The sequence below is a fragment of the Oreochromis niloticus genome, linkage group LG4, assembly GCF_001858045.2.
Source record: "Oreochromis niloticus isolate F11D_XX linkage group LG4, O_niloticus_UMD_NMBU, whole genome shotgun sequence".
In the NCBI taxonomy this organism is placed as follows: Eukaryota; Metazoa; Chordata; class Actinopteri; order Cichliformes; family Cichlidae; genus Oreochromis; species Oreochromis niloticus.
In genome coordinates this window covers 25,090,937-25,234,809 of record NC_031969.2, presented here as the reverse complement: position 1 = coordinate 25,234,809, position 143,873 = coordinate 25,090,937, and the positions used below count along the sequence as shown (strand labels likewise).

Sequence of the window (143,873 nt, the reverse complement as noted above, 5' to 3'; positions counted from 1 at the left end):
TTTTAATTGATGTCTATGATTAGATTTTAATGGGCAAGCATTGCTCGACTTGCTTGCCCTGAAAGAATGCTACTGCTAAGAAGATAATTTTTTTTACATGTACATTTTAGATGAATTCATAGTTAGATATATTCACTTTATATTGTAGCAGAACATTACTGTTTCACATTTTTACTTTTGTATTTTAATTTAATTTTGAAGGAGAGTTTCCCAAATGCGGCATGTTAACATGCAGTCTTTTCCAGCAAGAGACTCCTAGGTTAGAAACTCAACAGTCCATATCTGTTCTCTTCCACAGGGACAGAAAAATCAATTTGGTTTTTAACTGTGTTCACTTGCTGCTGTATGTTGTTAATTACTGTTTTGCTGCTGGAGTAAGAGATATTAACAAACACATGCAGCATGCCAGAGGAGCTCCCCAAGAGACTACTGCTTCAGTGAAAATAAAGGGCAAAGCCAGAGGGATTACAGGCGATGTTGCATTTTGAATGAAAGCTACTAATGAATCAATGAAGTGGTAAACCAGTCAGTACACTGGAATGTTGTAAAGATGTTGTAAATACATTAGGCATTACACTCAAGACTTAGCTGCAGATGTCTGCTGAGCGATCTAAAAGATTTGTTAGGTTCACAATGGTAAATACATCATGGATAATAAAGTGCAACAAAGACACTGTCAGCTATTTGAATCATTAATGGAAGGTCTGAACAAGAGAGACTACATTATAGTATCAATCTGTTGCAAATATATATAAATATCAGGGAAAAAGGCATTATTCAATGCAATGTATCAAATTATATTTTAGGACTGAACAAGTGCATGCTTTTCCTTAGTCAGTGAGATATTATACTATTATATTTATTATATTTATATTTATTATACACGTTTTATTCCCTCTAGGAGCAGGAGCAGCTTATTCTGGTGTTGACAACTCAAGAAAAAGCAAAGCATTGTAATCTACTGACCTCCAAACAGACACTCTGTTATTTGAGTATTTGTACAATAGATAGATAGATAGATAGATAGATAGATAGATAGATAGATAGATAGATAGATAGATAGATAGATAGATAGATAGATAGATAGATAGATAGATAGATAGATAGATAGATAGATAGATAGATAGATAGATAGATAGATAGGCAGGCATTACTCAGTTGCTGCAAATTTCTGGCTAGACATCCATGATCTTATTTAGCGACTTTCCACAGATGCTCCACTTGACTGAAACTGTTTTGAGATGATTTAATCTTTGTGAGAGAGAGAGAGAGAGAGAGAGAGAGAGAGAGAGAGAGAGAGAGAGAGAGAGCGATACTAAACAGCCCAAAATGTGATAAGAAAATATTCCCCGCACTATTACATCACAACCAGCAACATGAACCATGGATATGAGGCAGGATGGATGTACGGTTTCAGGTTGTTTACACCAAATTTCTCTTTCAGACCATTCTCTCTAAACCTACAGATGCATACCACATTGAGAATCACTTAAATATCTTTCTTCTCCATTCTGGTTCTCGGTTTGCACTTTAACGGGTCAACTTCAGCGTGTTTATGTGCCAGAATTCACTGAATTTATCTTAATGAGCAATTGAACAGGTGTGCCTAATATAGTGGCCAATGAGCGTATATAGAGAGAGTGGTGTAACTTCATTTAATGATGTCATATAAGGTCGTAGAGAAGCATATTTTAAATCAGAATCTCAAACACATACACAAATCTACACTTTTTTGATGACTGCCAGAATTTTTCAATAGCTGTTGTCACAAAAAAAAAGGTTATTGTGAAAAGTATTTTACACCTGTGGTCTTTTCTGCCTTCTGTATGTCAGGCTGAAGTTGACAAAAGTGTCAACACTTTCAGCAGCTTCTTTGTTGTAGACGATTAGTGTACTATTCCTGATGGAACAATGCTTTAATAGAAGAAAACACCTCTTACCTGCAGATGACTAAATGCGTAGCTACAAAGTGGGATCACTGTGGGTGTCTTTTTTAGTGAATGATAATGCTTCATGCCAGAAAGATGCACAAATTAGCCCTCTTAGGTTGGAAATGATTCAAGGAAAGTTATACTTACGTCACTGACAACCTTGACAGGGTCTGTGTTGGTTTTATGGTTGCTTTGGAAACCACTCTGCAGTTTGTGTTAGAGGTTGCTTAAGGATACAAACATATTGCAGTTGCAGTTTTACAGCTCCTTTTTTCAGAAACTATAAAACCTCTTCAGGTCAGTGTTACTTCTTCTAATGTTTTAAAGGAATGTTTTTGGTTTGTTTTGGGGGGTTTTTTTGTTTATTTAATTTCTTTTGGCTGTTTATATCACCCAATGTGAGTAGTTTGTAACTATAAAACAGTGCAAGAGTCAGTGAGTCAACATTTATTAGCCCACAGACATGGAAAAATGCATAATCTTACATCATAAGGACAAAGGGGCAATGTTAAAAAATAAATAAATAAAACATTAAAATCTGAATTAAAATGGCTGAAGAAATAAAATATGATCTGGAGATTGATTTCTCTCTAATGACCCCAGGTATTGGAAAAATATCAAACTTTGAGTTAAATTTGAATTCAACAACATCCAGTTATAAAATAAAAATTCACTTGCTGCAGATGCGTCATTCTCATGTGTAATGTATATAGTCATCTAAAGAGTACCTAAACATTGGTGACTGCATTTGTAAGGGCCCAAGTATTCAAAGGAAATACTGGCAGAAGGTATTATTTTCAACGTGGATTTTATTATTCCTCAAAAAGACAAAAATAATTTTAAAAATACATAAACATAATGAACATAAGTGCATTTTAAGAGTGGGATCATAAAAAGTTAACTAAACTAACTGTAATACACAGAACTGTACACAAAAATAATGGTTAACAAAATAAGACCTTAAAAATAAGAACCACCTTAATCTGTTTACTAGTGGAGTAAAACATTTTAAATGCAAAGGGATAAACCACTGCAACAATAAATAAATGTGATATAAAGGAATGTAATTCTCCCTCATGGAGTCAGAGTAGAGTAGGTGACCTATCCATTAGAACTAGCTCTGTTCTCTGACTCTGCTTTTACTCAAACCAGGAAGGACTGGAGTAGCTGACATGTAACTCCAGAAAAATAATGAAGGCAACTTGTATAAATCAATGACAAAACAATCTAAATCAAATGTTTGCCTGATTATTTGATAGTGAAATCATTATCAAAATATTTATTTCTACAATTGCTACCTGATTATTTGCAGTATCACTTCAATTGGTGACATAATGGTGACTTCATAATCACATTTTGTGCATTTATGTCAGTGATCAGAACATTTTAAATGTTATTAACTTATATGAAGCTAGTTTCTCTTAACTTTCTATACAGAGGGCATCTGACTACAGTCTTACAGCCTTTGCAGACCAACTCACATATATTCCTATATATTCCTTAACATTTAAACCCAGTGACTCACTGAATAATGGGCAAAATGACTCAAAGGAGGAGGAGAGTGAAGTAACTAGTGTCGAGTTTCAGGTCAGAGTGCCTCAGACAGATCGAGTGTAGCCTTGTCATGTAGTTTCTTGGTGAGGTGAATAATCACATCAAAACTCCTGCAATGCTATTGTGCATTATATACATAATAGCATTTGCATACTGTTCTATACACAAGTGCATATCCACATAGTATTTTTTATGTCTTCTACTAGAAAGACAAAAGTACAAAGAGAAAGAGAAATAGCATAGAAATAGTCTGATTGATAATGCAATTCATATTACTTTCGTTTATTTAACTGAATCAGGAGATGTTAGTCACCTAAAAAGACCCCCACCCCCGCCCACCTCCCCAAATATGGTAATAAACCACAGCAACATAACTAACAATATGGCAGCATCAGCAGAGATTGCCTTATTTGCTCTCAGCATCATGTTCAGTTAACTCTCCATTCTATAAAATGCTGATCAGACTTTATGTGTAAAGTGACAAACACAGCACTTCCTGGTAATCTATGCAGGAAACTCATCGTTAGCAATGAGAGCGAGCAGTTATCAACCCTGCTACCTGTTCCTCGCAGGAGATTTGTTTCAATGTTATTTTGTAAAACGGGTTTTTTCTTTTCTTTTCTTTTTGGTCCAGGTTTGAGATGTGGGAGGAGATCTTCTGGTTCAGCTGTTCACTCTCTCTCAGACAAGTAAACATATTATACACACTAAATACGATTCACATGAATCAGTGGTAATTGTGCACAGAAATTCATTTCACTGTAGTTGTGTAGCTTCCAATCCATATGTTTGTCCAAATTATATCCTAAAGCCTCAGCAATATTGCTTTATAAAACTTTCATGCCCATAAAACCCTTTTGAACTGAATTGAACTGAGCAGTGTTTGCATCCTCCATTCTTGTAATCTTCTAATGTTGGTGAACAAAGCTCAGCAGGATTTCCCAGCGAGATTCTGATTTCTTCACATCCACAATATCCTTTCTTTCTTTATACTCAGTAAACACATTGAGCCACCGTTCATTTTTCGTGTATAGCATCCGATATGCTTGTCCTTACCATTTCGCTTGGAAGAATATGAGCGTTATGTAAAAATAAGGTGCAGCAAATCTATTATTACCAGCACCCTGTGAGTGCCATCTACAGTCTGCAACAAAACACTGCAGTTGTACCAAGCTGCTGCTATCTGAAGCATGGTATGATTACCAGCAGTGACAATGTGGACAGCGTTGTTTTCACCTAATGGGTCTGTGCATATATGCATGTTGATAATCACAGTGAAATAGGGACCTGGAGATGACTACTACAGCAGTAAATATCAAAAAGTTAGGTGTGGTTGGTGGTGTATGTCTGTGGACAGATTTTTTTCCAAGACACAGTCATACAAAAACATGTGGCTGGGATCAGAATAGAGGTCAAGATAACAGATCAATGTGGTTTGACCCAAGGGTAATAATTAAAGGATACTGGAACTATGGGGTCAAAGGGCTCCGTGGCCTTTTTCCACAAAAGATGGTTGAGTATCCAATCTCTTTAATATTCAATATGTAATTAGCTATTTAAAGTAAGTTTACATTTTACATATCATTATCCTGGGTGCCTGCTCATTGGTGTCACAGGTCACTCCATCCATATGGACTGGAGCTCCAACCATAGGTTGTATATGAAGAAGATAGAAGATGGAAGCCTGATAATTAATGATAAGTAACAGACAAGTCAAATGCTAAAATTCTTACCACCACCACACTCACCAAAAAAAAGGCACAATTGTTCTGTAGTGGTGTGTATCATGCAGTACTGTAGTGCTCCAAAAGCCATCAACACCTAATTTGGTTGAAAGATTAAATGACTCAGATTGGTATAGTTGCATGTGTCAGTACACTAAGATCATAAATTTAAGCTACAACAATATGAAATTTTTTAACAATAAATAAAAGCTCAACCTGCATACAGTTGGAGGAACGGTGGAGGAAGAAATTAGCTAATGTGATTTTTTCTCTACCACTGTGTCTTAGCCTACTTTATCCCTAGGTTAGCACTTGTTTTAAGGTATAGCTCCAGAATGTGCTGCACTTTAAATGCTCTTATAGAAATAGTACGGCATTTTTAGCAACCCTATGAAGTATTTATTTTTAAAGTATTCCCCAATTGCTTTTAAATAGTTTTTTAAATAGTTTTTGTAAAAGTTTTTTTAAAAAAACATTTAGCCTCACTGATGCTAACAGTCAATTGTGTATTTTTGGGGGGGATGACAGCCTGCAGTCATTTGAGTTTTCAACAAGTCTCACACACGTCTCCTGAGCAATCCCAGTCCATTCTTCTTTCGTCAAATCCCCCAGATTTAATGGTTCTCTGGCATGGACCTCAACCTTCACTTCACCCCACAGATAAATAAGTCAGGGCTTTGTGCAGGGCAGTCAGTAATGTTCACTCTGGTCTTCTTGAGGCTGTTCTTCACCGGGAGCGACATATGTTTTGGCTCACTGTCATGTTGGAAGATAAAGCAATGACGAATGTAAGTAGCGTCTCTATGCCCAGAGAGCTCTCGCTTCATCTCATCTGACCAAAAGCACTTGGGGTGTTGACAAAACCTTTAAATTTCCTAGCACGGCTACAAATTTTATTGTGCCACAACACTCACTACTATGCAACCAGTTCAGCAAATAAAGATGCAGCGGAACAATTTGTATTGAACACAAGTGCTTTTTTATTGCAAGTATTTATTGGTACCTCGAATGGTTCCCATGCCAGTCATTGAACAGAAACCAGTCCAAGGTACTGAATGTGATGATTGGGCTGCTGGTCAGGGGCAATTTAAGTTTTACATATTTACATTAAAAGGTGGAACTGTTACAAATACTGAATTAAACTCATGGCAATGCAAAATTAAAGCTCGTCCCCATATCCCTCTGAAAGTTACACTAAAGACATCATTAGCATAGCAATAAAGGCACTCTGCTGTTTGTTATGCACATACTGATCTTAAATAAGAGAAGTTCACTTCTGGGACTTTTACAGTAAGACTGATGATAGAGTTGATATTTTAAAAGAAACAATAAATGGGAATTTCAATTTGTTAAATGCACAATTTACCAGGCAAACGACAACAGAAGGCTAATGCACTTCATATATTAAACTTAAATTAGAAATCTAAAAAAAGCAGCATGTCAAGAAAAAAAAGCAGGCATTCTTTACACAAGGTTCCACGCAACAACGCACACAATACAGCACTTTGAATTCAAGGCCCACCGGTCTTTCCATTACAAAGGAATGCACACTCATTATAGCACACTGCTTCAGCACAATGAGGAAGAACAGAAAATAAGAAAAAATAAAACATGGAGGCCTCGAATCTTAATGTCACCTTAGATACCCTAGCTGACTTTTGTTGTGTGAGATATTTCAGTATAAACCTGGTGTCAAATTAAAAAAAGTCAGAAAATACAAACAGGTGGAAAAACACCATAACTACTGTAGTAAAATCGTATTATTCAAATATATTCAAGCCTAAATGTTTTAAACCCTGTTACTTGGATAATACATTTTACATGTTTGTATATTATGAAACTGTCCCACCTTTTTTGAAACAAGTTGCTGAAATCAAATCAATGCTGTAGGCTTTCATTTACAGCTATTTTGGAAATAAGACTTTAACATTTATGAGCATTTGCCTCCTTTTCCTCCTCTTTGGTTTAACGTGTCCCTCACAAATTTACTAAACATCAATAAACATGTCCTGTCAGGCACAATATGTGACTGTTATAAGCTAGAACAGGCTATCGAGTAGACATGAGCTCTTAGTGCAGTCCCTTATTAATTTACCAGCCAACTAAGGACCTCAAAGTTGAAAAGACAAAAAATAAACTTGAAATTGATATTGAGATGCTTTTTGGCATCAAGATGTCCAAATAGATTCTATAATTAAAACTTAAAAATTCAAACTTTAAAAAAAAATTAAAACTTGTTTACCTCAAACAAGCAAAAGTTAGAATTTTAACTGGCAATAGCAGTTTTACACAAGTCAATAAATAATTAGAACGAAAAATCTGCAAAACCTTTAAAGATCTCGTGCCGTTTCAAATGTTGGCTTTATTTTATTTATTGATACTGACTTTTTATAGCCTGACAGTTCTTATGTGAAGTCTTTAATTATATATTTTTTTCTATTTAATGTGCTTATGTTGACTTAAAAAACGCAAACACCTAATGTTTTTTGTTGTTGTTGTTGTTGTTGTCAAGTAACCAAAATTATAAACCAAGTTGCATAGGTATTCACCTTGGAATTTTTAATCACAACTTTTTCATCACTATTATTGCATCCATTTTCACCTGTTAAGTCTAATTTAGGATAAAAGCAATGTAGTGGACAAGTCTTAAAGAACATAGCAATAAGCCACACTTACATGCCAGATACAGCAAAACAGAAAAATACAGTTTACAATAAACCAGAATTTAACCCAATAAAGCTGCGTTACTGTTTTACTGGATTATATATTGAGCATCTCATGTTTGTGAAATGTATGGAGGATATGGTTGTTCTCTGTTACAGTCACCTATACCAGGGAAAACAGTGGCTGAGAGACTGCGACAAAAAAAATAATTGAAGCCACATGCAATAAACTTGTGGTCTTGTTGCCTTGGTAACGGTTGCTTCAACCAGATGCAGTAAGTTGCCGTTTTTAAAGCAACTTTCGTTGGGGTCAAGTTGGCACGCAATAAATCGCCAAAAAGAGAAAATCTGTTCCCAGCTACATACACAGAAATTCACATTAACTACTTACATTCACAGTCCAGCCAGAACCTCACAGATATGAAACACAGACTCCTCCAAAAACAGTGACATAGTTTCTGCAGGACAGTAATTTAACTGCAAAATAGCATGGGTGCTTGACAACCTATCAAGTCCCCTAATGCAAAACGATGCAAGGCAGGAAGACTGACTCAGAATGACTGGAATATGTTTGCAGTCTGTCTGCATTTATAAATGAAATGGCAGATATGTGTCAGTCTTTGCTGATCTAAGAGTGACTGCAGTCAGTCCAACTCAAATCGTGACTGCTTAGCCCTGTTCAAATGGCAGGGGAGATCAAAAGTGGTCACCCACAGGTTGAGGGTGGTCCAAAAGGTGGACCAGCTTGTGGCCATAACTACTTGCAGTCCAACAGCAAACAAATTCAGTGCAATCAGACAGTTTTTTCTAGTTGCAAGAAGGTTGCCGTCCTACTTTTACTCATGTGTGACTGAGCCATAAGACAGACATTATAATCTGTTCTGTATTGGACTTTTGAAATATATTTTTAAATACATTAATAAAATGTGACATTACTGCACTGGGTTGCAGGAATGGGTTCTTTAGAAGCTCTACACCGAGTCAGTAGTATATAATATAACGAACAAGCAGTCTGATTTAATGCCTCTAAATAAAGTTCTGATAAGCGAAGTATTAAAAGCACTTTGAAAGTCACAAACATTAGCATCCAGAGGGCTCTTACAATTAATGAAAAAAAGAAAACAAGAATCAGCCCAATCGAGGATTCGGATCGTCTTCACGAGGGGCAACGCTTCAGCTTTAATTAGGTTTAAAAGTAGCAATTTAAATACTTAAATAGATAGAAAATTTTTGCTGTATTTTAACACAAACTGTACACATCTGGTATCAATACATATAAAAATTACAAGTGCAGTTATTTTAGAAAGGAAACCCTTTGATAAGTCATTATCAAAAATACATAGCATTAGTAGCACTTTTTGTTCTTGTTTTCTAGTAAACTTTACAATGCTACATTACACTCCAAGAAGAAAATGAGATCTTTCTTCTTCAAGTCCAACTTCACTGCAGCCGTGATACAGAAGTCAATGACCACTACTGTAATCTTCTGACTCTGGATCCATCTTTGCAGAATCACTTTTTTCTCTCCTCCTTATCCATTCTCCTTTGTAAAGCACTTCCTCTTCACCATCCACTTTCTCCTCAGTCCATCATACGCTGGCTACTCGGCTCTCTCTTCTTTAAAATTTAGTCAACTTTTTCCACTTTGCCAATGATCTTCTCCTCAAAGATGGGCAGGATAGCGTCATCTTCACGTACCTCTTCAAACACCACCCCACAGTCAAACTCATCGCTTACCTTCTTGAAATAATACCTAAAAAGAGAAAAAAAATAATACAAGGTCAACTTGACTTTCTTCGATACCAGAAGACACCGCGCACATGTTACCCAGTAGCACCGTGAGTCTCTCACCTGTAATTTCCTTTCTTTGTTAGCAGTTCTTTGAACTGGCCCAGCGTGACAACCCTCCCTTTGACAGAAGTCCTGTAAGGTATCAGCTCCTCACAGAAGTAGTACGCCACAGTAATGTTTTCACATGGCTGCTTTTTAGTAGCTTTATGTCTGAAAAGAGTAAAGAGAGATTTTTTTTTATAGAACATTTGAAGTTCTCTCATGTCCAAAGCTATGTAAAACATTTTTCACTTAAAAGACACACAGAGGGAAAAAGTCCACTTTGAATAGAGTTTGCTGAGACTTAGAGGAGTGACAGTTGTGACAAAAAGTTACTGAAACAGCAGAAAAAAGACGAATCAAATTCATGGATTGGAAAGGCTTTTTTTGCTACAAACTTGATGGTATAACTTTGTCTGTTTTCTAACAAACTAAATTCAAGTTACAGAAAGTTTCAGATATAAACTGATTTTTGTCCGCAATTTATAACCTGCGATTTCATGATGAATCAAGGCCAATAATCACAGCTGAGAGATGTCAATGAATAAACAGCTATCATTAGTCAACACGTTACTGTGGGAGTGCATTTACATAGCATCGCATCCATCTGGCCTCTAACAGATGGCAAAATGCAGGTGGCCGTTTTTCCATCGATCTAAACACACAGCTTTCATAATAGGATACATACATTGGTTTTGATGCATTCATATAAATACATCTCTGCCGCATGATTTTCTCTTTTCTGCAAGAATTGCGGATGCAAATTAAGCCTGATAATCACAATTTGCTTCCAAAATCCTCATCCTTGTGAGTCACAGCTGGTCATGCAAACACGACATGCATGCTTTTGGATTCAGTGTCACATTTACCAAAGATGTCATTATCCACCTCAAATATGCTCCCTCAAGTAAACATCCATAAATCTAGTTATAAATCACAGAAAGATTAGAGAGAAGATACTTATGACTGCAGAATTTCTGTGAGAACCAAGCCTTTAAGCTTCTTTAATAAGACACTTCAAATAATCTAATAACAGTACACAGCACAAAGAGCATAAAAGCTTCTGAGTCTGAAAAGTGAAGAAAATCGAATCTGTAGAAATCTGAGGCAAAACTGCTCTCAGCTCTGACCTCAGTCAACACTTTCCAGATAAGTTTAGAGCAGCGGTGTCAAACATATGGCCCGTGGGCCGGATATAATTGTATCAGGCGAGTGAGATAATTTCATATGTCAATTATTAATGGCCCATTGGTATGTGCGAGCCGAATCTTCAGCCCTGCTGAGAATCCAGGAAGGAGTGGGACTTTATTTTGATGGGCACACCATTCGGCCAATCACATGCAAAGACCAACTGTGATCGTACCTTTATGGGAAGCAAGAAAGGGGGGCACACGTTCTGAAGCCAGCCAGTATAGACATACAGGCCAGGTACACAGAAGTAAACTCAAAAGTGATCATCAAGGTGCATTTCAGTGATATTGGAGACTGCAAAGCTGATTGCAGAATTTATTAAATTAGGAGATGCCTAAAGTGATTCCAGTTTTTATTTTGAGTCATTTTCCACCGTGGAGGACAAAAGATGTCAAACATGTCCAGGCCTTAAACCTCATGTGTGTTCTCCATAGTAGGAGAAAATGCATAAAAACACTTCATTGAAAGCAACTTAATTTATAATACTGAATATTACATAAAATAAACTATATACAAAGTGTCTTTGAATGGCAGAGATGCAGGAATATCTGCATGTGGCACAGAGCAGTGGCTCAGTGTCTTAACTTGTTTGATCTGCTGCTCACCACAAACAAGCACAAGCAGACATTTTGGACTTTTAACTGTATTTTCATATTTTTTCCAGCTTTTCTTATTGATAAAAACCTCCCTTGTGGTCATTCATACTACACAAAGTAATTAAACAATAAATAATCAAATTACAGAATATTTTCTGCTTTTCACTATCTACTATAGACATTTTTTTACGACTACAGCTGAAAAAAAAGGACAGTCTGGGCAATGAGCTAACAGAAGTTGTTTTGTAATTTTACACATTTATTTCTTACAATTTAAGTCCAAAGAGTCATGCTGACAGATTTCTTTCTTTGTCGCAGGAGCCTTTTCGTTATCACGTAGAAAAACGGACATGGAACTTCTTTACACTGACAGGAAGGCGGAGTTTCACTGGTCCGGCCCACTTAAGATCAAAATGGGCTGTATGTGTCCCGCAATGTAAAACGAGTGTGACACCTCAGGTTTAGAGGCTCCGTCATTTTGGGTCACAGTGAATAAAGTTCATTTTGTAAAATATGGCCCATCTAAAAGGGCTCATATGCTAATGAATCGTGAATAACAAGCTCAGTTTCAAAATATTAACATGGTGATGACAAAACAATTTACAAGAAAATAAGTGACAACAGTGGCTACGCCCAGCTTTTATACTGCCAGTGATGCAGGGTTTCCAGTATACCCCCCAGCCCACAGCCATCTCACCAAAAGTATCAGAAATTATATATTTATAATTTAGAATTATATATAATTATAATTCCTAAATACTATTATTATTATCCTATTATCCTTCATATTTTCTGTATTCCAATTTTGCTGTCATCTTTAAGTAATTTCTTTAGAGGTGTGTACTGGAGTTATGGAAAGGTCCGGTCAGTAAATGAATCCCAGTCCTCGCAAATCTAACAGGAGGATTCGCCCACTGGTGGTGTCACGTAATCGTTCTTTCATCTGCAGTTCTCATGCTCTTCCTCATCTGTTAAGCAGCTATCAGGCAGTCAGACATTAAACAGAAATACGTGTTTCTCAAATAACCTCAAAAAACAGATCCTTTCTGTAATACTCTAGCTAGTCTGCCGCTCCGGGAACACAGAAAACATACACTCCTACTTCCTCTGTGATCTAATTTTTTTTGTGGTCTTCACAGAAACTAATCACCAAAAAAATCTGATGTTCTCAGCCTTCAAGTCTGATCAATTTATTTATGAGCAGTTGAGGAAATGATAAACCTTATACCATGAAAATATTCTTCCCATTGGCTGCCACATAAAGTTAACAGTAAAACCACTGTTATTAAATCAGTAACAACACTGCAAAAGGCAGTTCTGCAGGAAAGTGCGTAAAATGTGCTATCTGTCCATTAATTTCCACTGACTTAACATGTCGCATACAATGTTAAAAGCTATTTGTGGAACACAGTGGACGTACTCGGGCTCGGAGAGCTCGCTGTCTGAAACTGCAGGTACAACGCTGAACTGAGCCTGACCAGTGGTGGTCAAGTTACTTGAAAAAAGTAATCAGTAACTAATTACTGGTTACTTCCCCCAAAAAGTAATCCCGTTACTTTACTGATTACTTATTTTCAAAAGTAATTAATTACTTAGTTACTTAGTTACTTTTTAAAAACACGATTTACAACCTGAATAGGTGATAAAGCAATGGATCTTTCAACCCAATTCTACTTTTTCTGCATAATCCATTATACAAAATGTAATCAAATGGAAAAGTCTCTTTTTAAAACTTGTTTTATTAGTTTTAATCTTTTAACTTTATGCATCAAGCAAAAATGTAATTATATGCAACACTGGAAGAAATTTGTTTAACATTTAAACCTATTTTCTGCACATTCCAGCACATAAAATAAAATATTTTTTTGTGTTTACACTCACTCTTTCAAAAGATGCAAGTAAAACACAGCAGAAAATAAATAAAATCAAAGACTAGCGGTCCTGTTGCTCTATTTTCACCTGTAAAGCAGGAGTGGGGTAGGTGGAGGTTTGCCCTGGTGCAGGTGTGCTGCGGCGGTCAGTTGAAGAATCCGCGAGTTTCTCTGTGAATTTCCCATTACAGTCGTAGCGCACTTGGTGCTTGCTTGGAAGTTTAGGGGGTTTTTTCGCTGTAAAAAGAAGTTTTCTTCCCACGCACAACGGACAGTGTTTTTGTCACTTTTTATGGAATCAAACTCAAAATAAGGTCAGTACTTCCACGCTTTAAACGCTGCATGCTCATACTCTCTCCCGCACTCGATATGTTATCCATTGTTGATCTGCACACAGCTGTTGTCACGAACGTCGCACTCGCTTACGTCACTGTCATGAGACATTCTTGCAAAAAAATCACGGTTTTAGTAACGCAGTAACGCAGCGTGCTTACGGGAAAGTAACGGTAATCTAATTACCGTTTTTGCAATAGTAATCCCTTACTTTACTCGTTACTTGAAAAAAGTAATCGGATTAGAGGATGGGCCTGACTGCTGTGCGACCCCTCTGGATCACCTCCAGCACATACCTGAGAGACCAAAAAACCCCAGTGGTTAGACACAGACCAGCTTAAAAAAAAAAAGAGGTGCACGGTCTAAAGCTTTTCACTAGATAACAGGGAAAGGGCTGGCTTTCTCTTTTGTGGCTTAACTAATATATATAAATTACGATCCGTGACATTCAAACCCTTTTCAAACGGATTACACAAGCTTGTCTGTGCCTCTTAAATCTCTCAGTATTTCACAATATATCTGAGATTTATATCTGCTGACAGCCAGCAATGACTTAGTTCCCAGAGCCGAAGAGGGGAGCAATTGTCACAAGTACGACAGAGCAGGGTACAGATATGGCAGAATATTATATTCTTTGGAAAAACTGAAGAACTAAACAAGTGGACATGAGTCATATCTGTTCTTTTACCTTTGCTTAGGCTGCAATGTTCCAGACTTCATCTTCTCCTCCTCGAGTCGCCGGCAAACCTCCTCCAGCTGAATGAGGGGGCTGGGAGCTGGGTTGGGCGGCATGGTGGGATCCTGGATGAAAGGGTGAGATGGATGCACATTGTTCCGCAGCTGGCCACTGATGCACGGATGCATCGACCCTGACCGCTCTGTTGAGCCGAGGCGGGATCCTTCATGTCCAACAGTCCTTTTGGACCCAGTGGTGCTCCTATGATGAAAAACACATCAGGAATTTATTCCTTAAAATAAGGAAACATGCTTATCTTATCTTAAAAAAAACACTCGAGCAAGAAGAACCAATATTTTAAACCAAGAACACAAAAGCACTGGTGACGTAGCGGCATGAGCACATGTCTAAAATGTTTTAGATTTATTTAATTAAAAAAAGGAAAAAATGCATATTTTCCAATAAAAGGTAATCACTGACCCATATGGGCTTCTCTTATGTTGAACCATTTCTTTCTGTCCTTCCATCAGCCACAAAAGGATCTTCTGGTTTTTCTCCATCTCCTCTCCAGGCCCCGGCATGTCGTAAGGCCGCAATTCCTCACCTCTCTTGAATGCTCTTTTACACTGGGAGCCACCTCTCCCGCTGTAAAATAGAAAATAAATAAGTGATAAGTAGAAAACAACAGGTATTTTTCATGTGTGAATTCAGTTTTACTTAGTTCCTTACATGTACCCTGCATACTCCATGGGGTTGGATCCCATGCCGTCTGCATAGCTGCGAGACTTTGATCCGTAATGACTTGACTCGATGCTCCAGGGAAAGCTCCCATGCACATGCGTGACTAAATCAGCCTCCACCTGCTCTTTGGGCTTGCCCACGCTTGTGTGGTGGCTATGGTGTTTGTGGTGGTACAAGTGGCTAGTTTCTCCCTTGAAACCGTGCCTGGATGGATGTTTACTCTGGCCTGGCAGCCCAATCCCTTTTATCCCTGGGAAACCGTCTGGTGAGCGCAACTTTGGAGAATGACGACCGGTTCCCGGCGACTGGCAGCCCGGGGTCTTCATGACTCGCTGCACGTGGTCGTCCAAGATGCTCTCTGGGTTTTCTTCATGAGCATCTCCGACAAAAGGACCGCTGTAGGTGTTGTCAGCATAGCGGGGGTTGTAATTCTGTGAATAAGCACCAGGGGGGAACCTGTGACTGGATAATGATGTTGCTGTGGCCATCATGACTTCGTCAGCCTCCTCTTCCTTTAGCACAAACACACAAACACATATACACACAATGTAAAAGATAAAACCTTGAAATGAAAATCTAGATAAAGATAAACACAAGATATAACAGAAAACACAAAGAAGGGCAACCTAATTTATAAATAACGTATATATTCTCGAAGCATGGGTTACAATGAATATTTAAATAATATAGCAAAGAAATACAAAATATGTAAACATGCATTTTATTTATTCATACATGTGCACTATCAGCATAATTGATGTTATTCCACCAGGCTGCAGCTGCAGTACTTATTTCAACCTGCAGATGGCAGGTTTAACCTTAAGTTGAAATGTGTGTTGTCGTTCTTAATGCAGCAGTGTGGAGACAATCTATGAATACAACCGTTTCAGTACGCAAAGAGCATATTTCTGTGGCTTCGTGTCATGACAAGTACAACTGCTACAGCTCGAGCACTGACTGACTGGGACAAAACTCTCTGACAGACCCGTCTCCAGGGGGATTTAAAGGGTGGGGTGCTGCAGGCTTTCATAATAGGTTTTGATAAGCAGGCACTGTAGGAAGTGCAGGACGTGCAATGTTAAACGGAAAGAGTGAATGGAGAATGCCAGACAAGAACTGAATGGTCATGTTGTTATTCCTATATGGCCCAGGATCTCACGCCTCTGTTAACAGAAATACTTTATTCTAAATGAAATACTGACACATAACAAACCATGATAACACATGTAAATGTAAACTTCTAGGAGTGTAGTGTCTCTAGAAATCCACACTTGAGCTCGAGCATTTTTATTTGATACTCATGGTTGAAAAAATAAATCCCTATCAGAGATTATCGATCATGACAGGATCACGAATGATATATAATGTCCCCTCTTCTAACTTGTTTCCACATAATACTTGATGTGAATGATCTTTAAGCTTAGCACTAGCATGCTTCACTACTATACAATAAGGCCCCATGGCTATTTAAACAAAGCAGCATTAAGCAAACGGTAGATTTACATGAGCACTTTAAAACTATTTCTCCACTTATTCAAACACATGCTGTTTACACCAAACCAAAACGAGCACCTATTTACAACAATGGCTCACGACTTGTGGTTAAACTTAGCTAAACTGATGACACAGCCATCATGTAATCCTACTGCCCCCTGTAATCTCAACAAAAAAAAACAGCTCCACAGTCATGCCAGCAGGTTGTCCAGAGGGACAGTAAAGACCTTAAGCATTCAGTTTCACTCTCATAATAATATATTCATCATAATCCCCCGGGGAAATTTGTTTAAAGAGAAAACATTTTATTGTAGGTGGAGAAATGAGCACCATACGCCTTTTATTTTGCATCCTGTATAAAGTCGGGAACATTTTGGCAGAGAGAATATCTATAGAGGTAGAGATAGATTTCATTTTTAACCAGCACAAGCTCAAACCTTTCATGCCAGTTATGTCAATAATTAAATAAACCTTCAATAGATCTTCACTTGTAAACATGCCAAACCATCTTTTGAGCGCTGCCTCTGTGCTCGCCATCCTCTTACTCCAACTGTGTGAAAAGGAAACTCAGCCTGTTCCTACATGCAGTTAACTTTCTCATGCCCACGGCTTTCTTAGATGCAGCTGTATTGCAAAATATGACCCATGCAGCCAAATATTTTTTGGCAGGTTTTTAAGTAATTGATGTTTTTTCACATCTCCGCGTTCCATCCGGATATCTGCGCTAGCTCAGCCCACAAAAAATCCACACAGAACAATGAAGAAGAGACGAGCAGATATTTCAAGCAATCAATGAGAGCCCTGCTCACAATCTTTTGCCAATAATTTACTTACTCCGTACAATAATTACATTATGTGAAGTCCTAATCACATTTTGTGCAGAATGCATGACGGAGCTGTGGAAAGCTGAAAAGTTGCATTGTCATGAAATCAGATTTTGGATTTTTTAACAAGATGGCACACCCTTAAAAACCGAATTTCATAACTATATCACATTTTAATGCTTCTGATATCATCATTTACAAGCTAAAACCCAAGCTCACATTTCCAAAGTATTACTTGATGAATGGCGTCCTCGCCTCCCGTTTCCAAAGGCCAAACCCTCAGCTGCGTGATGGCACCTTCTTTCCTTTCATACCTACCCACATAAATTGCCTGCCTTGAGACTTAATACTTGGCACCGTACACTGAGGGAGATTTCATTTGTGGTTTCAGGAACCATTTCATCACCATTCAAGTGACATCAAACAGGCGGCTCACTGTTCCAGGCTTACAAGTGGCGGCATGTGCAGGTGCTCCATCTGATTCACAGACAAAGCCAGATTGCTGACAGGCCAAGGACAGAATTCTCCAAGTGATTCATAATGTTTTTTTATTCCCTATTCAAATGGTTGGCCTCATTAATTTCATTAAGGCCAGGTGGATTTAAGTCTCCTTTGTTACTGAAGACTTAAAGCTCAACGGCCGAGCACACACCTCACAGTCTGGCTCAGAAATAAGCATCGGTAGTATCTACTGTTACACTTCAACCAGCAATCTGCTTTTCAATAAGCTTTCACAATCTATTCAAGTATTCTTTTATTAAAGTAAACCAAACTTACTAAATTGGGAAAACAGAGCTCTTTGATTTTACCATTTGCACTATGAGGACTTTAAATTTGATCTTTAAAACCAGCCCTTCATGTTGCAATCACAAACAATCTCTGACTCAAGCTTTGCAAATGAAAAAATTTTAAGTTTAAAGTTGTTTTAAGTTTAGTTCTTTAGGCCACTGTACTGCATTTTTCATTATTAGCTGACATATTACTGATGATAAAGCAAATAAAAAATAATTGTTCCTTTGCCCCAAAGCATTTATACTTCAAGAACTCATACTTTAATTTCCCCTATCCCCTAAAGTTCTTCAGTTGCGTTACACAGTAGTAGCAATATTCAGCTCCTAACACTTCCTCACTTGACTTGAATATGTAACTAATAGCTCTGCACTGTTGAGACTATATTAGAGGTCATTCAGTGAAAACGTGGTTCCATTCAGCCTGAACCTCTGTAGAAACTGCTAAAGGATGCTTCTTATTCATATCAATTAGACAGAATTAACAAAATACAGCATCTGATTGTTCTTTCAATAGTACACGCTGCTTCAGAAAACGGAGAGAACATACCAACTGTACTCTCTTCAGTCGCTCCTCTAGTTTCTCCTGAGCCTCCCTCTCCTTCAGTACACCCTCCAGTCTCCTGATCAGCTCTGCAGCAAACCTTTCTGGCTCCACGTGTATATCCTTTGGAATCCGGTTTGGGCGCTGGAGAAAGAAATGTCAAACTGTAAGCACTGCTGCATTACTGTCAAAGCCACTTCAGCAGTCCCAGGATGTTTTCCCACCTTGGCCTCCAACATTCTTTCAGCAATCACATTAAAGTGATTAAACATAAGCAGGAAGACATTAAACTAGATGGTGTTGAGCGTTAAAAACACCAAAGGGATAATAAATTAAGTATTAGCGAATGTGCCACAACTTTACCACTAAATATCACTAAAGCTGATGGGCTTTTTTTCAGTATGCTTCATTCGCTGCTGTTAATTCTATCAAGGTAACGCATTCTGTGTGACTCTTAAAATGACTTTGCATCCACTAATCATCATCTTGCAAGCTGATTGGTGTGAACTATGAAAAACCTTGAAATAAGTATTTACAGTAATTATTTCTGAAGATCTGGGTTTGCTCCCCAGCAGTAGGGACTCACCAGTTTGGTATCTGAATCATTTAGTCTTCAATTCAGTTAAAAATATTTCATTGGCAAGTGTCTTGCCATATTGTACAAAGACCTTTTACAGAAGAATGTCCGGGCAGCACAACCTTAAGCTTAGGAGAGGTTGACTGATGGAAAAAGATAATGACAGAAAGAACATAAATATAAGAACTGAATGGTAAAAATACAAGAAATGGTCAGACGTTAATCTTATTGAAGTTTTAAGGCATGAACTAAAAATATTAATGATAATTTTAATGAGCTAAAACTGTTTTGTTGGAATAAAATGTTACAAAATTATTCTTCTACATCTGATCAAATTTGTGCTGCTTAAGGAGGTTCTCTGACTTCGATGATGACATAAAAGTTAAGATAACTCTTAATTGTCATTGCACAGTCATACCTCGTACAATAACGAAATTGGAAAACTGTCCCATGTCGGCACTAAACACAAAAAAACACAACACAGTGAACCTTAAAGTGCAAAAAAGGTATGAATAATAAATTAAAGAATGAATGTTCATTGTGCATTATTGCCCCCCACAAAAAAAAGCCCAATGAGGTAGCTAATCAGGTCAGCTGTTAGCACTGATTAGGGCTATTGCCCTGTTGTAAAAGCTGTCATTGAGTATATTTGTGTAGTTCATATATTTAACTGCCATGAAGATCAAACCACATTTTTGCATAAACACAGTTATCTTTGAAATACATCACTTACATTATTTTACTTACTTACATTATAATACATATATTTGATAAAGGTGTCTTTGTTTGTCAGGACATACTGTAAAGAGATTTAGACCAGATTTAATAACGGCCTCATCCTACAGATATGTGACAAATTCAATTTAAAGCAGGAATGCTTGGTCACTACAGTGAGGGGGATCCACCAGATCTGTTATGCTGTGGGAACATTTTTCTGGCATAGCTGGGCCCAACTACACCCCTGCTTTTCCGGGTCTTCGTCTTTCATGTCTGTCATGATGGAAGTAGTCCGCTGAATTGAAAGACAGTCATGCGTAGGTCTTGTGGGGGTTGGGATGAGTATCAAAATGATGTAAAACATATGCTACTGCTTTCACTATAGGCATATTTAAACCTTGTTAACCGACTGCAGATTTAAGGCAGCACGCCGCAGTCACAAAAACTCTAAATGGAGGCTTTGGGAGAACTCTCCAGTAGAGTTCCTGGGACCTCGAGAATTAACACCAATGAGCACTAAAGCTGTTGTGCCACCATGTATTAGCCCAACACCTTAGAAAGACAGTTAATGTTGTTTTTTGTCCTTTTAAATAGTGTTTTAAATAATATTAAGCACTGCATAATTTCCTGGTAATTTAGTTGAAAAACAAACAATATTTCCTCATCTTATATCATAAGTATGCTGTACTTTTAATACAGGCCAGATTATAGAATGGCTCAACCCTGCCCAATTTATACATATATTATACTGTAAGTACTTTTAAGTGCAGTGCAACTAAAAAAGGACAATGGAGTAGATACCTGGAAGATAGGGAAGGTTAAGTGATTGTATAATACGACCCATGCCTCAAAAAGTAGTGTACCCACCATGTAAAAAGGGGGGAAATATTGTTTGCTCTTCCACTATTGCTAAGTATTTAAAATTACACACTACTTCAATTTATTTCCTTGTTTGATTGTTTTTTTTAGTGTACCTACCTTTAAGTATTTGTATGTTAATATAATTACATTGTCATTTCAAATAAAATATGCTGAAATTCTACTTAATTACAGGGGAACTGCAACTTTAGTCTTGGGTTGTTTTATAAAGTGTACAATTTCTTCTCCTGTCAGTGTATGCAATTATACTGCAATCTTACCTATTCAAAGCTGTGCCCCCCGATTTGAATCCAGTAAGTGCAAAAATAACTTGACAAGAGACTCATCTTTAAACATATTTAAAACATAATCTCGGTTTTTTCTTATTAAGAAAAAACTGAAGAGTAATTTGTTAGGGGTAGAGATTTGGGCTCTTCTATATAGTCAATTCTTACATCTTAATGAGAGGCTGGATGAGGCGTTTTAATTTGACGCTTTACTCCAAGGCCTAATTAGAGCTCGAGTTTCCTACCAAGAGAGAGCAGAAGCTGCAGAGGGAGGCATCAGGCTGTCACAGGGAAAGGTTCATGTCTACTAGGCTTCAGCGCACGCAGCTTAGGAAAGCATCAAGCTGCATTTAGACAGACTACTCTTTCACCATCAGCTATTCTTATATTCCATCACAGGCCCCGCGACACAGCAGAGCTTAAATATGCACATCTCCAATGGCGGAGCAGAGAAAAATAAGCCAGGAACCGACAGCTAAAGGTGTCGAGGCAGAAATGGAGAGAAAAGGGAAATAACCCATGAATAACTCACTGGAATATGAGGTAGTGGCACTCGCCCATTTGCTCTGGCACTTTCATGCATCTCGCGGCGATGCTGCTTGCGGTATCTGTAGGGTGGAACCCCATCTCTGGAATTAAACAAAGACATTTTCATAAAACATGCTCATGAATAAACAACAGAGGCAGCTTTGAAGTTGAAAGCTTTTCACAGAATTTGTGCCTAAAATGAACACCTAGAAAGTGATTAGTTAGTAAAGCAGGACAGGTATTCTCACAGGCTAACAGTGTCCCTTCTGCACAAGCGGCATTGCACATTATGGTCACATATCACGTGCGGAAGAGTGTAATTTTATATGATATTACTCATTCTGGGTTTTTTCCTGTTCTGGAAGTCTTGGATCAATTAGCTGATAACAGCCTCTAATCCATTTAGCTTCAAAAACATTTTTGTCCAGTTGTGCAAGCTTTGAAGCTTCGTTGGCTGAATTCTCCAGTGTCATCTCTACAACTAAAAGTCTTTATTTTGCATATATTTATTCAAAAGCGCACAACTTGCTATGACTCAAAAACACTGAAATCCAAGTTGCACTAAAATATATACTATTCCCACATATAAGAGGATCCTGTCTTTTATTTTAATGGTGAAGGTAAAACTGTTGTTGCCCTAGAAGTTGTAACCTGCATAGCCTTTTTTATCTGGTACAACTGTGTGTGAAATGTTTGGATGAAGCCAAAATACATACACACTGCTGTCCGTAAGGGAAATGGTGTCTGCGTCACTGGACATGCTCTGTTGCTCACTGTCATTGGCGCTGGTGGCAGGAGCCATAACATGGCCAGTGTTGACGTAGTACGGGTTGATTGTCTCCCGACATGGTGCATGCCTGGAAAAATGAGGGGGAAAAAAGAAAGGAGAAAAAAAACAAAAAAACAGGAAATGCTGAGAAAAGGGTAACAAACAGAAGTAGACTGAGATATGATAGGCATCTTCATAATAAGATGGACAAAGGTTTTTTTGGATGATTTCTAAGGTGGTTAACATAACAACATAAATAACAATTAGAAATGCTCTTGTAAAACACCAGTCTTCTGGCCAAGAATCAGTTGAGCTGAGTGCATTAATGAGAAGTCAGTGTTGTTTTGTTTTTTGTGCAGTATAGGCAGCAGTGTGCTGTCTTCACAACTTTGAAGCAAAGAATAAGGGGCGGGGGGGGAGGCATACAATTTGCATATAAAAACAAATCAATACATGAATGAATATTTGTTGATTGATTGACATTTTATTTTGTTTTTTTTAACTGAGTTTGCCTCAAAGTAAGGCTGTAGCAGGATGGATAAAATCTATGTCTCTACACTTTGGACTTTATTTATTTTAATTGTGTTTGTGCCTGCAATTTATTTTCTGTAACATACTCATTTAAATGTTTTCCACCTGTCAGAAAGCTCTATTATGATAACAGAACCTGCAGCTCTTGTAGCTGGATGAAGATTTCTATCTTCAACCACAGGGATGAAGATAGAAGAACACGAGAGTCTTTAGATTGAATTCTTCAGATTTGCTTAATTTTTTGTCATTGTTGGCATAAATGAGATTGGATTTAAGTTCATATAGGCCCACTAATTATACACAACTTAGATCATTTGCAAATACTGTACAAGTTTGACAGTGAGCCTAATACTAGTTTATATCAATCCCCTGACCCCTCTTGACCCCTCGTGCCACCTGACTGCCAGTGATTCATATCTGAAAAATGTCTGGCACGAGGAAGCAGAGGCTTCAAAGGCCATAAACAGCCATTAACTGCGAGTTATGAGTGACTCTGTTTGTTCATACAGTGTAAAAGGTTTTTTGTTTTTTTTTGCTGCTGTAATATCCTGTCACTCGCACTTCTGTCTCATTGGCATGGCTTAAACAAACAGGCTCACAACCAGAGTAAAGTAAGAGCAACAGAGAGCAAGATAGGCTAGCAACAGCATTTTTGATAGCATTTCAGCATGTAAAATTCTACCCAGCCACTTTCTTAACGCTGTGACCAAAATGCCCTGTGTGCCCTGTGGCTCAAATCAGAGTCACAGGGCACTGGGGCCTATCTCAGCTGTCATAGGGCAAAAGGCAGGGTGCAACCTGGACAGACCACCAGTCCATAGCAGGAACAGAGAGATAACCATTCACGCTCACATTCACACCTACGGACAATTATAGGATCACCTTACGTGCATGCTTTTGGACAGTGGAGGGAAGCTGGAGTACTTTGGGAGAACACAGGAACTTGGAGAACATGTAAACTCCAGACGGCCTGACCAAGGATCTTTTTGCTCCGAGGCAACCGTGCTGACTGCTGCACCATCATGCCATACTCTTCAAATTCAATACCAGAGTATTGGACAGTCAAATGTCGGTGTCAGCCAGATCCAGATGCAATTTTTCCTCATAGATTTAATAAAATTTAGGGAGACTTCTTTTAAAACCTTTTACATTTTTAGAAAACCTTTCTATAAATGAATTATACATGCAAGACATCAATACTTTCTTTTCAAATTCCAATTTCCTGAAGTCCTTTTTTCCTTGTTAAGAGTACAGAGGGGCCAGAGTTCAAAACAAAATCACTGCACTCAATTTCATTAACATTTGGCTTATAAATATGTTATAATTATGAATAATTATAATGCCAGGTTAGCGAAGGGCTAGTACAAGTACAAAAATTGCAGTCTATCAAAACTTTTAAACTGGTAATTGTGGAGTATGTGGTAACATTTTTGATACAACTGAAAGAAGAAAAGGTGTTATCTGTTTACTAGTTTCTTAACCCACCACCTCTGTTCAATGATGATCATTCACTGAGTACATAGATGCTTTCTTTAAGGCCCCTTTTCTCGCCACTGCAACATTGTCTCACATTGCAGTATTCTCCTGAATGATAGATGTCGCAACTCAGATAATACTGGCACATAAGTACTGATATACAAATAGAATAAGCCAAACAGAAGCAAAGATTTGGCTTTGGAGTGGGGGTTTTTTTGCAAAGTTTTGGCCACAAATTCTCAAGTTTTCAAACAGTTGCAACATCTTCCTCTGTATATCTGTAAGTCTCTGAGCTTCTAGGCTGGAATATCATTAAAGTGGCCGTAAAAGCCGACACGATCGTACACTCCTGTCTTCAACCCAGCTTCGGCGCCCGGTTACAAAAATCGAGAGGTGCACGACCTGACTGGCTGAAGCACCACAAAGATTTTGGTATGCAACACAAGATGTGACGTCAAAATCAGCACACGACACCCGCGATAGCGAGCATAGGGCCATTAGTCATATTGAACCATCTCTGTCACCGAACACTGAACACTCATCTCTTCGATACATTCTCGAAACCTGTGCATTTCAGCATTCTTTGTAATCCAGGAAGAAAGCATGGGTGGCACTAGCAGTTTAAGATTTTAACTTGAAAAATGCAATACAGTATGTCAGTATCTCTATCTGACTTGAACAATATAAAAATTGTGACTAATATTATTATTCCATGTGCAACTCAACTTTACTTAAGCCTGGAGATTGTTGTGGGGTGGCTTTTAATATTACTCAGAGGCAACAACAACTTTCATTCAAATAACAAATATAGTGAAGTCATGCCTTTGAAGTATAACTTTAACTTTAACGAGAACAAATCTGAGTTGTTCACATTGCAAAAATCTTCCAAAACATTAATGCACATAAAGGCTATTCTCTTTCAAGTCATCTCATTTCTTAAAGCTGTTCTGAAAGACTATTTAATGTCTCTTGTTGCCTGTCTCTGAAGAGATCTGACAAAACTGCTGTAAGATTTAGTTTCACAAAAACCCAATGGGTGATGCTTTAAAAATGAAATGCCTTTTTGTAATTCTGGCCAAATGCTTGATTGCTGAAATAATGATGTGGAAATAAGCTCACAAGTGTGTTTCAATCACAACTTAAAACCTCTTTATCAGTTGCCGTGTAGATTTTCACCAGCACATGCCTGAAATGCCTGCGGCAGAAGCTTTTTTTTTCCCTTTCTATATTTTGGATAAGATTTCAAACATTCATATTCTCCAACAGAGCCTTTTGCATTCTGCAATCTGCAGATATCAGCTAGTAAGAGCCTAGGTGCCCACAGTGTAGAACGAATTTGGAGAGAAAGGGTAGTAGTCATGCTCACGGTATTTAACTGACCAAATGGTTATCGGGATTTGTTCAGTCACAGACACATAGTACAGGGCTGTGTTCAATATTGCTGCAACAGAGAACCTTCTATCTGTAAGGTATTCTATGTTCGTCAGCTGATGTAAATTCCTGTCCCCACCATCATACCGCTGCCACTGCAGGAACAGAGGTCAAACATGGCAACATTTTTGTAGTCTGACAGTGATGCAAATTGAAAATTATACATAACAGCAAATTAGGCAATTGCGTTAAAGTCTTACAATGTAGCTATTTAAGTTGTAGCAATAACCGAACAATGCTACAAGTGCTCCTTGTGACGCACACCAAACATGCTTCTGTTGGCCATTTTTACTGCAAGAGTCCTTAAGCCTCTGCTTAAGCTGTAACCTTAGTTCACACTAAGTTTTAGAAGTTGACTTCCTATCAGCCCTTATAACAAATTTTCTATTTCTAAGCTGCTTTTGTTTAATTTAACAGGATTATAATTCCCTTTGCCTTATAATCACAAGCATCTAGATCCTGGTCTAAATACTCAGAACCTACCAAAGCCAAAAAAATATCACTTCTTTCTGCCAGTCTCTCGACTGCTGTATGTTGGAAAGGTTCCATGCATAAAATATCACTGAGATCTACCCACATATGTCCAGTACATTCTGTAATATAACAAACCTTAAACCAAAGTTTTCTTTGCCTTGATACAGCTCAGAGCTATTAATTATTATCACTATTATACATATTTAAAAGTCAAGGAAAAGATCACCAACAACCTAAGGACAGCCTATACAAAAAAAAGAAAAAGAAAGAAATCCAAGTATTGCATCAGAGAAGAGTTGTCTTGTTTGATTAATCAGACTTGGTCTTCCGTGGCATTTCCAGTTCACTTGTGCAGACATTACCAAATATAATAGCACATAGCTACAGGTAACTTAATAAACCACCAGTTCTGTTCAACTGTTAACAATGCAATCAGAAAGATCAGCACTGGAATAAATACTGTGAACAACAAGAGCATGTGCAGGAGCATGACAGGCATTGGTAGTTTCAGCTCAAACACAAAACAGTACACCTCAACTCCACACTTGACTGGCGCTAAAAAGCCAAGACTTTGTAGACCTGCACATGGGTATGCAGCTGATGTGCGTCAGAGTACAAAAACTGAACTTTGTCCCAATTCTAAATAATACATTCCACTTTTTATTAGCATATTTTCTTTGACTTTAAGCTGCACTATTGACCATTTCATGTACTGAAAGCTTGCAGCAGATGTCCAAACTGAAAAAAGATCATATAGGATTGTGCATTCCAACATGTCATGTTGTTGTGAAGATTTTATTAATTTTGTGATTTAAAATTCAAAAAGAATCCCTACTTTAAGGATCTATTAACAGCCCTGGCTAACACTAAAAAACGTTTGGGAGCCCTAGACTAAACAGTCAAACATGATTTTTGCAATATTTTATTATGGAGCCCTCATATACAGAGGAAAGGGAAGGCAAAGATTACAAACTCAAGGGTCAATGATTTCGGAAGAACTCCTCCTTAAACAAAATCAATGTTTAACTCTTTCAATACAAAGTCTGTTTCAGTGCCTAAACAAAACACACGATTATTAGAGCGCCCTCACAAGAACCACAGAGATTTCTGCTGCAACCTCCAAACAGTTGGTAATGCAGCCTTATTATCTTCTGAGATTTGTTCACCACCATAAGTGCAAATACTTAAAACTCTCTTCACACAGTCTTTGCAATCTCCTGAGCTACACTCACAGTCACATCAGCCCAAGTGCTGGTGTGCAGTTTCAGGGCTTTTTTATTTTTCTAATTCAGCAGTTTGCAGAGAAATGCTGTGCAGCTAAAACTGAAGTGAAGCTTTTTCGATTGCTCGGAGGATTTACCTGTACTCGTGACTGTCCTGGAATCTTGTGCTGTTGGCAACTCGCTGCTGTGCCGTCTCCATCAGCAGCTTCTGAGTAAGACGGCTGCTTGGCGTGGGGTCACACTCAGGCAGCTCCTCTGGTCCTTGGTCGCATCTCCATTCCTCATACTCCTTTAAAGGTGGTAAATAGCTCGATAGCCCCTTTCCGTTGCCAGAAACCGAGCTCTGGTCAGTGTACAACTTTGGGCTTTCACCCCCTGTCCGCGTGTATTCCAAATAAAGGTCAGATTTAAGGAATAATGGATAGGTATTTTCCTCCATCATAGTCTGTATCTCAGTCTGAGCCTGATCAAACATGGCAGGATCAATGTGAAGCTTCATCACACAGTCTCTGATGAAGGACTTTGTAGCTGGTTTGATTTGTCTAGAGACAATCCCATTGTTGTCCAGGATGTATTTTTTGTATATCAGTTTTGCCAGTTTCACCTTCTTCTCCTCAGTAACCTCACCGGCTTCAAGTTTCCGAAAACCACTGCAGGCAAACCAGAAGTCCAACATATCTGCGCATTCCTCTTGCTTGAGGAACGTCCTAAACAGCAGGATGCCATCCTGGTCATCCAGGAGAGAATGAAGAGATTCCGCCCACTTTAAGTAGGGTGGTGTTGGCGAAGCGCTGCCCTCCGGCTCGTAACCCAGGTCCAAGTCAGATCGCCTGGGTGTAGCCACAGACGGCTCACATTTGAGGCTCTCATTCTTCGAGGAGAAGCCGAGGTTGCTGTGCTGGCGACCATCACTGCATATGAGCTCTCCTTCTTCACCGGGGACAGGAGGTCTGGGAGCATCCTCAGTGAAGCTGCCTCCTAGGTCTGCTAAGTAGCCCCGTTTGTCGCTTATGCTCATAGTCCCAGCATCCATATACCACGTCCCCGTAGAGCCCACACTGCACAACTATTCGATCCAGAATTCTACTTATGCCACTGCAAAAGAACTCCTGCAAGGAGGAAAATTTATAATGAGATGCAGCTTCAACACGTCATAGAAAGGCAGTCGTTTGCTACTCAGTGACAGGGCACTAACAGTGTAACATTGTTCTGAGGGTTTTACAATGCAATTTATTCCACACTGAGAAATTCACAATCAATAGAATACCAATGTGGTTGTTGAGTTGTTGTTTTTTTGTTTTGCCTGATTTTTTTAAAGCAGGTAAATAAATATCACTTATTTCTGTGTAAGCTTTTGAAAACTACTCTAAAGCCCTAAAGCACATTGATCTCACATTTGAGTCATGTCCAATAACACAGCCACAGGAAAATCAGTACAGCGGTACTTTATAATCATAAAAGCATAAAGTGAAAGAAAAGCATTCATGCACTAGGATCAGATATTCGACATACAATCTGCAAACCTGAGCAGAAATCGAAATCTACAGCTATTAGGCCTTTAATATGCGCCGAAAGTCTAGAGGCGTATTTTTACTAGACAGCAGTATGAATACAGTGTAGCAAATGCACATCATTAGTTCACACAGCTATTCCAGTTTCATTCAAATTAGTATTGGAAGGGTGGAAATTCACTTGGGGTTTACAAAATTAAATTGATAATGAAGCAGCCCAAGTCTATTTCCCACTAGCTGACATAGCAGTACTGCAAATGACACATTCTACATCCTTATGCCATATTCTCGTTTTATATGATACCCCCTGGTGTTAGGAAAGGACCTGGGATGGTGTATCAAATGATTTTAGGGATCAAGGACAGATCTTAGACTTTGTGTAATAACCAAGTGTGCTGCTTTTTTGCTGAGGAACGACACCGTAGAGCCCGGATCTCCACCTCTACGCAGTACGGACTGCTTAGCTTATGGCTAAGCTTCCCAGATACTGTGTCAGGATTCAATTTAAGGTCTAATGCAGCCATAGCTGACCCTTTAAATTCACATATCCACAGCAGCAGCCACTACTTCTTGACAGCTGCAAGCAGATCCAAATCACGGGTAGAGAAACTGAACGCAAATAGCCCTGACTTCAGCCTAAATCACTTCCCATTCGAAATCCCAGTGCAGCCTACTTGTTGACTAATAGGATTAAATATAAATGTTGCCAAATTATGATTTCAGAACAAATGACAGGTGGGTTTGCTCTAGCAAGATCACCCTTCCCTTTAGGGCACACCCACTCTCTTGTCTGGTTCAGTACTGATACAAATCTTTTTTTTTCTGATTGAACAAAGGCTGTATGAAGACAAAACTGGCAGCAGCGGCTCTGCTCGCTGCAGAGCCCTGGAGTGTGAGCAGCACGTGCACTGTGCATCAGGCCAGATGTGCTGGAATGAAAATTAGCCCTCCCCTCCAAAAAAACGAGCGTTTCAGGCCTATTAACGATGCTGGTAGAAATAAATCACCCGGGCAAACTGCTGCTACCTGTAAAGACGATGCATCCGCGTATAAGTATATAAATGAACGCTTCTGCGCTCTCAGGTGTGCGGCTCCGGCGGAGGTATATTTAGAAGAGATCACATACAATTTCCGCCGGTCAGAGTCGAGTTAAAACAGGGGGAAAAAATGGCCCTTTTTTCTGAAACCGTGTCAGTTGGGTTGTTCCTTTGAAGTGAGCCTCTCATCACATCCATGTCTTGGCCTCTCCAGAATGAGCAGAACGACAGCGAGTGGGGGAGGGGAGCCAGAAACAAACTCCACACACACACACACACACACACACACACATAGAGGGGGAGAGCGAGCCAGGCCTATCAGCAGCCGACCGACAAGTGCACAACTTTGTCACACTAATAATATTTGTGGTGTACCCGCTAACAGCTGCTAAAATAAACACACAGCATAAGCACCCGTAAACATTTCCCCTACCGTCAGAGGACACAGAGGGAATCCCAGCAACCATTTCCGAACACATTTACAATCAGCAAAGCAAAGCGATGGTATATTTCCCCCCCGATTACCGCAATCCCAATCTCTGAGCACGGGGGGAGCCATTAAAAAAGTGACATATACTTAACCGGTGAAAATCTTTCTGCTTTCGAGTGCATCGGGCTATCGGACCGACACGAGTCCCAGCCGACAGTGTCATTGTTGCGAATTGCAAGAGTTTAAAAATAACAAAGAAAGCAGTCCGCTCTCCGCCTCTCCATGGCTGTCTCTCACTGTCTGTATGGAGCTGAGGCTACAGGAGATGATGCACAGCGCCTCGCCCGTTCACTTCACAAACTGCCGGTGTTAAGCTTCGGTACATGTGGTACACCGATTTTTCCTCTCCACCCGCCTCCTCCTCCCCTCTCTCCCTCTCTCTCTTTCAAGTGGTGAAATATGAAAATTCATGCATAATGCACAGAAATACGACATAACAATACATTTTAAAAAAAATCTACCTAAAACGAAACCGCAGTGCAATACGACTGATTAACTGCTACATACATCAGCATCACAGTGCACATTAAGCTGAAAAGCCATTTTTTGTTGTTCACATCAGATCTACAGCCAGTATAATAACCTGTGATCTCAGCGTTGCCCTGATTTTTAATCCCTGGTATATATAAAGATTCAAAAATGCTCAAATGTTTACCTTAATGGATTTGAGGAGCCTTATTTTGTCAGACTGTGTCTTGCCAGGCAGAAACCATGACACACACTGAGAATGTATCCACAAAGGACACTAAAGAACTTCTTCAGGGAATGAGTAGCACTTATCAGCAAGAGTAGACTACACTTCAGAGCAGGTTGGGCAACCACTTGTTTCGGAGTCAGAGAGTCTGCAGGTTTCATTCCAACCACAGACTGCACCAGATGACTTTACTGATTACTCTACAAGAGCCGCTTTGATCAGTTAAAATCAGCAAGGGTTTACTCTTCCTGTTATGTGCTGCATTCAGGCGGCCTTTATCATAAATTTTTACCACCAGGAAGTTTCGCTAGAACATCTGATAAAGCAGACATCAAACGTACCGGTACATAACACATAATGATGAGGCCATCAGCAAAACCTTAACATACTAATAGTTCGAAAACAATGAATCTGGCTGGCCTCATTATTCATGACACAAAATCCCTTAGACACAAACACTTGTGATGCATTCAGTGTAAAAAAATATGGTACATTTTCTGTGTAAATGCAATGTTTACTAGCTTGCAATTTTTGAAAGTATTTTTAACGCAACTGGGACAAAGAGATCTTGTTCGAGTGTCTTTATGAAGAAAACTCAAAAAAGTGTTGGAGACAGACAACAACATGCAATTGCATCACATTTATGTCTTAAAAACTGAAATGCATGAATTAACAAATATAATAAGCAGTTTACAATAGCCAATGTGCAGCTGCTGACTGACTGTGTCATGTCAATTCCTCAGCTGTCACACTGTTTTACTGAGCCTAAGATGTAAAGCTAGTGGGACACTATAATAACATATTGTTTTTGATTTGTAAGTAATTACATGAAATCATTAAAAAAAAACTAGAGTAGGATAACAGGATACAGCTGTATACAACAAGAATTTCACACTTTGTCTCAACGTATCACTCCAAACACCGGCTCAAACCTGGAAACCTTTCAAGTGTGAACTGTAGTTCTTACAATATTTATGCGGGCAACATAAAACATGAAAAAGGCCCAATGCACTGCAGCCTCCTCGAGGCAAAATTGATTTTGTGCAGAAGCAGTTTAAGCATTTTAAGTACCCTGACAGTTCTCTCTTTATAGCATCAGTTACTCTGTGTTATTGTTGTTTCTTCCAAAAGCAAATCAGAAGAGCACGCAAATAATTCCAGTACTGGCAGTTTTTTAACTGGTACTTTCTTTGAGTGAAACAAAAATAATTTGGTCCTTTAGCCTCACATGTAGATCTGTAGTTTAAATCTTGATGTTTTTATCGATTCATTCTTAGCTTTTAACAATCAAACAGGTAATATTGTGAAGAACAGCTTTTACGAACTACAAGTACTAATACAAATAGTTATCCAAACCTTTATCACCACTCAGCTGGTTAACTGTAAATCCCTGCACATATTCGTTAGTACCTGACTGATATATTGGTGGGCGCTGACATATCGATATCACAATTTGTAATGGCCGATAAATATAAGTAAAAAAGAGATGGGAGATGTTGCATAGTCTGTCAGCCAGGGGGCACTGTGTTACCTCCCCAGTTGGCAACACTTGTTTGGAATATCCCAATCATAACAACCAGTTTGTCCAAGCAGAGTCGGGCAGAGTGTAAACAGAGTGTACACAAGTAATCCATGACTTGCTGTGACAATAATCAAGCATTGTCATGTTATCTTAATAAGGACTCGTAAATAACTACTCCTACCAAATGTTTGGCAAATCTGTTTATGTTTGAAAGAAAAAAAATGGCTGATTGTATTTGTAAATGACCAAGGCAACCATTCTCTGCCACCAGACTCTGGAATCATCCCACATAAGAGCATATTTATGTGCTTATTTTATTTGTCAAATTTGATCATTTTATCCTAGGGTTTGCATACCATTTTATTTATTTATTGAATATTTTATTTGTTTTTTATTGTTATCATGTTGCTTTGTTATGGGTTCTTGCGTTTTGTACCTGTTTTTTGGAGACCTGAGAGCATACTATGAAGCAAGATCAATGGGTTAGCGAGCTGTGATGAGCTTAAAGTCAGAGTTTTACATGAGCAACTTGTTAAGGCGTACATTACTAAAGCTAGTTTAATATCCCCTTCAGTGGACTACTTGGAATAGTAACATGTGATGTTACTTGTATCTAATCTAAAGTTTCCAAGCTCCAATTAAAAACAACCAGCAGCACCAAGAGTGCAATCAGCTTTAAAATAAATACATGAACTCCAGTCAAAATCTTTATTTTAACACTCTTTTCGCAGCATTACTCTCTTTTCTTATTTCCAGTAGTGTTGTACTTTTTGTCAGATTTTTTTGAATCATCATGACCTGATAATGTCTACGATTGGAATCATTTTGTGAAAAAGAAAAGTCATATGGCGAGTGAAACGCCTCTTTTTATGTCAGGACACACACAGCCTGAACCGGAAAACCAAGTTTAACAGAGAAAGTTGAAAGATACCCCTTATCACTGACTGAGAGTTTCAGGTTTAGTCAAGCCAGCTAGCACAAAGGAAGTGTTGCTATGTCAAACTTCTTTTGTAGTATACTCCTTTGTAGTGTTAACTGGAAATTAAAACGGTTCTCTTAGATTTTCTCCTCCAAGGGTCAACAGGTTCTGGGTCTACATGTTTATATTTGGTGAACGGTGAACGCACAGATGGAGAAAAGGCTGATCTGCATGCAAATGCACCTGCATTACCTTGAGTTTGATTGACTTCCTCACGCATCCTCCAGTAGTGCATCCTTTTATTGAAGATTCCATTGTATTGCTACTCAACACACATTTCTTCCGTAAAGGTAAAGCCCTTCTCACCCCTATGAAATGGAAAGTCCTGGCTGAAGCAGAATGACGCCATAACGGTTTGCCACTGCAATCCATTTGCTTCTGAAAAGAAAGAAATATTGGTTAAGACTAGTTCCTACATAACTGAAAACATGTAGGAGTTCAACATGATGGAATAGTTGCATTTTCATTTGAAGATGTTTCTGCTGCAAAATATTTGAAACCATTACTGATCTATATTCGAAATATTCTTGAAAAAACAAAGCTAAAGCTCCTAACACTAGGGTAGGGTGGCCTCATGCCCAACACAATGACCCAGTCCAGTACACTGACAGTTTAAAGTTGTAAAAAACTATAAAATTGTGGGGTCTTTACCTTAGATTATAAAGTGCCATGAGGCGTTGTGATTTGGTGCCCTATAAATAAAACTGAATTGAATTAAAAAGCCCAACTTTTTACAGTTTAATGATTGGAGAGAAGAATCATTCAATCCCTCACGAGATAATTTGAGATCTGTTGCACTACAAAAACCACTGACACAAGTTGACACTGAGGAAAGTCAAAAGAATCAAGAAACAGGCAAACTATACAGAAAATAGCATCCTCTCTAACCCGGCCTTAGCCCTGCTGCCACCTTTAGTTCAACGATGAATAACAATCTTACTGTAAATAAATCTCTCAGTTTGTACAAACTCCTCTTATATAATCAGGAGTTGTGCAACCACAATTGGCACACAGATACCTCTTGAGCATCTGAAGGTTCTTATCTATATCACATGTAATGGTGTCGTCACATTGTCTTGCAACCACTTGGCAACAGGCTAAGATGATATGATGACATCATTACATCTGATATACAGTAGATAAGAACCTTCAGATGCCCAAGAGGTATCTGTGCGCCAGTTTTGGTTGCACAACTCCTGATTGTACAGGAAGTGTCGGTGAGCAATCAGAGAGAGATTTCTCATATTACAGTTAAAGTAAATAAGAGGAGGTTAAAGTCCTCAAAATTAACAGATTTGATGGTTCTACTTTAATGCGTGTTTTCCAGAAGTTAGATCTACTTTTAACTTCAGCAGTTAACAAGAAACAAAATGTACCTTTTTGCATAGAACTGTCCCTAAAAATAAGTGTGCTTTATCATAAAAAAGACAAATTCAGACACTTTGACCTCTTTTGGCATGCTGTCCAAAACATAACACCACAAACTGTAAATAACTGCAACAGTGAAAAGGTTTAAAAACATAAGCTCAAGAAGTCCTGTAACCAGAAGGCGTTTTAAACTGGACCCCTTTGATAGTTTGAAACAGCTGGGTGTGAAATTCATACGAAAAAAAATGTTCTTCCCTTTCTTTTTAACTACAAATAAATAGCCCTCAAGCAACTGGCCCAGCCAAGCTGCTTAGTGCACAGAGGAACAATAGAAGAGGCTTCTCTGTGCCTAACTCTGAAGTGTGAACAAGAACTGGTTTTCACTAAAATCAGCAAACCTTTTGTAAAACAAGCACTTTGTGTCAGAATTGTTATGGAAACACACTTGTATAAAGCCTTTAAGGAGAAGATTTGACATTTTATTCTTAATTCCTTTATGCATGTACCCTTCCTTCATACTAAATTCTAAAAATGCATATCCACTATTCTGTACTTTGCAGGAGGAATTTTTTTACAACCCTTCAAAGCTACCTTTTAAAAATTGTTCTCATATTTTAAAATATTGTCAAATTACTGCTGCAGCTAAGCATTACCAGAGGACAACTTAATGTCTCCCAGTTCAGCTCTTTATGCATTCTTTTGTTCCACCTGTCAGTGTGGATTTAGGCTTTTTTGTAGGCTTTGGCTGAAACAGGCTTATCTCTGCTGAAGACTCTCTGATGAACAAAGCCACATTAAGATATTTAAATGGAAGCTCCCATTTTCAGCGCACACAATAAAGATTTTTCAAGCTGGCTGTCTTCAAAGAGTTTGCCAAAAGTTAAGAAGTATTAAAGAAACAACGAAGAGGACAATGCATCTTTCAAAGCTCTCAAAACTATAATGTAAAGCAATCGCGGGGCTTATGGACTAAAAACATTCAAAACCGTTGATATGACGAACGAATATTAAAGCTTTTCTGTATTTGTTTTAAGTTCTGGAAATGATCCAAAGAGTAATATCAAAAGACTGTCAGAAAATGTATTCTGATGTCCTGCTGATATCCTTTGTCCAGGCTGAATAGATCATGACTAACAAGTCTTGGAATGGATTAGCCACAGAGGATTGAGCAATTTGCAGACTTGAGTTTATTTTGCAGGATATTATAGCTTGCAGAGCACCATATTCCCACAAAAAGGGAAGAAAAATCTTATTAAAAGGCCTACATTTCCCATGGTGATATAATACCAAAGACATACATGCGGAACCATGTACCAAATGGCGAAAATACATTGCCAGACATCTGCCGGCTGGAAGAAATCCAAATTAATTTAAGTGTTCAATCTATCGTGGTCTTCACTTGTCTGGTCATCCGATATACACTCACTGGTCAAATCAGATGATGTGCTTTGCTTTTGATGAGAGGGCTGACACAACAAAACAGTACGGCACTGACATGAAAGACGGTAACAGACGTAAGGGAACGATACACAAGACAAAGGAAAGTAACACCAATTTTCATCCTCACAGATTCCAAAGCAAACATTAGACCTGCTGGTTTACCTTACTGTGTGCTTCTTGGTTTTGTTGTGCTGAATCGCAGACTACTCCCACCGCTTTTCTAGGCATCGAGTATAGTCCTTCATAGTCTGCAGTAAAGACAGCCGCCATCTTTAATCACAACAGAGTCCATCTGTCGATGGTTCTTCCCTTTCTACCCTCTCTTTCTCTGTTCCAGTCTCTCTGTTCCAGCCCTCTGTTTGTTGTGGGGGGGTTCTTATTTTCCATCCAACATCAAACCACCATATCGACAGGCTCATGGGCCGCCCAGTAGGGGAGCAGCTTGAACATGCTGCATTGGCTGTTGTCCTTTTCCAAGCTGCAGTTGAACTGACCGCATTTATTTTTCTCTGAATTATATGGATAGCTCGCATAACATATTTCTGCTCTCAGGCCTTTGATTTCAACAAGTCTGGCCTCAAAGCTCCTCCATGATTGCTCCTGAATGCATCTTTTCTTTGGATGTTCTGATTGATGTGTTTTGGGGTTCTCTTTGATTTAGGCCACATCTGTGTAACTACAATTAAATTCATGCATTTTTTATTCAAGATTCAGATCGTTTAAGCCTCAGATCTGTTTTAATGTTTTGGGTGTTTTCCCCCTATTTTCGTCTATTCCGTCATATGTAATGTACAAAGAACATCGTTCCCTTAAAGCAAAGCTCAGCTGGAATTCTTTGATCTCACCAACTGAAGCTCAGTTTGACTTAAGAACCTTCGAACGCAATTATAAGTCTAAAAAGACTGTAGCTGCCTGCTTTCGTCCAGCTAATGCATTTCATTTAAAGTGACATTTCTTTTTTGCTCCTTTTTGGCTTTCAAAGCTTGAATGCAAAGCCGTATATTGTTTACTGTCACTGTTGTTGCACAAAACTCTTTGAATGAACAATGAAAGGAGTTGAATTTCAAAATGGTAGATGCTCTCACCTTTCTCTCCTGCTGTTTGGCTCGTCGGATCTTATTTCTGTTGTCCGCCATGACTGGGCGCAGTCCCCTGTCTGCCACTCTACAATACTTTCTGCTCATAATGATTCTTACTAGTGTGTTGCTGAAAGATGAGCATCTTTACTTTATATTACAGCTTTAGCCGTGCGACCCTATTGGAGGAAACAAGGACCAGATGATTGCATGCACAATGGTATTGTAGCTATGGTAACAGACCCAACAGGCATGAGGACGTGCACCTAATTGCTTGTACAAATTTAAAAAGAGAGAGAGAGTAAGAAAGAGAGTGAGAGAGAGGGAGAAATATAAGTATTCAGTCAAATCGAATTGTCTCTTAGACGTCTTGCAGGCTTTTCAGCCATGAGAGGATTTGTTATTTAAACTTACACGTATGTGCTGTGTAAGGTGGTGGAAACAGCCTTGTTAATAAGCAAATGAATGCAAAGAAAAGAGAAGAGATGTGGGTGAATGGAAAATTTGGAGAGAGAAAGAGAGATGATATTGCTTTTGTCATGTAGCTTAATCAGCTGCTTACCTTTCAAGTGGATTTCACACTTGCATGTCTTTTTGAGACCAGGGTCAAATCCGGCGTACCCTTCGCACAATGACCAATTTTCCCTTCAAACTACACCAGCAGAGACCTGCAGCGTTGGCTGCCACTTCATCACATTTAATTTACACGATCTACGCTTAAAACTTACATTTATGTTGCTCTGTTTTAAAAAAAAACACATATTTGTGCAAATCTGTCAAAATTACTGTCACTTTGTTACTTTGTTCTTTTTTGTTAGTAAGTAAATTATATTTATACAGCACTGTTTAAGCCAAGGAAGCAGTCGCAAAGTGCTTAATAGAGTTAACATTGAAAACCAGGCTGTGTCCGGTCAATAAGGACACACCTGAACCAATCAAAACAACTCAAAGTTAAAAAAATATCTAAACAAAATTCCAAACGCTTAGCTGTCCAAGTAGCTGTACTGTGTATTAATTTAACAGAGTTAGTGCTCTTTTTATGTGATTTTCCAGTTGTATTTTCCTGCGCAGAGGGGTATGCAACTTACGCAAACATGCTTGCATCCAGTTCTCCAAGAAACTAACAGTATGAAGCTCAGTCGATGAACCTGCGGTGACTGACTGAAAATTGGTCCAGAACAGAAATGGGAGGAATAGAAGAGTTCACCACAAACAGCGGAAACACGAAAAGCAAAAAGCACAGTTGGTGGCTACAGTGGATGCTTTTCCTTCTTTTTAACACTTCATTTCACATCAGCTTTTTGTATAACTTTGCTTTTCTCCATGGCCACTCGTTTATGACAGTGCCCCCTAGTAATGGGAAGCAGCTACAAAGTATCAACACACAGCCAAAGATAGTTGCCATTACTGATAAGTCAAAGGAGCAATGTATTGACTGCATTTAGTAGAGGCCCTCAGGGATTAATGACGGTCTGTAATCTTGATGGTGGTGCTAATGTGCATGCTCCGCATGTACATGGTTATTAAGGAAAACATCTCTAAGCGTTTTATGCATGGACAAGGAAAATAAGAGTCAACATCAGCTTTGACTGTGCATGCGTTTATCTCATTTTTAACTTCAGACTGTGCACAGTATTCTCGACAGCACTTTTCTACAGTTGACCACCTGATGTGCTACGATGTTCTTGACAGCACTTCTTTTGCATTTTTCATGGATGAAATGAAAACAGAAAATCCTTTCTTTAAAATAACTCGTGTTGACATAGCCCTTTTAAGGTACTATAAAAGATAGAAATAGCTACAGAGATGTCACCCATTGGTTTGTGAAGTCCCATTTTGAAGCCTTGAGATCAGCCTTTCCTTGGCTGTAAAAAACACGGATGTGATAAGAACAGGCATGTCTGAAACATCACTTGCTCATTGGCTCATTGGCCATAGCTTGTTAATAACAAGCCAGCAAGTGGGGAGAAAATGCCATAGCTATCACATCTAGCGGCACTTTTACACTGACTTCAAACTAATTCTATAAAACCAATTTTAAAGGCACCCAAGGTAATTAATTAGCTTTTCTACCGCAACAACAACAAAAAAAAGTTAAGAACCATATCCATCAAATCAAAACAAGAATGATAACTTTCTGGTTAGGTAGAATTTGTCACTTCAAGGATTAAAGGAAGCTTAATTATTTAGGTTTTAAAAAGAGAGCCGCTGAGCCAAAACTCCTTTAACTGAACATATACGTACCCATAAGAGTGTGTCTGTACTGTTGGCTTTTTTATTCCATGCTTTCTGCTACAGTACAAGTGCAAACTTTAAATAAAGTGCATACATAGTTAGCACTTGTGGTCCCAGCAATATGAAGGAATAGACAGGGAAATATTTTTTATGAAATGAACAACTTTTTATCAAAACCAGTCTAGCATGACTGCCATAAAAATGCTTAAAGATGTAAAATAGAAAAACAACCAGAAGGTTAGTGCAGACTACTTATTTTTATATTTATTTACTGATTGATTTATTGTCCACTTACTGTCAGTTACCAGAACTCAGACAAAGCAAATGTGCTTCAGTCTAGAGGAAAAAAAATCTTGTGTGTTTACCACAAAAAAATAAATAAATAAATATTCTCATAGTTTCAGGGCATAAGAGTATTCATTCACAGGCAGCATAGCAAAATAGGATTTCTCACAGCAACAGACCAATAAATAATTAAACAGACTGCTACAGTGATACTACTTATTCTCTCAGGGAGTAAGATGCTTGGTGTTTCCTTCATAAAGAAGAATGCACACTGTAATCTTACACTGGAAAATATTATATTTCTCAGGTTGTAATGTTGCAGGGGTTTATGATTTGAAAAAGCAGACCAGGGAAAAAAATAATCTATGTGCTATAAAATAAACCACAGGCCCTTTGAGCAGTTTGAAATCCTTTCGATTCAATGCTGGATGCTCATCTGGTTTTATTGTAGAAACCTGCCCGTAAGACAGTTACAGTCTGCTCAATAAAAGTTCATCTTAAGAGCATGCAATCCTAAATAACAGGGGAAAACAAATCAAATAATTCCCTAGATGGGTGTCAGCTGTAGTTCAACAGTCACCTTTGTTAAATATTTGAGAAACTTAAAAAAATCTCACAGTCTGAAAAAATATATTAATAAATTTAACACTCTTGTTTTTCAGTACTTTGCCATTTATTTTAGATGAAAGTTTGCTTGCTTTGGTCTACTAAAGCACAGAAAGAAACTGCCACGTTTCGAGGCACTCTGAATTCAATTTACCTGTGTGGTTTTATCCCACAGAAAGCCCATTTTCAGTCTGTAGTGCTGTATGCAGGCCAAGGTGAGTACTCTACATCTGCAATTTCCACTGCTAACACATTCCCACTGGAAATGAGTCTTATTCATTTTTCAAACAGCCTCTAGCATATCTGATAAAATAAAATATAAAAAGCAGCTCGGCCAAGCATTCATCTTTGATGTTTTGCAAAGAAATACAGTGGAAAGCTGCAGTCTGACTTCATGCATATTGTATTCCTTGTATTCCTTAGCAACGAATTGCAAGCAGCTCACTGGTTTTTGTAGTTACTTCTCATTCAAGTCCATCTCTGTCAATTCCATACTGACTAAAACAATGGGACTGCACAAAATTGGATTAGAGTTAGATTTGTTCTTATCATACATTTTCTGTAGCACCACTGTAGGCCAAGCTGGGAAATACAAAGTTTTTGAGTTCCTGAGCTTGCAGACATTTAAATCAGTTACACTTTACACATTGTTTGATAACACTTGTTTCCACTTAATATCCTTAGAAAAAAACTTTATCAACAAGATAATTATTTATATATAAGAAGGGTTAATCTTCAGGTAATATCATCTTTACTTTTGCTTAACCCCATTGCTTAAATTAGTTCAATTCTAGATTGTGTACTGTCTTCGTTTTACAAACTGTAGTAACATCACAATTTCTTGTAGCTTTCAACAGAAACAAAGAGTAACAAAGTAACAAAGAGTAACAACAAAAGCAAACCTACCTTCTGTGTAGCTCTCTGTTGCTAACACTAGCCATAGAAGAGCAGAGACCTCTGCCTGCCAAAGATTACAAACGGATCTTGTTTTCACGGAGTAGAGAACAGCGTCCTCTTGTGGCCAAATGTCGACAATACATTTGCATGTTTTATCTCAGCAGAATAATGGCGCCTGTGTCGTGGGAAAAAGACTTGAAGTAGCAGCTCTCCACAAGTCATGGAATATACACTCACAATGAAAATAAGCAAGCCGCGACAGGTATTCTCATAACTATTAAAGGATATCTTGATGACGAACACAGCGCAGGCGCGGTGGCCAAGTGGTAAGGCGTCGGTCTCGTAAACCGAAGATCGCGGGTTCGAACCCCGTCCGTGCCTTTTGTAGTATTAATGACTTTTAAACGTTAGCTTTTGTGAGAGGAATTGCATTTGGGACCTTTTTCATTATTTTTCAAATAGTATATAGCTGGAAAATTAGCCACTGTAATCCAGGATGTTGAATACTTGCCTTAATGTCTTATCATACATTGAAAATACTGTACAAATAATACTTGGCTTGAGCTTGATAACTAAAAAAAACATGGTTTTTTGTCATTTATAAACTAAAACAGCAGTTCAGCATTATGAAAGGTGAAATTCTGTACCCCATATCTGCTCAATAATTCTCAATGAAACACATGTTGGTCAAATAGCACTGTGATCAGATCTGAGACAGAATTAAATTAAATTTGTTACAAAATGTATTCAGAATCCACCCTCTTTCCTATATAGATAAAAGGTCCATAAATATTTGGACATGTTGTTTACATCACCACAGCAGATTTTAAATGAAACAATCAAGGTGTGCATATTTTCATCTATTTCAAATAATGCATTAACAAAAGTATTGTATTGAATGTTTAAGAATTTAAATACATATTTTTCAAAAAGGTTTTGATATTTGACTGACCTGCAGTTTCATGGACAATTGAGACCTGGCACTTTGTTATTCCATTACAAGCAGATAAAAGGTACTTGGCATCTGTTCATGGGAACAGGTCATGCAATCAAATTCTTAAAGGATGATACCTACATATTGCGTAAGCAACCCAAAAGTTTCTAAGGACAGAGAAACAGGATATTCTTCAATGGTGAGGCCAGTCACTTGATCTGAACTCAATATCACATGGTTCTCAGGTACTGAAGACAAAACCGAAGACAAAGGCAGAGAGAGCCACAAACAAGCAGCAACTGGAGGAGGCTGGAGTAAAGGCCTAGCAGAGCATCTCAAGGAAGTAAATGCAGCATTTAGTCAAGTCTATGGATTCTACATTTCATTGAGTCCTTATGTATAGCCCTTTATATTTAAGATTATATTAGCTTGTCCAGTTACTTTTGAACCTTTAAAAGTGTATAGTGTGTATGTGTATAGAGACATCATGTTTGTTGACAGGTTGGTCAGCCCTTCTAATTTGAATTTTGGGATAAGATCAAATTACTGGCACAATCAGTATAATGAGAACTCATTTCAATGCAAGGCATAACTGCAAAGAGCCATGGATGAAGATTACATGGAAATGGAAAAATCGGTATTAGATTTGCATATTTACCCATGTGTTTAAACAACAGATCTAGCAGAGATGCACATTTTCTTATTGAACACTATTATGACGTCACAAGTGTACATTTTTTCCCCAAAAAACATTTCATTAGCTCAAATATATATATATATGTATTTTTTATGCCCTGCAAACATGCCACTGATGGTAGACTAGTGCAGTTTCCTGGGTAACGCTTTGTGTTGCAGCATCAGTGATTCATATCTGGTTCATGTTGCATTGCAATCACGTTCCGTGTGCTGAAGTGACCCTTTGTGAAATGAGAAGTGGTGATAGAAGGAAAACAACTGGAAAATGCCGCAGTGCTTTGCAAAAGCTTTAATCAGTGATGTCCACAACACACCACTGGCGACTGATTTTCAGACTCTGGCTACAATCACTGAGACTCAGTGCAACACTTCCTTGGTCCTAAATCAGCACCTTGGTCACTAAAAAATAACACATGGCAAATTCACTGGTTCTAGAGGGTTTTCTTGTCATGATTGTGAAGTGGAAATGTCTTTTTGAATCTATGAGCAGAAGTTTTCAGGAACGTGTTCACGACAAATTTTCTAAGATGAGTTTTTACTTACATCTATCCAAGTATATAATGCTGTGTGTCCTTTTTTCCTTCCTAAGATTTGTTGTTCACCTTCAGCCTTGTGCTTAATGCTTTTGTGTTTTTAATTCAAGATCCAGCTCAAGATCTATACTAGTCACCCAAGATGACATATACCAGCATGTACGCACAATGACACAGTCTCACCTTAGTGCCTATGAGATCAGAAAAGCAATTATCAGACGCCTTCAAAATAGCTTTGGCTTTCACGACAGCTTTTAAAATCCTGATATAGTAACAGAGTAAGTAAGATACTACAACCAAGACACTTAGTAAGCTCATATAGCCTCTGGAATGCCCAATGACAGATGTTTATCGCTTTTCCCTCTAGAGTTTTCCGTCACAGGTGGAGGCTGTGTGGAGAAACATGGAGGAAAATACTTTAAAAATGGGTCTTCACACAGAATCATTAGTTTAAAAGGGCTGAGTCAGGGCTGTATTTCCAAATATAAAAAGTGCCACCCCAAGCTGAAACTTAAATAAATTCAGCTAGTTGTTGTTTATATAATGACACAAGGTATTTAAGTAGCAGGTTGTTATTACAGAGGGACTGTTAAGATTCTGCTTTTCCCTAATTATAAACCTTGTTATTTTTGTGAATAATCCATGTGAAGTGCTGTATCATTTCTGTAATAGAATCCCCTTGAATTCATTTTCTGCCCTCTGCAATTTAAGCCTTAGAAAGAAGAAAAAAACACACAAATGGAGTACAGCAGGAGTAAAACAGGAGGAGGAGAACAAAGGAATCAGTAACACGCGGCAGACTGGCAGCAGGTCTAGGCTGCGCTCACATTGATTTCCTCGTGGGCTGTATACTCTGCTTTCAAACGAGATTTTTATACAGTGAAGACAAGAGAATGTGACCCATTCAACCTGCTCTTACTTTCGGAACTCAGTTGGTAATTGTATTATGGAAATCAAAGTCCTTCAGTATCATCACTGAATTAGATGAACACAAAATCATCTGACATAGCACGTGGCCAGCCTCAAGTCTAGGAAGGCATGTGCACATATTTCTTTGTTGTTTATGTTGTGCGCTCTTTAAGCCAGACTTCACTGCGTGCCGTCTGGCTCTCCGTTGGGGACCCAAACAGTTGATTAAAGAATGCAATTAGCATGGAGCAGATTCTGTCAGCTCTCCTATGGGGATTTAAATATGCACTGACTCACTGTGACAACCATCCCGCTATGAGTCGATGCACGATTGCAAGATGCTAATACAGGGTCAGCTAAGACCAGGTTTTGCATTTATATGTGCTAAAGGAAACATTATTGTCGGCAGTTTAAATGTAATGACCACCTAAAACTTAAAGTGTATCTAAAATGTTAACAAGAAAAATTTAATACCAGGTGTTTTAAAGAGAAACGAAATAAAATGTTTGTTCTTCAGAAACTTATAATGGCTAAAAGTGTTATTTTTACATATTTATTCATGTTCATTCATCGTCTGTAGCAACCAGACCACTGCGACCGAAGGTTTTCATAGCATCTATCTTTTCATTTTTACAGATGAAAATGAAAAGGAAAAAAAGAGAGAAGAAAAGTGGAATTTTGATACACTTTGTCTGAGATGACTTCTTTAACCTCAGAGATTACACATGGCGAAGCCTGGACACAATCACACAAGTGTTTTTGGGCCGTGACCCAGATTCTTAATTCCAGTCCTGGACTTTGGGCGGAGCACTTTGGCGTCATCTCCCATTTCAGCCCACACAACTGAACTGCACTAATTCAAAGAAAGTCAAAGTGTTTCCTTTGTGAATTCCCTGACCAAGCTTACAAAAGTGTAATATTAGATAACATCAGATCAAGTAACTTTGAAGAAAGCTTTGGCTACTTTGATTACTGGCTGAGATGCTCTTGGGCATCAGAGAGGAAATAAAGTTTTACCCTTTTTTTCTAAAATTGGTCCCAAAACCAAAACCAGAAACACCAGTTTTGGATCCCAGAGAACATAAAACATTAATGCTTTTTAGTTAATATACTTTATTTATTCAGTAACATGTTAGTGATCATTATGAAGCGCTAACAAGAGCTTTGTTTGGATGTGTAAAGATGCCTGCATAGCTGTGGATGTGGCTCCATCTACAGGTGAATATCAAATTTGTCAGTTTATTTACATATAGCCTGCTGCTATGAAGAGGGCTGCAGATGTAAAGAAAAAGAAAGTTTCTTTATCTCAGCAGACTAAAGACATTTTGTTTTTAATGTCTCTGTAAAGCACTTTGAATCACCTTGTTGTTGAATTGTGCTATATAAATAAACTTGCCTTGCCTTGCCTAAAGGAAACCATTGAAGAAACAATAAGATTCTGCATAAGTAAAGTTTCCTAATGGCAACCCAGGCTCAAAGGAAATGACAAAATCACCTGAGATCACCTGTAACCCTTATGAAAAGTAAGAATTTAAAGTTAAATATGTAATTGTTTAATCAATAATCTGTGTGGTATGCGGATGTGTGTACTTGTGGTAGGTACACTAATCAAGAAATAAAGCAAGCAATGTTCTAACAATCTCAAATTATCTGGAGGAGAGAAATAAAAAGACTGAGTCACTATATACCTTAGATGAACAATCAAACCACAAAACAAATATTGCCGTAACTGAGTCATTCTCCTAACTGCAAATCCAGGAAGTGGATATAGAGGCCTCAGGCCGTTGCACATGCAAAATCATTTGGTAGCTATTCAGGGATTATGAGGTAATCATTGGAAAACACATGCAACTGTGACCATACTGTGATATTTTAAAACCTTAAAAAGGAGAGGTTTCAAACTTTTTTTTCTCAGTAATAAATACAAAAATAAAATTTGGCGCTGCTGCTGAGACTTTTCCCTCACTGGCTCTGGAAAAAAGTGGAGGAAGTCGCGTCAGAGCAGATTTTAAATAAAAAGAAAACAACCCTCGCCATTAGCTCAAGTGTGTGGAGTTTTTTTTTTAAACTCCAGTAAATGAAGTCCAGTCAAAAACACACCCAAAGCAAAGAGTCAGCTTCACTGTTATAAAGCAGGCACTCCACTTCACAGTTCAGTAACACATGCTAGCAAATAAAAGTACTATTGTTAGGTCTGGGTACTTGATTTTTCCCTCTATTTGACTCTGAGATTTAGGATCTTGGACTTCTCATTTTTCTCCAGGAAGTTGGGAAACAAAATAGGTGGTGTTCATTTACTGTAATTTCTTTTTTGTTTTGTCTTTTATTAACACAATTTCTGCAAAAGCAGAGTGACTGACTTACTGTAACACCATGTATATTAAAAGAAAAGGCACATAAGACACATAAAGATGTATTTATTGTGTCAGTAAATATTGCATGTAGGATGGTCGTGGCCACATAGAAAATCTGGCCATAGTGCATATTTCCGAATGAAAGGTGCTTTTCTCAAACATTTGGCAGCATCTCTGTCACACTTGCACAGCAGCTTTTCACATTGGTCCTTCAAATCATCTGCAATGAAGAACAGGATTTTCACTCATTTTCAGTCAATTTCTCATTAACATTGTGAATCTCTTTTTACGTTTGCTGTTTCATATCTACATATACAGACATATGGAGAACTCCAGCTATATTTTTGTTTCATTTTTAGCAGTTTGTCTATAATTAGAGAAGTTCAGTAACTGGTTATAAATACCATTTGGGTCATGTTTAAACCTAATTATGTACAGTGCTTAATAAATTTAGCAGACCAACACCCAAAGTAAGGTTTATGACACAGCTGACCTAAATTAACACTCTTGGTAATCACCAAAATCATTTTTTATATATTTCTGTCATGATAAATTTGCCAGTAAGTGCAAGTTCTTTAGTCAAAACTAGATTTTTAATGTGAAAATATAATTATTGCTGTTATCCACAAAATTCCAAGTTTACTGTTATACAAAAAAGTTGAATAAGAATAGTAAAGCATCTTATTATTTTTTGATTCAGATGCCAAATTACAGTTATTTTCTTTGATTTCTAAACAGAAAAAAAAGATTTAGTGGATGAATGTTATGCTTGATTCATTTCTGACTTCTCGGTAAAACCCAGTGTGCTAGGTATAAAAACATGAATTCAGTTTCCTATTTGCCTAATAAAAAACAAAACAATTTTAAGATAAGACAAGATTTTGACAGATTTCTAAAATATTTGTTTTGTCTTGTTTTTATGACAGCTGGTCTTTTTGATAAGCAAATACTGTGCTTTATGCCGTTAAGATATCCTGTAAAAATCCTGCTTTTCTCCAATCAACTGTCTTCTGTGTGTCGCACTATGGGAAAGCATGAGCAACCTCATCCTTTCTGTAGCATAAACATGAAGGTGCGGGTGCCCACATGGCAGTTAAGCTGATTATAAGAGTGAGCGATCAAGGGCGATGACCATCTGACTACCAATTTCAAAATAAAATAAATAAATAACACCACTGCAGTGTCCGTAATGGTCTCCGCTGGGGCATTCCTTTCAAAATTGTCTGGTTCTGCCACTGTTTGCCAGTAAGATTACACTAAAGCTATCAGTCTGCCTTTTGTGAATCTTGGTGGAGACATGGAGGGGTAGCAAAGGAAGAATTTATATTGGTGCTGATCTCAATCTCAGTACAATTTTAAAAAAGACAGTTGGACTTAGTAGAGAACATCCTAAAACTCGAACCAATGGAATTAATAAGAGCATCAGCTGTTTTAACTTTAAATCACGGATTGCAAAAAGAAATACCAAAAAATGATAGAAATCGCAATACCACACTCAGCTGTCTTGTCCTCACATGTCCATCGATACTGGCTCAATTTTGTATAGCAGCCAAGACGTTCTGCATCTCCATAACAGCAATCATGTCTGTGGCAACACCTGCACACAGACAGATTAACAACATGATAAATCCATTATTTTGAAAGCTGAACTCAGTCTGATCTCAATCAAGGACAGACAGGGTAAAGAAAACAGTAGGTGGGTGGTCACAAGGCTGTGGTTTAAATCACACCAAGACTATTTAAAAGGCAGGGCAGGATCACCACAGGAGTTTTCACAACAGATAGTTAGAAGTTAACTGGCTTGAGGGGGTGAGATGTCTTGTGGTTAAGAAGGAAAAGAAGGAGACGGTAATTAGGATTTGGGTGTGGAATTTTTGGAGTAACTATTGGACCGTGTGAGTCTGCTGAATTTACACAGCATTCCCTCCTTCCATCCCGTCGCACTGCATTTGTGGTTCACTCGACTCATTCAGAAGCGGAAACTGTGTGTACACATCAGGATGTGGATAGACTGGGAAGAACCAACAGCATTTAGGAGGAGAAAATAATATGTACACATTATTTCCTCCTCCTGCGACGAAAGGCTAAACTTCACCCAAGTACTTGGAAGGATATTTTTTGCAAAGCATAATGCATAGGTTGGTTATATATAGTGTCAGCTGATTATTTACATTTTGGAGTGCACTATCATCTGGTGACCAGATATAGTGTCCTCACCAATTTGAATTTTCTTCTGTCAGGTTCTTAAGGGAACGTGATAATAAATGCTGCCTCACCAGTCTGCCCTGTCCTTGGGCCAGCCTTGGCCGCCCAGACCACAATAGCATCCGTAGATCATATAAGCCAAAGCAGATCTCCCTGTGCTGCATTTGATTGCTCCTGCCAACTCAAGCAACCCTCGCTTTGTTCGCTGGGATCTGCGTGTTGCCGCAGAGGCCACAGTCACTGCAAAGAGACACAAACAACACAAGAGAAGGAAAGAAGTTATCTCTCTGTCCCTACACCGATCCAGTACTGTACTATATATGCTTTACTGATTTGGTATTCAACACAATCTTGATAAAATTATACATTAAAGAGTTGCAAAGACATTTGTGTTGCTATTTGCTGGCTTTATATTGTAAAATGTATCTGCAAATTGGATTTAGGATATAAGAAACTTTCTGTAGCTGGAATTGAAATGTTCAGACCTCCGTTGCAATAGGATTGACTTTCCTGTTACTCTGCCTGAACACCATACTTAAGGCTTAAAATCACAGATAAGTGCATACTATTTTACAGCAAAATCAACATAATTTGCTCCCTTTCAAAAGCGCTCACTGAATCACTGTTCTTGTGTAAACACAGGTAGTTTTCCCCTCAAATGTGCACTGACTACCTCTTGAAATAACTTCTTAAGTGTGTAGTTTTTCACTATGCTTCACTGTGGAGCTCTCTTTTAAAGTAAATAATCACCTTACCAGATAGCAGGAGAAGTATCCGATAAAATGCTGCCATGGCATGCAACAGGCAGTTAAAAATCTCATCTGTAAGTGCTCTTCACTTCCACCCTCTGAGTGTAACGCTGAAAGGAGTGGAGAGCTTTTTATAGATGCTGTTCGAATAATCTCCTGAGCATAACCATTGGCTGGAGGCTAATCCAGTGTTTGTGAATCTATGCTCCCCCTAGTGCTTTATTGAAGTTGGACCAATGTTTGTGTTTTTCTATCTTTTTAGCATTAACACTGCAATATTGAGAAAACAAAATTTTCTGTTTTTAGTTTTTTGGAGATGTAAGATAAGTCGATGTTTCATGGAAAGACACATATTATTATTATTATTATTATTATTATTAAAAGAAGAATTTTAAACCTAGAAAAAAAGATTTTCAGCTTTTTTGGGGTTTGAAAATGACATATAATCATTGTTACATTCCCCTCCTTTGCCTTTGGAAAGCAATACCACCCACTCACTCAGAACATAAGGGACATAAGGGGCCATAGGGACATAGGTGGGAAAGGTTTTAAGTCTACTTAAATATGTTAGCGCTGGATCACAGACAAAGAAAAAATTGTCCCTAGACCCTCTGAGAGGGTTTTTTTTTCTAATTAAATGAATTGTATCAGGTCACCAAACCAAAGCAGTAATGTGGGGGTTTTTTTGGTTTTTTTGCGCCTGTCCCGTTTGGCTCTTTTGCCATCAGAATTATTGTCTAAAGGCGAAGAAAGATGCCCAACGAATTTACTTTACCAAATGGACCATCCCAGCCTTGCCGTAATGGTCTATTTGATTCACCTTTTATTGTTTATTTTATTTTCACTTGCTGAATACGGGACAGACTTGACTGGGGGAAAGAAAGGGGAGAAAGAAAGAGGGAAAGAAAAACAGCTGAGAAGAGGGACGGGGAAAAAGGGCAAAAAACAAAAACCAACAGAATAAGCAGACAAAAAATACATATATCGATCACCTGGATCACCTGTTGAGAAAGAAAAAAGAAAACAAGCAGAAGAAAACGAGAGTAATAGAATAAACAACATCACAATGATACATGGGAATATGACAGTAAATACTAAATATTAAACATTATTGTGCAGCACGTAAGATTGACAGCGCACAGTGTGCTTTGAGGTAGGAGCCAAAAAGGGTGTAGTTTGTGTGTGTGATCACCTGTGTGTACACCTGTGAGCATGGATGTGCTCGTTTTTAAAAGGTTCCTTCATGTAATGATCTGCTAGAGGGTGTGGGGGGCCACAGCCCCGTCCTCCAGGGCATGAAGCAGGTATGGAGGAGATCAAAACTCCAGACATCCAGAGGCCCCCAGAACACAAGAGACCAAGGAAGACCAACAGAGGGGCAGCCGCGCCACTATCCCAGAAAGAGCTGAGGAGAGTCCCAGATGAGGGGTCACTCAGCAGCCACGGAGCAGAAGCCAGGGGGGGTTGCAGTGACGTGCCCGTGAGCTCCGCCGGCAGCCAGCTGTGCCTGAGTGACCGAGCCCCAGGCCGAGAGGCCGAGGGCACCCCACCCCCGAAGTGGCCCGAGCGAGCCCCAGGCTCCAGGCCCCGGCAAGCAGCCACCAAGGAGTGAGCCGGTGTGTACCTGGACGCCCATCCCCGGACACAAAGAACCACCAACGCACCGATGTCTGAGGGCGTCCGTCACTGGCAGGGGAAGTGGTGGGGGGAGATAGGCCTCCAAACCTTGGAGGGCCTGAGATGTCCCCAGAGAGGTGGCGTCTGATACCCAACCTGACATATAGACACAGACATACAGGCACACACAGATACAAACATCCATTCCCACCCTCATGCTCTCATAAGCAATTACTCCACACTCAACCAACGTGGAAACAGACATAAAGAGACACTGTACACACAATCACACTCCCCAAGCGTACTCTAAGAACCGGGTCTAGGTACCCTTGCCCCTGGAGGGGGAAACTGCACCCAGACCCAGGTGGTGTTACCCTTTTCCCTGCGGTGGGGAGAAGCAGACCGCCCCGACTCCGCAGCAGCAGGGAGGCCCCACATTCCAGACCCCAGTCGGACGGCCAACTCCTCCTCCTAGCCCCCCCGCTCCAGCAGGCCGCAGAGAACGGGAGTGTGAGAAGACTCCAAACCTCCCTCCACCCGCTCATATGTAGTGTTGATGTATGTGTGTTCTAAGGTGCATTTAAAACCCAGGAGGGCATGGAGCTACCTGCCAGAGAGCAACAGGTAAGCGCATAGCCCCTCCTGCTAGCCCTCAAAGTCTACATGTATTTAAAATTGAGAGGTGGGCAACGACGCCAGGGGTGAGGTTGTACACCCTGATGGTAATTTGGAGTAATGTGTTTTTAAAGCAATGATGTTTTTATGTCTTTTTTCCCTATTCCGTTTTTTCCCTCTTGTCAAATGTCTTCTGTCTGTAATACCAAATATGGTCGTTACTGCATTGGGTTGGATAGTGATGTTAAGTGCTTCTGACAGTGTTTTAAAAATCTTAGACCAGTATGTTATTAAAGCTGGGCATGACCAAAACATGTGGGTCAAGTCCGGAGTGTTTCGACACCTGTTGTAACTTGCATCTGTACTAGGATATCTTACTCGCTTCGGAGAAGTGAGTAAGAAGGAAGAGCTGTTATTCAGGCTTTATAGAGCACTATTTTTAGCTTTTTAAATATTCTGTCTCCATACAATAGTAAATAGAAACGGATTAAATATTTGTTCTTGGAGAATAAAAGTAGGTCTTAGATCACCTTCAGCATTCCCAACCCACTGAACCCCCATACATGTTCCAAGTGAGTTTAAACTTCTTTAAACACTGATTTTAATACTATTGAAGAGTCAGTGTATAATCCACTCATACTTATGGATTAGTATTTGTAAGCTAAACCTGGACCATAATTTTGGCCATATTCCATAATTTCAATATTTTCCTGAACAATTCAAGTTTTTGTTGCCAGATGATCTACCAATGTATAATAGGACCATTATCCAATCATTTCCTATTTTCAGCTTGCTATTTAATACGTATTGTTTGTAGTTATTCAGTCAATTGTTTTCTATTTATTTATTGCTTTTAGATTAATTTTACACTGCCACAATCTTCTTGACTCAATTTTCTTTTTAATCAACTTGTACTTTACAAAAGAAAGTACAACTTTAAGGTTTTACTTATTCAGCCATAAAAAAAAAGATCCCTCCTTAGCTGTTAACACACCTGACCTGCAAACTGCTAAAACCTCTGCCTTTTCTTAACAGTTTTCACACTTGGTGGTGATTAATTAATCAAGTGCATTTGATTAGCAGCACCTGGCTGCTATTTCTCCTCCTAATTCTTATGGACGCGTGTACTTAGTTTTTCACACATGACCTCTGCATTTTGGCTCAGTTTTTGTTCAATGAATAATGATTTTGTGTAATGAGTCATGTTTTGTAGTTCATCTAAGGTTGCATTTCCTCATTTTAAGGACCCAGTTATTTTTATTTTATCCTGACATGTAGAACTGAAAGAGGGTGTGCTTTCTTTTCACTATGACACTATCTGTTTTATTTTTTTAAACACCACACAATTGCAACTTTTCAAGTATCCCTTGGAAACTACAAAAGTACCAACAAAGTTACAATTACCCTTGGCTGAGAATCACCGTCTTAAGGTATAGAAGCTTTCAAACAGCGCATCATTATTTATACGTCTCCACTTCTTCACAACAATTGCAACCAGACAAGCTAATTACGGTCATTATACCCTAATAATATATCTTTTCTTCCTTAATTATAAAGAGATGTGCTCATGTGTCTCATCTGTCATTCTTTTTCTAAATAAACAATTCAGTGAGGAGAACAGAAGAGGCTTTCACTGCTTAAAACTCTCAGCATATATTGCAGCTATCATTATTGTCAGTTTGATTTACAGAGCGCCACTTCAAGTGTCTAACTTCTGAAACTGTTTCGTTGACAAATTTCAAGCCTGATTTGAAAATGGCACGCACTGTGTCGTATCACTGCTTCTCATCTTTTTTATTATGTTTTTCTGAGAGTATTTTTCCAGATCTGTCACACTTGACTCTGTCGTCATCAATAATGTGCCAATGTCAGGGAAGCTAAATCATAAAAAGGATCCCCGCTTTGGATTTTGATAGCTAAGACATACAGTATTCTTCACTTCTTTTGTGATTCAGCTCCTCTGGGATGCTTCTGCACAGTATGAGATAAGCGCCTCCTCCTGGCAGTTATTACACCTGGCAGACTGCTTCCTGAGGCACACATCCTTCAGTTCTTGTTTATCCGATCAACCTTATCTCAACGTAGCCATTGCCACAAAATATCCAGCCAGCAGTAAGATCCCATCAGCCTCCATGCACACTGCTGAAAATGTTAATGTTAAACATGAGCAAACTACAAATGTAAAATGAGTCAAATAGCACTAAGCACAATCCCCAGTCACTGGTGACATTCAGTGTGTTGCTTCTTCTTCTTTCGTTTTTTTTGTTTTGTTTTGTTTTTAAACATAAAACTCCCTAAAACTGGAAGCAATACTAATACATGAACAGTATTTGATCCTGGTTCAGACATTGTAGTTTACCCAGTTAGGACCAACCTGGGTTTGCTTGATGAATGACTAGATGTTACTGTGAGTCACAGATTACTAAACTGCTTTTATAATGAATTTGACATTTTAGTCATCATTTAGAAACTGCAGAAAGATGAAGGCACTTTTGAAGGTTTCCATGGAACCAGAGGATGATTACTGGCTTTTTACTGTTATTTTTAAAATGTCTTAAATGTTAAATATTTAAATGTGCGCTATCGGCCCTGCTGCCAACCTGTGGTCAAAATTTCCTGAATTTCCTGTAATACAGTACCTCCAACTGAGTTTGGAAGGGGAAAAGAAGCAAAAAACAGGTTGTGTGCTTGCTCAAAAAGATCTGTGCAGCTATGTCTTTTTTTTTAAATCAACCAACACTTAATATATACACACTAAAACCACTTTATGTCCTTATCACACACACTTTATGTGTGTGTCTATGTGTATATATACATATCGGCCCCGCTGACAACCTGTGGCCAAAATTTCCTGAATTTCCTGTATATATTATCACATCCTCTTCCTTTACAAAAACAGAATAATAAATGTGTTGTGCAGACTGTGTTAGTAAAGTAACCTCGAGTTTGGTTTGTTTATAAGTGTGAAGCTCAATGTGAAGCAGTGGAACACTAATAGTTTTTTTTTCTTTTTTTTCAGTTACAGTGGAGTAACATATTTTTTAAACTGATTTTTAGTCTTCTTCTTCTTCTTTCAAGTTGTTCCCAGCCTATCCCTAATGTCCTCCTCTGTTACACCAATCATCTACATATCTTCTCTCACCACTTCCATAAATCTCTGTGCTTATCTTCTTTTCCTCCTGCCTTGCAGCTCCATATGTCCTTTGTTCAACATATCCACCATCCCTCCTCTGCACATGTCCAGAGTATACCCAACCTTGCCTGTCCAGCTTTGTCTCCTAATCACTCAACCTGAGCTGTTTGCAGGTTGCTCCGACAAAAAATGAACCTTATTTTACCTTTATCACCCGAAAGTCTCTTATGGGCTCCTCCCTCTAGTTTTTGAGCCACACTTCTATTTTTAAATGCTCTGTGTGCTGATAAATTCAAGGAGGAAACGCGCTGTCAAAGAAAGATTTGCACAAGAGTTGATGGAGAGGAGCTGTGGATGCCTCAGGCTCAGCGGTCTGAAATGTTGTGCTTTGTAGATTGTAAGGAGATTGAAACTGGGTGCCTTGCCAATGTATATGTATTAGAGAGAGTCTGAAGTACTGACAATCTTAGAATTAGGGTGAGCCCCATGTATGGATTTTAAAGAAGGGGAAAAAAAGAAAGAAAAAAGAATCAGTCAATGTATTATGTAATATATTGTAGAATTATATGCAAATTATACAGGTAACTATAATTTCTCTATATGTATATTTTAATGCATTTGATAATAATCACAACAGCAAGACTTACATACTGTAAGACAAACACTTAAACATAACAATAAAAATGAAAAGTGCTAAGCAGATTGATATTGTTGAGGTTATTGTTGTTGTTGTTGTTGTTTTATTATTTGTTGTTGCTAATAAGAATAAACAAATATCCACGTGTTTTGTGTTATTATTAATCGCCACACACCTAAATCCTACTTGCCACAACCTTTCAGCGCCTGTAGGGGGCACCAGAGCTAATGGACTCGATGTTTGCGCTCGCTTGCATCAGAGCAGAAAAAGAAGCAAAGGGCGGCCTTCAGCGATATCCCACATTTAGCCAAGTTCTTTTAGCTTTAACGAAAAATCACTTTCCCTCCCTTTAGATAGCCGATGTAAGGTTTGTGCGGAATAAAGGCTCATTCATGTAAGTGTGAACGACAGCTACTTCTTATCCATTTCTTTGATATTTATTGTGTGTTAAGCTACAGCTAAACGGCTACACCTCGCTATTGTTTGCGTTGAGGAACTAGTTTAACTTAGGCATGCCTATGCTTTGTTAGGTTCAGTCTACTTCCTAGAAACTTAGGCGAGTAGCGTCGTGTTTTTGCTAACGTCCGCGTGTTTCCAGCATCCATAGAAGACGTCTGTTGTATCACTTCGGTATATTTTGGAACAGTATGAAAATTGCTAATATTTGCTAGCCGATGATGATGGCTGGTGAGAACTGGACGGTCCCTGGCCGCGGGTAACACACGTGCGCTAACTGTTATGCGCCCATTATCGGACATATCCACGAAGCGCTTTCCCTCCTCTCCTGTAAAACTTTGTTGAAATGAATGTATTCTCCACACTGTGCTGTCTTCATATAGAGGAGAGTGCTTAGTGGCTAGAAGAAGAAAAAAACGTGTCTAAACACAAAAGCACTGCAATAATAAAGTTAATTTTGGTCCGACCGTTAAGTTAATGGAACATAACGGGTGACTGTCTAAAGCTAGTATAACCGTCCGCATGACTCGGGAGCAGCCCATATTCCCTTCCGATTAGCAACCACAATTAAGAAGTGCCTTTGAAAATGTTTATAAATGACACCTGATATCATGTTATCTATGAGCATCCAGGGTTGACTGCTTCATTTACCGGGTTTATGCGCCGTGGCCGCAGTACTGTCAGAAGGTGATAAATGCTCGAATACTTACGCACATTGTTTAGCACACAGTGTGCATTCTTTGTTGATGAAATTCGTGACAAACCCCAAATATTTACACGAGGCAATGAGCTGTCCGATGATGGAGCGCTTGATTTCAGATGCTAAGTTTAAATGGGTCCTAACGGCTCTGCTTATTGTCAAACTCTTCAGGTGTGTAGATTTTGTAGCTTTCTATCGTTCTTTAACGTTATACTAACCCGTATCTGCTCTGTTGTTACTGTTATTACTTCGCAAGCTAACAAAATATTTAGCGTTACTTTCCGGAACTAAAAGCATGTCGTCATTACTAAATGCGGAAGCTAGAAATAATTGAAGGCAAGCGGCAAAGAAGCCCCTGATAAGTTGAAATCATATACTGAATGTTAACACTGAGCAAAGGAGCTTTTTAGTTAGTACAGTCTGCCCTTGTCCAGTCAATAATGAGCAGTATTTTATTTATTTATTTTGCACCTGTCATTTTAAAATACTCTACAATTTCAGGTGCTGACTAAGTAAAAGGGACAAAACACGCAAACATGTCTGGAGCGTGTCTGGACAGAAGGAGCCGCTGGCAGGAGATTCAAAAAGGCCTCCAGTTCATCCAGTAAGTGTCCCTGGTTGTTTCTTTTTTTTTTCAGTGTGTGACTGTTTTCCTTAGCCCATTTATTAGTTAGTTTTGGTCCGCTTTGGCAACTATTTTGATAATCTGATAATCATGTTATTGGTTTGTTTATACATAAAAAAAATTAGGTCTGTGAAAGTGTGGTTTTTCATACTATTATGGTTTTGCATGTGATGTCATGTGCATATTGCTCAAGAGTTGTCTGCCTCATTAGATGTGATAACCGGTAGAGATCACATCCAATAACTCGTATTTTGTTTACATATTTATATCGCTGCCTCTTCTTCATCTGGCTCCTTCACCACTACTCTCTCCTGCTCATTGGTATCTCATCCTCTTTCTCCTCACTCCTGAACTGAAGTTAGTTGCCATACTTATGCTAGAACCCTATGCTTACTTATAATAATGTTTAGTAGGTTATTCACTCACTTGACGTGTCAGGATTGCTAAACATCTAAAATGGACGAAAAGTTAATGTTAATGTTGATGTTCCCAGCTGCCGATAACCATCCTAAAGATGCTCTCTGTCATTACTTGAGCCATTTGAGAGGTGCAAAGCCTGGAAACTCATCTTAATACTTGTAAAACAGAATTAGAAAAAACAGGTACTTATCAGAAATTTAGTTATATATCATAGTTTCTCAGATGGCGTAGTGTTCAATGTCAATTAAACTAAATAATTATTGACATGATCCAACCTACAGATTAACTACCTAACGATAGGTGGAAGACGTTTACTTTTCAGAAGAAACGTTAATGTGTGAGGGGAGGGGAAAAAACTTAAGAGTGTGGCTACTTCTGTTTAATTGTTTACTCTTGCGTATCACTCATCAGCTAACAAAATTTACATAGTGTTCGCTTAGCAAGCATCATGCTGAGAAGTTTTCCGACAGGTAAGCTAACATAAACATTACTGTAAAAACTTAAACATTATCGTACAAACATTAACATAAATGAGACATCAACACAATGCACTAACTTAACTTCCTAAATCTGATCCATTCAGAGTTGACGTCACAGCTCCAGGGTGCTGGCGTTTTAAATGTTCGTGCACTGCAGTATTGCTGTCGTGGAAGGTTTGGTTTATTTGAACACTGCTTTTTAAGAGTGAACCATCATCCCTTTGTCAGCCACCCTTGAATGCAGAGTACTCTCATAGCTGAATCTGCCTTTCTTGAGTTGGAGCAGAGCTGCACTACTTGCCATCTTCCACGTGTAGTTTTTGCTGTCCCATTTGTATTTTTCCCTGTGCTTGTGGGCTTTGTTTCTAGTATTCTACTTCAGCATGTTTGGCTAGATTAGACCACTTGTAGCCTTCTTCAGTTTCAGAAGAATTGCCACCTCTGTGCATACAGCGCCTGTGGATGTTGGTATGGAATCATAAGTAGTATTGATTCTGGTGACATCCCTGATGACCCCCTACAGTGTAATCCTGTCACACAACTTGTCTGAACAATAAATATATATATACATATATGTATGCCTATAAATTAAGTAACAAATTAGGTGACAAAGATTTCTTGAGGTTTTAAGCATGTAGCACATGGCTTTATCATATGATATTACACTAATTTTGCTCTACACTCTACTCTGAGCCCCTCCCAAATGGATTAACTCCTCACCCTATCTCTAAGGGAGAAAGCTGATTTTTAACACTTGTATCTGTGGTACCGTTCTTTCAGTCACTACCCAAAGCTCATGACTGTAGGGGAAAGTAGGGACGTCAACCAGTAAAACGAGAGCTTTGCTTTTACACTCAGCTCTCTCTTCACCACAATGGACTGGTACAGTGTCCGCATCACTGCAGCCGCAGCGCCAATCCGTCTGTCGATCTCGCACTCCCCTCTCTGCTGACTCATGAGCAAGACCCCGAATACTTAAACTCCACTACTTAAAATACTTAGTCATATAACACAATACCCATTGAATGATTGTAAAGGAACAGAGTGAAAATAAAATCTTGTCATTTTAACAGTAACAGTTAGTAACAGTAACTAACAGTCCACCACAATCTCATTGGGTTATTAAGATCAGTTGGAGGTCAGAGAGACTTCAGTTTTGTTTCTAGCTTCGTATTCAAGCATCAGGCAGAATTCCTTTATGACCACATATTGTTTTAGAGCTGAGCAAAGCAGTTTAGCTTTTCATTTCATCTAATCCACCAAGGGCAATTTGTTTTAAAACAAATGCGATACTTAAAATACTATGGTGAATGTCGTCACTGTTTCATAGTGTGCGTGTAAAGTTGACAAAGATGAATGAAATAGGTCTGCCACTTAGATTTGTTCACACAGAATCATTAAATACTTAATTGTTCAAAAACAATGGGCGAACTGGTATTTTGTTGTATGCAGAGGAGCTCATCATGCCGTGGTTGAAAGGACTGCCTAGAATATATCGCCCTCCTAGTCCACTGTTTAAAAGAAGGAATGCAACTCTACATACCAGGCAGCAGCTGAAGTGGAAAACAGCCTTTGAGAAAAAAAACAAAAACTTTTCCATGATAGCATTTAATGGCACAATGGAACCTTTTAGTGTAGCAATTTATCCAGCTAGTTTAACATTGCATCAAATAATTGATGACTGTTGATGTGTTGATGATATTAAGCTTGATAATGACTGTAGGTCTGTGTTGACCTCTAAATGAAATGTAGGTTGTGAACTGCTTGGTCAGAGATCAGTATTTTATTTGGTCTGTTAGAAACAATAAATTGTGACATAAACCGCACCCTGATTAGAATCATAATACAATTTTACTTCCTGCCAGTCACTACTGGTTAGTATAACTTAACAATACAGGAAGACTATCGATCGATCGATTGATTGATAGATAATTTTCACATATACAAGGGTGAATGCTTGTTCTCAAGGGTGAATGCTTGTTCACAATGGGTTGTTGACTTACTTGTCTTTGCTCTCAGCACCTGCACCCACACCAACCTATTGAACCAATGTCTCATACAACTACGCTTTCCTCTCCCAGTGCATCAAGTTTAGATCTGTTTTGTTTTTGTTTTTTTAGTGAAGAATATTACACGTGTTGTATGCATTCATCTGATCTGATCTAATATGAAAGCTCTGCCATAACATGCCTTCACATATATAATAATGTTCATTAGTGTTGACATTTAAAATCAAGTGTTTACTAATCTTAATGGGATTTGAGGTTCATAGTGGGGTTGAATTGGACTGCATTTTGAGGCATTCCTACTATTTTGTTCCCCATTACGAAGTATGGGAAAGACCCAATGCTTGATTTTTTTATTATGTAATAAGAGATAGACATGAACAGGGTTTACATGGCTAAGAATAGGCTTTTGGTGGTTGAATATGCACATAGGCACTAATTGGTCTTTATATAGTTGAGGCGGAGTGTTGCTTCACTTAACAGAAGTGTTTACATTTTCTTGTCACATTAAATTGTACAAACATGATCTGTCATTGTGTACATTTTCCTAATGGTAAACTACATGATTTAAACCAAACCAGTAGATGGTTTGGTTTCAGTACAGTTTTTAGGATGTTTTACTTAAAAAAAAAAAAAGAAAACAAAATCAGTGCAATTAATGTAATTTACAGTCTCTCACACATCCATAATTTATTTAATGGCTGGCACTTTGTAATTTCATTTATTTTCTTTCTTTTAGATCAACCCTTCCGTTTCCTGGGAGTCAGGAGCAGTATGAGGTAAGCAATGTAAATTTGAATGGACGGTGACCCAGTTTTCATCTTCCATCAAAATTTGATCTGAGTTAAACAAATTTGACGTCATTTTAATTTATTGGGTAAAAAAATAAAAGGCAACATGTAATTTCATGCATCTGTGTAAAGACGTATTACTATATTACTGCACTTTGTATGTTTTGTTTTATTTGGATTTTTAAAATTTTCCAGGTGTTCATAAAGGACCTTGTGTGGAACCTTTTTGGTGAAGGAAACGACGTGTTTAGAGAAGGAGAATGGACAAAATCCATCGAGATGTATACTGAAGCACTGAATATAGCAGATTATGCTGAATCAGAAGATATCTGTGTTCAAACAGGTTTACTAGAAAAGCTGTATGCAAATCGAGCTGCAGCATACCTAAATATTGTTCCGGTAAGTTGTGAGCACGACACTGATCACAAGTCACTTTCAAACTTTGCTCTTAAAATTTACATATTAGTTTTGTTAGTAAAATGCATAATGGTGAAAAGGAAAACTCTAAGGATAAGGTACTGTACTAAAATTTGGGATGTGAAAAACAAGCTACATTATTGTTTGGTCTGTTTGTGCTGTTGGCAAAGTGATATACTTAATCATATTGAGATAATACAGTTAAATATAGTTACTGCCCATTTTTTGTTGCTCCCCTGCTCTGCTGTGTAATTGTTATTGTAGTCTGTTGGTAGGTGGTTGCTATGACATACGTCATGCACTATTCAACTTTTGTGGATGGAAAGAGATGTTATGAAATTAAAATGACAGAATGCTTTAATAAGGTTTCTTAGGTGCATAAATGCTAGAAATGGGTCATTTTAACCCAGTGGTATGTGGTTGCTAGGCAGCATGATAATGTCATTGTCTGCCATGTAAATAAGAAACTTCATGGGTTTAAGATTTATCTGTGTGCCAAATTTGGTTGCTCAACTGATTGCCAAAGCAATTTGGTAGTGAAGGAATACAAACAGTGTGTTCAGATTGAATTCAGACTGCATTGACAGGAGAAAGTTTCCTCTGTAAGTAAGATGGACACATTCCAGAGGCTCGGCACAGTCTAAATGCAGTCCAGAAAGTGTAGCAATGTCTCTCTGGAACACATCATACTACACTCACCATATTCCTTCTGGGACTTAATCACTGCTCTGAGCTCATCCATGATATTGTCCAGGGTCATCGCATTCCTCGTGATGATAGCTGGTACAGACGGTTTATATTTCCCCCTGTTTAACCCTGTGCTTAGCTCCTCTGAAAACATGTAGTTTTTTTCCATATCTCTTCTGGAATTAAATTCCTCGCTCTGTACAGAAATCAGTGCATTCAGCTAGTGAAGATTCTTCATTGCCATGAGTATAATGCAAAGGAAAATCACAAATAGACTTGCAAAACTTGACATTTACCCAAAAAGTAACCATTTCACCTTTGCATCAAACAGTGAGCAATGAAAATCGACTTTATTGTGTGATAAAGTCAACAAAAATAAAAGCTCCTGCAACTTCCATTCAGTGCACAAAACACAGTTTTAAGTTACAGATTAGTAGAGGTGGATGGTGATGACCATGTTATGTTTTAAGGGCTTCTTACAAGTTATTTTATCTCTGTTGTATAAAACAGATGATCTGTCATTGACATTGACATAATGTTAGAATAAAATCTGAATTAAATTCTTGAACTCTGGCTTCAGAGTACCATTTCACTGTCCTGAGTGTCCCAGGAGTTCTACTAAAGTGAAGCATTACCTGGCTTTGCTATTGCATGTTCTTTTGTACATTGCCAGTTAAACGTGCATTAGTGTAACTAAAGGTTTTCAAATATTAACTGAATTGCTAACTCGCTGTAATGCTACACTTTGCATTTCCAGTTTGACACCCCTTAACATTAGGGGGTTGGGGGCTTAACTTTGATAACCAGGTTGATTTTTGCCATATATATAGATATATATAGATATCTATCAATCTATCTATCTTATCTATCTGATTCATTCTTTTGGTCTTTATAAAAACACATCCAAGAGTTCTGTGCTGCACTGTTGAAGCTGACATTCTAGATTGATTAGATTTTGGACAGTGATCACGTGCTGCTTTTAACTTTGATTTAAATTGAAATGGTTAGTCTTGCTCTAAGATAATAAATTATAGTGTATGTCATGTATTAAATCCATTTGAAACTAGGTGAAAACGTATAACAATACACCAGAAAGGTGTAGGTTTCATGCATCAAAATGTAACTTGGTAATGGGAGAGACTGGGTTCCAGTAAATCAGACTGGTGGAAAATCAACCCTACTTTCCTGTTAGTGTGTTTGCCTGTATTGAGTGATGTTACATGGCAGTAAAACCACTCTGCTGTCTTCAAGGAGGCAAAACAACACACCACACCCTTACCTGAGTCAACTCACTGAACATGTAATGTCAATTTATGACACAGGAAACTTTTGTTTTGTGCACACAGACCATGCCTCAGTATGACTATTCTTACTCTGTAACATGTTTTTTTCCATAGGGACTCTATGACCAAGCACTAGAAGACTGTGAAAAGGCTCTCCGGTTGAATGAGGGCAACTACAGAGCTCTGTACAGAAAAGCAAAAGCCTTGAAAGAGTTGGGGCGACATCAAGAGGCCTATGAGGCTGTTGCCAAATGCTCTCTAGCAGTGCCTCAGGTAAGGAGGCCCAACCCCCCCCCCCCTTGTGTTTTTGTTTGTTTTTCTCCTGGGGATTCCCGTGGATAAGTTAGCTAGTAATTCTCGTACTGGATATATATAGAGGATACACCAAATGACTGCTTTAGCAAATGAGTGGGACTTAAGAAAGTTTCATAGACTGATATACCCCGGTGATTAGATAATTAGCTATCGGTTTTGCTTTCTGCCATCTTAATTTACTGATTTCTCTTCCTTTCCTACAAATAGTGCTCAAATGTCAGTTCAGGAGAAGTTTTAAATTTCCAAATGTTGCGAAATCACTGAACTCCAACTGGTCATGGCAGATGGCCACCCCTCCCCAAGCCTGGTTCTGCTGGAGGTTTCTTCCTGTTAAAAGGGAGTTTTTCCTTCCCACTGTTGTCAAAGCGCTTGCTCATAGGGGGTCATATGATTGTTGGTGTTTTCTTTGTTTCTTTGTGTTCTTGCAGGGTCTTTGTTACAGTATAGAGCTCCTTGAGGCTAATGTTGGCGCTATATAAATAAAATGGGATTCAAATGGATAATGAGTTATTCATACTTAATGTTGTGAAATGAAAACAATACTGTGCTTTAAGTGTTATGAGTGCATAAATGCTAATAAGGCCTGACTTAGATTTCTGTGGGGAGTCTTTACAGTTTTCTTTACAACTAAACCTACATAAATGGCTGACATTGTCGCAGGTATTTATGTTTGTGCTGGTGCTTTGTGTTAATTATCTTGTGGTTGTGTCCCAGCTGATAGAAATAAATAAAATGCTGGAGCTTTATTTCCCCCTGGGTCTCCCTTCTTTCTGGAGATTTATGCTTCAGCAGGAAAAATACAGTATCTATGTCGTAACTACAAACCGCTCTAACGGCATAGCCTTACGTACACCGCCCGAGAGATGTAACTACATGTCAAGTTGGCACAGCCTCAAAATATTGTCATTGGCCTGTTCATCCTTGTTTCCTCCCATGCATTTCTATCTGTTTTTTTGCTGCAGTTTTTGAATTTATCAGTGAGAGGATAAAAATCATCATCTCAATATAAGGAATAGCAACCATAGCATCAACATAAGGATTCACAAATGTCAGCAAATTCTTGAAGGGTAATCGTGGCAATTGTGGTATACGAGGGAAATATACAAAGATGTGGAAAAGCGTGAGGGACAACACTGTTAGTCCCTGAAGGGGAGAAAAACCTGACCATAACAAAGGCCTGCTTTAGACTTCCACAGGTAGACTTTGTACAGCGCAGAGACCATAGGGTTTTATAGGAGTTTGAGGTTATGAAGTAACTGAAGCATAAATCACCAGTAATTGGACATTTTAGCCTAATGGTAGGTGGTTGCTTGGCCACATGGCCTATATGACATAGAAGCACCTTCAGGGGCAGACATACCTATATGCCAAGTTTGTCTGCTTAACTGTTGATCGTGTAGGAGTATTTTGCAGTCAGAGATTTTAAAGATTTTGTTATAGTAAGTCAGAGTTAGAGATCAGTTTCATAAAAGGTGTATTGTGCTATATAAACCACATACCGTAAGTATGAATATGTGCCGTTACATTCACTGGATCTTTGTAGTAAAGGTATAAAAGTAGTAATTCTACATGCGTGCTTTGAATCATCATAGATAATATAAAAAATGAAGAAAATTTGGTCTGTAGTCAGATTGTTGTCTACCTCCACCCACACCCATTTTTTCCCCTAACCTCTGTACACATTTCAGGTACAGAAATTTTCTTTGCTTGAAGGACTGCAAATGTAACCTTGGATACAAAAAATGTCAGGAAGGCTTTGTGTTACAGCCGTGCTTTAAGAAGCTCTGCTTTATAAAGTAGTGGTCTCAACTACACCATCGCACCATGTTTCTGCCCTGTATTTGTATAGAATACTATGAATGGAGGGGGGGGTGTGTATCTGTCAGATTTAATTTTAGATAGACTCTCCAGGTTGGTGAAATAGTGCAGCGAAAGATTTCGAGAGAAAAAAAAGTCTTAATTTAACATGAATAGCATGTAGGAGATTATTAATAGCTGTAAAACATAAAGAATCAACGACAGTAACTGTCCTGTGTTGTTTCCCCAGGACTCCAGTGTCACACAGCTGACTCAGGACCTTGCCAAAACTTTGGGGTTGAAAATCCGTAAAGCTTATGTGAGGAGTAAGGTATGGATGTATATCCGCTTATTAAGCAATGACATACAAACCCTGCTTCCAGGTCCAAGCTCCAACTGTGTTCATTAAGGCTGTTCTCTTTTTTTACACGTTGCAATGCCCTGTATATTGTTTTATTTATTTATAAACAAACCCCTTAAAAAATCCTGTGATTGTAGTATGCTTCTTTAGCTGTTCATTAGCACAGTTCATCTGCGTCACATCTTTAGGCTTAGTTTTTAAAACCCTGTGATGTAACTGTTCTTCACAAAAGAATATCTCTGAGGCTCAGTAGGTGCATGACTAACCCTGTGTTGTGGATCGATCATCACAGGCATTCTCTTGACTGAAGTTTGGTCTGTTTTCAGCATCTCTTTCACTGCCATATGATTGCATTTGTCTCTGCCCAACAGGGACACTCACCTTTAAGAAAAACTTGCCGTTCATCCTCCATTCCTGTTTAGTTTTCTGTCTCCATTGATGTTCAAAGAGAGAGCAGAGCTGCACGTTTAAGTTTGCTTTTTAGAAATCCCTCAGTCAGAACAAGGTGGATCAACTTTAGATGGAAACTAGCAAGCTAACTTCCTGCTAACTTCAGGTTCCATTACACTTAAATCCTGTAAAGCCCCTTTTTCATGGATACCTGGATGTTAAACTTTATCGTAACACGTGGGAGAGGAACCACACAGAACATTTTATTGGCAATTTTTAACTCCAGTGTTTGTTTGAGTTTGGACCTGGAAATGGATAATGATGTCAGACTTAAGAGGCAGCAAAAATATTTGACATAAACATGTAATCCCTGCAATCCAAAAGCTCAGGCTTCAGAGTGCACTAAAAGTTGATCTTGAGTCAGATTTTACAACTTTTGGCTTAATTTGATGCTAATCAGTTGCTTTGCTTACTACAGTTGTCCCTGTCTGTGAGACAGTTGTCCCTGTCTGTGAGCCCACACCTGCTCTACACACATACTCCACCCAACCACCTGTTGTTTAGACTTTCTGTTTACAATGGAATAGCCACTCAGAACAAAGTTTGCTTAAAGGAAAAGGAGCTAAAACTGCTCTGTCCAAAAATTAAATGCAGAGCTTGGAGTATAATGGGTCCCCGGTTATGGTCAAAACAAGTAAAACCACTCTGATTCGTGGAGGTGGTTTTCAGTGAATTGCTGTGTTAATCGAATGATAAGGAAGTGAATTCATAAAAAGATTTTATTTATTTATTTTACAGCCTGCCTTGAATGTTTTGAGAGGATCAAGTTATCAAGATGCGTCATGTGACAAGGTAAGCAACCTCAGCCACACAAAAGAAAATATGTAGCAGTAGTTTTTCAAGACACAAGGTGATCAATAACAATTTGTATTTTCCAGTTTTCTTATGGCTCAGATTCGGTTGAAAATATAGAAATTGGTAAGTTTCGGTCCTTGATAACCTTTTTATTTGCATATCAAAAGATGCCAGGGCTAAAGTCACTCAATCTGTCCACCCTGTTATGTGTTTTTTAGAAGTGCCTCAGTTAACCCAGGATAGCAGTGTTTTGAATCCAGGACCAGCTCCCATCCAACCTCCGGTGGCAGTGCACCTACCTCTGAATGAAGCAGTGGTGGATGAACTCCCCTCTACCAACAATATTTCATCTGTCCCCTCATCTGAACCTCCGGGCTTCGAATCCGTCGCCCTGCCTGTGTCTGCGTCCACGTCCGATCCCCTCCCTGCGCTCACATTCGTAAATGGGTGCCGAGCCAGTAAGCCTTACCCAATTCTTGATACTAGTCAAGATTTTGATACGGACATCATTGGGGACGACCTAGATGATCTTCTGGACCAAGCTGGCCCCGAATCTACTATGGTTAGTTAGCAGAATCCCTGGCGAATAAATACGACAGTGAGTTTAGATTTGAACAGACGTGTGACTTTCCCTAATCTCCTCTGTCAGGTTATTCCTACGGTGAAGGGGCCTCTTCCTTTACCTGCCAGTATTGCCTCAGGCAGTTCCATGTCAAGTGCATTCCTGATGCCATCGCACATCCACCCTTTTCTCCCCAGTGGTCCACATCAGTGCACTGTAACGCTGCCGCCTCTCTATCACAAGTCGGGGTCAAGTGCATATTTTGGTATGGACACTTTTGACTCCATTTCACCACCACTGGACTCTCTGGATAGTCTCAGCATATCAGACTATAAACCAGGTATGCTACTTCACCTCTTTACTTGGGTTCAGATCACTATTTCTCCATCTGTATCAAATACACAAATAAGCATTTTTCCCCTCCTACTGTCGCAGTTTCAGATTATGCTCCAAGTGCATTCATTCCACAGGTAATTACTGTTTATCAATAATATCGAACCATCATCAGTTCAGTCTTTGTTACAGGCTCATATCACATTGTTTTTCTTTGTTATTACAGATCAACAATAATGACACCCCAATGGGGATGGCTGTGGGTATGCCTGATGTGAAAGGCCTCCCTGCTGCTGTTGATTTAGCAAAGAACCCCCTAGCTGAAACACATGAATTCAAACAAGCCTGTTCAGTGTGCTATGTCAAAACTGGTGAGGAATTGTTTTGACAGTACACTTATTTAACTGTCTGCTTTTTGTTCTGCTGTAAGCTCAAATTTGTCACCGTCTTTGAGGATGGGATGGGAAGTAGGGTTTGGTGTAACTTGTTTCATATTTTCTCTATTCACAGGGCCTGGTGTGTTGGATTACACACTTCATACGGAAGACCATAAATGCAAAAAGGATGTATTACTTGGCAGAATCAAGCATTTGCCAGACAAAACGTGGAAGCTCATTCGACCCAGACCAACAAAAACTCAATATGTTGGACCTTATTACATTTGCAAAGGTTAGTTATTGATTGATTTATTGATTGTAAATTCCTTTGTCGCAACCTGTTTCATTCACCGGTGTCCTGTAAGTTTTAGCTATCACCCTTGGTTAACACACCTGAATCAAATGCTTAATTCATTACCAGGCCTCTGGAGAACTGCAAGACATGTTGAGGAGGTAATTTAGCCATTTGAATCAGCTGTTGGATCAAGGACACATCTAAAACCTGCAGGACACCGGTCCTTGAGGCCTGGAGCTCTCCACCCTTTCACTAAATCAAAACATCAATTTACCTTTGTTTTGACAAGAATTATCTGAATTATCAAAGCTCTTTTTGCACATTTGTTTTGTTACAGTGGGCATATTTTATTATGTTCATTTTCAGCTCCACATTCTTATTGTTTGATAACTTGGCAAAATAACCCTTAATTATCATATACCAAGCTCACGAGTTCATTCCTAATCAAGCCAGTTTTGCTCCTCTCCCTTTAAGACTACGCTGTCTTTAAACTTTCTTCTGATTGGTTGCCACTCCCAAATAGAAGTTTGGTCTGTATTTTATTTGATCATCCACCATTTTAACTGTAAACATGACATAGAAAATAAGGAAAAGCTTAAAAGCCCCACTTTAAACTTGAATCGTTTACCACCTTTTTACAGAGACTGAATAAGATAAGATAAGAAATCCCTCTTAGTAGGTCGCATTCCCTCTTTGCTTGTTTACACTGACACAAACAAATGTGGTGTAATGCTGTCCCAGTGTGTGTTTTCAGAAAGCATGCCAGCATTCTGAAATCAGAGGCATGACGTGTATTACAACAGTGTCAGTGTCTAGTGTAGCATGTCCCCCCTCACTGGCTTTCTCATGTACACAGATGTCAGTTCAGCTCTGTGACTAAGTCTGCCTCTGGCTTAAAGGAGCAACAACAATATGCCCCATTCCCTCTCTGTACCTTTCATTCAGAAAAGCAAGGCAGGAAAAAATCATGCAACAGCACTGCTATTTCCTGTGTTTTAGTTTACCTACTTATCCCTACAGAACATGTACACATTTATCTCCAGAGGAACACCTGTAACATGCTTTATGACTGACACTTTGCTTCTAGCACTCATTATGATAATAAAACGTGACCTTGCGTGTTGCAGAGGTGGCTGTTGGAAAAGATTGCTTGTATCCTGGCCACTGCACATTTGCATACTGCCAAGAAGAAATTGATGTTTGGACTCTGGAGCGGAAAGGATTTATCTCCAGAGAACTGCTCTTCGATCCTTTTGGCCCAAACTCCAACGTCAGGTTGACTGTTCCCAAGATCTTGCAGGAGCATCATGGGATATTCATGTTTCTCTGTGGGGTATGTATTTTGATTTTGTGTCTTATCCAAAACTAGTGTGGATGTATGCAAGGCAGGACCAGTACTTCTGGTTAAGTTATATGGAAGTGCCAAATCTTCGCTTTAAAAATTAATATTTTCGGTTCAGTGTTTTAAAAGTAATTGGACATACAAATTCAAGGGGGAAAAACATCCTCTGATGTTATTTTGTTTTTTCCTTGTGAGTTGAGGAGAAAATCTTTGGCCTCGTTGTAGATTGATTCTTTTGCTCAAATATGTTAAATGCAGAAAACAATGCAGACAGTTACGAAATGAATAAACTGGCTCATTTAACCACAGCAGTAAATATCTTTTTCATTTTCATTGGAATGGAATGCGAGAAACTTTTTCTGCTGCTCACGTTTTATAGGTTATCAAAGTATGTATAGCATAAAGGTGTATATATAGTTTATTGTCTTGTTAGTTTAATGCCTAAAACAGATATTTTATGGGAAATGTGCTGTTCTGCAGGTGTGCTTTGACCACAAACCCAGAATAATCAGCAAGACCAACAAAGATGACCCTTCACTTTGTTCTCATCCTGTGACAAAACATGACTTTGAAGATCATAAGTAAGTGAATCACCATTTCAGCACATGAAACAATCTTCATTTTATTTGTGACTTAAAGGATTTACCCTTACAGTGTTTAGATCTTAGAATATGAAGATATTCTGGAAATATATAAGAATTATCAGATCACTCTGTTTCTTTTTGAAGGTGCCTGGTCCACATTTTGAAAGAGAATACAGTCCGGTATTCCAAAATAAGACCCTTGAGTCCCCATTGCCAGCTGGATCTTTGTCGCCACGAAGTCCGGTACGGTTGCGTGAGAGAAGATGACTGTTTCTACGCCCACAGCCTCATCGAGCTGAAGGTCTGGATGATGCAGCATGAGCTTGGTAAGACTATTCTTTGAAAATGATACAAGAACTGGGTGGTATTGCGTCTGAAATGCTCCCTTTTTCCCATAAAAGATGCTAATTTTAAATGCTATGTTTCCAAATATAAATCAAATTACATGTATATTTGGTTTTCTGGATTACACAGGTATCACTCACGAAAACATTGTCCAAGAGGCTAATAAGTTTTGGAATGCAACCGCTTCATTGCAGGGAGCTCAGGTAAAACCAGTGTTTGTTTTTTCCTTTCTCTACATTCTCATTCTCATACATAAAATAATAATAAGAAAAATTTTATTGATCCCAAAGGAAAATTCCTGTCTCTGACATATGAATTTAATGGTTAAGTGTAAAACATTTCTGTTTTACATTTAACAGTAAGGAAATGAAGAACCTATATTTTAGACAGATTTTTGCTCTGAATTAAAGTTACAGTGGGGGAAGTAATTGTTTGATGCTCTGCTGAATTTCTTTTTTTGCTCAAAAAGAAATTAACAGTCTCTAATTTATATAGTATATTCATTTTAATGGAGACTAAATTTCAATCAAACAAAAAATCGATTGCATAAATTGATTTGCATGTCATTGAGTGAAATAAGTATTTGATACCCTACAGCCCAAACAGAATTCTGACTCCCACAGATTAGGCAAACAGCCATTTAGTCAGTTACAGATACTTGTGCTCTCACAGAGAGCCCTTTTCCACTAGTATGTACTTGGGTCAGCTCAGCTTAACTCAACTCAACTCAGTTTTAAGGGCTTTCCATTAGGTGATAGTACTTGGAACCAGGTACCTTTTTTAGTACCTACTTGGCTGGGATTTCAAGCAATCTGAGGCAGTCTGACAATGTGACCGCATGCCACCGATTGACGTCACTCGATCAGTCATGAGAGCGTCTCCTTTATGAAAAGAAAAAAAACACAGCCATTTTTGAAACCCGGCAACAAGGGAAATGGCTACCAAAAAAACAACACCATGGTCCCTATATACACCAACCAGCAGGTATGCCATCTCCTGGATGCCCTCCATTGTTGTGGTGTTTGTGTTGCATACAAATGACATCATAGGACTTTCAGCTACGTTGCTATAACGACCCCATGCACATTTAATTGGTGCTCAGTTGTAATGGAAAATGTCTTAAATCAAGTAAGTACTAGTGGAAAAGGGCTAAGAAATGTCTTCCATTACAACCTTTCCACCACCAAGACCAAAGGGCTGTCAGAGGATGTCACTGACAAGACTGTAGACCTGCACAAGGCTGGAAAACTATCAGCAAAAAGCTTGATGGGAAGGTGACAACTGGTGGTGAAATTATGGGATTAGGATGATCATGTTGGTGGAACAGCCCAAATGTAAATGGGAGGAGCTTGTTAATAATCTGAAGGCAGTTGGAACTGCAGTTACCAGAAACAGCATTGGTAACACACTACACCATTATGGATTGAAATCTTTCAGGTCCCTCAAGGTCATCCTTGCTCTATAAGGCACATGTACAGGCCTGTCTTAAGTTTGCCAGTGAACCTCTAAGTGTCTAAGAGAAGGCGAGACGAGAACCTCTTTCTCTCAACCAGAGCACTGAAGATGGATAGTGGATGGGTCTTCCTGCATTGAGTAGCCTAGCCAGTCTCTAGTGCTAAATCCTATAGTAAATCTGTGGGAGCTCAAGCTTTGAGTTGCCAACCGGCAGCCAAGAAACCTAAAGGATTTAGACAGTTTCTATAGAGAGGAGTAGGCCAAAATCCCTCCTGGGATGTGTGCAAACCTGGTGACCAACTACAAGAGGCTGCAACAGGGGTTTCTCCACCAAGCTGCAAGATGTTTTGTTTGGGGATTAAATGTTATTTTACTCAGTGATATCCAAATCAGTTTATAACTTATATGTAATGTGTTTTTTATGGATTTTTGGTAGATATTCTTTCCCTCCATTAAAATGACAGTACTACAAACATGACACATTGTTCATTTCCTTGTAAGTGAGCCAACTTACTTGATCTGCTGCTGAATTTGTAATTATTTTCCCCACTCTAAGCTGTTGCCATTGTCATTAGCCTTGCACTATATACATTTATTTAATTCTTTTAGTTGTTTCATTGTTGCGAAGGGGAAATTTATATTCAGTCACAGATTTTAACAAGTCCTTTAAAATCTAATCAGCAGCTTCCCAGTGCACTGAGAAGATTTGGGCCTCCGAATCTGAAGATGATGTTTGTTTGTGGCCAGTGCTGGAGAAACGGCCAACTAAGTGAAGCTGACAAAAACAAGAAGTATTGCACAGCCAAGGCAAGACACACGTAAGTATTTGGATGTCTTTGTATGTGGGGGACTACTACAAAATATATGTCATTATTGAGTCACGCTGTCTTTCTGTCTCAGGTGGGCAAAAGACAGGCGGGTGGTGCTTGTAAGTTCCCATGAAAGGAAAAAGTGGACAACTGTAAGACCGCTTCCAACCAAAAAACCCATCCCATCTCAATTTGAGGTATGTTTCCAGCACCATTTTCCATCTTGTATTTGCCAGACATATAAAATATTCATTCTTTGTGTTTCTAATGAGAACAGATTTTGAATAATGGTGACCAAATGTTTTCTGGTCTCCGTTTAGATTTGCATGCATGTGACAGCTGGCAAGAAGTGTCAGTACATTGGGAACTGCACATTTGCTCACAGTGTGGAAGAAAGAGACCTTTGGACCTACATGAAGGAAAACAACAGTGAGTTTTGTTGAAGCGATTGGCTCTCTTAATGTGTAAAATTTAATTGGTGAATGTGACGTGGCAAACACATTTTATCCCCTCATTTAGTTGGAGATATGGATCAACTTTATGAGCAATGGCTGCAGTCTCAAAGGCCTGGCTGGGGTGATGAAACTTCCACTAACTCGGTCAGGGAGAATGGGAAACAGATCCACATGCCAACTGACTACGCAGAGGAAGTGGTGAGTTGACAAGTTAGTGGATATGAAATGTAGTTCAGAGGCATCTAGTTAATATTGTGCTCAGGGATGTTTGCAGCTAGACTATTAAATTTTGGTTCTTTCCCTAATTTGCAAGTAAAATACACTACCTGGTAGTTTAATCATTCTAATTTCATTAATGTATAACAACACGGTATTTGTGTGGATGCTATTTCACCTTGTTTTTTTAGATTGTCCCTAATTATTCCTGTTTCCTGGTGAGTTCTGCCTTTTAGATAAGGTGGCAGTTTTTAATCGACTAGTACACTAAAGTGTACTTGGACCGAGTGATGCATACATGCCAGAATACATTTGATCGCTGTGCATTATGTCCTGGCTCGCTTTTCATTTTGGGCCCAGGTGTGGTGCGACACGTAGTATGAAGGTTAACCAAGCCCAAGCATGGAACGCTTTCCTCGGTGAAAACAGAAGACCAGAAATTGCCCAAATTAAGCCAAAGAGTGCATAAAGTTATGAATCTCATTGTGTTCATGAGCGCTTGGAAGGGGTGTCTGAAAAAGAGAGTGAATGGGCGATAGAGATGGGAGCTGAGATGGTGAGAATTATACTTGGGCATAGATCCTTAAACACAATGTGAGTTTGGGGTAGAATTGAGAGGAATAGCTATGTGGGGACTGGGGTACAAGCCTGCGCTTACTTTAAGTACTCTGGGGCCAGGATTATATTTTCTGCGTCCATGTGATCGCTAAAGTCTGTGTGATGTAAATTTAGTCATCAGACTAGACTGAGTTATGAGGATGTGGATGTCTGTGTGCTTTTTGTGGCCGTGTGGATTCGTATATAAAGAATTTACATTATAATGCACTAGCTACACATGCGCCCCAGGCAGCACACTTCAGAATTATAAGCAGAAAGTCTATTTGTGTCCTATTCAGTGGAATGTAATTGAGGCTTTGTTCAGTGGCAACATCCTTAATTATGCATCCTGAATTATGAATGTCTTATTTAATTTTTTTTAAATGAAAGCAAAGCCAGTGCCGAATTTCGTTAAATGTGCCTTTTTATTTATTGGCCATGAGGTCAAAGGTCAGATCCTGTAGAAGTCCATGGAAAACTATCCCTCAAGCTGACCTCTGTAAAGGTGTTCTTGTCGAGTTTAACAAGCTCTGTCACTTGTTAAGTTTTAATGTATAGAACATTAAGTTCTTTTTGGAAATGTTGCTTATTCTAAGCATAGTGGCAATTATCCAGGGTTTCTGCTTGAATAGGTGTTAGCCAATTAGCATACGGTTTTACAATCCTATTCGGACGGCACTCGTCGCATCCAGCTTTAATTGAACAAGATGGCCAGTGTGAAAGTTTTATGTAACAGGGCTTCACCAACTAGTGGGTGATACCATGATAGCTAAATCCATCATTTATCCTGTCTTTCATGAAAGTGTTTTCATTAACAACAATGTTATTCTGTTTTTAGTGCTATTTATTGATGAAGCAGAAAATAGTAGGATCTAGTGTGTCTACCTTGCATATTTTGATGACATTTCTAAAATGTATTTATTTGTTAATTAATTAAATGAAATTGTTTCTGTAGGCTGGCAATCATTGTTGGCTCTGTGGTAAAAACTGCAACAGTGAGAAGCAGTGGCAGCAGCATATCACTTCAGAAAAACACAAAGAACGAGTTTTCAACTCTGAGGATGATCAGAATTGCTGGCAGTATCGATTTCCCACAGGCACTTTCAAAGTTTGTGAGAGGTAGGTTTATCAGACACAACGTGTACTATATGTGTCTTGTTACGAGTCTGATTGTTTTCGATGGTTGACATTTGCTGTCACTTTTTGGCAGGTTCCTCAAAGGCACGTGCACAGAGGATGACTTGTGTAAGCTGGCTCACGGGGAGCAGGAACTAAAAGAATGGAGGGAGCGCAGGGAATTCCTTTTGATGAAACTTGCCAAAGCCACAAAAGACCATCTTATAGCACCAAATGACAATGACTTTGGAAAATACAGTTTTCTGCTTAAAGACATTAAATAATGACGTGATCACAATATTCATGCACACTTGCAAATGATGCAGTATTCAGTCTCGAATCAGGTCATCTTTGAGGGCCTCTGACGTGCACAGGAAATAGCCTGATCACAGCATGATTTTAAAGGAGGGCATACAGGACAGGCCCCCTGAATGGTGGCTGTTTGCTCTGATCAGAATTACAGGAGTGTTATCATTAAAAGCAAATACTGAGTGTTAAAACACTTTCCAGAAGCTTTGCAGTGCACCATTCTGTCATACCTGAAAATGGTGGGGAGGGGGGAAGCATGAGTAAACCTTGATCAGAGTCATGTTCAGATTCTTACAGTTGACCTAAACAAAAAAATTTTTTTCCCCACAAACAGTTTGTATGTTAATGACCTTTTACTGTTTTAAGTATCAATTACTTAAATAAAGAGTTGAGTTGACATTCTTTTATTTTAATCAGTAAACATAGGTCATCTTCACTTTCCATTTATCTAATAGTGTTACCAATGTAATGGGCACCACACCAAATAAAGCTCCTTTTTTAATCCGTTTTGAAATGGCTTTTATTTAAGCATACACATGCACAATTCCTGTAACTAAATACAGAAAAGGTGTCCATCTCACTGTAATCATTATGAGAGCAGTTTCATACATTGTTGGTTATTGTATTGTCTTATAATGGTCCATATATTACAAGCCTGTATGTTGTCAGGTAACATTGTTAGAGTTGAAGTAAAATCATTTCCTACAAACTTCATTTACATTAAACACAAGTTCAGAGCAATCCTCAGTGATGGCTTTATGCACAATGGGGAGTTTTGAACTCATGTCAATACTGATGCAGTGTTTTAATAAAGAACTGAAGCATTATTGAAAAGTTTTTTTTTTTCGACCATGTTTACTTGGTTAACAAAGGTATTTGATCTGAAAAAGAGGCAAAACCTCAAAACAGTACTATTAAATACAATGAAGATGGGTGGATAACTTCATCTTGATCAAAAAACTCCAGTGACAACTTTGGATTAGGAGCCACACACACCAGTTTTCTTAATCACTTAAGCACTTGACCTCCATCAAACAAGTCCAGCAGACAGGAAAGTCATCTTTTAAGTCTGCTGAGGTAACATTTGACACTTCAGTAGTATGTAACAAGCTACAGGAGGAGGAGCACTTCAGCCCAGCATTCAGGCCAGCACCTGCTGCAAGTCATCCACCTCAAGCTTCCACATCCTTCTGTGAAGTGCAGCAAGCTCTGAGAGGTCTGCCATCTTCACTGCACGGATGACTGGCTCTGGTGAGACCGCCTGAATGATGCCCATCACCATGACATATTTCCCTGTAAGAACAGCAGCAAGTGGTGAACTGTTGACCGACAGTGATTTCAAAGGTAAATCGTGGTTGGAGAGAGAAATCCGTCGGCTTGCTGCCACAGATTTTAGGATTCATGCTCTCCTTTCAGCCTAACAAGCTGTGCACTGATGAAAACATTGACATTAACCAGGATTCTCATTAATTCAATAACAGGCCACTAATATCTGGAGTGAAAATGATCTCATTTAAAAATTGTTGTTCAACTACAGCTTTTGAACTTGTACTGTGTTAAAACTTTATTAGAATTTTAAATACAGGTCTGAGTTCATTAACAATAGTAGTTCTACGTTTTAGTTGTAATTAAAAAAAATTAAAAAAAAAAGAGCCTATCCTCTTTTTTTACAAAGCTATATTTTTCTCTTTACCCAAACACAATGTACGTCCCCTTTCTAATTGGTCCCAATAATAATGACTGAGTAACAAAAGCAGTTTATTTTCACTTACCGGTATATATGCCTGATAGCTATTAATTGTTCTCTTAGGGGGAGGTAATTTAATTATAGCTTCTGTGTGGATTGAAACAGAATCTAGCTTGGGTCTGGGTCAGTTACCTTGGGACAAGCACGGTTTCCCTTTGGGGATGTTGTTAACACCCTGAACAACGAAAGTCCCCGTCTCATCCATCAGCAGCACGGTGTCTCTGTCCTGCTGGACTTCCAGCACAGTCCCCTGCATCCACACCAGCGAGACAGGCAAAGAGCGTCCTCTGCCCAGTCTAATTACACAGCCGGCCCCGCTATCAGCGGTGCCCCAGTTCCCTGCCGCCCTCAGCTGTCCCGACAGCACTTTAACAGGCGGAGGACGTGTCCTTTCCACGTCTGTCTTTTCAACTTTGGACATCACTAACAGACTGCTGCTGCCTTCAAGCGATGGACAACTTGCAACAGCGTTTTCATTTCCCGCCTCCCCAGGAGCGCAATATTTACCGGAAGTCGTGGCAGCATTCTTTTCCGGCAATAAAATACGTCCTCGCCTGATTCCTTCAGAGTAAAAGCATCAAAACTGAACTTCAATCACAGACAGGTGAATAGGAGCCAGCATATGATAGAGGGGAAAATTCACAGATAAAGCACATTTAATTAGTCCAACTGTCATATCCGTATTGTTTGTAAGCATCACAGAGGGGATCTCTGGGCATCAGGTCCATTTGTGAATGTTACAAAGTTTTAGTCTGCTGTGATAAAGAGCTAAAAACTTGTATAGAAATCTATCCTCTATTATCACAGTCTGACAAACTGTGATAATGAATGAAATGTATAGTAGTGCATGTTTACAATCCGACAATCCTGAAGCTATATTAAAAAAATAAAAAAAATTTAAATGGACAAAATAGAAAGTGTCTCCTTTGGTATTTTTGTTTTTCTTTTAAATACTGATAGCCATTTATGCAAGATTGCTGCAAAACATGGCTTTAAAACAATTTGTTAAACTGAATTTGTGTTTGATTTGACTTCAGTTTATGCATCTTCATTATAATGGTTGTGATACTTTAATCAAAAATAATAAGGAAGGGAAACCAAGAAAAAAAACATGTACATCTGAGTCCAAGGAGCAGCTCATTTTGTTCTTTAAATCAGATGCATACTCCATGGATGCACAGGAATAGCTCTGACTGCAGCACAATATTCACTAAAGCCACATGGGAGGGGGGTCTCAACAACTGCTTTAGTTGCATATTATAGGGGTGAGTGATGCTGATTAATATTACTGTGAAAAACACTGCAGCACAATATACAAAATGAATAAACAAAATGAAAAACCACAAATTAATACTAATTTAAAATACAAACAACTGCTGTTGTTCACCTCCTAAAAATACAGAGCTGTTTATTAATCTGCCAAAAAGTGTTGAAGACTAATGAACACTACATAATGCCACTCTGGACATGACAATAATCATGACAAATGAGTTTATTACTAGAATTTATGCAACTCACCTCCGCTATGACAAGACTAATAAGTCATTTTGAGAAAGTTGCATAATGTGGTTTATAGATTCAGCTTCACTTCCACCCCTCACTGTGTAACTTTTTCTTGAAAGTTAAGGGTTAGAAAGTCTGAAGATTTCGAGTCCATAATCAAACTTTTTGTTGGCTGTTTAATACAAGGCAAGCACTTCACATCACTGCAGGGCTAATAACAGCAAAATCCTGGAGGAAAACACACTGCGGTCTGCAAGGAAGCTGCTACTCTGGAGATTTATTTGTCTGTAAGACAATGACCCGCAACAAGAAAGCCAAAACTGCACAGGATTGACTTTAAAGGTTCTGCAGTGGCCTATTCCAGACCTCAATCTAATTCACAATTTGTGGCAGGACATGAAAATTGCTGCTTGTTCACAGCCTCTATTCCACTAGACAGCACGAGCAGTTTTTTGCCAAGAGAATTGGAAAGAACTGCATCTGTTCTTAAGTGTAAAACTTGGAAAAATAAAATAATGCAGACGAAGTTTGCGTGGATTTAATACTGAACGGAGAAGACAGACAGCAATGATCTGGCACATTCAATTCATTAAATAATTTTTTTTATTTCTTTAAGAATAACTGAAGAAAAGTGTTAGCAATTTCTGTACATTTTTTGTAATTGTTTTCCCTTGGATTTGCTGAAAACCTTGAATGATCAACAGGGCTGAGAAATGTTATGCTGCCACATAGTGCACTTTAAACCTAAAAAGAATATGATTAGTCCACAGGCATCCGTCAGTGTCCTTGGAATACACTCCAAGAGGTTCCTTAAACTGCTGACACTGCTGACTCCAGTTTCATGTTATCATCTCCTCTCAATCCCAGTTCATCATTGTCAAAAAAGAGGCACATTAGAAATACTGCCATTTTCCAAGGACTGTGTCTTTGATTGCATCGACAAACTGTGCAGGCACCCAGTAGACCCAATACTGCGAAGCTTCCGTTGGACCCAGCTGAAAAGCCTGCAAAGGTGAAAGACAAACTGGTAAGTACATTAAGTGGTTTCAGAGGCATTTGCAAATTTAAACATGTATTGAGAATAAATAAACACATTGTGTCTTGTATAGATTTCAAAAGCGAATTTAATTTATAGAAAAAAGAACTTAATTTGCAATAAATAAAATTCAACCACTTGCAGTATGATCAGATGTTAAGACACAAAAATCTGGACTTCAGGAGGCCTTAAACATCTACTGTCATACATACTCACTCGATACTTTATCTGGCATACCTGTTCTAATGCAACTCAATGCATTTAGGCACGTAAACATGGCCAAGACTATCACCAGAAGTTCAAAACACCAGAGCACCAGAATGGGGAATAAAGGTGATTTAAGAGATTGTGAATGTGGCATGAATGTTGGAGTCAGATGGGTTGGTCTGAGTATTTGAGAGACTGCTGGTTTACCGGGATTTCGCCCCACAGATATTTCTAGGGTTTACAGAGATTGGTCTGAAAAGAGGAAAATATCCAGTGAGCAGCAGTTCTCTGGGCGAAAAATGACTTGTTGAGGTCAGCAACTGTGTGATGCTGTCAACTGAATATGACATGGTCCAAAATCTCCAAGGAATGTTTCCAGTACTTTTTTGAATCTGCACCACGAAGGATCTCTAAAGGAAAAATGGGGTACAACCTAGTACTAACATGTTGAGTGTGTGCAGTGCCTCTTAGAAGCCCTTTCAACACAAAGAGAGTCCTTTATTATAATCCACTAAAATGTTATTTTGCAATTTTAATATGACATAGTATGCTTAATGTAAAAAAAGCCACTGTACTGAATTTTTCTTTTAATTTAAAGTAAACAAGCTGGCTAACCAAATCCAATGTTTGGCTTTTATCTTTCTTCTATCTTAAATCATTCCCATCTCCTTGTCTATCTGCTTTGAATATCTTTTCAACTGTTGAGTGATGCAAAAACACACTCGGAGGAAGCTGCAGGCATCACTTTTCATTTTTGAGCCAAAAACATGACAACACAAAGCATTGTTTTGACTCCACTATCATACATTTGAATATATCTGCTCTACAGATGTAACATTATCTGCATTTAGATCTGTTACACCGAGGGTGATATCTGATGAGGTGGTAATAAGCTCAATACCAGGGAAGTCCCTCAAAGCCCCACTTATATGTGCTCAGACACTATACTATTTGATTGGATGCACTTATGTGAAGCTGCTATGAAATTCAAACAAAATTACACAGAGACATCACTTGGTCTCAAAGTCTTTTTTGGTGTTTGATCACTTCTATACATACACAAAGTATCTGCTTGTTCTGATGTTGTTAGCCATTTCTGGGTACAAATACTCCAGAACAGCAAGATACTCCTGAGAGTGAAAAATACTTCAGATTTGTTAATCTCCAATAAAATAATCAATCTGGCTGTTTGACTAGGTATTACAATAAAAAGCAACAATAAAAAGCAATAACTGGATGAAGAAGGGGATTTGCAGCAATGGAATTAGCAATTAGCAATACTGTTAGTTAGCTAAAGATGATATACCATGTCCTGACGAACATTTTATATAGAAAACAAACAAACAAGAAACAAACAACAACAAAATGAACCAAAAAGTGTGTTCAGGAGGTTTAGTGAAGTTAGGCTAATTGCAATACTATAATGACCTGTAGCTAGCCAGAGATCTATTTTCAGGCTAATACGGACACTGGACAGGGAAGATGTAGGATGACAGGATGAGTACTAAACTGTCTGAGGGTCCACTCATTCCTCCATCTTCCAATGGTCTAAATAGAGACCTCCCTCTCGCCAATACCTCTCCCAGCTCTTCCCCTGGCCACAATGAGGTGTTCCCAAGCCAGCAGAAGACATAATCTCTCCTGAATGTCCTGGATCTACCTTGGGGCTTCCTCCCAGTGGAAAATGTCCAAAGCACTTCACCTTTGAGGCGCCCAGGAGGCATCCAACCCAAATGACCAACTGTATCCTTTTGATATGTAGTGGCTCTACACTGTGACCAAGCTCCTCGCCCTATTTCCACCACTTGTATCAACAATCTTACTCTTTCAGTCACTACCCAGGGCTCACAGGTCATAGGTGAGGGTAGGAACATAGACCGACTGGTAAACTGACAGCTTTGCTTTGACACTGAGTTCTTTCTTCACCACAACAGACCAGTACAGCACCCACATCACTGCTGCCACCGCACTCTGTTAATCTCCCACTCCTTTCCTCCGTCATGTGTGAACACAGCTGAAATATGTGTTGAGGGCCCTGTAAGTGACCCTTTTGGGGGTTTGTATCTATTCGCAAATCAAAAGAACAAGAGACAAAACACTACAGCACTTTAAAAAGACAAGAACCCAAAACCCTAGCTAGGAACAAGTGTCATTACATCACTACTTAACAAATGGATAGTATACCAACTAAAGAAACTTTTTTTTTTAACTGAAAACCTTCGATTACAGTGACTCCATCGTTGAGGCACACATAGTTCAGTCACTTTAGTGAACAGCCACACCAGCTTTTTACCACACAAAAGACAGTTACCATCATGTGATAGTCCTCATGGCCTTCGATGGGTTCAGACACTATGTTTTTAATGGAGCCCATTGGGACTTTCTCCGTCCTCTCTGCAGATGAGAAATTTAAATTATCAGCATCTTTATGTTGCAGTGCAGCTTGCAAAAGTACGTTAGCTATAATCTTACCTTTTGTTCCAATCCACAACTGATCTTGCTCCAGTTTGAATGTGAGTCTAACTTTTCCTCCGGATTTGTTAAACATTCCGGATAAAGGCACTGTTGGTAATCGTTCCTGTTAAGCGGCACAAGACAGCTGTCAGTTCTGTTCAGTTATGTATATTCAACACACTGTATCAATGTAAAAGCACCTTTATCTACAGCTAATAACAGGCTAATTTTCTCTTACCTTTGCTCCTTTAATAGCTGGCATGATGTCATCAGGTTTACCTTTGTCCAAAACTTTCCTATGTTGCTGAGATAATAGTGCAGATTTAAAATGACAAATAGTAACTAAAAAACAAAACAAAAAAACTATTTCTACAGTAAGGCGACAAATCATACCTTTTGCCTGCATAAAGGCTCCTTCTTGTTTTCTTCAGCTTTAACTTCCTGCTGGATGACTTCTTTGGGTGTATTTACAGCTAATACATCATTTATTGTAGATCCTACTACCATTATTTTTGCACCATTTGTAATCTTTATTTCACGTAGCGTCTTGTCCTCTGGAAGCAATCCTTTATACATCACTTTCTGCATTGCCGGTGGAAGACCTAAAATAAAAAGAAAAGAAAGAACTATCTTTGAGTTCTTATTGTTTATGCGTTGCTAAACAACACTCACTGTAACAATTAATTTAAAAAAAGAAATGTATGCTGTTGGCTCTCACCAGTGAGTGAGTGAATGCTCTCTTTTAGTTTGGCTCCGGTGCTATCAACAGGAATTTTCAGATCATATTTATTTTTGTTCCAAATGATCTTCAAGTCCACTGTTTCCTTGTCCTCTGTATCATCCCCATTGCTAATATTAGAGTCCTGAGTTGTGGAGTTTCCTGCATCTGTGTGAGACGTCGCTTCTGCACCACCTTTTTCAACATCTTCACCTAGTGGCTCAGCTTCTTTTGGTTTTGCCTCAGTTTCCATTATGACTTCTTCACTTCCTGGAAAAGAATGAAATCTTAGACTTATGTTCCTTTAAAGTAACCCTTCCAAGTTTAAATTATTATATCTCAAATTTTCCATATAAGATGTATGCATTATGATACTGCCTATAGAGATGTGGTCAAAGGTTTCCATACACTCACATGTGGTGGTAATTTGGGGATTTTAATGATTTCTTTGAATATTTCTTTTTCCAAGATCGAATGATGGTACAATATACATCTTTAATGGCAATAAAAAAATAATAATTGGGTTCAAAAGCATCCTAATCAATTTCCAGTTTGTTTCTTCTTCCAGCCCTCAGCAAAGTAATGACACATCTGACTAACTTGTACTAATGTACAATTGTTTGAACTAATGATGTTCAAATCAGCAGTTGTTTATAAATGGCTCCAAGAGACCTTTACAACTTGTGTACATCTACAATTCTTCTTAGATCTTCACTGAGTTCCTTGGACTTTCCAATTGTTCTGGTTATTGGTCACTCAAATGAGTGCTGTCAGGCAAATCTTTTTATGCTAGCGAAGGGAAACTCCCAGTTATAGTCAATCATATTCACCATAATCACCAAAGAGATGTTAAAAGACACACATAACAGAAGCTGATTACAGGAAGGCCATCAGTGCCAACAACAGCACTGCAGAAAACAATGTATCACAATAACAACCACAAAGTTTTCTAAAGAGAGAAAGAAATGTGTTGTCTCAGCCTATCAGCTGACTGCAGTTGTCTCCTTTTTACAACAGAGAAACTTTTTGCATTAAAAGTAACAACAGACCAAAATGTTGATAGTCCTATTATATTCACTCTACCATGACATTTGTTACAAATGTCTTTCTTTCAGGGAGCTTTTTTATTACAAGTGTTTCTTGTGTTTTATGCTGGAGGTTGACCACCTTGCCTTAAATGATAACCATCTGCACTGTCAAAGTGTCCTATGAATTAGATTAGTATTAGGGCAGACATACATATATAATATCAGATTTTTACAGAAAGATTAACAGAATGATGGTATCTTAGTTGTCAGAAATTGTGGCTATTGTTCTCATTGTTAGTGGGGGGAACAATCATCCTCCCAGCCTTGTTAGCCTAAATTAATAAGACATTAAATACTAGTATCTGCAGTAAATGAGTTTAACCCGCATAACAAAATGATAACGGCAATCTATGAGCAGACCAGCACATAAATAGAACTATCTCAACTAGCTGTATGTCAACTGCTAATCCCAGCACAAGAACAATTAAAGAATGCTAACAGCCTCAAATCATGATATTTTTTTCACAAAACGTCCACTGAAATATCAATATCTGTTTCAAAGCTTGAATCCAGTTTTGTCCGAACTCAAAGCCTCATGTCAACCTACTGCCTTTGGATGACATGTCAGTTTCTTTGCAAACTGCAGCAAAGTTTACACTACACATTTTGGCTGTTGGTTATAACAAAATGCAGCCATAACATCTTCAACACAATGTCAATTAGTCTGGAAGTGACTCAGATTAAAAGTAAACAGAGCTGTGATGCTGAGCTGAAGTTTTTTCCACAGTTTTTCCCACTGAAGGACTTGTTTTGAAAGACTGTTGGTAAGCATATCAAGCAAAAATGACTGGCTGACCAAGAGACTACAGTCCTAAAAATTACAGGAGTAAAGTGCCAGGTTAAAATTCATCCTTTGAGTTGTTTATTATGTATTTTGACTTTCTGGGGCAAATGTGGCGCTTCCCACAGAATCAGACTGTATCTGCTGCGGCAGCGAGGCAGAACACACACATATGTATCCTTAAGCGAAAGGTAACAATGCTTTCTTTCCATGGAAGACTCAAACTACATACAATCGTGCAGGTTGTATTTAACACAAATAATTTACCAAAATTGTTGTGAATTAGCTGAGTGACTAAGTGTCAAAACTCTGCATCTCATTAAAAACTAACAATGAAACTACATGAGGCTGAACCTAGACGGCTTACTCACAATAACTTAAAATGAAACAAAACGGGGAAACCCAGCTCACCTTTATCACTTACAAAATACATTCCTTTGAACTATATTTAGCTACCTATCATATCTATGTCTACTTTGCAACTTTGAATAAGAGTGGTTTTTTTGTTTACCTTGATATAGTACAAAACATCGACGTGTTTGGAAGCGTTTAAATCAATAAACTATAAGTTGACTTAATACTCTTTAACATATATATATATATATATATATAATGAGAATCTCACTTTAGTGCAGTTCCCGATAGTTTCACACAATAAGCAGTTATGTATGGAGATATAATGAATGAATAACAAAGATGTAACGAAGTCTAATTTAGTCTTCTTTGCTAACCACTTTCCCCCTCGTGGTTTTTCTAGGTCTTTCCACCGCTTCTAGTAAGCAGTCTTTCGATGTGTGCTGAGAAATGGGATACATAAACGCGAATAGCGGCCAAAAGAAAACAGAAAAACGTTTTTAAACAACAATAAGCACTCGCAAAACAACACATCTCGTAAGAAGAATGGCCTTACTGCAAAACTAGTAAAGTAAATAGGCTTTATGTTAGTGTTTGATCGCTACCATACTTAATCCTATACAGTTAAGTCTTTAACAGCTTAAGTTAACTTGATAAAAACAAAAAAACATTTGTTAAATAACATCACGTTAACCGCAGTGCTTCACACATCCAGCTAAATGTAAATGGACGTTAGCAATCGTTAACATTAGCTAGCCGCAACACTAGTGAACGTTAAAAAATTACTCTGCGGAAAGACGAAAATGTCCATTATTAGTTCAGTATATTTACAGTATATTTAGAGGTACGTGTAATTTCATTAACATTATATGAGCTCAATTTAAAGATATTATGGAAATACTGCTGAATTTTCTCAATACCCACCATCCTGCGTCGCCATGATGATTGTGTACAATCCGTTGTAGGTTGTGGCAAAGATACTACAGGAAGCAGGATGGCTCCAGTATTCAGGAAACAACAGCTAAAATCGTTCTTCTGTCCACACTCGGGCGTGACAACGTAGAAACAGAAACAATTTAATCATTTATTTTAAAATCGCATTATTAATATAGCTATACGCAACCGAACAAAGTTTAAACGTTAATAGTTTCAGTTAACTCGTGGACAAACAGGGATAATGGAAATGCGCATGCGCTCGCGAAAACAACTGCAGATAACTTTTTGTTTTTGTAAAAACTGTTACAGGTTAGCTAACGCTACTGTCGACACATTATGGCTAAACATAAAGGCAACAAAACACTTTTTCAAGCACGAACAGTCCAATGTACGTACGGCCAAGATAACGAACACGGAAGTGAAGAGACGTAATACTCTCGCTTGGCTTCGTTTCTTTGTTGTTGTGAAAGCAAGGGAGACACCGGGAGGTGGCACTTTAATCAATAGCTATTGGTTAAGTCTTTCCTTTAGAGGTGTAAAGGTTCGAAATTTAAAATGACTTTACTTCGCCAACTCTTACAAAAGAATTTCAGTTATGGAAAAGTAAAAATAGTAGTAAAAAAAAAAGTAAAAAAGCATTTTCCCAAGCAGATGACGTTAATGAACTCATTTTGCAACCGATGGCGCGTTAGACATGATCGTAATAGTTTTTTTTAAGGCAACATGACACCTAACAACATGCATATCTTACTTATGAAAATATATTTGAGAAATTAACATACAGTGTAATCAATATATACATAGATATGAGTTACTGGTTTCATACTGAAATAGTGTCACGGATGCTGGATAATTAGTCCACAAAGAATAATCTGACTTGAACAGTTTCTGCAGACTTAATGAACTTTCTGCCTTTTTAAAGCTGCGGCTGTGGTTATTCTACAGTCTCTTACACAGTGTGGAAAGTAATTTCTCTCTTTTATGTGCTGCTTTGGTCCCTGATTGCAGTACTGTGCAAAAGTCACTTGCTATTTCTTTATATTTTGTTTCCACAGAGCCAGACTTGCTTGTAATTTTTTTTTTAAAGTGGCAATAGTTCTACCAGGCCTTCTGAAGGTCTTTTAAAGTATTTATTTGGATATTGTCTGCTTTCTCGCACATTTATAGTCCAGACCTTGTACCTGATTTTCAGAGGAATTGTTTGTTTGTTTGCTGAAGCACTCAACACTGACCTATGAATCATTCCATCATTCAATAACACAGGGCACCTCAACAGATGAACCAGTGTTGTGTCTACATATAAGAGAAAACTTAGCAAATTGTATAGTTAGGCACTTCTTTTCACTACAGCCTGTTGCAAAAAAATTACTTGTTCCTATTTCTTTAGTTGAATTTATGAAAAATGCTAAAGAAAATACAGTTCGACAGGCATAAGATAGTATTTTTGCACCAACAAAGCGATTCCCAAAAAGCTATTCGCTGAAAATGTGGCATATCTCAGCATACTGTGCAGTGTGTCCTTAAAAAAAATGGATTGGACAGTAGAAGACGTGGCAAGCGTAAAGAATATCTACAGGCTCTTTTATATTGGGAATTTTGTCAAAACTGATGGACTTATGAAGGCAGAGAAGTACTGTTGGGATTTTATTCACAATGCACTGCCATCTAGAAAGCAGATGATTAGCAGGGGCTTCATTTTTCCTCATGATAATAATCCCAAATACAACAGCAATGCAATAAAAGTATACCTAAGCAACTTAGGACTCAGCAGCTCACTGTGCAGCTGGATACTGGACTTCCTGAGCAACAGACCCCAGAATATCAGAATGGGAGAGCACACCTCCTCCACCCTCATTCTGAATGTGGGTGTCCCACAGGGGTGTGTCCTCAGTCCCCTCTTATACTCACTTTTCACCCATGACTGTTCACCAATCCACACCAGTAACACCATTATAAAATTTGCTGATGACACCACCGTCATAGGACTGATCGACAACAACGATGATTCAGCCTACAGAGAGGAGGTTCAGCATCTGAATGCATCCGTACATACATACACACACATATTTCCACATACACGCTTACATCTATATGCATACACATACATGCCATCTAACTAGCAGGTGAATTGAGAGGTGCAGTGTGATCAGTGATATTGCACATTGAGTGTGTGGGGTGCTGTTGGAACTATACTAAATAAGGTTATAATAAATGCAGTTTAAAGAGGTAGGGGTGTTGGTTGCATTGAAGTATAAACAGAAATACGATTTATAAATAAGGTGTAATGTCCATGAGTGTTGGCAGTGCAGTTATCCTCCAATCAGGGTGGAGGTAGGGCATGTTTGACAGCCTGTGGGTAAAAACTTCTGTTGAGTCTGGATGCTGGCTTTCTGCTGAAGTCTGCCTGTATAGATGTCTCTGAGGGGGGTTAGTGAAGTGCCGATTGCCCGCTCTGCTGCCCTCACCACCCGCTGCAGTTTCCTTTTGTCCTCCGTGGTGCAGCAGTTGAACCAGAGTGTGCAGCAGTAAGTCAGAAGGCTCTCGATGGTGGAGCGGTAGACGTTTACTAGCAGTCTTTGGGGTAATTGGGCCTGACGTAGTTTCCTGAGGAAGTACAGCCTTTGTTGTGCTTTCCCTACCTGGTGGGAGATGTTTGTGGACCAGGTAAGGTCGGCCGAGATGTGGACTCCGAGGAACTTAAAGCTTTCTACCCTTTCTACTTCCTCCCCATCAATGTAGAGGGTAGAGTGCTCAGATCGCTTTGTTCTTCTGAAGTCGATTACCATCTCCTTGGTCTTGGCTGTGTTCAGATGCAGGTTGTTATCGTCACACCTATATGCATATATACATATATGTATGTATGTGCGTGTATGTTTGCAGGTGTATGTATAACTTGTACATATCTTTCTTGTGTAAATGTAAATTTGTCTGTTATTGTGTAAATACTTACGCTATTGTGTACTTCACACACATGGAGAGATGCTAAACTGCCTTTCATTGTTCTTGTAACAGTGACAACAAAAAGCTATTCTATTCTATTCTACCTGGACAGAAAAACACACATTTGAAGACTATCGGTCGTAGATTGCTCTCCCCAGAGATCAGACCTCAACATTACTGAAGTAGTGTGAGATCATCTGTAAAGAGACCAGAGGAAAAATCACCGAACATCCAAAGAAGAGCATTGAATGTTATCCAGAAAGCCTGGAGAATTATTCCCAAGGACGTCTTAAAGGAACAAGAAAGTTGCCTAAGAGAGCTCAGATGGTTTTGAAGAATAAAGGTGGTCATACCAAATATTGATTTATAAGCTCCTAAGAATTGTGTGAACTCTCTTTTTGCCTTATATAGTGTATGTCTGTGAAGGTTCTCAGTCATCCAGGTCATCGTAGTCAAAGGAGTTTGCAAAGAAAAGCGTCTGGACTTCTTTAAGTTGCTTGAAGACGTTTCACCTCTCATCCGAGAAGCCAGGTTTCACAATGAGCTCACCCGAAACCCTGGCTGATTAGGTCCCACACCCGCTTTCACACCTTGGCTCATGTGATTAGAGGATCACCAGGGGGTCCTTTGTCCCTCTTTGGGGGGATACTCCCACTGGGTTTAAATCTGGGACTCTCGGCCATTTGACCTTAGAACTGAAGAAGCTTCTCGGATGAGAGGTGAAATGTCTTCAAGCAACTTAAAGAAGTCCAGACGCTTTTCTTTGCAAACTCCTTTGACGCCTTATATAGTGTTTTTTCCATATGTCTGCAGAATGTTTCCATAAACCACCCATTATCCATTTTCCTAGCAAAATAGGAAGAAATGAAGGGTGCAAGACTTTTCCACAGTATTGGATTACTTTTTTTGAACAAGTGTTTTGTTTTTTTTGTGTATGTGTGGGTTTTTTGTCTTTTAGATTTAATACAATAATTATAATACAATAGAAACAAAATTGTGTTGATCAGTCAAAAATGAGATATTTAGTAATAATAAGGATGCAATGCGAACTAATCATCTCTCTTTTCCACTCCAACGTCCTTATGCGTGGAAGGGACATGTACTCTATAAACTTTTTCCTATTGCGTCATAGCGCAATAAAAAAAAGTCATCTATTTCCCACGGGGAATGTTTCTCCTGGTCACCTCTGGAAGGCAGCAAAGATAAAATGCGTGTAAATGTCCGCAGATTGCACAAGAAGAAGAAACTGAAGGCGAAAAGGAGCGTGACGAAAGCCATGACGAAGAGGTCACAGTAAAAGGAAGATCTAAAAAAAAAAAGAAAAAAAGAAAAAAAAAACAGCAACTCGCTTTTAATTTAAGTCACAAGTTGTCATGCGTACTTGGTGTAATAGGAGAGACGTGTTCTCATGACAGTGCTGCTCCCTTAACTGTCTGCATATACGCCACACCGCTCATCTCCGGCCGCTGTTCGCTCACTAAACGCGAACTTTACAGTTTGTGAAGTGAACTTTATTTTCGCAGCTGCTGAAATGGATCCACGCGAGTGCACATGGGAGGCTTTAGGCTTATAGTTCAAACTTAGCTACGCTACCGAATCGCGAGTCTGCAGTGAATTCAACATGTGTTTGATTTAACACGATTAAGAAGACGCCATGGCAGACAGAAGGACTTTCAACGTTGTGATTTTGGGTGTGGGATTTTTGTTTATTTTCACCGCCTTCACCACCTGTGGAAATGTTGAGGTAACAGAGTTCGTAAACTTCGCTTTTTTAATTACATTTCATTTTTACTTTGTCCCAGAAATCGTGTTTGAGGACAGCGCATTGAGTTGAGATTTGTATTTAAGGGACAGGAGGTTCCTTTATGTTGCTCATATAAAACAACGTGTTTTTCTTCTCATAAACGCTTTTATAGTAATTTCTAAAGGAAAAAAATTAACCGTCTCACGGGATGTATGAAACAGGGCAGTCAAAGGAGTATATGAGGCGCATCTCGTGTTTCTAATTTTCGTCAATGATCACTGAACTAATCAAATCTTATGAATGACTTAAGGACATTACTGTGACTTATTATGTAAATTCTAACCCTGTGGTTCACATAGACTTTTATTCTTTTCCTATTTGCAGCAAACTGTAGTGAAAAGCCTTGGAAATTCTACTTTCACCGGAAGCGGGTACCACAGGTACGTCATGGTGGAGAAACGGGGGAAAATGCTGGTGTTCATTTCACCAACTTGTATTTATTTACTTACTGCTACTTACTGCCCCCACTTTACAGCCTTGGAATCATATATGGAGTCTTCTCGTTCTCCAATCTCCTTGCACCAATGCTTGTTACAGTTATTGGACCAAAAATTACTATGTTTCTGAGCGGCCTGCTGTACAGGTAAGTACTGACGTGCTGTTTGCATAAAGAAGACAGACAAAGATGCTGAAACACGTTCATCATCATTATGTTTTTCTCTAGTGGTTACATTGCGATGTTCATCGTTCCCTCGACGTGGTCCTTCTACTTGACCTCCGTTCTCATCGGCATAGGAGCAGCCAGTAAGTCGCTCTCTCCTAAACTGTCCTTGGAACTTCAAGCCTGGCTTTTAAATGTCTTTAAATACATGCTTGCAATTGCATGCAGATTATATACAAAGTGAGAGTTAGTCTCTGTTTAAAAGACATACAGAATGGTGTGAAAATATGAACATTGCAGTACGGTTATTATAATTATTTAACTGAATAATTATTAATATAAATTTGAAATGTGAGTGTGTCAAGAATTACTGATTGGACTGTTTTTTTGGTCGTTATTCTGGTGTTTTTACTGGCTATTTTATTTTCACAGCTGGGTTGCAACTGATCAGTTTCATCATCGATTAATGTGTTGATTTTTTCTACATAAAATATCTTTAAGGGTCAGAATTTGGCATAAACCACATGAAAGCCGTGTATGAACAGTTCAGGCTTTCATGTTTTATGTTTATTCTTGAGTATATATTTGTATTTTTGATTTGTTTAAATATTCACCTTTCAGAGTTTTCTTTGCCACATGCATCACATCACAGCCCACTTACTAAAATCTGCATATGAACACTGAGGCAGGATACAGTGTAGTAACAGATGAAGACTTTCAGCAACATAAATACTTGAAGGTGGCTGTTGTTGGCTTTGCAGTCCATGCAAGCTCAATTTCTGTGCCGAAATCCAAATGCAGTTTAATCATGCATACAGGGATTATCATGGCTGGGATATGATGATGAACATAAACAGTATATCCCAAATTAGACCTTAAATGGGTTAGGGGCTGATTCTGCAAATAGTGCTTAACACCTTTATAAATGTAAGTGGAAATACATAGAAAGCAGACCTCATGGTGAGCATGTGCTGCAAAAATGAAGAAAAAATGTTTTTAATGCAGCCTCAAATCACTGCAGAGCAATGAATTTTTATCAAGTCCTAGGGCTACTGTATGGTATGATGCATTACTTGACAATGTAAAAAAAGATTAAAATTCTACATTTATTAATTTGGGCAATTAACTGACCTTTTTTCCTACTTCAATGACCCCCCTCATTCACGTTCCTTCAGTGCTCTGGACAGCTCAAGGACAGTTTCTGGTGGAAAACTCAGAGGCCTCCACCATCAACAGGAACACTGGAATGTTCTGGGCTCTCCTACAGTGCAGGTATGGAGCTACTCCAGTCTTTGTGTCTTTTAAAGACAAACCTTTAACATTTTAAAGTTTTTTTTAAACCAGAGAGTAATTCATTTCATTTAATTGATTTCGTTTTCATTTGCATCATGCTGTGTATGAGACTGTTTAACTTTGGGCTGTGTGAAATAAATAGTAATTTTTTATTTGAGAATATAACCGTCTTCCTGCTCATCTGCGCTCTGAACAAACCCAAAGTTACAATTAATTGACCTTGCATCAAAATATTCATTTCCACCAGTACATCCGGTGCATAAAACACGACTGATCACCATGTTTTCACTTGTTATCTTTTTGTTTTGCTGTTTGATGAAGCTACTCCAGTTGATCAAAGGTGTAACTGCAGTGCAGCTGCCAACATTTTGTTCTGAATGTATTTTCAGCTCGAAAACATATATTGCAAACTACAAAGAAATAGAAACATTTAGTAGATCATTTTATAAATGATCTTTTCTTTAAAGCAGTTATACGTTTGTCTGCAAAGTCTAAAAAACATAAAAGCCTCTTAAAGTTCTTTAGGTGACAGTTATGGCCTTTTCATCTTCTCCATTTGGCCCATTGCTCTCGCACACTGGCTCGGACGACTAATTTGTATTTGTTAAAATATGCAAATTGAATTAGTATAAGAATAACATTGGCTGTCACCTGTGCCAACGCTCCCAATAGGGCAATGCTAATCTGACTCTGCAGTGGTGATCACTGCCACAGTAAACTTATGAATCAGTTCTTCACAGCCTGCAGACACAAACACAGAATACCACTGAAAATCACTGTTATCTTTCATGACTAACCCCTTTCATCCATTGCTGTGGCTCTGGGACAGACTAATTGCTCATCTACATTTTTTAGTTTAGGTAGATATGTAATTAAAGACAGAAATAGATCACAGAATTTTACACAACTCCAGTGTTAACCGTGAAAGGCAAATAAACAGCTTCAAAAAAACGAAAGAAGAATCCTCGGAGGCAAAAATGCAGATTATTATGCTTATAAAGTCAGTGTTTGATCCAGCCAGTAAATAAACTTTGTCCACATTTTCTGTCTATCATACATGATTTCTCAAATGATTCAGCTAACACCATGTCCACAGTCTTTTCTTTTAATTACTCTGATTGTCCAAATGGGAGCACTTTAATTAAAGGTCACTATTTTGAGGTTTGAAAGGCCCAGAGAGGTTTGGTGCACATAAAATTTGATGTACACATAATAAATTGCACCGAGAGCAGAGAATGTTTAACTGAACTAATAATGAAAGTCAATAGTGGTTAAACTGTGATAAAACCTGAAGGAATTTCTGTGTTCCTCATTGGCTCGCATGGTGTATTTGCCTTACCAAAAACCAAAAACAAATGCGTCCTCATGAACCTTTTCCTTCTCCCTATTTATACATGCCAGAAGCATTTACCCACACATCCAAATAATAGAATTCTGGTGTTCTAACTACTTCCATGGCTACAGCTGTATAAAATCAAGCACCTAGGCATGAAGACTGCTTCTACAAACATTTGTGAAAGAGTGGGTCGCTCTCAGGAGCTCAGTGAATTCCAGCATGGTACTGTGATAGGATATAGGATAGGATATATTCCCTTGATACTTAATTTTCCACAGTCAACTGTTAGTGGTACTATAACAATGTGGAAGTCGGTGGCAATCTCCATTTGGCAATCAGATAGACAAATCTGGGTTTTGATGGTTGTCACTTCTGTAAAGTTTGGTGTGTGTGTATGTTTCTGACTTAGTGGTAAATAGTTTTGGGATGGCCTCTTGCTTTATCCACCAGTGCACAAAGCAAAGTCCACAAAAATATGGATGAGCAAGTTTGGTGTAGAAGAACTTGACTGGCATGCACAGAGTCCTGAGCTCAATCTGACAGAGCTAGACCAGATACTGTGAGCCAGGCCTTCCTGTCCAACATCAATATCTGACCTCACAAATGCACTTCTGGAAGAATGGTCAAAAATTCCCATAAACACACTTTTAAACCTTGTAAAAATAAAGCCTTCTCAGAAGAGCTGAAGCTGTTATATCTGCAAAGGATAGGCTGACATCATATCAAACTCTATGAATTCACATGTTCATATATGTGTGTTAAGAAAGATGAGTGAATACTTTTGGCAGTATAGTCTAAATGATATCTTTTAGATTATTTTCTCAGTAAAGCACCGTCATGATCAGACACAGGCGTTCTATCACACAACATCATTTTTACATCTATAAATGCAGCTCGTCCAAAGCAGAGTCCTTGACACCGAGTACATTTTGAATGCCACTGTGGGGATTTTGGAGAGTGCTGTACCCCATAAATTTTTTTCGGACAACAGTGAAATGAAAATAATTTGCCATGCAGCATAGCTGCACCAATCAGCCATAACATTAAAATAAATGGCATCTCGCTAAAATGCACCAACTAGCTGAGAAACCTTGGCTTTTGGCATATATGAACGTGAAATTAAGGAGGAGGCAGTTTATTAACTTTTCCAAAATAAAGGAAAACAAGAATTTAACCTATCAGCAAGTCCAGTACATCCCTGCTTTGTTTGAGAAATGTTCTTTTACTCATTTTCTTTGCACCTTTTTTTGTCTTGACAGCATGTTGTTTGGTAATCTTTACATTTATTTTGACTGGAATGGAAGAACAGAAATACCAGGTAAGGTCAAACTCGTGTAAGTACAGCCAACAGCATGAAAATGGTAGTAAAATGGTTGTTATTTTGAGTATGCTCCAGCTTAATGTTATTAATATTTCTAGCACATTTTCATTAAACGATTTACTTTAATCTTCCTGTCTCAGACAACAGCAGGAGAAACATTTTTCTGTCCCTGCTGGTTATATCCATCCTCGGCACGCTTAGCTTCCTGGTGTTGAGAAAGAGCCATCATGAAGAGGAGATGCTCTCTGAAGAAGAAGGGCAGTCACTGCTCTCAACTCGCACGATGTAAATGAACATCCTTTAGATAATTACACATTTTTCACTGCAGACCCACAGAATGACTCAGAATACATAAAGTGTCTGAACTACTGCTCGGATAGGATACATAACGGCTAACATGGCCAAAAAATGTCCGTTTCATCCAGTTGACCTTCTTAAGGTGTTTTCAGAACTCCCACGAAATGTTTTTTTTTTTCTTAACCTTAAATCACCCACTTTTTGACTTACTGCTGCTCTTCTACAAGACTTTTAAATCACTCTTGTCCTTCACAAAAAAATGGACTGATCATTTTCTCTAGATCAATGCAATTTCGACAGAGTCTTGTCTAATCACAGCACTTTACATAAGTAGGGCGCAATCAGGCAGATTTGGGGCAGAGAAGAGAGAACATTTCTCTTTGAGAGAGACAGCAGTTAAAGACCCCAACCTTCAACATTTTTAACACATATTAAAATTTTAATGTCTTGAATTATGAACAAAGTTTGACTGAAATCACAAGATGGAGAAAAAATCAGTAAAAAAAAAAAGTGGCATCAAAGGCAAATAAAAGTCATAGGGAAAATTAAATTACATTCCATAAATGTATCATTCACAAACATCCATCGCAAAAAACAAACCATGAGGCTGAAAGTCTTGTTAGCAAAACATACTCTGTCTGCCCATTTCCATCACTCTTGTGGCAGCAGATGTGTGTGAAAAACTGTTACGGGTATGCGTGATGCATGTATGGGTTTTAGTGTTTATTAGCCAAGTCTGGAACTAAATAATGACTCCAACAGAATAACAAATAATCCCATCGGGAGCAATCCTTCCACTGTCTGATTTTTAAATTCCTCCACCTGTTCTTTAGTTGAAGGGACGTTTGAGATTGTCTGTGTATGCAGTTTATCTCTGTTGATTAATTTCAGTGTTGTGGAAGTTGTTATTGATTTAATTGTTGTTGTTTAGGTACAAGCACAGAGCGAACACTGCCATGCAGGATACTAAATCGGAGTTCAGTAAGTTTTATCTGCACTTTTGGAAAGCCACATTGAGGCGTACCTAACGAGCTTTGCTAAAATGATACTTGCTCATTTACATACATTTACTGGATTCATTATACATCCATATAAATGTGCATATTGAATGCAGTAAATGCATGCTGGTGCAAAGTGTAATTGAGAAAATCCCATATGTGCTGTATATATGGATACATAAGGAACTTTGTGTAGTAACAAGACTAATGTGCTCTAAATGGATATTGTGAGCTCATTCAAGGTTTTCATAATCCGTTTTATTCATGCTGGAAAAGTGAAAAAGTGACACTGTTGAATATATTCCTGACAGACAGCATGGATAATAAATGTTCTTTCACAGGAAAATAAAGAGCTATACACACACACACACACTCACACACAACCCCGTTCAGCTATCTTAGTGAGGACCCTCACTGACATAATGGTTTCCCTAGCCCCTTACCCTAACCCTAACCATTAAAAATGAATGCCTAACCCTAACCCTTACCCTAAACCTAACCATAACCTAATTGTAACCCTGACACTAAAACCACGTTTTGAGCCTCAAAAATGGCTTTAAATGCCTTCAAAAATGTGAGGACCGAGTTGTGTGTCCTCACAAGTGACTGCTGGTTCTCACAAGTATAGTAGAATGCAGATTTCGGTCCTCACAAAGATAACTAGACAAGAACACACACACACACACACACACACCTCTCTCTCTCTCTCTCTCTCTCTCTCTATATATATATGTATATATATGTATGTGTGTGTGTATACAAGACTATTCTCTTTAAACCCTAGACATGGTTATGTGGGAAAAATCCCAGTAGAGCAGCAGTTTCTAAAAGACCAGCCCATCTGGCACTAATAACCATGCCACGTTTAAAGTCACTTAAATCACTCTTCTTCAGTGGATAGTTTTCACCATGTCTACATATTTATACGCACCAAGGGCTGATTAGATATTTGCGTTAATGAGTACACAAACAGGTGACCTAATAAAGTAGTCGCTGAGTGTATATTTGTAAGGATAACTGCAGTGACATTTCAAAGTCATTAAATTCCAACACTGTAGTTCTCTTCCTGTTTGTACGACGGAACATATGTCAGTTTTTTGTTTGTTTTTTTTAACTCTAAGGGGTACATCCAGATTTCCTGGAATTCAGCCAATATTGAACCAAAGAGCTGAAATTCCTGCCTGTACAGCTATTCACTGTTTTTTCCCCCTTGCACTGTAGATGGGTATCATCTGATATACTGAGCATTCAAAAGGAATGTAAGATCCTACCGAAGTATTTATTTTCCCTTTCCCTCTCTGTTATTTGCATTGCTTTTCATTGCTCTTTTTGTGAAACTAGCAGGCACTCACAGGCGGTTTTGTTTTTCTTGAAGGCGAAAATCGCTTTCATATGGATAAAAATCTTCTAGCATCACAACAGAGTACATAGAATCTGCCTGTGTGTTAGTTTATTTCAGATTCTATCTGTTTGTCAACTGGAAACTCTGCTGCTGCACTTGCACCTGCCTTCAGTGCAGCCTCAAGTTGTTTGGATGATCAGATTGCACCTTGTCTCGCGTGTATCTCTGTGTGCATTTAGACTCGTGCACACCTGCCTTAAAGGTATCGGCTTTTATCAAAGATGCAAGCTGATTCATGTCAAGAAGGGCCATCCAGGCATATATAAACAAGCCTAGTGGGATTTCCTCTTTTAAAATCTGGAATTTTCTAACAGCCAAGTCTCTCTTGGCTGTTTTTTTAAAATTAGCATTTATATATGGCTTATCATGACAGAATATTTTCCTTCTGCATTGAACTGTCTTAAATTCTCAGCTCAATACCGAGCTAAAGGAGATTTTATTAGTGAAAGAACGGTATTTATTAGCATTTTAAATCATTGTATTGTAATTCTCCCTTTTAGAAACCATCCTACGACTGCTGAAGACTAAAACTATACTTCTTCTGAGTCCTTGCATGGCGTACAGCGGTAAGTGAAATGCTTTTGCATATTAAATATTTTAGCCTCCAGTAAAAATGCCTGCAGCTACAGCATGCACTCCCTGTTCTCCAGGCCTTGAGCTATCTTTTTTACAGTGGAGTGTACGGGACGTGTATTGGAGCAACTGCACAGTTCGCAGAAGCAGCTAAAGGCTTGATTGGGATCTCAGGGATTGTTGTAGGCATTGGAGAAAATAGTAGGTACGTTCACTTTCTGCTCTTAGCAAAGTTATTTAAAGTCATTCAAGGCCGTGCAGATTGATTGATTTATGCAGAATATGCCCTTTTCCATCAGGTGGGGGTTTGTTTGGATTGTTGTGCAAGAACAGCCGCTTCAGACGAACTTCTGTGGTGTTTCTGGGAATGGTTGCCCATTTTGTTGCTTTCTATTTGATCTTTCTTAACATCCCTGACGATGCCCCCGTTGTTTTTGAAACCACGTCCCTAAAGAAGCCATATCTAACCCCAAGGTATCCAGTTTTTATGATAATTTAGCATATAAGAAAAAACTGTTTGAGATTATGCTTTGATTTTATTTCTTTTTCTTTCTCAGTGTATCCATTGCCCTGCTGTGCAGCTTTTTGCTTGGACTCGGGGACAGCTGCTTCAACACACAGCTCTACAGCATATTAGGCCATGTTTATGCTGAAGAAAGCACGCCTGCTTTCGCCATTTTTAAATTCATCCAGGTAATCCTGAGTTGCCAGCTCTCAGACGTTGTTAGCAGAGCAGACCAAAGCTGCGCCAAAATGTGTTTCTTCCAAGTGAAATAAATTCACCTGAAGTCACAGTACAAAGAAAAAAGGCAGATATGCTGTATATCATACCCTCTTCCTTTTTCTTTGATTTTGAATTGGAAATTAAGCTCTAGAAATTAATGTATGCTTTATAAATATTCAAAAAAAAATCTTTGATTTTGTCAAGGCGTTGAAAATACATCACAATAGAATGAACATAAACAAATTGAGAAATCTTGACATGGTTGCCACACCTAGTTGAAGTCCAGCTCAGATTTTGCTGTAACTGGAAAACAGTACATCTGAAAGTGGGATTCATGAGTTTGAAAGTAATAGTATGTTTAGTATCTTATAAAGCTCTCTGATTCTGCCCAGAAAAATGAAAACCACGTGTGATTTAAACACATCTGATCTCTTCTTCAGCGCTACACTGCTTCCAGTGCTGGTGCTGTTTTTCATGTTCTCTGTAGGCCACACCACTCCCACATGTGCATTTCCACTTGAGAAACATTCAGACTTTTATAGGGGTCAGGATATAAACCCCACCCCAAACTGAGAGTGGAAAGCACGCAGAATCCAAACTTTAAGACGGAGCATCGGGTCAGCTCAGGAGCATGTTTGAGGTTGATTCACCAGGTTCAGACTGTTTATGAAGATTTCTACGACAGTATAATATCCTGTGGTGTATGAGGGAGAGCATCATGTGAAAATGAACTGAATGGTGTGGTTTGCCTTTGTAATATCATGCATTGGCAGACAGCAAATTGAAAATACAGGAACCCTTTTGGCCACTTCACCATTATCGTCACTCACCACTGGCCACATTTTACTCACTGTGGCTTTTTCCACTCCTCCAAAATAAAGCTTAAGTTGAAGGGTCATTGTTTGGACTCAGTGTAAATGTTTAGAATGGCAATGATGTGAAAATAGCAGACATTCGGGAAGTTGTGCCGTGCTTACTCAAGGATATGACTTTGAGGGGGTGATTGGTGAAGCTGGACAACTTTATAATCGTGTAATAATTTGTGCAACTTAGTTTATTAGATTTGTAAAAGCACCTTATCATATTAATCAACAACATTAAATCTGTCTGTCCCTTGTTAGTCTGTCTGTGCAGCAGCTGCGTTCTTCTACAGCGGTTACATCATGCTGATGTGGCAGCTCCTGCTGATGGTCATCCTGGGATTCACTGGAACACTCTGCTTCTTCGTGGTGGAGAGGATGCAGAACTTCTCTGTAGATATACAGGAATTTTAGGATTCATCTCAGCATTGATGGCTTTCTGAAACTCATTTTTGGGATAAAATGAGGCCAGCAGAAATCCTGTAATTTTTAAAAATCTCATTTCATGAAGCGCTTTTTAAAATCTCTTTCTATAATGAAGCACTGAGGGTCATGCATATTTGCATAGCATCGACACTAACAAGAGTTCGAATTGATACCATAGCTGAAACCAAGCTGCCTGTCCACACTGTACTTTGCACAATCCTTTTTTCCTCTCACTCTACAAAGTGGTCATCAGACATCTTTAAAGTTATGTTTCTATTACTCTGTTGTACTGCACGTGGTCTTAATATGGAATTTTAATAACTTACCTTATCATCTGCTTTGCATTGTTTTGGAAGCTCACGTTCGTAATAACGGTGCCATTGTTGAAGTTAATTTATGTATCTCAAGTCTTACTGCAGGATGTTTAGTGTTGTTTATAATGACAAGAATACACGATACTAATTAATGCTTGACAATCACTTCATTTCTTTTTTTTTTTTACAATTTTGCATATTAATGTAAATGTCACCAATTTTGCTGAATAAATTTTTAATGAATTTTAAAACACTGGGGTGCTCAACTATAGACTGCGTTGTGGTCTACATGATTATTATAAATGATCATTTAAGTCAGCGGTGCAAATGTTTCAGTCAAGGCAAGTGGTAACAGCTGACGAAAGGTTTGATCTGTAGATAAACATTAATGTGCTCATGTGTATTAATTAAATTATATGTGACCTGCAGACAAGTTGAGAGCCTGCACTTTAATTTTTGGGTTGTTTTCTTTCATTCTTCATTCCAATTCACAAATTGCAACATTCGCAATCATGCAACATTAAAACAATGTTCCATTATTGAGCTACTTATATTACATATCTGTACAGAAATAATCTTGAGCTTTTTCCAAATCTGTGTTTCAGATTTGGGTTCCAGTATTTTCTCACTAAAACTTGTACATCCAGAAGTAACTGTATTGTCTATTGCCTACTGTAAATCGAATGGATCTAATCCTGATTTGCCAGATTTATTTGAAAATCAATCACCATTAATCAAAAAGAAGGCGAAGCGAGGTCTAAGTTTAAGGGAAAGGGTTACAGGCCCAGAGGTCCCACATTACTTCACTGGTAATTGAGTATTGATTACATTATAATGAGAGTAAGCAGTTTTGTGTGATCTTAAGTCAATTGTGCCACTTACTTGACAACAACAAAGCACTGAAGGGCTAAGTGAAGTGTACAGCATTTACTTAAAGAATTAAATCCTGGCAGGGTTCATATTATTAAGTTTGGAGAGATAAGCTTGTGAGGAAAGTAACCAACTTTGGATAAGTCTATTACCTGAAATTTGCAGAAATCAGGCCAAACACTGGCATCTTTAATGCAGGAGGCAATATTTATCACGCCACCTGTATCTACAGAAACAAAAAAGGGAAAGAGGCCTCATAGCTAAACTTGCATATTTTTAAATATTAAAACTACTTTTGCTTGGTTTTACCAAAATTACAATACTGCAGTGTAGGTTGGGAGAATTTAATTGACCCAGAAATAAACTACAAACAGAATATCTATGCCCATTTGTGATAATGGGTGTTTGTAAGTATATTTTTAGTTAAACATACTAAAACATGAAATTTAAATTGTGCATAAAAATATTAGGAAAAATAAGTAAATCAGAGGCTGCAGAGGGCATTGCTATTTTACCTTAGTACCTTTAGAAGGAATGGTTTGTCCCTTTTTTCTCCTTTATGATTGCCTTAAGCTGCTAAATGATTAGTGTGGTGTCGTGAATTCTTAAGATTTACCAAAAAGAAAAAAATGTTTAATAAAACAAAAAATATGAAAGCTTGTACAGTAGCTGCATCCATCTCACCAGCTAGCTGTATAATCACTGGTCCATTTGCAGTCATTAAAACTACATCTGTAATACAAATACATTAATATATTTTTTTCACAGGACTCTGTGCATTCCTGTGAAAAACTAGGAATGTGAAATACACCCTTCTTGCTTTCGTAGGAATTCGAAGATAAGTAGCCAGATGTTGCTAATAAAACCCACTTGATGAACTGATCATCAGCAAGTCTGACCACTTCTATCAAAGTAGAGATTTTAAGTTTGGTGTGTGTTAACAATGCTACAATTTTCCCAGGAGTGGACATACCAGCAAATCTACCCCAAGGTCAGATGTTTGAAAGGTTTGAAAACCCAAACACAGCACATCTGCACAAACACCTCAGACCAACTGTGTAGGGGTGAGGATTTGGGCTTGTTTTGCAGCCACAGTACCTGGGCACTTTGCAGTCATCGATTCATCCATGAATTCCTCTGTATGCTGAAGTATTCTAGAGGCAAATGTGAAGCCATTTGTCTGACAGCTAAAGCTGGGCCAAAACTGGGTCATGTAACAGGACAATGATCCTACGTACAGGAGAAAATCTACAACAAAAGAAAAGAATCACGGTGTTGCAATGACCCAGTTAAAGTTCAGGCTTCAACCTGATCGAAATGCTGTGGGGGGACCTCAAGAGAGCTGTGCATAAATGAATGCCCACAAGCCACCATGTTCAAAGGAATGTTTCACATGACTATTTATGCTTTTTTTTTTTGGCTAAATCATTTTCAGAGTCAGACAGTATATAGCTTATGTTTTCAGAAAAATATTTTAGCTTGTTGAGGCCACTTTGTTGTTTTGAACTACAATTCCTTTGTATTTTTTACCCTCTTAAACTGAAGGAAAAAGTGTCTATTATATATCCTTTCCTTGAGCTAAAGTGCTTTATCAAAGCATTCCCCACAACTCTTCAAGTTCACCTGTCTGACACTGCCTTGATTTCCCAAAACACCGCTACTTCTGACTGAATCCAGATCAAACACGCACATTAGGGCAGATCTGCTTAATTTTGTCACTTCCTCACATCATAGTTGTAATAACCAGGCTTGACTGAACAGGACCTACAGGATACACGACTGTGGCTTGTCAGAGGTCTGAAATCTGCTGCTCCCTTTGTTGTCAGGTTTTGCGCTTCTGGTGCCAAACAAGAGTTGTGCTGTCAAAGTACTTTACCAATGAGATGGTTTTAATTTCAAAGTCTGTGTATGCCCAGGGGATTAATTCATTTAATTTATTAATTTTCATCTGTGACCTGCTTGATTAGCTCAGACTGTCAGTTTAACCAGAGAGCCGTGTTTATTACCACATTTCTGTACCTGTAGCTCACTTGGTTATTAAATTTGAAGACTTGCCTCATTTCCATGAATTATGGAAATCACACATCTGAGAATATTTGTGGGAATAAGGTTGAGAACACAATTAAATAAGCCAATTTGAAAAGAGAAACATACCCTATCAAATTAGATGACTAACAACCCTCTGTAAATTATATGCAGAATGAAATGAGCAGAAACACTTTTAACTGCTCATTTGTTGTTTTCTGTGGCTGCCGGTCGCTTTCCACATAATAGATGTTGCAATCATCAGCAGCACAATTAAAGTAATCATTGAGCAATGTGTGTGCATAGTTCATGGATCAAAGGTTTTTGTAATCAGAGGTCGTCCTAATACTTTTATTAGCCTCACATTAGTTAAAAGCTCTCCAGTGACCTTCTTCAACAGCAGGAGAAATCAGGCTGAACTAGTTTCATTACACACATGCTATATGGTTTTTCATTTAGAAACTGCAATCACGACCACCAGAAGCTGACAGAGAAGCTGAGCTCTAAGGAGCGGACGTAGTGCCAGTGTCGGACAGGGATGAAAAGAACGTCTCCAGGCTGTAACATGCATTCGAGATATGGAGCTTTGGCAAACTCTGGGAAGCGCTCGGCATCTGGATTTTCCACCTCCACCTACACGGAAGAAGTCAGAAATTGGAAATACTGCATACATTTGCACGTCCAACATGTGCTATCTCCATGGACTGTCAATCCTACCTGACTGGTATTGTGAAGCAGCTGTGATTGATGAGGGTACAGCTTGCCTGTGTTCTCAGGGGAATATAGGCGAATGTATTTGCTTCCCACTACCTGTATATACAGAAGGAATCCCACGTGGTAAGGAAACTGTTATCACGTGATCAACCTTTGACATGAATTTAATTCATAAAGCATTACAGTTAACGTCACCTGTGCCAGAAAGTTCTGTTGAGGATCTTGATGAAGAGGAGAGACAGTACCCCCGGGACCAAACCACGCATTCACAGTAATATCCTCTTCGTCGCCTTCACCAAGACAGCAATAATCAGGGAGGCGGATATCATCCTTGAGCTCTGGTATCTAAGGTATAATCAAACAGTAATAGGGCATTTAAGACTAATTTCACTTACTAAATAGTATCTTTTTTTCTCATGAGAACTTTGCCAACATTTCCTGGCAAGTAAAAAGAATTGCTAATTATTTTTCCACCTTCTGTCATGCAAACTAAAAAAAATGCATGACTCCTTTTTGTCAGTATATCCACCATAATTTTTTCCGACTGAAAAATATTCATAAATACTCGATGGATTTCCATGAAAACTGGCACAGATATTCTGCCATAAGGTTGGTTTTTACTTAACTATTACTGATGAGCTCCCGTACAGCCTCAGAGAGCCACCCGAATGTCTGCAAACAGTCTTATTAATGTCTGTTTATTTATTGGAATTTTCAGTCTCATTACAGCCCAGAGATATTTATCAGCCTGATAAATATCAGTCACAGATTGGCCTCCCCAAAGCCTGGACCTCAATATTACTGAAACAGTGTAGGATCATCCAGGGAATTAAACAAAAGGCAGCCGACATCCAAAGAAGAGCCGTGAGCGTTCTTAAGAAGCCTGGAGAACTGCTCATGAAGACTACTTAAAGAAATTACAAGAAAGCTTGCCTAAGACCGTTCACACTGTGCCACATATTCACTTTCAAGCTCATCAGAATTGTATAATCTCGGTTTTTGCCTTTTACCTTGTATTTTCATGTATGTTTGCAGATGTTTCAACAAATCACTGCACGGACTTTGTATTTTCCAAGTGATATATAAAGAAATCAAAGCTTTTGCGCGTCAAAAATAAATGTTTCATTTAGAAACATGGCACTATAAAATCCCTAAGAAATGTAAAAAAATATAGATGCTGTGTGAAAAAATTTGATCTTAATTATCCAGCCCTGATGTTGAAATTACTGCTAAAAAATACCACTAATGTTAAAAGCAATCTTGCGTTAGGATGACAGCTAGAAAAAAAGAATCCCATTCTTTATAGTGCTGAAAATGTCATTTTTAAAGAAGTAATTGTTAAACTGACACAATTATTCATTATTCACTACAATTATTTTGGTGTTTTAAAACTAAAATTCTGAACTCTACCTGGTCAAAAAGCTGGTGCTGAGCCAGATAACCCAAAGCTTTCACTCCATCCTGTTCAATGTTGATACACAAAACAAACAACAAAAGCCAAAATTATGTTAGAAATCACAAGGTCTTCTCTTTCTCTCATTCACATAAATCGGCGGTCCCCAACCTCCGGGCAACGGACCGGGCTGTGAGAGTTGAGGCTCGGGTGTGAAATTTATGGTTTCCAGGGTTTTTATCGTTAACTCAGTTTCCCTGGGTCTTTTTCCTGTGTTGTAGTTGTGTGTCTTATTTTGAAAGAAATATTTATGTGTTACCATAGTGATGACAGAGCATTACGGGGCAGAGAGGAGGATGTTACTCTCAATGTTGTTGGCGCACTTCAGGAGGACGCTGCTAATAAAGTTACACAATTACACAGTGAATTTGCGTTTAGTGTTATATTTAGAAAATACCACAGTTTTTGTCTTGGTTGTATCATTTTATTTTGTTGTATTTATCCGCGATACCTTATAGCCGGTCCATGAAAATATTGTCTGACATTAAACCGGTCCGTGGCGCAAAAAAGGTTGGGGACCGCTGATATAAATAATGTGATTTAAAGACTTGCTCAAGATGTACTTACTTTATTCAAAATGTATCTATCAATGAATTCATTGACCGTGAGCAGCGTTTGTGACCAATCCTCATCAGTGTACCTGGATCCCACTTCAACAGGAACAGTCCGGCAGCCGGCCACAGACCTCAGGTATTCTATGCTTTGCAGGAGGGAGACAGTTACTTGAGTGAGTCACACATAAATGTGGCGATCCTGGTTTCAAGCAATGCTTCAAAACATCTTATATATAAGCACGTCAGGATGTGACTAAGGTGCCAGAAGCTGTATGTCAGATGCCAGAGTGAATAGGCTGCTGTCAGGAGTGAGCAATGAGAGGGAGGACAGTGAAGGATATTGTTAAATTGAAAGAAAGTTATATCAGACGCTGGTGTCAGACTTGAGAGTCAGGAATCACATATGCAGAGATGAGTAAACAGACCCGTTGTCCCCATTTGCTCACATAGTTAAGGAAATGACAGATAGATATCAAAGTGATACACACTGCATACTACATGTCAGTTGCCTCTCTGTACCAAAGTCCTTCAGATTTTCTGTCCTCTCAGCTTGATAAGTGCACTCTGCTGCTGCCGCAAGTGTAAAATAGTCTGATTACAAGGCTGGACTGGACGTAAGTGCTGTATTTAACCAAGGTGGAGGAGCACAAACATGCTAATACTGTGAAGCTTATTTTCACAGACAGAATGTACAATTTTGAAAGTGGTTTTCAAATCTACTTTAACCTTTTCAGTGCATGATTGAGATTAGCATACTAATGAGAGTAAATTGGTTCATAATTGGGGGAAACAGCTGGCTGGTGTCATCCGGACAAAAATATGCAAACGACAATGATTGATAATAGCCAATTAATTAATACAAATAGCAATCGTGAACTAAACAACAATACATTCTGTAGAAACAAACCTCCAGGGGTGTTTGTTGAAAGCAGGCCAATGGTCGATGATTCCTTCTAAAATCACCGGTTTGAGGGGGAGCAGGTAGTTTGTTTTGAAACTTTCCAGTGAAGGACACCTTATCCTGGGAACCGCCAACTCTTCTTTGATTGCAGAGACAAGCGGGCTTTCAATCTTTATTCTCTGAAAATGATTTCAAAATGAAAAAAAAAAAAAAAAGTCAATTCAACCTTTAGAGGAAAACGATAAGAAAAACAAGTCCTTGATTATATCTCACAGATGTGAGTAAACAACTATCAATTAAGTCTTCTCTGGGTTCCAGCTTATACTGATTTCAGTGTTCTTTTGTACTGTAAGTGTGGCAGGCAATTTAATCATAGTATGACTTTAAGCTTCTGGGAAATGTGTTGCTACTTTCTACAGTTTCCTTGACCTGATTAACCAAGAACAAATTAAAGAAAATTTCTAAATACTTGTTAGTTGCAGCCCCACTCCCCACTGTGCAGCTCGTGACAGATGGGTAGAATATTTCAACAGCTTTTTTAAGATGATAGCTTTTAAAGGGGGAAAAAAAAGCAAGAAAAATCCTGCCAGCCCTGCGCTAAACTCTCCATCTCTATTTAGATGGTGTCTAAACAAAGTGACCTGACATTTGAAAAGTTGCTGCACTTAATCTTCAGTGACATCTGATGGAGTGCAACAAAATGAAGGTCACAGAGGAATTTCTTTTCTAAGCGTCCAGAAGATTTACTCTGAAATGTCCCCATCAGTCACTATTACTTCGAACAATGAATCAGGTTAAATGAAATGTACAACAATGTTTTCTAACTAGTAGAACTTACAGTTAGTAATTACTAAATAAACTAAAGGACTGACAGAAAATTGTGCATTTCAGATGAAAGAAAAAAAATCGCTGACCTTGACCTCAGCACGTTCACTCTCATCCTCTTCTTTAGTAGAGTTCAATGTCCTTATGTGACTTTGCAGAATCCGAACAATAACCTGAAGTATATCACCCATGATGGCCGCGCCCATGATTAGACCCATGTCGCAAGTCCGAACAGCCTCCAGGATCTTGTCTTCGGACGGACTTTCACAACACAGTGCCGCCACTTTGAAGAAGCAGCCATACGAGTAAACGCGCCTCCACTCCTTGTCCACGTGCCGCCATGTTCCGGTGTTGAGCTTCTCCCATGAAATGTCCAAAATAATCTGAGCATTAAGCAACCGGCTGGAACTTGTGATGTCGCTGTACAGCTGCTTCCTGGACCGTTGCAGCATTTCCACCACACTCAGCTCCACTTTGTCACTGAATTGCAGTGGAAACTGGTCTTCATTAGCAGGCACTACTGGAGAGATTTTTGACCACAGCGATGCCATTGACGAGAAGGTCGTTATTTTTACTGTCAAATGAACAATGAAAGTGAGTCAGGGTTAACAGTGAAGTGTCAACTCAAGTTCTTATAATGAAGCACTTAGAAGTTAAATTTGCTCAGATTTAGGCTCACTTTCACCAATTCACTGACTTTTCTTTTTTTAAAGGGAAGGGATGTAATTTAATGACTCCTTATGTATTTAGCTGGTTATTGAGCCCACCAACTGTTAAAACCGCCTGCCATTGTCGCACAAATACACAGTACGCTTGTTCAGCCTCTTTGGTGCTGTGAAACAGATGTATACAACTAATTACTAAACTGGCAACAACAGAACACAGGTGAGGGCATCCTGAGCCAGAACCGGGGGGCGAGACACATGCATGAAAACAACACTTTTGCCGCATTGTTTCTGGAGCCGCCAACTCCGCCTCCATGTGACTCCATCAGCGTTTGGATGGTCTGTGTTGCTGGAGATGATGCCAAAGCAGGAGGCAGCCAACTCCGAGGGCCTGATTCATTTGAGTACAGAAATGCAGCCCTGTGAACTCAGAGGCAGACTGGACTAAACAAAGCAAGCATTTGATATGCCACATGCCTAAGCCATCCACGACCCTGGAGTGCACTCCAGCTGATTTTTACACAGTCACATGGGCTGAGAGCATGTGCAGCAAACCCAAAAATCCAATGGAAACCCCAGCGACATAGGATATTTGGGGAATTACAGTCCCTTCAGTGAGATTTCATTATGGAAGTCATCAAAGTATGAGCAAAGAGTGAACTTTATCTCATTCATTTTTTTCCTTTATGCAGCAGCGGGAGAAAGCCAATTATATTTTTCTTTAAAGCCTCGGAGATTAGACTCCCGCAGTGCAATTCACTCTATGCTCAATTTTATCCCAAAATCTCACAAGAAACAAAGATGTAACATGAACGCAAGACTGTAGCTTTAAAAACGTGGCTACTTACACATACACACAGAGAGATATATACTCCTTTAAATACAAATGTTCTTAATTTTTTGCTAATAAAGCTTGCCAGGAATTTCCCATTTAAAGCTATGACGAAACGCACTTAATACCTGAAACAGGTTTATGGACACAGAAATAGAGGACCAGACCTCATGAAAATATTTACAGTTTTCCATATTTATCCCTTTCTTCCTTCTGTCATTCTTCGTCTCTTTTCTGTTACTTGCAGTCTGTGAATTTTGCACACTTGTGAAAAACGTTTTGACGACAATGTTTCACGATGACTCGTAAACACGGAGACTTATTTAAGTTCAAATTAAATCCCTAAAATGCCACATTTACCTTTTACTAAGCCATTTACACCAATAATCCGATAATATCTGTGAAATTACGGAGCAACTCCACACACACGCCCGCGCTACTCTGACGCCTGTGGCACAACAAAAACACACCGGGAGGAAACTCGAATAGCTAAACATATTGGTTCCACGCTGCAGTGTAGATATTCAAAGCTATATATAAAAAACAGATCCCCTCAAATTAATAATGACAAAATATTGCTTTTATGGTTTATTTATTTTCAAGAACTTAAGCTTTTTCTTTTCTTTCTCAAAAGGCAGAAACTGGGATTCCCTTTGTGGTCCAGTAGATGGTGGCAGCATCTGCACTTCCTCTAACCTGTGAGGTTACAGTCCCAATGCAAAGGCAGGATGGCATTCAATTAAATGGCACTTTGCTAAGTCCTTGGACTCTGCGACCCCCCGCCCTCCCCTTCTCCAAGTCAAGCTGGCGCGCTGCACACCCCTGTTTGTTTGTCATGTGTTGCCAGTTTCCTGCCAAGCATACACACTCCCACGCATATCCTACTCCTACACGCACATTTTTGCTCACAACCTCTCAGACTACTGGCTATTTAAAACCCGTTTCTGTCTCATTTCTGTCTTTTTAGATGATTAACCAGATGCTCTGAAGCTCAGTTAAAATGAAACAGCGCTCTGGTGACAGCACCACCTCATTTACATACAATTATAAATTTGGCTTAACAGGTGAAATGACAGAGTCCAGTCAATAGACTGTCTTGCAGTGAGACCCCAGCTCTTTTGTCACATTAAATGACAGCACACAACTATTTGTTTTTCCTCCCCTTTAATTGCTCCCACTGCTCGAAACGATTTATGTAAACACAGATATTCCAAGAAGGATGATTGATATTTATCAGCTCAAGTGAAACCATATTTGGGTTTGTCTTTTTGATGTCACACAGAGATATTTGGAGGGGCAGGGCAGTTATATTGCTTTTTTAGGGGGTATGTAGCCTGAACAAGCATGATAGGAAACCTTCGGCAGGGAAGTCTAGAATCTATAAACACAGTGCACTATTATCAAATGTCAAACACTCTATGAAATTCAAATATTCTCTCAGTGCAAACTGCACAGCCGCTCTTGTATGTAAAGCAGATGGAAACAAGAGAGAGACAGCCTGGCTTTCCAGGAATCACGGGGGATTTTAAAATGTTTCAGACGTTTCTATTCATTCTCACAGTGTAAACAGCAGAATCCTCGTGGCTCGATCTTTTGTTCACCTCCTGCATGGAGGTGAGAAATTACTGTGACAGCCAAAAAGGCTTTGTGTTTTTTTTCTGCTTTTTAAGCTTTTCCTCTTTTAAAAAAAATAAAATAAAAGGACTAACTGCAAAAACAGGTAATTACAAATTTAAAAGAATAAAGAAAATCAGTATTTGAGTGCTTGACAAGATACTTGTGCACAATTGCCTAAAATAATGACCTACTATAACAATGTTAAAGGTTTAAAAAATAAAGAAATACGCCAACCAGCATTGAAGATTAATCAATCACATAAGTTCCTATAGGCAATAAATGTTGGACCAAACCTCAGCTCCGCTCACTGTTGTGTAGGATGTCGAGGGACACAAACCTTACACTGTGGATGTGAATGATCTGTTTCTGAACCTCTGCTTGTGTGAGCAGTGAGGGTGGTCCCAGCAGGAGAGGTCGATGTATTATTCAGATGTGTCTGATTCTGGTTGTAAGACAGCACAGGGCTGAAGGTCAGAGGCCCAGCACTGTTGTTCCTCCCTGTGCTCACAGCACTGACTTCATGTGCAGGCCGTCCTTCCAACACTTCATCGACAGGGGTCAGCAACCTTTCTCCTCTTTATGTAGAAGGAAAGGCCCATGACTCTGTTCCTCCCAGGGCCTAGTTAGAGCGTGCCATCCAGAAAATATCTTGGTATTTAATTTCAAAATATTTTTTTACATCTGATTTAAAAAGATTTTCTTGATTTCAGCTAGTGAGCCCACCAATATGTAATCTAACACATACATGCCAGTAAAACCATGGCATGTTGCTCATCCTAACAATTAAATGTGGGGCAAAGACTGTGTTTGTGTCGAACATCTTAGCAACTTAACTTTAAAAAATTAAAACAAAATAAATAATAACAATAAACTATGCAGGTCACATTGTCATTTAGCACGTTAAGGAAACATAAATTTTATTTGAAACAACTTGTACAACACCTTCACTCCAAAAAGCACAAAAGGCAACTCAAGTGTGTTGTCATGGTATCATGTGATAGTCTTAATAAGCCAAAAGATTTGCATGCCTGTTTCAGCATTTTTAAACCAATTATCACACACACACACTGCACACTACAACATATCTTGCCTTGTGCAAAACTGAAAACAAAAAACTATATTTCCCAGTATATACTGTGGCTTTCTCTGTTCCAGCATTGGCATCAAAACACATGGTTACTTGAATCTGACTACAGTTAAATGCCTTCCCTGTTTTCTTCACGTGCTTTGGGTAAAAGCCAGACTTTAGAAAAGTGAATTTCCTTCAAAGCTTCCCAAAATGATATACAGTGTCTCCATATATTTGTGCAGTTCCATATAAAGGGAGACATCTGGTAGCGCCACCTAACTTAACGTCTTTGAAGACCAAGCACGCTCTCCATGGCAACAGCATCCCCCAATGGCAGTGGCTCTTTTAAGCAGGGGAATATACCGCCGTTAGTAAAGCGTAAACCATAGCAAATGTGCTATTAACTATTTAGTTTTATTTTTTAACACGTTTTTTGGTTGCTGATCAATCTGGAAGCATTAAAATGACATAATCATTGTATCGGTAAGACTAGCAACCTGAATCACAACAGGACACATCAATTTATTCATTTGAGCTTCCTAGAAGATGCATTTAACTTATGCACAACCTTTCGTAATGCCCAGAGCGACATCAACCAATCACACACATGCAAAACAAAAACAACTCCTCAGAGCACAACAGAGTCTGAACCAATTCAACAACAACCCTTTGGACTGTTCTAGGCTTGCAATTTCCTTGGATTTGTAGTCTTCTTTTCAAGAAACAACTGATAAGTCAAATGATTTTAGAAAGACTGCAGGAGCTCTGTTGAGGTTCAAGTCATCTTATATGATCTTCATTTGCAGATGAAGATACAGGATTTGCCAAGGAAAACGACAATGTGATCTAAAGCTCCAGATCAGCTATGCTGTGGTCCTTTTGGTAAGACTGATTTGTAAACAACCGTTTCTGACACTTCAGTTTTGTTTTTTATAACAGTTAATCCACTTTACCTAAAAAGTTTAATTATTTATAGTGTTATTAGTCCCTGATAACATATTTCAGCACCTAAATTTCACCAGATTTATATTATATTACCTAATATAATAACGTAATAATAATATACGTACTCTATAGTCGTTTCCTTTGGTCAAGTTGAATGATTTCATTTCATAAAAGTGCTCTCCAAGTAGATTTATTTAATTCAATTTCTTTCCAAGTAAACAGTTTTAATTTTATGCCTCTGCAAGTAGGAGGCTTTCCTGATACATTGTTTGGAATCTCAGCTGTGCCCGGGTTTGTGCAGTAAACAATTAATTTGGTTTGTATTATCATAATTCCCTTTGAACCTGGGCTTGTCTCAGCAGTGGTACAACAAAAAATCTCAGCAGCAGCAGCTCTGGGTTTGCCAGCAGTCAAACAGGGCAGCAGGGCAGCATGGACCGTGACTGTCAGTAGCATATTCCCAGAGGCCGTGAGGGTAGAACCACCGAGGCACCACAGGAGGGATGTAATCACCACCATTACGCTCCAGGTGCTGCTGAAAAAAAAGGAAGATGGAAACAAGCCTCCGGTGGTGTTGCCATGGATCAGAATCCAATTAAACACTGTTTAGCTTGACACAAACTGCCAGTCGTAGCCTGTTGACTCATGAAATTAATGTATTGTCATGGCACAAAGAAATTGTTGCCACAGAGAGTGCAGCATGACCTGAGGCAGTACCCATTTGAAGCGCTGCAGCTTCATTCTGAGGTCATGTAAATTTCATCAGGCAATTCGAGTGTCAGAGAAATCACACAATATTGCATCTGTAATTTCACAATGAGTATTTTTTTTTCGTCACTGCTCAGTTTTAGAGGTCACCTGTTTGCTTAACCTTGCACAGGAAAACACATCATGTCACAACTACCAAATTCAGTGTCACATTTATCCCCAAGGCAATTTATGCATACATAAAAGCTAGCGGAGGTTAAGGGTTGCTACATTCCTTGGAAACCTGGTAATGGATATTTGGAAATGCCCTGGAGAGGTAACAAATGAGAGGTGTAAAGTTAAATGTCCTGTGAAATCATCAGGAGATCTGAAACAAGCTGCCTTTACAGCCTCGGGGAGGTTTCCACAGACAATTATCTCTGGCACACCCGGCCGTCAGCTCAGTGTGACTACAGGTCAGCGTCGCAGGGCTGCTCACTTACAGATGTTGCTGGTAAGTCAGAGGCAGGGATGACAGAGCCGTCCCCTGGGTCACTGCGAAGACATGGGCTTGCCAGCTTGGCATACCTCCACAAAGCAGTGTTAGCGGAGCGCTCTTGCCCGCGTGCTCCAAATAGGTGCTCAGTTCCAATGGCTTTCTGTGGGACGCTAGAGTGCAGACAGTCCGTCAAAACCACTTTGGATCAAATTAATGCAACCAGGTGTGCCCCTGCAGTTGGGGCTCAGGTGACACCTGCTACTTCCCTTTAATTAGAGCTCAAACAGCTGTTTCAGGGTAGACAGAAAGGGGGAAGGTCCCCAGGTTACTCTGCTTCCTCAGTCACCACTTGATACTGGTCATGCTTGATTATTGATGGAAGCTTGGGGTGATGCTTATACGCAAATCAATACCAGGCGGTGGGGAAATATACCGTTTCAACGTTTCATCGGAATAGAAAAAAAATAATGACACTGAATGTGTTTGCCTGCTTGAAAAATCCCCCCCTTTTTCAACTCTTCCCTCGGTGCATTTCTAAGAAGAGCATGGCACTTCTGGCCAAAAAGATTCACTTCTGACAAATATGACTCACTTGGTAAGCAAGGTGGAGATAAAAGTGGAGGCAGTCTTCACCTCGTTATTCTAGTACTGTGAAAAATCTTCAGTGGGCTGCAAGCTCTGAGGGTAGTTTAGGTAGCTTTGATCTTTCTTGGATGCAGTAATAAGCATAGTATATATGAAGAGAAAGGGTATCATCTTGAAATATGATTTCCCTTTGGTTCTTTAACAAGGCTAAAACGAGGTGGGTGGTCACCTCCAGGGGTTCTGCAGGAAATTCTTAGCTTCTGACAAGGTGCTGGTGTAGAGCTCATACATACAACCGTAGCATCTGAACAAAGTGATATTACTCCAAATGTCTTGGAGGCCCCTGCAGCTGGAGAGCCTACGAGTCATTAGTAAAACTGCCGCTGCCATGCAGCCTGTAAATCTTCAAGTCACAATGTGGATAATCTGTAAATGAGGACAACACATTTGCCTATGTTCTGCGGTGCATGTCTGATGTACTGCATTTCTGAGCTACAGAGAAAAAAGACGTTAATGACACTGGTTTGATTGATTGCTCTCAGTGCATACATATGCAAATGTGAATAATATGCATTTTTAATAACAGGCTAACAATGAAGAGTTGAAGGACTGGAATGATTTCAGGAGGTTTTTGCTTTTTCTGCCTCTTTTGTAGCTTTAAGTCGTTTTCTTGAACAAATACAACCTCGACTCCTTAATCTCTCCTTATTCTAGCCTGCAAATGTTCAAAGGTCAGTCCAACACAAGAAGTTAATTTACCAGCAGAGAGCAGTGTTGTGGCAGCAAAGTGCTCCTCCTTCACGGCTTAACAATTTAGTATGCAAAGAGGAAACAGAGATAGTTGCGTATGTCATGCTTTCTTTGTTGACAATTCTTGACTCCAAAGGCTTTTCATCAGGTCAGATTTATGAACGACACCCCCAACATTAGAGAGAGAGGCTGTAGAACAGAGATTAAGACTTCAAAAGCGAGTCAAGACACAGAGGAAAAAAATAGCTATGTACACCACAGAAAACTCTCAAAATCTTTTTCATCGTTTCATGCTTTTCAACGCACAGAACAATGATTTTATTCAGGTTTATGAATATTATGGTAGACCCATGCAGTAAACAGAACATTTTCACTTGAGAACTCCTCGTAGAATTCTGCTCATTTTCAACCGCAACTTGAATGCATCCAGTTATATTAACAAAATATTTCATGTTTTCTGCTTTCTCCTGTTTTGCATTTGGCAAAATTAAAGTTGGAACATAAAAAACAAATTCCATCCAAAGACCAAAACTGTGATGCACAGTCGCTTATTCCTGTGTGTCTCCGTGTAAAACAAGAGAATGCTTTTTGTACCTATTACAGGTTCCAGAAACATCCCTTATCCTTTTCTTCATGTTGGAAAAAGGTTACAGAAGATCAGAAAGGCACTCAGAATTGAAAATACATGCACTCAGAGACTCCATAACAGTGCATGCACCAAGTCAACAATGCCTTTTGGTGGTTTGTGTACAAATAAAAGCTGTGGATGTCTGACCTTGGCACACATTACCTGCTTCAACTGGGTTAGCAGTCACCTCCACTTGTGAAGAGGAGTCTATTCTTCATTTGTGCACAAGCGGAAACCTAATGCTTCAGGAGAATGCATCCACAAAGTTCTATTTCAGTATAAGGGAGGGTAAATGTTCACACTTGTTTGCAGTGGAGGGAAGAAGATGGTTAATTTTCATGGCACCTGTGACCTGCCACCGTCTCTGTCACAAACAACTGCCTCGGTAAATAAGAAGGAAGAGAGGAAAATGTATCATGGCAGATTCGGTGACAGAGCGGTGGTCTTTGTCCCAATAGTCCTGGTTGTAACTGTGTAGAAATGTTGTCACATTGTATTGATTTAGGAAAGCAGAAGTGTTGATGGATTATTTCACTTTGGGTTTGCATGCGTGAAAGAGATGCTTTATATGAGAGGAAAGCCTCCGTTTTTTCATCTGCATCGCTGTAATCATTTTTTATAATCAGCATCATTCAACATCCTGCTCAGATTGCACAAATATTAATTTCCTTGCATTATATGTTGTGTGGGAGCCGGAACAAAAACACAAATAAAGCAGAGGAAAGTGATTCAGTTCTTCAACCACCTGCCTCTCTGATGAACAAATACACAGACACAACTCTGAGCATGCCCAAGGGCTCTTATCACATCCTGCTGTCAAATGGGTGCTGATCCATCATCCAAGTTCAGTGTTCACATTGTGACACACTGACCTCTTTGAATCTTTAATATGAATGAGCTGGATGTCTAGGGTTATCGTGCTGAAATATACAGCGAAAAATTTCCATATTAGAAAACTGCTTCTTTTTGAGCAGCAGCGCTTGAAAACCCATTTAATGTACACGTTGTGCCAGTGTGAGTGTCTAGATGCAGTCCTTTATATTGCTTTTATTGTCTTATTCAGGGACAGTTAGGAGAGCGCAGACAAAATGTGGCCAGTTGTTCCCAGCTTCCCCGCACCTTTTTTTCCCACCCGACACAGCAGACTTTCACAGATTTCCTATTACAAGTTTTTCTTCTTCTTTTTGCTCCTCATCTAAGAGAAATTATGATCTATTCTCAAGTCCTACAAAGCTACATTACTGGTAACCTTGGAAACTGCAGCTTTGTTTGAAATGGCTCTAGCACTGGTCTTTCGAAATGTCAGATTATTCAACCATCCACAACTTCTGTGTTTTACGTTAGTTGACATAAAATATGATAAATCACCTTTGCACATTTTCTCGCCTTGTCAGATTTGTTGGGCGGCAGTAGTGGCTGAACTAATGTATGTCTTTGGATTCTGGGAGGATACTAGAGCACTTGGAGAAAACCAACACAGCCACAGGTAGAAGGTGCAAGGTCCCAAAAGACCAGCAGGTGTGAACTCAGTACTGTCTTGAGTGTCAGTGTTTGTCAGCTTCTTTGTATTAGTCTGTGATGGCCTGGCAAACAGGATGCACATCCTCTACCGCACCATAGTCAGGTGGGTTAGGCTCCTGAGATGAACAGCTAAGAAAATAGAAAGAAAACTGAAAAAAATGTATTTTCTTTCATTCTAATTAGATATTTTGACAAATGTGTTACTCTTATTCTTTGTCAAATTTTCTCAAAGAGGGATCAGTGAAATGTCTGAAAGAACACCACACAGATGAACTGGCTGAAGGCGTCCTGTCCTCTGTAAGCTTCTTACATTTCATTTGAAATCGAACCCAGAGCAATTCATAAGCTTCCTATGTTAGTTCAGAGAAGATTTGCCTTGAGGGGGATCTGTCCTGCATAGCCACTGGGCTGCACAATTTAATTCATTTTCATTTGATTGTCTTTTTTGACATTGACAATTGAAAAAGCAAAAACTTATTGAAATCAAAGTCATTTTAACTGCCCATCAAAGAATACTCTGTATTAGTGAACTGGTGCTTTTTTAAAATATACATCAAAATAGTTTAATAATTCACAAGTCAGTATTACCAGCAGCTCTGACTAATGCACTTTATTGACTTTGTTTATAAAAAAAACAAAAACAAAACTTAAAATATGAGTAGGAAGAAACCTTTGATTGCCTGTCTGGCCACTGGAAGCATTTTTTTGTTTTCCATATTTTCTGCAGTTGAAAGAATGTGATGAATCCTCTGCTTGTAGGATGTGAAAGCTTTGGCAGTTCACTGACTCCAGGCAAACTTGGCAAGCCTCACTAGGTTATGTTTTAACTTAGATAGATTAAAGTCTCACACTCAAGCCTCTCCCTTGATATGCTTCTCTAATCTTGATGGTAATGCTAAGTAAAACATAGAAATATTGGGATTCATTATGGTAATATTGCATATTTGCAGAGTCTGTGTGAAATCATGGAAATAATTCAAGCTGTTCACTTTATTTCATTTTTCAGTGCAGTTTATGACTCTTCTCTCAAATCAGAAAAGGGGAAAATATAATTAAACCCTTATTATATTGAAATATAATGATGTGAACAATAGGAAGATAAAAAATACAAGGTAAAATATAGCTGTATTACATTTTGCCAGCATTAAATGCCATTTTTTGTATTTATACATGCATGATATGCCTGTGTGGTCACTGCAATCATTATGATAATCTTACTTCAGTAAATTAAATTTATCTGTATAAAGATAAATGTATAAATCTGTATATAAGAATATAAAACCCATGTATGAGTTAATACATGCATATATGCCTGTACATTTATACATACGCATCTACTTATTGCAGCGAAAACAAATCTAAATACTCAGAAAATATAAACAACCTATTTAAAAAAATAAATTGATAGTACATTCAGGCTCCGTCTACAATTTTAGCAGCAAGCACCAAGTTACTGTTATCTTAATCTTGCCTAAATTACCACTGTGCAAAAAATCTATTTTATTTGAATTCTCCTGAGACACTCTCACAAAATTAAATTTGGAGACCCTCCAACCCTGCTTGATTTGTGCTGGAAGTGCATGATGACTTCGACTCTGGGAGAAAATATAAATAGCAGAGGCTGTTGGATGAGAAGAAGAATGATGCATATCTCACAACTATCTCAAACCAGCGAGAGAGAGAGAAAAAAAACAGCAGCAGATCTGATTTCTTCTTCTGTCAAAATGTATTTCCACAGTGATTCATTCATAAAATGATTGCACCTCAATAGATAAGGCTGGTAAAGCTGTTTTTCAATATTTTTCCTAATGTCAACAAAACATGTAATAAATCCTGAAATAAATACAAGGGATATTTTACTAAGCACGTTTAGTATATCATGAATTACATGTTAAATAATATAGCATTAACAGTTTTTTATAGTAAACGCCCCAGAGGAATATATCTGCCAGCCATTTGTTTGTTTCTATTTTCTTGTCTTCTTTTTTTCTTTTTTTATGTTTACAGGTACAAGAATAGTAGACTCTTAGATTGTAACTGTGTAGATTGTATTACTCCTGTAACGATTCAATAGCTGTGACTTATCAGGATGAATCAAACAGAACATTAATGACTGACAACAAGTCAGTAGTTTGTTGTTAGTCAATAATTCTATGCTATTCTATATCTATGTCTGTCTATTCTATTCTATTCAAGCTTTGGACAGCTACTTGACAATAAAAGATGAATATAGAATATCATTCACCCCCATTAATCCATAATTATTCTTAAAATATTATCTTCCGTTACCCCTACTGTTGTCATTCCCACATTTGCTCTGCATTCATAAATCTCATTGAGTTCTCATCACACATATATTGTTCTGTCTATTCAGTTTCTTCAATTCATGGTTGCAAAGGCTGTCACAGGGCTACCACAGACAAACAGACAACTATTCACACTTAAGGCAAATTTTAGAATCGCCAGTTCACCTATCGAGTATGCAAACACCGACCAGCAGATTCAAACCCAGGACTTTATTGCTGTTAGAGTGACAGCCCTAACCAGTGCACCGCTGTACCACTGATCCACCCTGCCACACATACATGTTTGTGCATATTCTAACAGAAGAACACAAGCGCAGTCAGACAAGCTAATATTTAAATCACAACTCAGTTCAAGGTTGAAGACCGGAGGTTTTTCTGCCTCTCTTTCAATTTATATGCTTGGCATTGTTGCCACATTTTTTTCCCAGAGTACAGTACACAAGGGCATGATTGCCTTCCTACCTGTGTGATGGAGACATTTCCTCTGTGACTTGAGGTCCCTTCATGCTTTCATTACAACAGAACCATACATCTTCCCTGTATCTTGATGGTGCTCAGGGAGTGCAGCAACCATCTGGGGAAGCATACAGACATACAACACTGTATCATTTGTGGCAACCTATCAACACCTGCCTCACCTTTTTTAATTCTGATTTAGAGGGCGAAGCAAGCGGCTATGAGGCAGTGCTGATGATACAATCCCCTTCAAACTGGGCCTGCTGAACAAAAGAGACCATGGAGACCAACTCTCCTCCAAGAGACACATGAATCATCACTGACAAGGCTCCTCCCCTTGCACTGTTGCCGCCATGAATTATCTACCTCTTGTAAAGGCCTTGATCAATTAGTCAATCTCTCAACTGCGGCCCTCAATTAACAAGGTGATTCCCAATGCTGCTAGCTCCTAACATGTTGTGCATTACTTGACGCTGCCAATTAAAGTCGTGCACTGCCACAGCACTCAGAGCCGATATGAGTATACAGAGGGATTCATCTATAACCACTCTGAGCCTGTGAAGCTGAAAATGAGGGGGTAGAAAGCATCTTTCTTAGATTGATGTGCTCAGGGATGCTGTTAGAGAATTGATTTTGTTATAAATTCAGCAAGAAGGTGCCAATCACCTGTGCTGGCAGCCAAAAACAGCCAGTATGAACAGAATCTGAAACGAAAGCAGGGCTAAAAGGAGATGTGTGCGGGTTCAAACAGAATACAGATTGGCATTGGGATATGTGGGCCCCCAGTGCTCCAGAGCAACATGCCACTACCCTAAGTCCACTCCAATAGACCGTTGCATGTGTCAAGGGGAATCTGGTGCGTGAGGCTTGCTGTAATTGGAGCAATCTGTTCCCTTGGCCTGAAGCTGCTGAGGCTGTTACATGTTTGAAGTCATAACCCTGGCAAGATGTCCTCTATTTCCCACTACTGGTGAGTGGCTATGCTGCTTGTTCGAGAAGCTCCGGCCCCTGCATGCTCTTCACTGCACCGAAACGCCCTTTGACATTTGCACTCCTGAATTGCCAGACTACAGCCATCATGTCTGAATGCTTGGTCTATCCCAATTCCCTTTTCTGTCTGTGAGGTAAGGTACTTGCTTGAAAGGTAATTTCAAGCAAGTACAAAAGAAGCTATTAGAGCTTGAAGAGGCTTTCTATTAGAATGTGTGGATTTTGTAATCTTTGCACAGAACTTGAATTATTCTCGACAGGTTCAAATTAGCAGTTAGCTAACTCGGGTGCAATAGCTTTTAATTATGAACTCTTCCTGAAAATTAGAGAACTTTTCTGATAAGGTGAATATTCTTAATGGTCATTACTCAAAAATAAAGTATTACACATTAAACATGACATTTTTAGGAGTATTAATTGATCTCCAAGACAGTAATTTGGTACACTATTCGTTACATTACTTTCATATTACCACACACGCTCATAAATCACTATCTTAACGAGGACATGCGTCTTTTCAGCCCAAAGACACTTTAAAATGATCGCTACAGTTGTAGTCAGTATGCTGACTGCAATACAACACATGTTGATATAAAACATAAAGAATACTTATTTTGCAAAGTTTCTTTAAATAGTAGTCCCCGGTACCGGTCCATGAGTCGTTTGGTACCGGGCCACGAGAGTTGAGGCTTGGGTGTGAAATTTATGGTTTCTGGGGTTTTCAGGGTTTTAACTCAGTTTTGTAGTTGTTTGTCTTATTTTGAAAGAAATATTTAAGCGTTACCATAGCGACCAGAGAGCATTAAGGGGCAGGGAGGAGGATGTTACTCTCAATGTTGTTGGCGCATTTCAGGATGACGCTGCTAATAAAGTTACACAATTACACAGTGAATTTGCGTTTATTATAATATTTACAAAATACCACAGCTTTTTTCATGGTCGAATCATTTTATTTTGTTGTATTTATCCGCGACACCTCAAAGCCGGTCCGTGAAAATATTGTCTGACATTAAACTGGTCCGTGGCGCAAAAAAGTTACACCAGTTAGCATGTCTTTATCAGAGACTGAGGTTTGTGTTAGCTTTAGCCGATTGTGGCTCACGGCTACAGAATAACAGCAATGACAAAAGAGTGATATTAATATTCTCATATAACTCAGTGTACTAAGAAGCATTAGGCAAAATTATCTTCTAACATGTGAATTAGTGTCATTTGCTTCATTTTAATGTGCTATTTTGAACCAGAAAATAATCCCATATTTTTTCTTGTTAAATCAACTTGGGTGCTGTTACCATGTCAACAAATGAGTCTACTATTTACTGACCATGAAAAAAATACATAATTTGCCTCCTGATGACATCACGACGGCGCTTAACCGACTCAAATATCAAAGATTATATTTGCTATTTCCTCTCTCATCTGGATACTCTAGGTGATATTTGTTTGACTTCACTCAGCACAGCAGTGACAATGCGGGAGAGGATATGGAGGGAAAATGTCCAGCAGGTCCGAGGTGATCTCTGTAGAAGTGCTAACCCATGTAATATAAAAGCTACGTTCTTTCTCAGCTGGAGAGCATGACACATGAATGGCCACGCAAATCCTCACATTCATATTGCAGCTGATAGACTGCCATCAAAGGTGCTGGGCCAGATGCATTACATTTCCTGGCTCATTGAAATCTCTCCCCCTCCCTTCATTCTATTTCAAATTAGACATGCTTTGTTGGAAAAGTGTCTTCTCTCAGATGAGAGCTGTAGATCTTTTCCAGAGCCGACTACTAAAACAATCCCGACAATATTGTGATACATCAGCCTTTTGTATTAAGTAGCTGTGATTCTTTGAAGAGACCTGAGTGTAATTTGAGCTAATGGCTAACTCTGTCAGCTCATTTTGCGCTTTCAGATAAATAAGGAAGAAGAATCCGTTTCAGAGATATTTGTCTTTTCTGTATTTTACTCTCAGTCAGAGTGATCCATGGGGAGCCCGAACAATTTGATTTCAATTTCTAACTGCATCAAAATGCTTGGCCATTAAACTTTCAATTTGTAGTAAGTTGTCATTCTCTGGTGCTCTTTGACGCATTTGAATACTCATGATATTTGTAGATCTGTAGCAGCTGACATCCACAGGGCTCCATATAAGGGCATCTCAATCATTCTGCAGATGTATCCACGTGGCCTGAACTGTACCTGACAGCCTGCGTAACTGCAAAATTCCTATGGGTCTTCCACGGTGAGATGAAAGGAAAGCTGGAAATTTATTTTTCAGTAACTGCACATATGTTTTACTTTTAATTAAAAGAGAATATTACAGGTGTGTAATGTGTTAACACATAGAGTATAAATATGCTCACGCCAGTACATCAGGACACCACTGATGCTTTGCCTTTCATCCATCTAGTGTCTGGCCTCCCAAGCTCTGATCATATATGTCAAGACAGAACCTAGTTTGTTTGATTTAGCTGTGCCTACAGCTCCGTCACATAATGAATAAGCTTAAAAATCAATGTCAAATTCAGCTGCACACGAGAAAGAAGATTGCACTACAGTGACATAAAGCACAAAGTTCAGATTTGACTTGAGAAAATCTGTTCATTCCTGTGTCTCTTGCATCATTGCACATTATATTTAATGTGCTAGGAGTTGTAATTCCTTGAGTCATGTTAAATGGCTTAAATAAATAAATATAGATGGAAAAATTAAGGAAAATTAAGGAAGGGAGGAATAAATTAAACAGTGCTTCAGTAAGATAAGTAGGTCAAAGGAAGTATTTATATCTAATGCAAAGGGGGTTTGCATTCAACAACTGTACATAATAATATAATGTACATAAACGTTCTATATATATAGTAGTATATAATGGATATATAATGGATTTATATAATATGTGACTGTGTATACTTGTATATAATAATAATAGTATATCTATGGCTCTGTAAAAATGAATGATGCATGAAATCTTCATTTAAAATATATATAATGATACATATTTATTGTGTGCATTATACTATGCTATCTTGAGAAAGAAGTTTATTTAAGCAATTTTTTGCTTAAATGGATGCATAGAGTGCGTTTCAACTCTTACTGAGTATTCAAAGCAATTTTACACTAAATTCACACAGCACTTCGTTTTATGCACTTTTATCTATCACACAAACACAATAGATGCTTTGCAGGAAATTTGGGGTTTAGTTGCTAAAGCAGAGGTATTATTCAAAGTTTGGTCTTAAATCCATGAGTCAGATCTTTTGCTGCACTTTGTTCTTCAATCCTATAAACAGGATGAATGTGTATCTTCTTTCTACCAACTGGTTCTTCAAACTGAATATCCAAATGGGTTTTTTGTCCCTTTCTTTGATAAGCACCATAGGTTTCATAATACTGGTCTCATCCTTGTTATAATAATAATAAATAGATAGATAAGGTCATGCCGTGGTCTTGGTAAAAGGAATAAAGCTATAGCTTTGAAGCAGAAAATGAACAGCCACTTCGAGTGTTAAAGTTCAATGTTTTGTCAAGCCATTGATTCAACTTGATGTGCCAATATTTGAAATGTGGCTCTTTATAACAACTCTCTCCTTTGCTCTCAATATAATTACTATACCCACAAGTAGGCTTTGACACAATAAAATATAACTGCGGGTCATAATAAGAACTTGGACAAACAACCTATGGGGTTATTTTTTGTGGATTCTCTCTTCTGTGCTCAATGATATTAAATTTGTAAAAACTGATGCAAAAATATCACTTTAGAAATGATGCTAAAGTTTAGTATTTCATTAAAAATACTGCCAAATTGCAAGGGATTAAAATGAGCGTTTGTGTACTGCCATCATCTGTACACAATGGATGATAAGCAAGAACCTATAGAGAGCACTGAATGCTGGTTAGAGTTTTTCACTAGTAATCATAAATCGGTCATTGTCAATAATCATATTTGCCAAGTTCTTTATTCCTTTTTTAACCTCTACAACTACTGATACTGTACTTTTGCAATTAGAAATCCAAAGTTAGATAGCTAAATAGATAACTTGTGCCGCAAGTGTAATTTAAACTAAATCTAAACATCCATTTAAAAAATTTATATATAATTTTTGCCTAAATAGTGGACAGGAATATGGGGAGAGAGAGGGGTGAACCAAGCGCCTCTGATCAGACTCGAGCCCAGGCTGCTGCATATGCTTGCATTCTCACCCTGAGAGCTAAACTTGCTCCCACAAACATCTTTCTGTGCTCAAAATTTATACTTTTTGAAGTCACTTTTGCAAAATATATCCCCTGCTGAGACCGGAACATTTACCCATGACTGTTTTTTAATCTTCAGTCATTTTGGACTACAATGACGAATACTTTTCCTGTTGTAAAAAATCTTTAGACTTTAAAAGTATGCCTGATGATGCAAATGAATAACCACTAACCATAGTTAGGGTCAGTGTGGTTTATAATTATAGTCTTTTACCAGAAGGTGTTAATGATTTAGTAGCCACTTACCTGAAAAGGCTGCAAAAATCATATCCACGTCAGCTCTCTAATGACTGTGAAGCTCTGAGTGGTATTTGCATGTTACCTATTTTATTCATTTCTGTTTCTATTAAATCTAAATTCTGTCCTGCTATTTTCTTTAATACAGCACTTTTTTTTTTTATCCCAGCTGGCAGAGGAAGAAGAATATCTCGTTCTCTTCTCATGAGGGTTCTTCTTTTTTTCTTTGATGGTTACCTTTCACTTGGTTTTTTCTTGTCTTCTTTGGGAGTTTGGGCTTGGTTGGGTAACTGTTGCTGTTGTGAGCCTGTTAAGCCCATTGAGACGTTTTATGTGATATTGGGGTTGTACAAATAAACTTGACTTGACTTCACACAGCTTTTCCTCTGGGTGCTCCAACATCCTCTTGCAGTCCAAAGACATGCAGGTCAAGTTGACTGCATCCACTGAATTTCCCAGATGTGTGAATGTGAGTGTGAAATTGTGTTAGTCTGTAAAGGACTGCTGACCTGTCCTGGGTTTTCGGTGCCTTTTGACCAATGCTGCATCTTGACAGAGGATATAGAGTATAGACAATGGATGGATGAATGGGAAATATGAGGCTAATTGTTGGCGCTTTCTCCTTTATGAACATGAAGAGATTGAAATCAGCCATGTTTCTTATAACAGATGGTCGGACATATTAAATGGAGAATCTGTGAGCTGGAAAGCAAATAGATTCATTTAGTTTACAATGAAATGACTGAACAAATACAACTCACCAACTCACTGGTGTGGTTCAGCTCACAGGCCTTAACAGGCATTATACTGTAGTTTAAACAAACAATTCAGTCCTGCTTTGTCTGTCACTCTGTTGCACATTTGATCATGCAAATTTTCTGAGGCATGTTATTTACTGTAGCTTCTCTGTTAGATTCACTAAGATAATGAGCAGATGTTGTTAAATAAACATATCTGGTATGTTGTCACCAACATTGACACAGAATGTGTCAAAGTGCCCAATGGCCAAAATGTCCAGCGAGGTATGATAAATACACAAAAATGTTACGTGTCAACACAGTTGAGGCAGCGATACATCTGTCACCACAATATGTTTTGGAAAACCATTTACGTTCATCCTTTGGAAACAGACTTCCGATGCATTCAGCTGTGTCTCTTCTTAATATTTCTTTTTTCTCTTTTTCACAATTTTGACTACAATTCTGATGAAAAATATAGGCTTCTTTGTTTTATTTTTTATCCACTGAAAGCATTCAATTCATTTCATGTGCATTAATCTGTAAATCTGTAAAACAGATTAATGAGTACACAAACATATGGGCGGTCCTATCATTCAAGCTCAGGTCCTCTACCAGAGGCCTGGGAGCTTGAGGTGTCCTGCACAGTATCTTAGCTGTTCCTTGGGCTGTGCTCTTCTGGATAGAGCTCTCAGATGTCGTTCCTGGGATGTCGTTCCGTGGGGACTGCTGTTTCCTTCATCCTCCAGGATGAATGAGAAGAAATTATCCTCTTTAGCCCTTCTCTCAGCCCGTGGTATTTCTTGAGCTTCTTATGTTATGTTAGGTCACTATCACTTGGTATAACTACATCTATCATTATGGCCTTCTTCCTCTGCTTGTTGAACATTACTATGCCCGGTTGGTTAGCCATCACCAGTTTGTCCATCTATATCTGGAAGTCCCACAGGATCTTAGCTTGGTCATTCTCAACCAACCTTAGGGGCATATCCTATTTTGACCTCAGGACTTGTAGGCCGCACTGGGCAAAGATGTTGCTGTATACTCTGCCAGCCACTTATGGATTTAGATATGCTCTGGCTGCTAGCGTCTTGCAGCCTGTTGTTATGTGCTGAATTGTCTCAGAGGTATCTTTGCATAGCCAGCCTGGGATTAGCCATTCAGTTAGCCATTGCAGGTGCATCTCATCCATTAGTAGCTTGTTTATTTGTGCTGCCAGATGCTCATGAAGTGCAGTTAGCTTCTTTTGCCAGTAGGTGACGATCATGTCAGGACCTCGGTCCTACATATTTTCTTGGATGTCTGCTACTTTGATGGTTACTGTATCCTGCTCAGGAAGGCTGCTGTGGTCCACTCTTACATCCACTAGCCACTGAGCATTGTTGTTATTGTTGCATCCTCCTATATGCTCTTCCAGTATCGCTCCATCTTCAGTCTTGGTGGTCTCGTATTTTTCTCCTGCTACTGAGAGTACACCTTGGATGGTTTAGTGAAGAACAGCTGGTTTATGGTACTGCATGATCAACCATGCAATACCATCTGGAAAATGTCTGATTGGCAACAGGTTCATTTTTGAGCATGACACCTGTCAGTTATTGATTGGCCTCCCCAGAGCCCAGACCTCAACATTATTCATGCAGTTCATCTTGTCAGAAAACAAAAGGCAGCCAAGATCCAAAGATCTCCAAACATCTTTCAAGACTCTTGGAGAACTTTTCCTAACGACTACTTAAAGAACAAAACATCTTGCCTAAGAGAATTCAGACTGTTTTCATTTATTTTGCATTCTCCCAGTAAAATATTAAGAAATAAGAAGTGGCTTGAGACCACAGTATAGTAAATATTTTTTGTTTGAAAGGAGTATTTTCAATTATTATTGAACAGCCTGTTGTATTCTTTTTCTGCCTTTGCCATACATTACTAATGATCCCATGGGCAAGAAGCTAGAATGGAACCTCTGGCCCAAAACAAAAACAAAAAATCTAATTTATTCTGAAAATACAGCCCTTCCCCTCCACCTCTCACTATACTAGCACTTCACACCCTATATAAAAATGAGAAGAAATTATCCCTAGTTGCAGCCAGCTGACCTTCTCAGTACAGTTAACAGCAGGCTAACCAATGAACAAATTACACTGTATATTATGAAGCGTGTTTCATATTATGAAAATACAAAGAAAAACCCAGTGAAGACAGCAATTTTGCAGAAATTATTAATCTATAATTGGTATATTTATTTTGTATGCTGTTCATTCTAGCATTTATTTCTAACATGGAAACTGCATATTTCAGTTCTGATACATACATTTTTGATACGTCAGTGCACTCATGTGAGACATGTGAGACATTTGTTTTTGGCCAGTTTAATTATTAATAATATAAGCCCATAAATAGACAGATCTGTTAAGATCAACAATTAAAAACATTTATTTTCTGCATGAATGACTTGTGAATTCCTGTGACTCTCTCACACATTTGGTACCACTGTAAGCCTCTATGGGTATATATCTATAATTCCTTCAACAGAGAATCTTCACTGCAAATACACCACACAAACAAGCAAGCAAAGTGAAATGTGGTGCTTCAAACCACAGTTAAAGCAAAACTCTGAACACAAAAACTCCTCAAGACAAGGTTATGTGTTCAGCATAAGTTGCTATGATGACATAACCAGGTAAAAAGAGAGCCACTTGTGTGACACTAAAAACTGAAAGCTCAAGATATCTCACTAACCCGGTAATCTTGCTTCGTAACACACCTCTTTGTTTTCATCATCTACTCAACTTATCCAACCACTACAGCAAATATACTCCCTATACTGCAGTAAAGTGTAGTTAGTTAAAATGCAGCAGCTTACCCGTCCAAGAAAAGAATGGAAAGCAAGGGATAACACTTCTGCAAGTATGCTTGTGCAATATTGACATGTTGTCAGACTGTTTTTTATGTTTTAAGTTCATCTTCCTTTTTGGGGGGAGGGGTTGCTTTGCAGGCTAGCTGTAGCCAGTGTTGGAATAGCAATTTTTCCTGCAGGAGTTTCTGCCATTGAATTGGAATTTCAGCTGAAGTGATGTGCACATGCATTGTAACACCCATCTCTGATAAAAGCTGATAAAAGCTATAAAGACTTTAAATTGTATTACAAGTTAGATGTTTAAACAAAGACGAGAGGAAACAAAAAGGAAAAGGAGGATTGCAATGAATTAAAAAAAGAGTAATTATTTTTACTGGAAGAATAATTTGTTCAGGTTCAGGATTCTATAAAGCAGAATTACCAGATTTACTGACTACGAGCTGTCTGTTAAAAAGCAGCTAATTTGTTTGAAAAGCCAATAAAACACAGGTAAAACTCTGGTTATACAGTTAAAGCTGTAACAGAGTTTGGCCTTTGCAAGAAATATTGCAGGTTTAAATATACTGAATCTGGATTTATATCTTCAGATATTATCCTTTGCATAAATGTAGCTTATGAGGGAATGAATCATTGTGCTGGCAGCAGAGGCCAGCCCTGAGCACATGATCAGTCAGGATCAGTAGCTCTCTTTCTGATTCCTGAGGTGTAATGCTAGTCTAATAGCCATCATACTGCATACTAAAGAGACTCCTTTATTCATCCAAATTACTATGCGGAGAAATTCAACAGCTCAAATTCACGGCAAGTGATAAGCTAAATATGCCACCCAAAACATAACAGATTTAACAGTAATCCATTTAACAGGCCAGACGGGGACCAAGGTAGTGGCAGATAGCATGACCAGCAAACCCTGATAAGAAATGAGAGCTGACTCTCAACCTTTATCCTCTTTAGAAAAATCCAAATATGCATACTTGGTCTACTTAAATTTGGCTGGCACATTTAACAGGAGGGTCTCACATTCAGCAGAAATCCTATTTCTATTAGGCAAATTAAGCAAAGCCCAGGCCTGATGTTATTATAAGCTAAAAATACCTCTTAGCAGCGTAATGCGTGCTCATTTTTCCTTACTAGCTGACAATGACGTATGTAGTTTTTGCCATGATATTATTGCTGCTGTTGTTTCTTCCACACAGAAATTGGTAATTAAGTCTTGTCTTAGGATTAATGATTCATGAACATCAGCATCAGAGCAATATGACTCAATAAATAGGTATATTTAAGTTGATACATTTAACCTATTAAGTCTTCTCTGAATTTAAAGGTCATCTTTGTAATTTATGCTTCTTTTTTGGAACTTGGTGCTCTTTGGCTTGAAACTGTTCATTTCAGAGTGTATTAGTGTATAGCCTGTGGAGTATTTAGAGCACAGAGGGGATTTAGTAGTTGTATCCTCTTTTCGTCCTGCCTAAAGATTAAAATGTATGTGACCTGGAATTACGGTTTTTAAATCTTCTCATCGTTTCAGTTTTGTCACGCTTATTGACTATATTCATGCGTCGTCTTTACTTTATTATGCGGGCTTGCTGGTGCACTAACGTTTATTAATGTTTACATGCTCTGGTGTTTGCACACTCTCGCTCTCTGCGAGTGCAGATTTGTGCCACCATCCAACATGGAATAATTAAAGTCATTCAGTTTACTGTGACTATCCCATAAATAAATAAGGCACTGAAACAGTAAACACAATTTGCTCGCCTGCAACAGTGTTGCTATGTATTTAAAAGAGCCAGTGAAACTGACACTTGAAAATTTGAAAAGGCGGGGCTCCCCTACTTTCAGCTTAGAAAACAACACATTTTAGAATATTATTTACAGGTCATGAAGCTTGAACAGTGAGCATGAATAATAACAACCAACACCATCTGGGGAACTTCAAAGTTTCACATTAGCTAGTAATGAACATTAGTGTTACGAAGAGGGTCACTGAGCAAATCTATCTCACACAGCATGTTCCATCATTCGATGCAGCCTCTGAGAAAGCACCAAATGCTGCAATAAACCAGTGAGTGAGTATTAGCCTTATAGCATGGGAGTGAAACTGCATCTATCATAGCCATTGTGGTAGTGGACCCACCCCCCTCACTCCATCTCAAACTACCATGATAAAAAATCCAGACAATGGTTTCAGATGCGCTTTTGTTTGGACTTAATCTCACATTGTACCCTGAGATTTTTATTTCATAGTTTCTATGTACACAAACTCGTTGTGAAAAGTTGTTATAGGATAATATATATAGAAGAAAAGACTGATTTGCTTTCTTGGCGTTTCCCTTAAAGATGTGATAAACTAGTACGTGCCCATGCTACAGTGTTGTTTCGTCTATTTGTGGTGTTGGCGAATCAATTTACTTAATCACAGAGACAATAGTAAAAAAAATTGGGCTGGTAGATGTTTTTAATATAAATAAATAGATAAATGTGGGATTCATTGTGTGTTTGTACACAGCAAAATTTATTTACATCTGTATAAGATTAAATGGACTACTGCACATAACAGCCAGTACAGTCCACCTGAATAAGTATATAATTAAAAACTAGTATGCAAGATTTTGTTCAGTTAAATATACACCTGTATAGTAAAAGGGGAATTCTTAACTTTATTTTCATTGTGGTTGTTTTTTACATGTGTTATGATTTACCTACATAGTCATGTGATAAAGAAAGGGCTGCCATTCCAAACAAGCCATACTTGTTCTATGTTTGTCTAACTGTACTGTCATGAACTTTAATATTTAACATGCTATCTGAGGCCTGTAGAGTCTCAGATATAGCTCTTTTTTTTCATTTTTTTTTCGATTTCTCTGAGCATCTGACCTTGCAGTGAATTTGCTGGGATGGTCTGCTCCTGAAAGATTGCGGCATTGTTGTTAACACACACCAGCGTGCTACACCTAAATGGACGTCTGCTCCTGGAAAGATTGTGGCATTGTTGTTAACACATGCCTCACCAGCAAAATGCCAAAAACTTCACACTTGCTGATGATAATTAAGTGCTTCTGGTCAGCACCTGGCTGCTACTTACCTTCCCAATTTCAGTGGAGGCACAAAAGGTGTACTTTTTCTACCCACATCAGTGTACCTGTCAGTAATGCACTCTTGCAAAAAATGCATTAAATGACATGCTGGAAAAATTTTAAAGGCTAGAGTAATTCACGTGTCTTTAAATCCCATTCCCATGTACATTTATACATTAAAATGAAGATAATGTCATGCAATATTGGCACTGTGACATAAAAACTTGGAGCTATCAAAACTGAGTATATTCAACATTTCCTAAATTAGACGCTGGTGTAGAGAAATAAAAATCATACAATGCTTTGGTATGGTACGTAACACACACACAAAGCAAAATGACCATAACAAGCTGCAAAACATTAACACACAAAGTGACCAATGGGATCAGTACACAGTGGCCAGAAAGAAAATCCAAACAACCATAAGGTAGTTTAAAATCACTGTGCCACTGTGGTTTTCTTTTTCCAGTTTTTATTTGATGCATAATAAATAAATAAAAATCAGGGCTTTAAATTGGTATTTTAAAAAATTCATTGTATGCACTCTCACTCCTCCATTCAAAAGTGCCTAAACCTGTCCCTCATTACAAACAGACCAAAGGCTAAAAAGTATCAAAGCAAAGAAAAAGTGAAGTGATTTTTCTGTTTCATGTAGTTTTTGCACACTGACACATGCTGGCACTCTGGTGTATTGATTCATAGATGATTAGAGAGGCAAGACAAGTCTGTTTGGGAATACTGAGCAGGAAATTTGGACATAATTTATCCTGCTGTATCTCAGAAGAATTTTGCTTGAACTTGTTTGGTATCATAACTCTGACAGAAGCCCCTTGTGCAGAAGTGAATGTGTGAAAATAGTCATGTTGTGAGAGGCAAGCAAGAACAAGTACAAACTGCAATGCTTCTAATATGTCATGTTTGCACTCTCCGAGTCCCCTGCAACAACTCAAAACAATATATTATTTATGCTTGTATATGATATTGCCCCCCTCAATGAAGAAAGATGACATTATGAACAAATGCTTGAGGGTTCCAATGCTTCTAACTCAGACATGCAATTTGTAGAAATTTTATTTAGAATGCAGCTTCAGGTTTACAAATATGACTTAAAATGGCAACAAAAATATTTGAGTTCATCTTTTTTTATTAATTTGTGTGTCAGTCATGATTTTTGCATGTCATTGTCACCTCCAAAAAACTGCTAATTCAATGTTCTTGAAGTTAACCTGGGAGGAGATGAGCATGAATGAAACAGGAACTGTTATCAATGCAAACCCTGGTTATGTAATGTCGAGATTAGTTTAGTTTTAGACCAGTGGCAAACTCCTTCAACAAACAGTAGTGGGGTACTATGCAGGGGGTCCCCCTTAAGATCCAACATGGCAACAATGAGAAAATAAAACTGCACTGTTGGGTGATTTTGTGGCTTTATAGAAGGGATAGGGAGAAGAGAGTGGAGAGAATCCAGCCATCTGGGAATTCAGAATACTACAAGTAAGATGACAGCATGGCATTCAGCTATTGAGCCAGTTGTATCTGGATAGACAGGTAGCAGTGGTTCCACTGACAACTGGTCCAAGAGGAGGTGCCAGCATCAGTACAAAGTTACACATCAGTAACATTGTAAGAAAAAGGAGCAAGGTGCATGTGCAGAACAGATGCATGTGATGGACCATAAGCTCTCTTGTTATTGGCGCTGATAGGCCAGGCCTCATTATGCCGAGCTCATGTTTCACTCAGTTTATATTGACTTTTTCAGCTTCTTCAACTTCTCCTACTGAGTGACTATTATACCCTGTGTGCTTCACAGGAGAACGGCTGTAAGACATTTAAAGCTCTAAGCACTGGGAGGAGAGAATCATCACTGATGTGACAGCCAGGTGCTGAAGGCGAGATCTTTCAACAAGGATAGCGCGGCTTGACTATCATCAAAGCAGAGTAGAAGACACGTCTGAGAGGCTCAGCTGTGTTGTTAAATGCACCCAGTTCAAACTGTGGGAGGATTTTCAGCTAAAATTCCCATCAAAGCGCCCACGTGTCCAAACACTGGGCTGTTGTCTAAAATATCAGCACAGGTGCCTAAAGTGACTTTGTCCCACGAGACCACCCGGAGGAAATTCGGTGATGTGAAGATGACAAAGTATCAGAGCTCAGTGGCACAGCTAGGAGTGATGTACATGGTGTGTACTCATTCAGGAGTACACACTGTCTGCAAACAGATGTCTGCACAACTAGGTGTTTTTGCAAACCCTGCCTATTTCTAGGCCTTGACTAACTGAGTGGTTTTTGCAGGACATCTCTCCCTGGGGAGTGGGACCACCAAGGAGAGGTGGATGTACAGGGCAGTAGCTCAGGGATCTGTTACAGTATCATTTGTGAAAGTCTCTTGGGGTATTGCAGATGTGCACAGACTGCAGCAAAGGCTAGAAATGGTGTGCCATGATGGTTGTGGATTAAGAGGAGTCATCCATAGAGTCTACATGATGCCTGGATGGATTCCAAGGCTTGATCAATCCTTCTCTCATCCAGCTGAAAGTGACTGATTCAAAAAGAGCAGCACTGTCTGATCCTCAGATTACTCTGATTATGTAGCCAACTGAATGAGTGGATAATGAACTACTCTGCACTGAAAACCACTTTCAAAAACAATGTATTGAATATGACAACCAATTAAATAATTTGCATAATACCAAGCTAAGTTAAGGATCAGAAAGAGAGAAAATGTACTCAAGATACTGAAACTGAGCTTTCAAATGTTTTAAGTGATGCACAACCATTCTTCCTAAATGTTTATTTTGGGTATTTATGATGATGATGGGGGACAAATCATTCTAAAATTATCCGTAGATGCTTCTTTGGTTTGAAATCTGGTGACTGTGAAGGCTATATGGCAGAAGATTCACATACTTTTTATTCTCAGCACAATGTTGCATGACCGCTTTTGCCCTTTGTTTTGGGGAATTGTGATTCTACAAGAGACAAAAATGAATAATAACAGGATAAGGATGATCACTCAAGAGAAAAGCTAGATGTCCTCTTAGAACAACTTGTTCTAAGAGGACAGCTCTAGCTTAAACATGGCACCAAACTCCACAGTATATAAGACACCCTGTCGCTCAACTGAATGTAAAGGGTTAAGGCTTCAGGCTTTTTCCTTGAATTTGTCACTGGGCTTATTCATTTACTTAACACTCTTTTTTTTCATGCTAAATGTATCTTGTATTGGATCTTGGTCACCAATCTTAATATATAATGCATGGGTGGACGGGACAACGCATTCAGTAGCAAATGTTCAGTAAACAGGAGAGTCCATCTCCTCAGCTCTATCGCTTCATGTTGCCAAAGTAACTGGGCACCTGGAGCTCTACAGCCTGTGCATCCTTACAGCAAAAGACAAGAATCTACTCAAACCTCCCTCAGCTTAAAGCTTATAGAAAAACAACAGCTCTCTGAGGTTTTTATTGCAATGGTGTGTGGATAGAAATGTGTCAGTATTGTATTTTGCCCTGGAGAGCTGGAGAGATGGAGTTACATTCATATCAACTGATTGCTTGATGTGATTGTGGTCAGATTTTCTTCCACAACTTTTACACTTTAGGAGGAAAAACTGTGAAGATTCAAGCAAACATCTGTGAAGTCATCCACTCAGAGCTCTCTGAGTATTCAGACAGTGCACATTAGAAGGTTTTTTGGCCTGATTTTCCACATACTTTAACTGTGAAATAGGACTACAACTGTGATGTTGAGAGTTCACATTGTCAGCTTTGACCGCTGGAGGGGATTTTCAGCTATATCAAATGGACTGTTGAAGAGCCACAGACCTTTTTTGTATGTCTGCCAAAAATATTTTGAAGGATTAAGATTTGATCCTGTTATTATCTGTCACCCTTTTTTGTCGATTCTTGTTGCAAACTGCTGGATAGCAGGAATGGAAAACTGCCAGGATAACTGTTACACATCAAGTAAATATGAGTGCATAGCTCGCAAGCACAACAACTTTAGATCTCAATAGCAAAGATAGCTAACTGTAATCAATACAGTATCATCAGTATTATAGCCAAATTTATTCTGAGCTCTGTGGCTTCAGAGCAATGATATTAAAAGATCAGACTAAGAATGCCATGTTCCAGGATGACTATGCAAACAACAGTCTGTCTGTCGTGTTCGCTCTGTCTCTCCAGTTTATTTAACTAATTTAGCCAAGTCACTCTGAGCCAGAGAGACAGCAGGTTGAGTGAGGCAGAGGCTGAGGTGAATGACAAAAGGGATCTCAGCAGAACTGGAAACAAAACAACTGGTGCACCAGAGTGTTAGGATGTTCTGTGATCCAGCAGTATTATAATATACCTGACTGTGAGTGTTGTCACAGGTATGTAAGTCACAATTCCTTAAAGTATCCTGAAAAAATGTAGAAAGTGACATTTCTTGATTATGGGAGCAAAGAAACAACAACAATCCCACATTTAATTCCCCCTCTTGGAGTGCTTTTTAAATTATACCCTCCTAAAAACTAGCCTTTTCATTTATGTCCTCTGCAATGGAAATTTGTTTTTGGTCAATATCTTTGCCTTGAGCTGCCCCACTAAGTCCTGATGTACTAAATAGAGGACATCCTGGGTTTTCCATTGATATCTCATGTGTTTGGGTGGCCTCTATTACCTCCAAAGAGGAAGGAAATCAGATAAAAGTTCAATGGAAAGATTCTCTTTTCCTCGGTTCTCAGGAGGATATGGTGGTATTTGATCTTTATTTATACAATTCCTCTCAATTTGAAAGTACGTGTTTGTAAGTTTACCATTAGGAAGCACTGAGTTAAAAAATTGTGAGCTACTCATAAGGGCTATAAAAACAAAAAATATTTGTGACAATCACTCTGACATTTCTTTGATGTGTCCATAAGCTCAATTTCGAGATGTGTTAAAAATATATTTGAACACTGAGTAACTTTTCAAAAAGTTTTTGACAAAAGGCCAATGTTCAAAAAAAATGTTATAGAGAGAATCTAAGGAACTTAAAAAGAAAAGTGACTGGACTTCTTTGAGTTTCTTGAAGATGTTCCTCTTATCCGAGAAGCTTCTTTAGTTCTAAGACCAACTGGTGGAGAGTCCCAGATTTTACACCATATTGAGAGTTGTCCATATATTGGCTCATTGACCCACTATTGATCATTTGCCTCATCACATGAGGAAAGGTGGGAAAAAGGGTGTGGGTCATTATAAGCAGAGGTTTCGGGTGAAAGAGACCTTGCATCCTTGAGTCCTTGCCTCACCCTATCATGTGACCTGTTGAGATCAGCTGACACAAGATGTGAGTGGGGGTTAAAGCGTCTGGGAAGAGATCTCAAAACTGGATTATAGGTACCAAACAGTTGGTGTCGTAAGCCAGCCAGTCTGTTCTGTGAATGCTCGTTCACGGTGTACATAGATGGCTTCTTTCACTCCTCTTTTAAACCTTCTGTCTTCTCTGTCCAAAATGTGAACATTGGCATCCTCGAAAGAGTGACTTTTACCCTTTAGGTGCAGATGTACAGCTGAGTCTTGTCCTGTCGAGGTGGCTCTTCTATGTTGTGCCATACGTTTCTGAAGTCCAGTCACTTTTCTTTTCAAACTCAAGTTTGGATTTTTGTGATTCCATTTTGCAATTTTGCATTAATAGTTCATGTGGAAGTTGAGACAGTTTGATGTAGATAGACGTATACTGGTCCTTTCATTTTTTTTTGTTAATTTATAGAGAGAATTTCCTGGTATTTTTCACTTTCTGTGGTTATTAAGAACAAAGTCAATTGGATTGTAAACATGGGCAATAAGACTGCAGATCACCAACAACATAGTATGTATTGAGTATTGAGAGTTATGTATGGTGGAAAAGGGGCGAGACACCCTCAGTGATGCATCACTCCTTCTTTATGGTGAATACATCTTACTTTCATTAGGACAGAGGTACAGTGTGCCCCCTTTGTGAACATCTTGTGCCCAGAGGTCTTTTATAACTTGTACTATAACTCCTTTGAACAAATCCAGGTGATATATGATATGGTATGATATAGGTGTCACTCGCACATATTATTTGATTTTGGTGATGACTGTGGCACTTTCTTGTTGTTGGTGTCTTTAATGTATGTAATTGTGATGTATTTTTTTGGTTATATTTGACAGTCGCCACAAGGCGCAAATAGATTTTCTGAAAGGACTAATAATGTATTACTGTGGATTTTGCCTACCTAACAAGCATACATTTTATAAAAATACAATGTGATAACAAAAATTAGAGACTGAAAATAGAATAATTTCACCACTGGATCCATGAGAAAAGACAATTCTGTGACAGCAGTGACATGAACAAAATCTACACATTTTTAATTACAAACCAAATATTTAAACTTTAACTGCTTGCCTAACAGCTTCTGCACAGTCAGGCCTGGAGGCTCTACAGAGCACCCACAGTCTCAGGCTTGGCTACTCAGCAGGATTAAATTCCTTGCTCAAGGGCACCTCAAAGATGGCGAATGAGTGAAAAGCAACGAGTATTCATTAACTTCCCCAGATGCCTGCTGCTTTAACCTTTGGGCCACCATAAGCCTCCGCTCATTAAGCTGTATTTTATAAGCTCACACTGGGTCAAGTAGATGCACAGTACATTGTAAGTTCTACATGCAAATACATGAAACGAAACTACTGAAGTATCTCAATCTTAAAATGCTGTTATTGTATTCTGTACTACAATGAATCTGACCTGCTGCTTGATACACAGGTGGTGCCCAGTTTTGGTCAATAAAATCAAATGTGATTCACACATTTATGTAAAAACAAGTGTTGAATTTACTGCTAAAGAGAAAAGAGGAAAACAAATTTGGGGCTATATGGTTGCAGATATTGGTGCATAGAGCTCCATGTGTGCTTGTAATTTATTTCTACCCACAGACACACTGACAGGCAAACCTGGAGTCATCCAAAAAAACACAGTAAAGGCCCTTGAATTAATAAAGGGCTATGAGCTTTTACCAGAGTTGTGAGACGAGAAGGCTGTGTTTATTTTAGCTGACTTCTCAGCCAGCACAATGCTGCTCTGACAGAACAAGTAGAGCCTGTGCAGTCCCACAGCGGCTCCAGTGCATTTTACAGTACATATGTTCCTGCACTTGGCTTGTTTGTTTTTGGGAGACTTATGTGTTGTATACTATTGTCGCTTTCAGAAAAAGGGTTTTGCACTTGCAAGAGTCAAGAACTGAATTATAGAGCACTTTCAAGGTATGGAACCGGTGATAAAATATACAGCATATATTCATGTTGTTTGCGTTACTGTTTGGTTTTTTTTAGTATCCCAACTTCAATTTCCTCCATTCCCACTTCAGTCTGGATGTTTACATAGACTTATATGAGAATGCCAATGCAATTCTGTTTATAAATATGAAACTGTCATGGGTCCAGTGTTTCCTGCATTGGCGATGGTTACTTTTATTTAAATACAGCACATCTTGGAAACATTGTCACAGTCGGGGTCCTTCTCTCTTTTCTCTGAGGAAGTAAAGTTCCATTACAAAGTCATATTCAAGCCAAATACAGATCAAAAAGCCATAAGTATCCTTGTAGTCATCTTTTTTCCTCTGAAAAAAAAAAATCAGGAGTCTAATCCGCAGAGCCCAGCTGAGGTGGTGGTGTCAGCAATAATGCTGCTGTTTTAATTGCCTATAGTCTCCCTATCCTTCGGACTTTAATAACTTACGAATGGTGAGACTTACTGTGGTACATACGATATCAATTATTTGTTATGCATTTTTCACGTCTCAGCATTAAAGATTTAGATGGAACAGTTATACTCTTAAACCTGTATTTCACATCTATTTGCTTCATTCAAACAGAGTATTGTTAAGCAAGAAGAAGGCCTTTCTGCTATATTTATATATCTTTTCAGCTATATAGAGTCTAATTATTTGAGGTCTAAAAATGTCAAATAAACAAAAGCGATAGGATTGACACATTTTTATTCTTAAATTCGAGCCAGCATTTTAATCCCACAGCCTTCTAATCAAAATCCTGCTGAGACACTGACAGACCTTTGAAGTCACAGTCAAGGTTTTCAACTTTGCTGAGGACAGTCTCCGCGTCTCTGTGTCAACCCCTCTCCTCCCACTGGCTCTGTTTCTTCATCCCCTTACAGGGTCGGCTCATGGGTATCTCCACCAGTCAGACCAGCAAATGCCTGGCCTACAATGACAGAGAACTGAAAAAAAAAAAATCATTTTGATGTCAGAGGAAGAATAATGCAGACTTAATTACCGTGAGCTAATAACTTCGGGCAATCAAGCCAAACTCAGCTCAGTGTCTCCTTCTAATTGTGAGGGCGGCTAAAACCTTTTCTCTTTCATTTGGGTGATGCTCAGCAGAAGTCCCGGTTCTGCAGTACGAGCTGGTTTGAACAGAATGATAAGGGCACCTTCGATGGCGGCGGCGTGTAGGTTTAATTTTGTGATTTGTCTCTTCAGTGTGTGTAATTACACTGGAATTTGAGCAGACCAAAGATAAAAAGGGTGTACGGTTAAGCCGATCATTTCCAGTAGCGTTTTGAAATGAAGGTTCTTAGACGACACTAAAATTGTGTCGTACAGAGAGCCGAATGTTTGAAGGGAAGCGGTTCACAGATATCTCCCTCTCCTTTATGTTCCTAACCTTGGCTAAAATAATTGGTGGCACGCGTGTGCTCTGACCAATCATTTTGATCAAACAACTGGAGCACTTTATTGTTTTGTGCTGAAGGAAGACGTGTGGATGCTATCAAAAGGCCAGAATATTTACTGGACTCTTTGTTGATTAGAAGGCTTACATCTCAAAGGCTGCAAATCAGTTCCTTTGTTTTGCTTTTCAAAAAGACTAAAGGGAGAGGATTAAAGTCATTTCTAGACCCTTGGGCAAAATCTTAAATAAGGTTCAGAGAATTAATCAATGTTTTCCTCAGACAGGGCAGAATAATTGGAAAAGGACACTATGAGAAAAAAAAAAGTTACTTATTAAATAATATGTTTCTTTAAATTCAGATTCTTTTTTTTTTGTCTTGGTCTGACAAGTTAAATTGATACCAACTGACATTTTACTTTATTTTATAACATACAATTATGATTAGAATTAGAATATTTTTGTGAAAACCTCAAGAACATGACAGTTTCACAGGTAAGGCGTGACGAAAGTGAGCTTCAGAGCTTGGATATCAAAGACATTAAACTAAAGAAAGCTAATAGCCTAAAGTCATCTGCGGCACTCTTAGAAGTGTCTGACAACAGATCTGTTACATGTACAATCATAACATTTCAACACGTCAAACTACCGTCCACTTTTCTGTCAAAGTTTCCATCCCTCACTATCGTTGTCTGTCAGGCCCTATGTTCTTCAAAGTGCAGTGAAAAACCATCAACTAAAGTGATCGTGGACTAAATTTTTGCGGATAAGAAATCTTTACCAGTTTTTTTTTTTTTTTTTTATATTAGGGCAACCACATATAATGGCTTTTCTATCATTTATCAAGCAAAAGATGTAATATTGTTAACATAAACATGCCCCAAGAACTCCGGCATTCTCCCCTTTAGCAGAAACATCAT

At 38.7% G+C, this 143,873-nt stretch overlaps 7 protein-coding genes and 1 non-coding gene across 26 annotated transcripts; 3 read left to right on the top strand and 5 right to left on the bottom strand.

Annotated features, from left to right (window-relative positions):
- Window positions 1-6,169: 6,169 nt before the first annotated feature.
- Window positions 6,170-41,795, bottom strand: axin1 (axin 1). Of its 8 annotated transcripts, none has more exons than XM_019357754.2 (12): window positions 37,758-37,898; window positions 36,835-36,920; window positions 34,057-34,242; window positions 27,769-28,740; window positions 22,444-22,584; window positions 21,732-21,828; window positions 18,767-18,904; window positions 15,099-15,622; window positions 14,850-15,014; window positions 14,382-14,630; window positions 9,724-9,873; window positions 6,170-9,625 (listed from the first exon to the last, which is right to left on the bottom strand). In XM_019357754.2, exons 4-12 carry the CDS (start codon window positions 28,662-28,664, stop codon window positions 9,499-9,501), a joined length of 2,487 nt encoding a protein of 828 aa, XP_019213299.1. In that variant the 5' UTR covers window positions 28,665-28,740; window positions 34,057-34,242; window positions 36,835-36,920; window positions 37,758-37,898; the 3' UTR covers window positions 6,170-9,498. The 8 variants fall into 8 exon arrangements, with proteins under 8 accessions (XP_019213299.1, XP_025762142.1, XP_025762144.1 ...); XM_025906357.1 differs by having other exon boundaries at window positions 34,057-34,239; XM_025906359.1 differs by lacking the exons at window positions 36,835-36,920; window positions 37,758-37,898 and adding an exon at window positions 41,781-41,795.
- Window positions 41,796-42,080: 285 nt separating this feature from the next.
- trnat-cgu (transfer RNA threonine (anticodon CGU)) lies at window positions 42,081-42,152 on the top strand. The gene has a single exon. It is a non-coding gene; the product is annotated as a tRNA-Thr (tRNA).
- A 5,088-nt stretch (window positions 42,153-47,240) lies between these two features.
- Window positions 47,241-50,279, bottom strand: pla2g10 (phospholipase A2 group X). The gene is made up of 4 exons (XM_003442057.5): window positions 50,158-50,279; window positions 49,474-49,642; window positions 48,688-48,794; window positions 47,241-47,417 (listed from the first exon to the last, which is right to left on the bottom strand). Exons 1-4 carry the CDS (start codon window positions 50,192-50,194, stop codon window positions 47,269-47,271), a joined length of 462 nt encoding a protein of 153 aa, XP_003442105.1. The 5' UTR covers window positions 50,195-50,279; the 3' UTR covers window positions 47,241-47,268.
- A 6,078-nt stretch (window positions 50,280-56,357) lies between these two features.
- Window positions 56,358-76,927, top strand: zc3h7a (zinc finger CCCH-type containing 7A). Of its 3 annotated transcripts, none has more exons than XM_005468800.4 (23): window positions 56,358-56,547; window positions 57,811-57,913; window positions 61,579-61,618; window positions 61,826-62,029; window positions 64,132-64,290; window positions 66,380-66,460; window positions 67,679-67,732; window positions 67,819-67,858; window positions 67,954-68,297; window positions 68,385-68,637; window positions 68,733-68,767; window positions 68,857-69,001; window positions 69,141-69,299; window positions 70,430-70,635; window positions 71,125-71,225; window positions 71,373-71,554; window positions 71,703-71,776; window positions 73,713-73,846; window positions 73,929-74,034; window positions 74,158-74,266; window positions 74,357-74,490; window positions 76,061-76,224; window positions 76,316-76,505. In XM_005468800.4, exons 2-23 carry the CDS (start codon window positions 57,846-57,848, stop codon window positions 76,503-76,505), a joined length of 2,982 nt encoding a protein of 993 aa, XP_005468857.1. In that variant the 5' UTR covers window positions 56,358-56,547; window positions 57,811-57,845. The 3 variants fall into 3 exon arrangements, with proteins under 3 accessions (XP_005468857.1, XP_005468856.1, XP_013125056.1); XM_005468799.4 differs by having other exon boundaries at window positions 56,359-56,547; window positions 73,710-73,846; window positions 76,316-76,927; XM_013269602.3 differs by lacking the exon at window positions 66,380-66,460 and having other exon boundaries at window positions 56,359-56,547; window positions 73,710-73,846; window positions 76,316-76,927.
- Window positions 76,736-78,844, bottom strand: rmi2 (RecQ mediated genome instability 2). Its single transcript, XM_003442058.5, has 2 exons — window positions 78,410-78,844; window positions 76,736-77,823 (listed from the first exon to the last, which is right to left on the bottom strand). The coding sequence occupies exons 1-2, from the start codon at window positions 78,696-78,698 to the stop codon at window positions 77,672-77,674; spliced, it is 441 nt and encodes a 146-aa protein (XP_003442106.1). The 5' UTR covers window positions 78,699-78,844; the 3' UTR covers window positions 76,736-77,671.
- Window positions 78,845-80,303: 1,459 nt separating this feature from the next.
- Window positions 80,304-87,886, bottom strand: ubfd1 (ubiquitin family domain containing 1). 3 transcript variants are annotated; one of them, XM_003442059.5, is made up of 8 exons: window positions 87,751-87,769; window positions 87,343-87,462; window positions 84,196-84,465; window positions 83,871-84,079; window positions 83,716-83,781; window positions 83,496-83,601; window positions 83,335-83,417; window positions 80,304-80,784 (listed from the first exon to the last, which is right to left on the bottom strand). In XM_003442059.5, the coding sequence occupies exons 2-8, from the start codon at window positions 87,356-87,358 to the stop codon at window positions 80,674-80,676; spliced, it is 861 nt and encodes a 286-aa protein (XP_003442107.1). In that variant the 5' UTR covers window positions 87,359-87,462; window positions 87,751-87,769; the 3' UTR covers window positions 80,304-80,673. The 3 variants fall into 3 exon arrangements, with proteins under 3 accessions (XP_003442107.1, XP_005468855.1, XP_013125054.1); XM_005468798.4 differs by lacking the exon at window positions 87,343-87,462 and having other exon boundaries at window positions 87,751-87,886; XM_013269600.3 differs by lacking the exon at window positions 87,751-87,769 and having other exon boundaries at window positions 87,343-87,693.
- A 3,627-nt stretch (window positions 87,887-91,513) lies between these two features.
- Window positions 91,514-102,408, top strand: LOC100710920 (UNC93-like protein MFSD11). The gene is made up of 14 exons (XM_025906656.1): window positions 91,514-92,038; window positions 92,423-92,478; window positions 92,574-92,681; window positions 92,763-92,842; window positions 93,875-93,971; window positions 96,588-96,646; window positions 96,790-96,934; window positions 97,878-97,927; window positions 99,847-99,912; window positions 99,997-100,064; window positions 100,106-100,124; window positions 100,219-100,393; window positions 100,477-100,612; window positions 101,765-102,408. Exons 1-14 carry the CDS (start codon window positions 91,949-91,951, stop codon window positions 101,915-101,917), a joined length of 1,302 nt encoding a protein of 433 aa, XP_025762441.1. The 5' UTR covers window positions 91,514-91,948; the 3' UTR covers window positions 101,918-102,408.
- kdm8 (lysine (K)-specific demethylase 8) lies at window positions 101,953-116,134 on the bottom strand. 8 transcript variants are annotated; one of them, XM_019357760.2, is made up of 8 exons: window positions 115,904-116,134; window positions 109,675-110,159; window positions 108,767-108,939; window positions 107,873-108,005; window positions 107,263-107,340; window positions 106,048-106,197; window positions 105,856-105,948; window positions 101,953-105,771 (listed from the first exon to the last, which is right to left on the bottom strand). In XM_019357760.2, the coding sequence occupies exons 2-8, from the start codon at window positions 110,134-110,136 to the stop codon at window positions 105,607-105,609; spliced, it is 1,254 nt and encodes a 417-aa protein (XP_019213305.1). In that variant the 5' UTR covers window positions 110,137-110,159; window positions 115,904-116,134; the 3' UTR covers window positions 101,953-105,606. The 8 variants fall into 8 exon arrangements, with proteins under 8 accessions (XP_019213305.1, XP_019213306.1, XP_019213303.1 ...); XM_019357761.2 differs by lacking the exon at window positions 115,904-116,134 and adding an exon at window positions 111,443-111,568; XM_019357758.2 differs by lacking the exon at window positions 115,904-116,134 and adding an exon at window positions 111,211-111,553.
- Between the last annotated feature and the right edge of the window lie 27,739 nt (window positions 116,135-143,873).

What these genes read in the sequence shown, in the direction of transcription:
- kdm8 (XM_019357755.2), bottom strand. An exon ending in AGCACCAGCTTTTTGACCAG is followed by an intron (nt 106,198 to 107,262) that starts GTAGAGTTCAGA and finishes ATTATACCTTAG; the next exon opens with ATACCAGAGCTCAAGGATGA. An exon ending in TGCTTCACAATACCAGTCAG is followed by an intron (nt 105,772 to 105,855) that starts GTAGGATTGACA and finishes TCTTCCGTGTAG; the next exon opens with GTGGAGGTGGAAAATCCAGA.
- axin1 (XM_025906359.1), bottom strand. Translation starts at nt 28,664, where the DNA reads ATGGATGCTGGGACTATGAGCATAAGCGACAAACGGGGCTACTTAGCA. An exon ending in GACTGAAGAGAGTACAGTTG is followed by an intron (nt 15,623 to 18,766) that starts GTATGTTCTCTC and finishes TTTGTGCTAAAG; the next exon opens with GAAGAGGAGGCTGACGAAGT. An exon ending in ACATTGCAGCCTAAGCAAAG is followed by an intron (nt 9,874 to 14,381) that starts GTAAAAGAACAG and finishes TACTCTTTTCAG; the next exon opens with ACATAAAGCTACTAAAAAGC.
- pla2g10 (XM_003442057.5), bottom strand. Translation starts at nt 50,194, where the DNA reads ATGGCAGCATTTTATCGGATACTTCTCCTGCTATCTG. An exon ending in CCCAAGGACAGGGCAGACTG is followed by an intron (nt 48,795 to 49,473) that starts GTGAGGCAGCAT and finishes GTCTGTGTGCAG; the next exon opens with GTGTTGCCACAGACATGATT. An exon ending in GGACAAGACAGCTGAGTGTG is followed by an intron (nt 47,418 to 48,687) that starts GTATTGCGATTT and finishes TCTTCATTGCAG; the next exon opens with ATGATTTGAAGGACCAATGT.
- rmi2 (XM_003442058.5), bottom strand. Translation starts at nt 78,698, where the DNA reads ATGTCCAAAGTTGAAAAGACAGACGTGGAAAGGACACGTCCTCCGCCT. An exon ending in GAAACCGTGCTTGTCCCAAG is followed by an intron (nt 77,824 to 78,409) that starts GTAACTGACCCA and finishes CTGTTCTTACAG; the next exon opens with GGAAATATGTCATGGTGATG.
- LOC100710920 (XM_025906656.1), top strand. Translation starts at nt 91,949, where the DNA reads ATGGCAGACAGAAGGACTTTCAACGTTGTGATTTTGGGTGTGGGATTT. An exon ending in TCCTTGCATGGCGTACAGCG is followed by an intron (nt 99,913 to 99,996) that starts GTAAGTGAAATG and finishes CCTGTTCTCCAG; the next exon opens with GCCTTGAGCTATCTTTTTTA. An exon ending in CCATTTTTAAATTCATCCAG is followed by an intron (nt 100,613 to 101,764) that starts GTAATCCTGAGT and finishes GTCCCTTGTTAG; the next exon opens with TCTGTCTGTGCAGCAGCTGC.
- ubfd1 (XM_003442059.5), bottom strand. An exon ending in AGCCTTTATGCAGGCAAAAG is followed by an intron (nt 83,782 to 83,870) that starts GTATGATTTGTC and finishes CTATTATCTCAG; the next exon opens with CAACATAGGAAAGTTTTGGA. An exon ending in GTTGTGGATTGGAACAAAAG is followed by an intron (nt 83,418 to 83,495) that starts GTAAGATTATAG and finishes TCTCATCTGCAG; the next exon opens with AGAGGACGGAGAAAGTCCCA.
- zc3h7a (XM_005468799.4), top strand. Translation starts at nt 57,846, where the DNA reads ATGTCTGGAGCGTGTCTGGACAGAAGGAGCCGCTGGCAGGAGATTCAA. An exon ending in GGAGTCAGGAGCAGTATGAG is followed by an intron (nt 61,619 to 61,825) that starts GTAAGCAATGTA and finishes AAAATTTTCCAG; the next exon opens with GTGTTCATAAAGGACCTTGT. An exon ending in CTGACTACGCAGAGGAAGTG is followed by an intron (nt 74,491 to 76,060) that starts GTGAGTTGACAA and finishes TTGTTTCTGTAG; the next exon opens with GCTGGCAATCATTGTTGGCT.